This window comes from Barbus barbus (assembly GCF_936440315.1).
Source record: "Barbus barbus genome assembly, chromosome: 23".
Classification (NCBI taxonomy): Eukaryota; Metazoa; Chordata; class Actinopteri; order Cypriniformes; family Cyprinidae; genus Barbus; species Barbus barbus.
The window spans coordinates 6,932,106-7,076,284 of NC_136751.1; the positions used below are offsets into that span (position 1 = coordinate 6,932,106).

At 38.2% G+C, this 144,179-nt stretch overlaps 7 protein-coding genes and 2 pseudogenes across 11 annotated transcripts in view; 3 read left to right on the forward strand and 6 right to left on the reverse strand.

Moving 5' to 3' along the window:
• Positions 1 to 3,609: 3,609 nt before the first annotated feature.
• LOC306842635 (sodium- and chloride-dependent GABA transporter 2-like) lies at positions 3,610 to 15,817 on the reverse strand (the record flags this gene model as incomplete). The annotated part of the gene is made up of 14 exons (XM_079373595.1): positions 3,610 to 3,714; positions 3,904 to 4,074; positions 4,553 to 4,653; positions 4,751 to 4,853; positions 6,573 to 6,710; positions 7,550 to 7,662; positions 7,777 to 7,901; positions 8,007 to 8,110; positions 13,508 to 13,642; positions 13,844 to 13,976; positions 14,098 to 14,185; positions 14,298 to 14,435; positions 14,781 to 14,915; positions 15,679 to 15,817. The coding sequence occupies 14 exons, from the start codon at positions 15,815 to 15,817 to the stop codon at positions 3,610 to 3,612; spliced, it is 1,728 nt and encodes a 575-aa protein (XP_079229721.1).
• An 807-nt stretch (positions 15,818 to 16,624) lies between these two features.
• LOC306842636 (sodium- and chloride-dependent GABA transporter 2-like) lies at positions 16,625 to 47,647 on the reverse strand (annotated as a pseudogene). Its single transcript has 14 exons — positions 47,510 to 47,647; positions 47,293 to 47,409; positions 46,787 to 46,922; positions 46,606 to 46,693; positions 46,094 to 46,232; positions 19,515 to 19,649; positions 19,144 to 19,247; positions 18,736 to 18,860; positions 18,497 to 18,609; positions 18,271 to 18,408; positions 17,849 to 17,951; positions 17,244 to 17,344; positions 16,876 to 17,046; positions 16,625 to 16,726 (listed from the first exon to the last, which is right to left on the reverse strand). The product of its transcript is annotated as a sodium- and chloride-dependent GABA transporter 2-like (transcript).
• Positions 47,648 to 50,295: 2,648 nt separating this feature from the next.
• On the reverse strand, positions 50,296 to 68,681 carry LOC306842637 (von Willebrand factor A domain-containing protein 7-like; the record flags this gene model as incomplete). The annotated part of the gene is made up of 16 exons (XM_079373596.1): positions 50,296 to 50,907; positions 51,123 to 51,282; positions 51,458 to 51,594; positions 51,952 to 52,229; positions 52,352 to 52,444; positions 52,530 to 52,682; positions 53,378 to 53,504; positions 56,554 to 56,760; positions 57,027 to 57,143; positions 65,024 to 65,136; positions 65,249 to 65,424; positions 65,705 to 65,900; positions 67,097 to 67,225; positions 67,303 to 67,399; positions 68,083 to 68,319; positions 68,448 to 68,681. 16 exons carry the CDS (start codon positions 68,679 to 68,681, stop codon positions 50,323 to 50,325), a joined length of 3,039 nt encoding a protein of 1,012 aa, XP_079229722.1. The 3' UTR covers positions 50,296 to 50,322.
• A 4,176-nt stretch (positions 68,682 to 72,857) lies between these two features.
• On the forward strand, positions 72,858 to 76,541 carry LOC306843355 (uncharacterized protein). Its single transcript, XM_079374797.1, has 10 exons — positions 72,858 to 72,979; positions 73,091 to 73,123; positions 73,215 to 73,514; positions 73,712 to 74,026; positions 74,648 to 74,755; positions 74,849 to 74,873; positions 74,984 to 75,033; positions 75,512 to 75,563; positions 75,765 to 75,793; positions 76,130 to 76,541. Exons 1-10 carry the CDS (start codon positions 72,934 to 72,936, stop codon positions 76,138 to 76,140), a joined length of 969 nt encoding a protein of 322 aa, XP_079230923.1. The 5' UTR covers positions 72,858 to 72,933; the 3' UTR covers positions 76,141 to 76,541.
• An 11,223-nt stretch (positions 76,542 to 87,764) lies between these two features.
• LOC306842639 (neuronal acetylcholine receptor subunit alpha-5-like) lies at positions 87,765 to 91,956 on the forward strand (the record flags this gene model as incomplete). Its single annotated transcript, XM_079373598.1, is given in 9 exon segments — positions 87,765 to 87,834; positions 88,173 to 88,391; positions 88,394 to 88,402; positions 88,405 to 88,487; positions 88,694 to 88,803; positions 89,958 to 90,135; positions 90,365 to 90,697; positions 91,364 to 91,720; positions 91,798 to 91,956. Coding segments are annotated over 9 exon segments (1,518 nt in total).
• A 3,134-nt stretch (positions 91,957 to 95,090) lies between these two features.
• Positions 95,091 to 95,963, forward strand: LOC306842588 (arylamine N-acetyltransferase, pineal gland isozyme NAT-10-like; the record flags this gene model as incomplete). Its single annotated transcript, XM_079373537.1, has 1 exon — positions 95,091 to 95,963. One exon carries the CDS (start codon positions 95,091 to 95,093, stop codon positions 95,961 to 95,963), a length of 873 nt encoding a protein of 290 aa, XP_079229663.1.
• A 1,118-nt stretch (positions 95,964 to 97,081) lies between these two features.
• Positions 97,082 to 98,671, reverse strand: LOC306842784 (UDP-glucuronosyltransferase 2B31-like; the record flags this gene model as incomplete). The annotated part of the gene is made up of 1 exon (XM_079373847.1): positions 97,082 to 98,671. The coding sequence occupies one exon, from the start codon at positions 98,669 to 98,671 to the stop codon at positions 97,082 to 97,084; it is 1,590 nt and encodes a 529-aa protein (XP_079229973.1).
• A 7,907-nt stretch (positions 98,672 to 106,578) lies between these two features.
• LOC306842640 (UDP-glucuronosyltransferase 2B31-like) lies at positions 106,579 to 111,229 on the reverse strand (annotated as a pseudogene). The gene is made up of 3 exons: positions 111,135 to 111,229; positions 108,127 to 108,732; positions 106,579 to 107,124 (listed from the first exon to the last, which is right to left on the reverse strand). The product of its transcript is annotated as a UDP-glucuronosyltransferase 2B31-like (transcript).
• Positions 111,230 to 135,208: 23,979 nt separating this feature from the next.
• The window catches only part of LOC306842595 (semaphorin-6D-like), an 18,736-nt gene continuing 9,765 nt past the window's right edge, over positions 135,209 to 144,179 (reverse strand). Inside the window, exons 8-19 of one of the 3 annotated variants that reach the window (XM_079373548.1) lie at positions 144,151 to 144,179; positions 143,785 to 143,873; positions 143,038 to 143,255; positions 142,820 to 142,951; positions 142,463 to 142,618; positions 141,791 to 141,964; positions 141,286 to 141,426; positions 141,031 to 141,108; positions 140,669 to 140,727; positions 140,290 to 140,346; positions 139,633 to 139,803; positions 135,209 to 138,684 (exon numbers count right to left, since the gene is read on the reverse strand). The exon at positions 144,151 to 144,179 is cut by the window's right edge and continues 91 nt beyond it. In XM_079373548.1, the coding sequence (XP_079229674.1) occupies positions 137,399 to 138,684; positions 139,633 to 139,803; positions 140,290 to 140,346; positions 140,669 to 140,727; positions 141,031 to 141,108; positions 141,286 to 141,426; positions 141,791 to 141,964; positions 142,463 to 142,618; positions 142,820 to 142,951; positions 143,038 to 143,255; positions 143,785 to 143,873; positions 144,151 to 144,179 (2,590 nt within the window). In that variant the 3' untranslated portion in view covers positions 135,209 to 137,398. The remainder of the gene's footprint in view (positions 138,685 to 139,632; positions 139,804 to 140,289; positions 140,347 to 140,668; positions 140,728 to 141,030; positions 141,109 to 141,285; positions 141,427 to 141,790; positions 141,965 to 142,462; positions 142,619 to 142,819; positions 142,952 to 143,037; positions 143,256 to 143,784; positions 143,874 to 144,150) is intronic. The other 2 variants (XM_079373549.1, XM_079373550.1) reach the window with 2 other exon arrangements.

Genomic DNA, 144,179 nt, shown 5'->3' on the forward strand with positions numbered 1-144,179 from the left:
TCCTGAAGAGCTCATCAGTTGTTGTGGTCGTAGATAAAAGACACACTAAAGCTGTCTTATCTGCATTAATCTATTGAAATTCTAAGGATTAGACTTTTTGCAAGGACCTGTGATTTAAAAAAATCATCACTATGGAAAGAGAATGGCAAAATATTTTGTTTAAAAATAATGTTTTGAAAAAGACAAACAGCTTGTCTTGTACGGCTTCTCCTCAACTGCTCTTCACATCTCTTTTTCTTCAAACACAATTTGTGTGGAACTAGTGTTTGGAACTGAAATCCTGTGAACTGTTTCCAAGGCAACCCTCATGGGTCACCATAGTACAGAATATAACAACAGACAGATTTCGCTATAAAGCTTTGTTTATTTTTTTTGTCATTTACTTAAACATGCACTTTAAAGTATTTTTATGTACAGTGCATCAACCATACCCTAGCCTCCCCATATTATAAATCATGCAGAAGGAAATTATGCAAACCTGTAGGTTAACAATAGGTCAGGCATACATCAATGGAAAGCTTATTTATTCAGCTGGTAGATGATGTATAAATCTCAATTTAAAAAAATTGACACTTAAGACTGGTTTTGTGGTCCAGGGTCACATTTGTCAATTCTATATTCCATGCTGAATTTACGACATAACTCCACACTCATATGATATAGCTGTTTGTACACTGTAAACCCCACTGTTGTCATTAATAAAGATATTAAGTTAATGTAACTTGACATTACTTAAAGTACTAAGTTTTGGCATCAAAACTTAAACAGGTGTATTTAACTTACTCATTTGGCAGCAAAAACGTTTTAATTAATATTTTAAGTTCTCTGAACTCAACATTTTAATTCATTTAAATGTTTCACCATGTCTCTGTTTAAAATGATTGGTCGCGCTTGAAATTCTGCTTTGACAACCGCGCTGATTGGTCGATATAAGTTATATGACACAAGGCGGGAATATTTTTTTTTTTTTTTGTCGTGCTGAATTTTGCTGAAGCAGCAGCAGGACAGAGGCACTAGCAGAAACCATCTGACAGAAGAAAGACAAAAGTTAAATTAGTAAGTAGAGATTTAAACGCTCATATACATTTTTCTTTATTGATTTACACCTTATTCTAATGTTACGTTTTTCGTTTCACTCCAGTAGCAGCACAAGTACGCTGGCGGTAAAGCAGGTGGGAAGAGAGTCGTCCTGAAAGATTCATTAGAGTGACGTTACACAGGTAGGTTAATGATAAATATTTAAGTGTAAAATTCGCTTGGTTGCCGTTTTATTTTTGGAGAATTTTGTAGTTATAAACACGCATGAGTTACTAACTTTCTGTAAGAACATTTTAATTTCCCGTTTAATTTTTTTGGTTTCTTCCCCCAGCTGCACTTGCTGCAGGCGATTATGAAGCAGGTGGGGACACGCATGGAGTCGTGATAAAGGCCCATGGATTACGCTGGTAAGTTAATGTTTAACACGCCTGTACATTTTGGTTTATTGTCTGTAAAAGGTTTTATTTTGTAGTTATAAACACGCCTGAGTTTCTAATTTTCTGTAAGAACATTTGAATTTCCCGCCTAACCGTTTTCTTCTCCCAGCGGCACTTGCAGGCAGGCGGTCGTGAAGCAGGCGTGACAGGGATGGAGTAGTTATGAAGGCCCATGGATTACGTTACACTGGTAAATTAACGTTTAACACGTCTGCACGTTTTGGTTTATTGTCTGTAAAATGTTTTATTTTATACGGATGGACAAGGTATAACGTTAAATGCGTTTAGGTTAATATGAACATGAGCTTGCAACCATGTGAATTAACTTTAATTTGATAATGTTTATTCATCTTCACTAGATGTCCGATGATCGCAGCTCGAATCTTGACGTTCCAGTGGGGATTGTAATAGTTGAAGATGGGACTACTCTTCAGCCTCTCTCCTCATTTGGGATAGTAATTGAGGGAAAAGTGGTGATGGACAATCTACATGACCTTCCTGAATCAATGTGCCTTCTGTTTGGACTAATTTATTTTTGGTTTGAGATTTTCCAGTTCCTTGTGCGTTATAAATACCATGGTATTAATCTGGACCTACCACAGTGTTTTGTACGGTAGGTTTGTCGTCATTCCACAGAATCGTGCAACAAATTTGAGTGTCCTGTCATTGAATGTGAACAAACTACATTCTCTGCAAGTAAAAGGTTAGAGAACAAGGAAAAAAGTCAAGTTTCCACTTTGCTGGTAATTTAAGTTGCACTTAAATTACCCAAAGTCACTGAAGTACACATTTGAATTTATTCAATGCATTCTCCTTTCCATGGGGCAGAAAGACCTGCAGCCTAAAATACAATCCTTGGCTAACCAGCTGTTCCATTAAAATGGATAAACAAGATCAGCACATGCATTTTCTTAAAAACAAAAAAAAACACTTAAGATACAGCATGGAGGGGTCCCTTTCTGTTTTGTGCTTGTTCTTGTCAGCTGAGATTTAAAAAAAAAAAAAAAAAAGACCTTTTACATTGGAAATTAAAAACATTTTAATGTTAACAGTCAGTAAGACTTTTACCAGCAAAGTGGAAACTTGTCTTTTTTCCTTGTTCTCTAACCTTTTACTTGCAGACAATGTAGTTTGTTCACATTCAATGACAGGACACTCAAATTTGTTGCACGATTCTGTGGAATGACGACAAACCTACCGTACAAAACACTGTGGTAGGTCCAGATTAATACCATGGTATTTATAACGCACAAGGAACTGGAAAATCTCAAACCAAAAATGAGTTTACAGTTTTGTCTCTTCTGAAAATGTGACAAAATGTCTAGATAAAAATAAGCTTACCATTTGGTTGTTAATGTGTCTTTTAAAATGTGATAAATAATAGGTTTACATCTAAAAACAGTTTACCGTTCAAAAAAATAGCTTATGTTCATGTCTTTTAAAAATGTGAGCTTACTGTTTAAAAATTAGCTATTTCGTTGTTTGTGCATCTTTTAAAAATGTGAGCTTGCAGTTAAAAATACCTTTTCTGTTAAAATTGAGTTCAGGTCTTCTAAAAATGTGAGCTTATGATTTTGTTCATGTCTTAAAATTGACTGAATGTGATCTTACAGATGAAAATAGGAGTTTGCTGTTAAAATGAGCTCATGATTTTGTTCATGTCTTTTAAAAATGTGGGCTTACTGTTATAAGAAATGAAATGTAAATGCAGTATAAGCCTAATAAAGTGGTTGATTTGGGGAAAAAAACAACTTGTTTTAATGATTTATAAATTATTTAATACAAGTAAAGAATATATAAGCTGAAAATTTGGAAAGTTTTGTCTATTAGCCCTTTTAAGTTATCTGTACTTAAACATTTAAGTTAATTCAGTGAAGAGACCACATTTGGTTAACTCAATAAATCGAGTTGTCAATTTTCCATTACTCAAACGAACTGAGGGAATCACTTTCCTCAAATCATTTGAGTACTCTCAACTTATTAGGGTTTACAGTGTAGGGTAAACAAGTGAAAACACACAAAAATCAAATTCAGATAAGAGTCCAATATATAAGCAATACTTTTTACCAAAAGAGTTGAATGGTTGTATGTTCTCAACACGAGTATGCTTTGTGATTTCCAGATATGTAATGGTTTAGTTTGTGTTGCTCCTGACTAAGTCTTCCACCTGTGTGGTTTTAGCTCGTTGCTTACAGGTGAGAGGGAGGTTTGTGTCAGGAATACACAAGTGTTGCCAACGCTGTCAAGAAACACAGACAAAGAGAAACAACATTAGAATTCAAGGTAGATCTATTTTTGGTTAGTGTTTTAGCTTGCTGTGGTTGAATTGTAAGTAATTCCCCTTGGGATTGCTCTTTCCCTGTTAATGTCCAAGGGCTTTGGACAAAAGATGCATTAATGTGATTGATGAATGTATCTTCATCCTCACCTGTTTCAGGCTTCCTTTCCCAACACACATTCGGCCTAGCGCCCATCCAGGCACCAGCAGAATGGAGGACAGGGCCAGTAACCAGCCTAGGGCATACGCCCAGTCCGGGTACACATACCAGCGGTTAAAAGTGAGGGGCTTGTACGCCACCACAGAATAAACAAAAGACACCTGAGAATGAGCAGATAAGATTTATGTTGTGAAGAAAGAATGGGAAAGAAAAGCAAGAGTAAGAATAGAGTGTGAGCAGATCAGACACATCACTGGCCCAATGTGGTGAAAAAAATAATCACTTGCTTTCCTCAACTGTTTTTACACATTGTTCGCAAAACACCCATAATTGTCCATAATATATGGAACATTTTAATTGGTTTTATACAAATTAATATTACTAATTTGCATTAAGTCAATGAAAATGAGAGGCTTGATGAATTATGAACTTTTTCATTGATTTCATGGTGGCACCAAACATGAAACTACAAAACTGAAACATTTAACTATTAACTAAAATAAGATCTGCCTTGATGGCACTGAGAGCACTGACATTGGTTTAGAGAATTGTTTAAAATTAGTTGAGAAAAATGGTAAGATGTCTGTTTACTTTTTGAGTAAGTATAATCATCTGTGAATCCCAAATATAGATACCTACCAGGGACATGAGGGGAGTGAGGTATTTCCAGCACAGCATGAATAGGTAATTGGGCCGTGACTTTGTCATGTCTTCAATGATGTCAAACATCCTCTCAGCCCCTGCGGTATGTAGAGGAGAATTGAACATATATGTAGTCTTAATCTGTATTTAACTTTTCTTTCTATAATAAACAGTCTCTGTTAAGGTACAACTCACCAAAGATCCAACCCATGACCAGAGACTCGAACACAGATAGGAACAGAATACAAGCTCCATTACAGGCATAGTTGTCAAACAACTGGAATACATACATCCCCCCCTGCAGGTCACAATACAACAATACAAATTTACATACAGCTAGTGGAGCATTTGGATAAAGGTTGATATTTTCTGTAATGCTTGCACAGTTCAAAATATGCTTACTTGAGCAGTTAAGCGTTTTTGTCATTTTATTGGTAATATCTAGAATGGTTAGTTCTCAGAGTAAAAACAATATAGTTGATTTCACTGATCTATACAGTGCATGCATAATTATGATGCATTTACATTTTTTCATTTAGCTGACGCTTTTATCGCAACTTACAATTGCTATATATGTCAGAGGTCGCACGCCTCTGGAGCAACTAGGGGTTAAGTATCTTGCTCAGGGACACATTGGTGTCTCACAGTGGATTCGAACCCGGGTCTCTCACACCAAAGGCATGTGTCTTATCCACTGCGCCATCATCAACCCTTGCAAGTTGATATTCCGATCATATTTTTTTTCCAAGCACATTTTACAGATTCTAAACCACATCAATCTTAATAACAACTACTAATTTTGTATATAAGTGATATATAATTTTCCATGAAGACTGAAAGTGAAAAACGCCTTATATTCAGGTGTGCATAATTATTAGCAGGTTTTCTTTTACAGATAAAATGAGCCAAAAAAGAGATTTAACATGACTGAAAAGTCAAAAATTATTAAATGCCCATGAGAAGGATGCAATCCTAATGTAATACTATTGCAACGTTAAAGGCATGACCATTGGACAGTGAAATGCTCATTGGGTCAGAAAAAAAAAACAGGTGGAGAAGAAAAGACACATGTTAACTGCAAAATAATTAAGAATTAATGTGAAGAATTAGGTGTGAAACCTTTAGTTTCCAGTGCCACCATTTTCCAGAACTGCAACCTACCTGGATTCTCCAGATGTGCAAGGTGTCAGATTTTGCTTGGGTAAAAAAATCCTAAAATATGAACTTCAACTAATAAGAATCACATGCTGACGTGTAGTAAAATACATGAAGACTGAATTATTTTATAGGCTTTATAGACCGAACACCACATCATTTTGTACCACCGTTTGAAAAATTTATCTTCCAGAATCTGGCAGTAATTTTTGGGAGTGGATTTTAAGCCCATTTCCTATCCTGAAAAATCTGTCTTGCAGGGATGGACTAAAAATTAACTCCCAAAACTTGCTGCCTTAGTTCACTAAGCAGAATCTTTGGCATTAGGTTACTGACGCCATGACCCTCTGCAATGAAGCACTCAGAAAGACTTCACCTCTAGGAGTTAAGGCCAACTCCACTAGAAGCTGGGGTGCACCCTTGCCTGATGTTTGTACAGGCTGGATCTCCTCACGCACAATGGGTTTTACAGTTTGGATGAGGATTCAACACCAGGATCCCAGATCCTTCAGGGTATTTCAGGAGCCTATTTATGGTCTTGATGATGCACTTCACAGCTCAAGACAATCAGAGATTGCTGCGTGTACACAAGTGCTTCACACACTGATCATGTTCCCAAAGCATCAGCGCCATGATGCAGTGTCTCCTTCTCAGGGAATTGGGTTACACACATAACCTAAGGTGTAATAATAGAAATAATAGAAATAATAGAAAATTCATATTGTAGCTTGGTGATTGTGTTTGTGTTTTGAGCTATGTAATAAAGGTTTATTAAAACTCATTTCTCTCTCTCTCTCTCTCTCTCTCTCTCTCTCTCTCTCACACACACACACACACACACACACACACACTCTCCTCTGACCTCTGTAACCATGATGAGTTGTCCGAAGAAGCAAGAGAGACAGAGCAGTAGGATAAATGTTTCTCGGCGACCAGCTCTGCGCAGCACCATGGGGAACATGTCCATCACTGATGTAATTATAGACTCCATTCCAACAAACTTTGAGGGATGCAGCACAAAAGAATTAGAACAAGGGTTTCCTAACCTGTTCCTAGAGGGCCACTGTCATGCAAAGTTCCGACCCTAATAAACTCCTAGGCAAGTGTGTTAAGAGTTGGTTGGATCTAAAATCTACAAGACGTTGGCTCTCCATTGGAGACGTTGGATTGGACACCTCTGCATTAGAACTATGAACTGTTTTGATAAACTTAATTGTCTAGAATCTATTCACCAAGATCAGTGAAATTAATCTAGTTTTCAATGTGCTAATAACTTAAAAAGGCTGCAAGAAATATAACGTACTTCACATATTTTGCTAAATGCTAGTAATTTTTCAGTTTAGTTAAATATGTAAGGGATAATTTATAGCTTGTAAGCCATTATCAATATAAATAAATCAGGACCCATGCCACTTACAATGGGATAAATGTTTGGAGTATTTAAAAAGCAGAAATGTGGAGATTATGATTTTATTAAAAACTCAAGTTAATTACTCTGTAAATATGTATTGTCTGAGTTATAAAATGGTTTAAATCATCATTTTTGCAGTTGTTTTAGGGTCTATGGTGTTGCATTGCAATGTGATGATGACTATCTACATTTCAAGTGTGGCTGAAGTGTCCAAATGCTATATATTTATTATATATATTTAGGAGTCCAAATTACCATTTCAATTTGACTTTACTGCAACTGTAATTCATCAACAAAAAAAACCCAAAACAAACTAAATTGTATATCCACAAATGTTTATCTACATAGTTTTAATATTATAAATTACAATTTAATATTCACCCAAAAGCTCTAATTTAATATGTGTGTATGCATCAGTTTTAACTCACCTGTGTATCTAGGCCCAGCAAAATAATCATGATGAAGAAACAAACAGCCCACAACTGAGGTAGAGGCATCATAGCTACTGCCTGTGGATAAGCTATGAACACTAGTCCTGGACCTAACAAAGAAAGAGTGACATAATTGTATTAGCATTTAGCTCTTTTAACATTTATTTCATTTTGTCTTCACTCGCCGTCTAATAACTTCTATGTTTTATGAAGTGTTGCAATACCTGATTCTGCTACATCCTCAATGGGGACGCCCTGGGCATTAGCCATGAAGCCCAGGACTGAGAACACAGCAAAACCAGCCACTAAACTGGTGGCACTGTTCAGAAGGCAAAGCCACAAACAGTCCCTGATAGACATAGGGTTTATGGTGTTGCAAACATATAAACACAACAGATTTAGCTATTCATTTATGCAGTTTTTTTAAGATTAATTTTATAGTACCAATACTGACCTGTAGCAGTTGTTGTAGTATTGATTATAACTTCCTAGTGCAATAAGAGAGCCAAAACACACACTGTAGGAGAAAAAGATCTGAGTTCCTGCCTCCATCCAAACCTAAACACACACAAAGCACCCCAATTTGTATATGCAGTCAGTTCCAATTTCGGCTCTGTATGGCACCAGAATAGAATTAAAACAAAACAATCAAGATGAAACTGAAGTGCAGACTTACGATTTAATAAAAAAATGTAACATAAAATGCTTAGGAATTACCACCATTTTTATACACAGTCCCCCCATTTTTAGTATGCAATTAATACACATAAATGTAATTAGTACAAATAAATATAATAATAAATAAAATGTTAATTTTTAATGTTTTGTTGAGAATCCTTTGCAGGCAATGACTGCCTTAAGTCTGGAACTCATCATGGGCAATCAACTTTGCTCCATTTGACTGAATCTGGGCAGACATTATATCCCTGTACACTTCAGAATTCTTCCGGCTGCTTCTTTCTTCTGTCACGTCATCACTAAACACAAGTAACCCAGTGCCACTGGAAGCCATGAATGCTCATGCCATCACACTGCTCCACCATGTTTCACAGATGATTTTGTATGCTTTGGATCATGAGCTGTTCCAAACCTTCTCCATACTTTTTTCTTCCTGCCATTCTAGTACAGGTTGATCTTAATTTCAGCCGTCCAAAGAATGCATTTCCAGAAGTGGTGTGGCTTTTTTAGATGTTTTTTTGGCAAAATCTAATCTGGTCTTGTCTGCACCTTGTGGTGAACCCTCCGTATTTGCTCTTATGAAGTCTTCTCTTGATTGTAGACTTTCACAGTGACATGTATACCTCCTTGAGAGTGTTCTTCTCTTGGCTGGATGTTGTGAGACGGTTTTTCTTTACCATGGAGAGGATTCTCCAATCATCCACCACTGTTGTCCTCCATGGACGTCCAGGCCTTTTTATGTTGCTGAGCTCACTCGTGCGTTCTTTTTTCTCAGAATGTACCAAACTGTTGATTTGGCCACTACTAATGTTCCTGCTGTCTCTCTGATGGATTTGTTTTGTTTTTGAAGCCTAACAATGGTCTTTTCACTTGTATGGAGAGATCCTTTGACTGCACAATGTGGGATCACAGCAATGGCTTCCAAGTGTCTGCATTGCTAAAAGGACATACTATCATGACGAAATTAACAATTGACCTAACTCTCGCATGCTCTTTAAAACATTTCCCTCCCTCCTTTGTCCTAGTCCTCCCCCTCCTTCGTCAACTCTAACAGCTGAGAACTTTGCCACATTCTTCGTTAATAAAATTACAAACCTCACTGCACAATTCTCCACACCACAAACTGTCAAATACACCTTACCAGCAAACATACCCTCGTTCACATCTTTCTTTCCACTCTCTGAGGCAGAAGTCTCTAAACTCATCCTTTCCAGTCATCCGACTACTTGTCCGCTTAATCCTATTCCATCTCATCTCTTTCAAGCCATTTCTCCTGCAGTTGAAACTGCACTCACTCACATCGTTAACACATCCCTTCACCCTTCCCTCAGCATTTAAACAGGCTCGTATAACCCCAATACTTAAGAAACCCACTCTTAACCCAACTCTTTTAGGGAACTATAGACTGGTTTCCCTTCTACCTTTCCTTGCAAAAACACTTGAACAAGTTGTGTTCAACCAAGTCTCTGCCTTTCTCACACAGAACAACCTCCTGGACAGCAACCAATCTGGCTTCAGAAGTGGACAATCGAACAAAACTGCCTTGCTCTCAGTTGTTGAAGCCCTAAGACTTGCAAAAGCGGCTTCCAAGTCTTCTTTACTTATCTTGCTAGATCTGTCTGCTGCTTTTGATACGGTCAACCACCAGATCCTCCTGTCAACCCTATTGAGAAAGGGCATCTCAGGAACCACACTCCCAGTCGTTTGAGTCTTATCTCTCAGATAGGTTCTTCAAGGTATCTAGGAGAGGTGAGGTATCCAAGTCGCAACATACTGGGGTGCCTCAGGGCTCAGTTCTTGGACCACTTCGCTTCTCTGTCTACATGGCATCACTAGGATCTGTCATTCAGAAACATGGCTTTTCATATCACCTCTATGCTGATAACTATGCTCTGCACCCATTTACCTGGCCAGCAGCCATATCACCCTGCAGCCCAAGACTGGTTGCCCACTGACGCTAAGCAGGGTTGAGCCTGGTCAGTACCTGGATGGGAGACCTCCTGGGAAAACTAGGTTGCTGCTGGAAGAGGTGTTAGTGAAGCCAGCAGGGGGTGCTCACCCTGCATTCTGTGTGGGTCCTAACGCCCCAGTATAGTGACGGGGACACTATACTGTAAAAAGCACTGTCCTTCGGATGAGACTTTAAACCGAGGTCCTGACTCTCTGTGGTCATTAAAAATACCAGGATGTCCTTTGAAAAAGAGTAGGGGTGTTACCCTGGCATCCTGGCCAAATTTGCCCATTGGCCTCTGACCATCATGCCCTCCTAATCATCCCCATACACTGATTGGCTTCATCACTCTGTCTCCTCTCCACCAGTAAGCTGGTGTGTGGTGTGTGGTGGGCGTTCTGGCGCAATATGGCTGCCGTTGCATCATCCAAGTGGATGCTGCACACTGGTGGTGGTTGAGGAGATTCCCCCCTTGTATGTAAAGCACTTTGAGTGCCTTGAAAAGCGCTATATAAATGTATCAAATTAATTATTAAATTCAGTACTTCAGACCTATGTGCCCTCTAGAAGCTTGCGTTCTGCAAGTGAACAACACATTATTGTGCCATCCCAAAGAGTCTTTCACAGACTTTTTCATTAACTGTTCCCACCTGGTGGAATGACCTGCCCAACTTAATCCGAGCAGCTGAATCCTTAGCCATCTTCAAGAAACGGCTAAAAATACATCTCTTCCATCTTTATTTGACCCTCTAACTCTAGCACTCTCTATTTTATCTGTCTTATTTAAAAAAAAAAACACACACACTTGACCCTCTTGACACTTGATCAATTGCATATGTATTCTCTAACTGCTAGCTTTTCTTGAAAACCTAACACTAGCTTTCTTTTTTCTATTCTATCTACTTATTTATTCAAAAAAGGTTTATTTTTTCTATACTCTATCTACTCCTTTTCTTAAAAAAACCCCAAAAAACAAAAAAAAGCCTTGCTATGTGTACTTCGTTAGGCTAACCGAGACTTGTCATAGCACTTTTGTATGTTGTTGCTCTTTTGTTGGTTTTGATTGCTTCTATTGTCCTCATTTGTAAGTCGCTTTGGATAAAAGTGTCTGCTAAATGACTAAATGTAAATGCAAATCAACTCCAGGGCCCGTATTCTTAAAGATTCTAAGAATCCTCTTAGAGAGCTCCTAATTTAGCTTAAAAATTTCTAACTAGGAGTCTTAGCTTAAAAGTGATTCAGGACCAATCTGAGAGCAACTCTGAGCGAGGAAAAGACGAAAACTTTTATCTTACTTTTGAAGACTGTGATTGGTTGGGTGTCCAAGAAGGAAATAAAAGAGCGCTTTTAAGAGTAGGGTCTATTAAAAAGTGAAGTGAAGTGACATTCATCCAAGTATGGTGACCCATACTCGGAATTCGTGCTCTGCATTTAACCCATCCAACGTGCACACACACAGCAGTGAACACACACACACCGTGAACACACACCCGGAGCAGTGGGCAGCCATTTTATGCTGCGGCGCCCGGGGAGCAGTTGGGGGTTCGGTGCCTTGCTCAAGGGCACCTCAGTCGTGGTATTGAGGGTGGAGAGAGCGCTGGACATTCACTCCCCCACCTACAATCCCTGCCAGCCGGAGACTCGAACCCGCAACCTTTGGATCACGAGTCCGACTCTCTAACCATTAGGCCACGACTTCCTACCTATAAGCCTTCACTTTGAAATTACACGCATAATTTTTCCTGTTTCACCGTACTCACACACACACAAATGTTGGTTTTTGTGGTTTATGGGGACTCTCCATAGGCGTAATTGTGTGTGCTATTGGCCTACACCAACCCTACACCTAAATTTAGCCCTCACAGGTAACTTTGTGCATTTTTAGATTTTCAAAAAAACACCATTTAGTATGTTTTTTAAGCCTTTTGAATTACGGGGACATAGGCAGTGTCCTCATAAACCACCTTCATATTGTAATACCTCTGTCATACCCATGTCATTATACAAATTTGTGTCCTCATAAACCACATAAACACGCACACACACACACACACACACACACACACACACAGACAGCCCTCCAAACGTTTGGAAATGCCCTAGAAAAGTGGGGTTTTGGAATACAATAATTTTGCACTTACAAGGGACAACACAACTTATTTTATCTTAACACAAAAACATATTTTATTACATAAACAATTTATGCATAGATAAAAACAAATTTTCGATTCATCAAAATATCCACCATTAGCAGCTATTACAGCTCTGCATAATCTGGGCATGCGAGCTGTCAGTTTATTCAAACATTGACTTTGAATTGGCAATCAATTGTTGAAGCTATTAAGGTGTGCTGACCCAAAAATCTTTTAAAAAACTGGGCCAAGTTTAAACCAGTAACCAGGCATCACAGCTGGCAAAGGGGCATGTATATATTACCATTATTTTGTTTTATTGCTGGTCTTCAATGATAATGTCAAGTTACTTTAATATATTTGCACCAAAAAATGATAAGGATTTATGCTGATATCATCCAAAACCACACTTTGCCAGGGGTGTTTCCAAACTTTTGGAGGGCAGTGTATATGTATATATTCTTTAATTTTTATTTATCATGCTGTCATACTTAACATATTTCATAGGAAATGAACATCAACACAATAAGGTTCTGAAAGTGCTGTAATTTTTTGTGTGATCACTTTGCTTATAGAAGGTTGTGACAGACCCAAATCATCACTGCTGCATAGTTGCATTTTTCCAGTTGCCAAATATGTTAATTCAGTTAATGTAGTGATTACTTCCATTTCTGGTGCTATGGCATTTCTGCGCAGTGTCAGAGATGTTAGCATGTCTCTAAAAGATCGGTCACAAACATGATCTCTGCACCATCTAATGTGTAGCATCTTATCTTAACTCACTGTCATGCATTGTGTGCAACACATTTCTTCTCCCTCTTCATGTTTCGTCCATTTTCTCCACTGCTAAAGAAACTATTAAGCCTCTTAAAATTCCTTGTCCGTACTCCTAACAATTTCGGACCTTAAGACCTCTTTTAAGGGTTTAAGTTGCTTTCTGAGTTACTTTTTTCTTTACTAGGATATTTTCTTTAATTTTAAGAGGAAACACCTACATTTCTAAGAAGTTTCTCAGAATTTTGATACTAGGAGCAATTCTTAGCACTAAGATTTTTCATGAATATGGGCCTGGACCTTTTAACGCTTAATTGATGTACAGTAGAAATAACGAAAGAATAGTCCACGTCCACGTTTTTGGTCTAGCCTTGCACTTATTTGGTTATAAGGTGTCATAAATGTAGATGGTGGGGTTACCTGTGGGTCAGAGAGACGGTCTGGATCAGGGTACAAGTAAAACACAACACCCTTCAGAGCTCCAGGGAGAGTCAAGCCACGAATCAGCAACACCAGCAGCATCACATAAGGAAATGTAGCTGTGAAATACACCACCTACAAGCACAATACAATAATATAATAAAACTGACATTGAGAGCAGTATAAAACATGAATGCATCTTGAAAAGACAAAAAATTCTACAACAACTAAATAAAAACTATTTTTCAAAATGGCAATAGTTTATTAGATGTTATGCCCAACATATATATAAACAGGTATTATAGACAACATTCTCTGAAAAATATTCTTGCTTACCTTGCCTGTAGATTTGACTCCTTTCCAGATGCAGAAATAACATATGATCCACACTGCAATGAGACACAGAAGAATCTCCCAGTTGATCTTACCGATCTCCTCAATACCTCCAGAGAGAGACAGCACTCTGCGTCTGTACAATGTGATTAGAAAGAAACCATTCTTTTTTATATATACATATTATTATTATTATTTTTATTTTTACAGCTTATTGCTAATGTCCTTTGAAAATCCATTATCACGTGTTTATTTACTCCCAGAACTCAATAGCTGCAGGTGTAGAATGAATCAGAGTTGTCTGGTTGAGGGTCAGGTTTTGTTCAGAAAGATTTACACAGTCATCTATGACAGAGAGAGAAAAAAAATACCGTTTTGTTTAATAGCATATTCAGCGTATTATAAGCAAATACTATTTTTTAAAAATGTAATGTTTATTTATTTTGCTAATTATCACCTGTGTTCCAGGTGTTGTCACAGCTGGCCCATGGAAGTTGGTAATTGAAAGAGGAAATAAGGTAGAAAAGTGCCCAGGCCAGAATGATATTATACATGCAGTTGTAAAGCAATATCAGTTGTTCTGCATAGCCAATACCTGACAAAAACAGAAACACTGACTGAAAGAGAATCAAAAGGTTGTTTTATCAGCACTCATTGACCAGGACAAATGCAAATTTGAAAGGGCCAAATATTAACTAAATTACATATTTTACATATACAACCAAGGGGAAGCAGCCAAGGGACCCAACCAGTATTACCATGCCACAGTATGCATAAAGGCAAATACAGTTTTGGCTATGTCAAAGTCAGAATTTTGAATGTAAGATTTGCATAAAAAACATTTAATATTTAATAGTTTCATCGTTTTAAGAATTAATAATAAATAAATAAATTAAGAGGTATTAATTTACGTATTAATTATATTTTTTATGACTCTCACCCCCAGCCAGTGGACAGAGCCTATGCCAACATGTAATAGGACCTTCCTGCGTGTACTGTCCCATAGCCGTCTCCAGAAGGAACAGTGGCACCCCACAGGTAACCACAAACACCAGGTAGGGTATCAGGAACGCCCCTGAGAACACACCAGTGCTATACATTATCTAAAGCGGTCATGAATTGCATAAAAAAAAAAAAAAAAAAAAAAAAATTATAATGTTCTCTGAGGTCCACTTTAAACTGTTGGTACGATTATTAAATTAAAGGAGTCAGAATATAGAAATAAATGATCTTTTCTACCCTGTTTTGACCCTCTGGTTCAAATACGCTCTTTTAATGATCTAATCATAATGGTAAGCATAGACACAATATAAATATGAGATTCATTATGCAATGTAGACCGTTTCAATGATTATAAGGAGTGTTTTCTTGTGCCAAACTGAAGTAACTGACAGCTGATTAAACAGTGAGCATTGCGTTCTAGGATCTCTTTCTGTATATTATTAGCTATGATTTTGAATAGGTGGCTCTTTAGGTCGCACTGTACAAAAGGAAGGTTCCTGATTTGAGTCCCATCTGAGCTTTTCTGTGTGGAGTTTGTATGTCCTCGCTGTGATGCCTGGCTTCCCTCACAATCCACATAGAAGCATTTTGAGGATGTGTGCCTGTGTGTTAGATAGGTTACCTCTAACCTTACATAAAACAAACGGTTTGAAGAGGCAAAACAATCATTTATCACAGATCAGAGAATTAACACACATTTGGAAAACTTAGCAGGCATCTAAATACATTTTTTTTAGAATAACCTTTTCCAAGTGATTCTATTTTAGGATCTCTCCCTTGACTATCATGCACCAGTTATGTTCAGCAATGCGCAAATAATCTAAGCTGTACCATACCTCCTCCATTCCTGTAGCAGAGGTAAGGAAATCTCCACACGTTACCCAGACCAACCACATTCCCTGCCACAGCCAGAAGAAACTCTGCTTTACTGCCCCAGTACCCTCGTTCCTCTATTTGCCCTTCTATTCTGTTCATTTCTTCTCTCAGTTTTCAGAACTTCTCTCTGATCCTGCTGTCTTGACTGCTGCAATTCTATGGTGGAGGAGGATAAAATGTATAATTTGACAAAGAAATAGTGGGTGAGTCTATAGACAAGATTTATTGTTCACTATGATGCTTGGCGAGCCTCAGGTAAAATATGTAAAGCAAAATCATTAATTTCAAGAACACTTAACTATGTAAAACAAGTAGGGTGAAGCTGATAGTTACACCTTACACTGACACATTATTATTATTATTAATAGTAGTAGTTGGTTTTCATAGGTTTTGGGTTTTCATATGCCGTGGGTTTTCGTTAGAGATACAGCAGCCATGCTTTTAGGCAAAGTGAACAAAACCAGTTCAAACCAGAAACTATGCTTTTCAATTAGACCAACATAAAAATGCAATTCAAATAAATGACATGATTGCATTTTACTAAGGTCATTTATAACTTTTCACAAATCAAAGAACACTGCTTAACACTGTTCACATGTAATGGGCAATTAAACATAATTAAACATAATCAGTGTAAGATCATTCATGTAAACTGGGTCACAGAGAGAATAAGTAAAAAACAAAATCAGATATAATATAATCTGATATAAGATTTTGCTCAAGATTTCTCAATAGGCCTATATTTATTATTCTACTATTCATGTCAATACCTTAATCATGTCAGAACCAAAATACCTCGGTGTGTAAAATAATTATAAATGCTGAGACACAGGCAGCTGTAAAAAGTCAACCGATCAAAGAAACATTATGTATATATCTCTTATGTTTCTTTAGTTTGTGTAGCTCTTAAGCTTCCATCTCTGTGATGAGGGTTTTTCCTTGTATTTCAGTTTTTTGCTTACAGGTGAGAGGGAGGTTTGTGTCAGGACTACACAGGTGACGCCAACGCTGTCAGGAAACAGACAGTGAAACAACATTAACCTTTTAGGTTATCTACTCTTGGTTTGTTATGTAGTTTAGCATTGGTAAAGTAGCTAAACACACACATCCCTGCCTTCATATCTCAGTGGCTTGTAGGTGAATATGTTTAATCTCACCTGTTTTAAACTTCCTTTCTCAACAATTAGTTGTCCAAGTGCCCATGCAGGCACCAGTAGAATGGAGGACAGGGCCTGTAACCAGCCTAGCACATACGCCCAGTCTGGGTACACATACGAGCGGTTAAAAGTAAGGGGTTTGTACTTCACAAGAGAACAGATAAAAGACACCTGAGAATGGACAGAAGAGAAGGAGAAAGTTGCAAAGGATAGATATGAAAGAAAAACGAGAATGAGACAAAGGTGAGAAATAGTTTTACCCATGTATATAAGCCTACATCTAAATAATGACAATTAAGACATTAGTAGGCTTTTTGTAAAAAAAATCTGTGAAGATTGAACAGATGAATGAATGCAGAGACACTGACCAGAGACACGAGAGGAGTCAAGTATTTCCAGGACAGCATGAATATGTAATTGGGTCGTGAGTTGGTCATGTCTTCAATGACATCAAACATTCTCTCAGCCCCTGTGGTGTAGGGAATAACTAATCTTTAACTCATAGAAAAATAATAAAAAAATAATGATTTTGATGTCATTTTAATGTTAATGTTAGAAGTAAATGCAGAGTGTAGGTGCTACACAGGTTTGACAGACTTCACAACATGGTGTTTAGAATAATAGTACATATCTTCTTTAGTCCAAATTACAGTACCTCAACATGACTAGGCAGGCCAAGTTTCTGATTACAGAAAGGTGTCATTGACATGTAAGTGTGGGCAGTCCTGTTTAGATGTACTCTGACTGACATCAAAATTGACATTGGTAGCTTAGGTTTAATAAATGGTCTTTGAAACTAGAAAGGAAGTTCTGGCTACCCACATGCTACTAACATTATGCATTCATATTACAATTCTTTTATCCTTTAATCTTTACAATTCTTTCCTTCTTTTGCATCACTTTTATCTCAACACATCTGGGAAATGCTATTCTTCATTTTAAGGTCAGTTTTTGTAGCTTGTGTGCTACTCACCAAAGACCCAACCCATGGCCAGAGACTCAAACACACAGAGGAAAAGAAGACAGGCTCCGCTGCAGGCATAGTAGTCAAACAACTGGAATACATACATTCCCCCCTGCAGGTCACAATACAACATTACAACTCAACAGAACAACATGTGTTGAAGTCATCACAAATTGTATTTTTGGAAAGTATATTGCTGTATACCGACTATTTTAAAAAGTAATAGCTTGTAAGAGTATACAGCATACAAGTGTTAAAGGTTAGGTATTATGAAAGAAGTTGTTACATATCTTCAATGCATTGCACTCCTCAATTTTGAAAATATATTGAAAGGCAGCTCATATTTTTACTTTTAATTAAAAAAGGAAGTTTTTTGTTTGTTAAAACAAATTTTGTAAATTTTTGTGTCTTTCTCTCTCACACACACAAACCTCTGTAACCATGACAAGTTGGCTGAAGAAGCAAAAAAGACAGAAAAGCAGGAGGAATATTTCTCGACGTCCAGCTTTGCGCAGCATCATGGGGTACAGGTCCATCACTGATGTCATGAAAACTTCCATCGCAACAAACTTTGAGGGATACAGCAAACCACAAGTGCATTAGAGCAGCGAAACACTTTTGAGTCATCTCTGTGTCCAGGTTTGAGTTTTAGTTCACCTGTGTATCTAGCCCCAGCAAAATAATCATAGTGAAGAAACAAGCAGCCCACAATTGTGGACAAGGCATCATAGCTACTGCCTGTGGATAAGCTATGAACGCTAGTCCTGGACCTGAAAGAAAGAAAGAAAGAAAGAAAGAAAGAAAGAAAGAAAGAAAGAAAGAAAGAAAATTTTGTTTAGTTTCATAATTATTTAGTGTTATAAATATTTACCTTTTTTTAAAGAATGTAGCAGTACCTGATTCTGCCACCTCATCAATGGGGACACCCTGCTTTTGAGCCATGAAGCCCAAAATCGAGAACACAGCAAAACCTGCTACCACACTGGTACCACTGTTCAGAAGGCAAAGCCATAAACTGTCCCTGATAACATAGATTATTGCAATACATCAATACACATGTATACGTGGTCCAAAAATCACATATACATCACATATATATCACATATACTCTGTGCCTAAATTTTATGCTATATAGAAGAGAAAAGAGGAGGACCAAACACTGAACCCTGAGGTACATTGATTAGTTAATATGACTGACATTCCTATGCCCCCAAATATATTGTGACTGACATTCCTATGCCCCCAAATATATGCTGAAGATCAACCTTTGAGATAGATACGAAAAACAATAAAACTGAACTAACCTGTAGCAGTTGTTGTTATATTTATTGTAGCTGCCTAATACAGTAAGAGAGGCTGTACCCAAAGCATAGGAGAAAAAAATCTGAGCTCCTGCATCCATCCAAACCTAAATGCATAAGACAAGTGAGTAAGTACTTGGTAATGGGCTCAGGAAATTGTAATATGTTAATGCTATTATTATAACAGCACATTTTGAATTGAATTTTCTTTTGCTACTTTCAAAGAAAACATACTTTTTATTGGTTGTGAATGCAGTTTAAATAGACTATGTGAAAAAACAAACAAACAAACATTTCTTTATACTATCAGCTGATCTAGTCCTTGTAAAGGGAATATAAATCACATGCCAGGAAAGGGCAGATGGTGGGTTTACCTGCGAGTCAAAGAGACGAGCTGGTTCAGGGTACAGGTAAAACACAATCCCCTGCAGATCTCCAGGAAGAGTCAACCCACGAATTAGCAACACCAGCAGCATCACATAAGGAAATGTAGCTGTGAAATACACCACCTACAAGCACAATAAGAAAATGCCAAAATGATGCACCTGTCACTGTAAATGACAGTAAATACTGTAACATTCAGAATGCAAATAATAACAAATTAAAACATAATTTCTTGTTTAAAAGAAAATTTGATGTTCTCTGCCTGACTGAAACCTGGCTTAAACCAAATGAATATTTTGGTCTAAATGAGTCTACTCCACCAAGATTGTTACGCTAGATTTAATTATATCGCATGGAATTGATCTTACCGATATAGATATCGTACCTCAAAGTGATTATGTTACTGATCATTTCCTTGTATCGTGCATGCTGCGTATTGCTGATATTAACTATATGGCTTTGCGTTATCAACCGGGCAGAACTATTGTTCCAGCCACCAAAGACAGATTCACAAATAACCTGCCTGATTTATCTCCACTGCTCTTTGTACCCATAAATACACATGAACTAGACGAAATGACGAGCAACATGGGCACTATCTTCTCTAATACATTAGAAGCTGTTGCCCCCTTCAAATTGAAAAAGGTTAGAGAAAAACGTACTGCGCCATGGCACAACAGTTATACCCATTCTCTCAAGAAAGAAACTCGTAATCTTGAGCGCAAATGGAGAAAAACTAACTTGGAAGTTTTTAGAATTGTGTGGAAAAACAGTATGTCCAGCTATAGACAGGCTCTAAAAGCTTCCAGGGTAGAGCATATCCGCAAACTCATAGATAATAACCAAAACAATCCAAGGTTCTTATTTAGCACAGTGGCTAGATTAACAAATATACAGACGCCGCCCGATCTAAATATTCCCTCACAGTTTAATAGTAATGACTTTATGAATTTCTTTACTGATAAAACAGATAACATCAGAAATACAATATCAAATGTTGATTCTATTGCGTCTAGTAATTCAGCTTCATTCATCGCACCCAAAGAAAAACTGCAGTGCTTTACAACTATAGGACAGGAAGAGCTAAATAAACTTATCAGTGCATCTAAACCAACAACATGTTTATTAGATCCTGTACCCACTAAACTACTGAAAGAGTTGTTACCTGTAGCAGAAGAACCGCTTCTCAATATCATTAACTCATCGTTATCTTTAGGTCTTTGGCGTTTATTAAGCCTCTTATTAAGAAACCAACTAGATTCTAATGAACTGGCAAATTACAGACCCATTTCAAATCTTCCGTTTATGTCTAAAATTTTTGAAAAAGTTGTATCTGCTCAATTTTGCTCCTTCTTGCAAAAAATGATCTCTATAAAGAATTTCAGTCATGTTTCAGGCCTCACCATAGTACAGAAACTGCACTTGTTAAAATTACAAATGACTTGCTTCTTGCTTCAGACCAAGGCTGCATCTCATTGTTAGTATTACTTGATCTTAGTGCTGCGTTCGACACTATAGACCATGACATACTCATAGATCGATTACAAAACTATACTGGTATTCAAGGGCAATTTGCAACTACAGATGTACTGGTATGTCCTCTAAAGTAAAAAAATCTGGGTGCCATATTAGACAGCAACTTGTCCTTTGAAAATCATATTTCCCATGTTACAAAAACAGCATTCTTCCATCTTAGAAACATTGCCAAGCTTCGAAACATGCTATCTGTTTCTGATGCATTAAAGCTAGTTCATGCATTCATGACCTCTAGACTGGACTATTGCAATTGTAGGTGGTTGTCCTGCATCTTCAATAAACAAGCTACAGATAGTCCAAAATGCAGCGGCTAGAGTTCTTACCAGGTCAAGAAAATATGATCATATTACCCCAATTTTACAGTCTCTGCACTGGCCTAACTTGTGTTCTATCACGCTACAATCCAACCCGCTCCCTAATGTCGCTAAACTCTGGACTTTTGGTAGTACCTAGGATAGCAAAGTTCACTAAAGGAGGCAGAGCTTTTTCACATTTGGCTCCCAAACTCTGGAATAGCCTTCCTGATAACGTTCGGGGTTCAGACACACTCTCTCTGTTTAAATCTAGATTAAAGACACATCTCTTTAACCAAGCATTCACATAATGCATCTTATAATCTTGTACTGCAGTTATATCTGATCAAATGTACATTATTATTATTCTTTAGCTTGGGTTGAACAAATAATTTTTGCTTAGATGGAACAGCAGCTACGCTAATTATGTCTCTATTTGTTTCTCTGCTTCTGCCAAGGGATTAACATACCGTGGTAGCTAGGAATTACAGAGGCTTCAGTCTGGATCCAACCCTTAAATGATCTGAGATGACCGAACACCTGAGAAAAGATAATGCCAACCTCTCAGAGGACCTCAGAGGATGCCAATGCTCAGATAACATATAGAATTTCCAAATTTTGCCAAAAGTTAAATATATTAAGGTTCTGCAATATATAAATATATGTGGAAACTTAATTTCCTGTAGATTTGTATCATAAAAAGCGCTATACAAATAAACTTGAACTTGAAAAGTGGGGACATCCCATAGGCGTGATGGTTTTTATACTGTACAAACTATGTGCTATTGCCTTACACCTACCCTACACCTAAACTTAGCCCTCACAGGAGTTTGTGCATTTCTACTTTCCCCCCAAAAAACTCACTCTGTATGATTTATAAGCGTTTTGAAAAGTGGGGACATGGGGCAATGTCCTGAAAAGTCACCTTCACCTTGTAATACTTGTGTCATACCTGTGTCATTATACAAATGTATTAATGTCACAAAAACGAGCGCACACACACACACACAAATTGAGTGAACAAAAATCAATTTTGCAATCAAAAATGTTTATCTGAATGTGCACCGACAGATTTTCTTGGATGTAAACAGACCTGCAGAGTTTAGCCCCAACAAATTCAGTAGAAGGATAGGATAACATGACTGAAGACTGCAGACTTCTGACTTCTGAAGCAGCAAAACAGGGTATACACAGCGTATACACAAATACTGATTGTTAGAATACACAAAAAGCCCTGGGAAAAACGTAATCATCCATCAATTTTCCAAATCTTTGTCATGTAGCTTGCAGGGATGATGGATGCTGGACAGATGTGTAGAAACCACCAACTCAGTTTGAACTCATCATGTCTTTTCAGGTGTTCGGCCATCTCAGATCTTCGTAAACAAGCAAAGTCAGTCGTGTCCCATCATGCTTTTGATCAGCACAGCAAGGTTATTATAGTTTTGAATTTTTTAATTCGTTTTTATTTTAAAATCGTTTTCAAATTTGCTAAGAAATTCAGTTTATGCGAAATTGGTTCAAATCTTTCCTAACAAATAGAACTTTCTCAGTTAAAATAGGAAATTTCTCTTCCTCTTTACGCAAGCTAACCTGTGGTGTACCTCAGGGGTCTGTTCTTGCACCTACTCTCTTTTCTCTCGATCTACTTCCCTTGGGGTCCATCTTTAGGAAACACAGCATTTCTTTCCATTGTTACGCTGATGATATGCAAATCTATCTGCCTTTGACCACGGAAAAAAAAGCATGTTCTTAATAGTTTATCAGCGTGTCTGGATGACGTAAAATCATGGCAAAAAATTTCCTTTTTCTAAATTCAGATAAATCGGAAGTTATTGTTTTTGGCCCCTCTGAAACTAGAACCCAAAATATACCTAATCTTGAGTTCTTAAATTTTGCTATTTCACCCCAAGTGCGAAATCTGGGTGTGGAAATCGACAACGGCTTGAAATTTGACAGACAAATCAGCTGTGTAGTAGGCTCTAGTTTCTTTTATCTTCGCTCTCTCTCTAAAATTAAAACCTTTCTTTCTAACGCCTCTTTAGAGGTTGCTATCCATGCCTTTATTACATCTCGGCTGGATTACTGCAACTCTCTATATTATGGTGTTTCAAAGACTCAAATTTCCCCTTTACAAGTCGTTCAAAATGCAGCAGCTTGATTTCTGATCAAGGGATGCAAATTTGATCATGTTACACCCCTTCTGGTATCTCTACATTGGTTACCTGTTCAGTATAGAATTGAATATAAAATTCTATTACTTGTCTACAAATCTTTAAATAATCTTGCACCATCTTATCTGACGGACTTACTCCACCCGTACACTCCTAAGCGAGGACTTAGATCGGGAAACAAATTCCTCCTTCAGATTCCCAGAGCCCGCTTGAAAAAAAAGGGAAATAGAGCCTTTGAATATGGAGCGATTTTTGTGCCAATATTTATCAAACAAATCAAACAAACGCAAAGTGATTTGCAAATACAAAACACTTTGAGAGAAAATGCAGAGGTATGGACAAATATACGTGTTGTGTGTTACAGCTGTGAGACTCATTTGCCTTTTTATGAGAAAACTTGGCTTGATTTTCTCACAAATGCGACAGGCTGATTTTCTCACACGAGTGCGGGCAGATTTTCTCACACGAGTGCGGGCAGATTTTCTCACATGTGCAATTGAGCAAATTTCTTTTCCAAAACAGCAGATTGCGCTGTTGGTCAATTTACACTAGTCTCCCGAGACCTGAAACACTTCTTTACCTTTTCAGACCAATATGAGTAGGGAACAGGTGAGTTTCTGTCTTACTAGATCTATAATTAACCATTTAGATGTTTTCACAAAGTGACCCTACTACAGTGTCAGTGAAATTCACAACAAGTGCTGTAACGTTGTTAACATGATTGATTGGTTAAAAAATCAGTAGTGACCTGGCTAAACATTTAACTAGGGTGTCTTTCTCTATAAAAACTGATCCATTCTCCGTACCTCTTATCCTCTGTTGGATCAGGGATATAGAATATACATATATATATACATACAATTGTTCAACATTCAAAACAATGCAGGGGTATAACAATATATTGTGACACAATATATTGTAATACTAAAATGCAAATGTATAGTGGATAGCGACAATATTGTGTAACAAAAATGAAAGCATTTTGAATTTTATTTTTACGTTAGGTCAAGTAAGATTTATTGTCTTTCTGCTATATATGTTGAAACATAGCCTACAATGGAGAGAAATGTTGTAGGCTACCTCTGCAGTAAAAGTTTAAACAAGTATAAAACTACACATAGACAACCTACTAAAAGGAGTAGGCTAATCTAATTATACAAATAGACTACTATAATCAAACTAGTTTAAGTTCAGGTGAGCTTTGTGATTCAGCTATGTAAATGTACCAAAATATAATCTAAACATTAATATCCCTTACGAAAATTAACCATGGTTTTACTAAATAAATACCATGGTATTTGTAGTAAAGCTGCCTATATTGAAATGGTAACCTGCAAAAAAACATGGTTACCACACTTTTACAATAGTAAAACCAACTTTAATTTTCATAAGGGATATCATAGTTTATTATCATATTTATGTTTATATATAGTATAGTAATATACATGCCTTATACAACATTTAAAACTAAAAGTGGCCTGTAAGGAGATATTTCCTATTTCAAACAATATACCAGCAGATTTTAGTCTGACAATAACCTGTTTGGAAAAATTAAACTAAAATTATGTAGCTTTTTGTATACGGCCGAGCAACATTTTAACTCATGAAGTTAAGAATAAAAGGCTATCGTCAGGAATTATATTAGTGGCTCTTTAAAATGCAAACGTTCGTCATCGGAGTCACTCCTAGAAGAGTCCTCGCTGTCCAGAGTGCCTTCTAATATATTGTTATACCCCTGCATTATTTTGAATGTTGAACAATTGTATGTATATATATGTATATTCTATATCCCGCAATCCAACAGAGGATAAGAGGTAAGAGAATGGATCAGTTTTTATAGAGAAAGACACCCTAGTTAAATGTTTAGCCAGGTCACTACTGATTTTTGAACCAATCAATCATGTTAACAACGTTACAGCACTTGTTGTGAATTTCACTGACACTGTAGTAGGGTCACTTTGTGAAAACATCTAAATGGTTAATTATAGATATAGTTAGACAGAAACTCACCTGTTCCCCACTCATATTGGTCTGAAAAGGTAAAGAAGTGTTTCAGGTCTCGGGAGACTAGCGTAAATTGACCAACAGCGCTATCTGCTGTTTTGGAAAAGAAATTTGCTCAATTGCACATGTGAGAAAATCTGCCCGCACTCGTGTGAGAAAATCAGCCTGTCGCATTTGTGAGAAAATCAAGCCAAGTTTCCTCATAAAAAGGCAAATGAGTCTCACAGCTGTAACACACAACACGTATATTTGTCCATACCTCTGTATTTTCTCTCAAAGAGTTTTGTATTTGCAAATCACTTTGCGTTTGTTTGAAAGTCGAGTTTTTCTTTGCAAAGCAGATTGTGTTTATTTGCAAAACACTGGATTTGTTTGATGAATATTGGCACAAAAATCGCTCCATATTTGAAGTGGCTGGCCCCACTCTCTGGAATAATCTCCCGACCCAAATTAAAATGGCTTCCACTTTATCTGAGTTTAAATCTGCTCTCAAAACTCTTCTGTTTGTCTCGGCTTTTGATTTATTTTATCCTTTAATTTATCCTGTTTTTATTGTTTCTAAATGATTATTGATTGTGTTTCTTTCTTGTGTATCTATATTGTAATTATTGTACAGCGCTTATGGTCGGCTGGCGACCGTTAGTAAATGTGCTTTAGAAATAAACGGAACATGAACTTGAGTTTAGTTTTATTACTTTCATTAATATTTTTGTTAGTTTAAGTTTAGTTTTTATTTTGTGAAGACATTTTTATTTAGTTTTTATATAGTTTAGTTTCAGTTTTAATTCAAGTTTAGCAGAATCAACAGATCACTTCCAGAGCGAAGGCCAAAGAAAGACTTGGCATAATTTAACCTCGAGTGAGGCAAACGTTTTGCAACAAAATTAACCCATGCTGAGATTGATAGACGGTAAAAGTATACAAATATACACCAAAGGAAGCAAGCCTTTTTACTAAATAAATCTACACAAGTTGTGCTTTTCCCGTTGAGCTAAATTAAACTGTTTGCTTTAAATGACATGTTAGCCTTACACCCTAAACCTAACCTAATAGTCTACTCTGAGAGTCAGTAGACATGTAATTGCAAATTAATTAGAATTAGTTGACATGTAGTTGCAAAGTTACTTGTAATTTGGTAGAATGTCTAAAATGGACTATCAAAATAAAGTGTAACCCATTGTTGATATGTGGTCGCTACATAAAATCATCATAGATATTATTAACATATGTACATATAAAAAAAAATACTACAAGGATTAGAAATTTACATCTTCATCTACCCAGAGAATACGTGGAAATTATATATGGCCTTATAGGTAACAATTGGCAATATCACTCTTGATATAGGACAAAATACAGTATGTCAGCTATTACATTTCCATATAGGCCAACAACATGATACTTGTTTACATTTTCTCACTTGAATGTTCTAATTCTAGCTGATTCTAGAGACTCCATCAATCATTTGTTTCATCAATCATTGTAAGCCAATAAGTGCTTAAATTAGACATAAATTCAGGTTGGTACATGTCATCTCAGTGTGTGTCACTGTTGAGTAACCACCATTTTTTAGGTCAGATGTTGCCACCTGAGCAGACATTGACTTGCAATGTGTTGTCACTGGGGAATTTTAAGTAGATGTACATGTATAAGAATAATATAATTGAAAAGTACCTACGCATTGTCACGGTTTGGTTTCTGCTTCTGTTCAGTTTTGCCCTTATTTGGTATTTCCTGTCCCAGTTTAGTTAATCAATCATTATCATCACCTGTGTTGTATTAATTATCTTGTTTCCTTGTTTGATCGCTCCCTTTATAAGTCCTCAGTTTTGCCATTATGTTTGTCTGATCTTGAGTTTACTTTATGTCTTATGTGTGTTGATGCTACTGATTAAAAATTACTCCTTTTGTTATACTTTCGTCGAGCGCCTTTTTGTCTACAACCACTGGACCGTAACAGAAGATCGGACCACCACAGAAGATGGGCGAACTCGCACAGTTTTTTGATTTAGCCCACGCCATCCAGGATCCAGTGAGTTTTTTGTTGGCTTTTGCGCCTCTTGCCCTCACCAGCTCACTCGAAGATGGGACCCTCAAGATGCTGCTCCGGCTCGGGCTCACGCACCACCAGCAGCGAGAGCTCCCAGACACCTCCGACCTCACTTGGAGAGAAGCCATCATCCGGTGTCTGGAGAGTCTCCGACCCCGAGCCGGAGCCTTATCCACGGCGAAGGATGTTCCGCCCGCGGCGATGTGGAAACCGCCGCAACAGGCGATGAACGTTGCGCCGTTTACGGCGATGATGGTCCCGTCCAGCCCACCTGATTTCCCGCTGGTCCCGTCCAGCCCCGCACCTCCCGTGCGCCCTCTAATGTCCGGGCTGCAAGAGCGCCCTTTAATGTCCGCGCGGCAAGCGCGCCCTCTAATGTCCGCGCGGCAAGCGCGCCCTCTAATATCCGCGCTGCAAGAGCGCCCCCAAGTGTCCGTGCTGCCAGAGCACCCTCCTGCGTCTCCGCTGGTCCCATCCAGCCCTCCTTCGTCTCCGCTGGTTCTATCCAGCTTCGCGCCTCCCGTGCGCCCTCAAGTGTCCGCGCTGCAAGAGCGCCCTCCTGCATCTCCGCTGGTCCCGTCCAGCTCTCCTTCGTCTCCGCTGGTACTATCCAGCTTCGTGCCTCCCGTGCACCCTCAAGTGTCCGCGCTGCAAGAGCGCCCTCAAATGTCTGCGCTGCAAGAGCGCCCTCCTGCGTCTCCGCTGGTCCCATCCAGCCCTCCTTCGTCTCCGCTGGTTCTATCCAGCTTCGCGCCTCCCGTGCGCCCTCAAGTGTCCGCGCTGCAAGAGCGCCCTCAAGTGTCCGCGCTGCAAGAGCGCCCTCCTGCATCTCCGCTGGTCCTGTCCAGCTCTCCTTCGTCTCCGCTGGTACTATCCAGCTTCGTGCCTCCCGTGTGCCCTCAAGTGTCCGTGCTGCAAGAGCGCCCTCAAATGTCTGCGCTGCAAGAGCGCCCTCCTGCATCTCCGCTGGTCCCGTCCAGCTCTCCTTCGTCTCCGCTGGTTCTATCCAGCTTCGCGCCTCCCGTGCGCCCTCAAGTCTCCGCGCTGCAAAAGCGCCCTCAAGTGTCCGCGCTGCAAGAGCACCCTCAAGAGTCCGCTCTGCAAGAGCGCCCTCCTGCATCTACGCTGGTCCCGTCCAGCTCTCCTTCGTCTCCGCTGGTTCCGTCCAGCTCCGCGCCTCCAGAGCGCCCTCAAGTGCCCGCTCCTCCAGAGCGCCCTCAAGTGCCCGCTCCTCCAGAGCGCCCCCAAGTGCCCGCTCCTCCAGAGCGCCCCCAAGTGCCCGCTCCTCCAGAGCGCCCCCAAGAGTCCGCTCCTCCAGAGCGCCCCCAAGCGTCCGCTCCTCCAGAGCGCCCCCAAGAGTCCGCTCCTCCAGCGCGCCCTCAAGAACCCTCTCCTCCAATGTGGCCCCCAGAGGGGAACTTTCCCAAAGAAATTTTGGGGGGGGGGCCATATAGTCTCAGTCTGTGTGGCCAGGCCAAGGGCCAAGGCCACGGAGGACCCCGATCCGCCAAGGCCGCCCAAGGACCCCGATCCGCCAAGGCCGCCCAAGGACCCCGATCCGCCAAGGCCGCCCAAGGACCCCGATCCGCCAAGGCCGCCCGAGGACCCTGATACGCCATGGTCGCCCGAGGACCCAGATCCGCCATGGCCTCCCGAGTCTTCTGGTCCGCCATGGCCTCCCGAATCTCCAGTCCTGCCATGGCCTCCCGAGTCTCCAGATCCGCCATGGCCTCCCGAGTCTCCAGATCCGCCATGGCCTCCCGAGTCTCCAGATCTGCCATGGCCTCCCGAGTCTTCTGGTCCGCCCTGGAGGCTTCCCTTGTCTCCTCCCTGTCCGGGTCCAGCTCCAGCCTCCAGGGCGCCCGCCCTCCCTCCCCGATGTTACTGTTACGGTGCGGGACGCACCTTCCGGGAGGGGGGCGATATCTGTCACGGTTTGGTTTCTGCTTCTGTTCAGTTTTGCCCTTATTTGGTATTTCCTGTCCCAGTTTAGTTAATCAATCATTATCATCACCTGTGTTGTATTAATTATCTTGTTTCCTTGTTTGATCGCTCCCTTTATAAGTCCTCAGTTTTGCCATTATGTTTGTCTGATCTTGAGTTTACTTTATGTCTTATGTGTGTTGATGCTACTGATTAAAAATTACTCCTTTGTTATACTTTCGTCGAGCGCCTTTTTGTCTACAACCACTGGACCGTAACACGCATATAGTTTAAGAAAAATGTGGCAGTAAAACACAACTTTTATTTATTATTCATTATTACAGGGGAAGAACCTTTTACCATAGTACATAATTTGTAAACTAGTACATTGTGTTCTGTTACACTTCTGCATGAACAAAATGTAACATTTTAACAGGTACTTTATTATGATGTGTACTTAATTTGCCACTAATGCATGTGTTCATCAAATAGAGAAATTCCACAATGGAAAATGAACACTGGAGCTGACAAGAGGAATAACTATGGAAGCAGAATAATGACAATAGTTTTTGAAACATAAAGCATGCTGAATTCCACAAATCGAAAAAAAAAAAAGATGCATTGCAATTAACAGTGCTTGCATTTTAATTAGATTAGATGGATCAATTTAATCTAAAGATAATTTTAATCTTTAGATTAAAGATTATCATAAATTTTTTCTCATGTTCCAACGGTTGTAGTACGTTGCTAGGTACAAAACTGACTTACTACAGGTTAGATTTTGCCAATATCTCCCTTATGGTATGTACAGTACACAAATATATTTTTTGAAAAAACTACATAAGGGTTTTTCATGTTCCACAGGTTGTAGTACGTTGACCTTTTGCCAATATCTCCCTTACTGTATGTACAATTTACAATTATTTAAAACAAAAACAATCTGATCTGTAAGACCCCAAAAAGTAATTGTTCATGTTCCAAAGGTTGTAGTATAACATATTTATGTATTTTATGTACATTAAGGGAGGTATTAGTAAAATGTCACCTATAGTAAGTCAGTCTATTGCCATTATTATTGAATTTCATTAGTCCCACACAGTTATGATTTAGGCTATGCACGGATGTTCACGGAAAAGTGCGCAAGACAAGACAGTTACAATATCATGATTATGGTTAAATAAGAAAAAAAAGACATATAACCAAATTAGGCTACTTTTATTTTGATATTAAATATTTCAACACACCATTAGATATGACATTTATGATTTTATAGGGAATTTGAACAGACTCACTGTTTCACGGCTGATCACTGAGCCAGCAGTGATTCAGTGAACGAGCAGTAGAACATTAACTCTGCACTGGAAATTAAAATCCAAAATATAGTGAAAACACTATTTAATAGCACAGTAACAAGATCGGCAGATTAAGACATTAACGTGTAAGCACAAAACACAAGATACTTCTCTTTTCAATATAAATAAGATTTTGTTTATATAAACCTAAGACATAAACTAATCTAACACATGAACACACACATTCACAAGTTGCAGAAAGAGAGAAAGTGAGGAAAGGATGAGTTTAAGAGCATGATAATGTCAAATCCCAAGTTTACAGCAATATGTGCTATTGCATAGACCTGAACCACCAATCACTTATTTAACCCTTGCATTGAGTTTCTCAATGAGGATACAAAAATTTGGCCAGCTCAGCAAAAATCTTGAGTTGTACTTGCTTGGGTTGACTCTGTGTTAAGGGATTCCCTTGTGTCATTGTTGTTGCAGAAAGGGGGTTTCCCGAGGTTGCTGATTGGCTGACAGTTCAGTAGTCCTTTGTAGTGAAGTCTTGGGTGTTGGCTCTTGGCTGAAGTTGTGGAGTTGCGGGCTGGTTGAAGTTTTAGATGGGCACTTGAGGTCGGACTCGGAGACACAGCGTTGGAAAACTTGACTTAGCACACGAAACTCAACGGAAAGAACAGAAATTAAAGTAAAAGAATGTAATGAGACTAGGTGTTTTTTCTTCTCATTGTGGTAGCAGCTGGCATGCAGGCCAGAGCACGCTCAGACAGCACTAAAAAGCAGCGTCAAACCACAAAAAAAAAGAGTGAGAGGGAAGAAGGTGTCCTGAGTTTTAAACTCTGCTTTTTGACACATCCCAATGGTTGTCTTGACCAATTAGATCCTATCCTGGCTCAGGGTATTGCTTTGTTTTTCCACCCAATCAATAAATCAACATGTCGTGGTCAGTCACATTGTCTGAATTTTACACGCTCTTGTAGAATACAATTTGGGACATGATTTCTATAACCAGACTATGATACAAAGAATTGATTGGAAGAAACGTTTAAAGCATGATTTTTCAAACTCATACATACCAAACATGAATATAAGTCCTTAAAGTCATTCAATAGTTATTAAAAAGACTTAATACATACAATACAATATGTGATTAAAACATGATAGTCTAATGAGTGGGTTACATAATATGGAGTTATGCATGGAAATGATTAGTTGCTCATACGTCCTTTTAGGATAATTTTAGGTGCATATGGAAAAGACAGTCTCTGAAGTTCTGTGTAGAACAAAAAGACATGTTCTGTGGACAAAGGAATTTCGGTCTTGTCTGTGTCTTCTATGTGTGGGGGAAAAGTCAATATAAGGAAGCTTGTGATTTCTATCGTGAAACACATGTGATGGCCATCTCTTTGACCATCAGTCTTTATTACTTGCCCCAAATTTGACAGTCTCTTTCCTTAATTTGAATTATCAGTAAGTGTTCTTTTGTCTCAACGTTTCCTCCATGGTGTGCTGAGGCCTCAGGCCAGGATAAGCTTATACTATTGGTGAATTGGGATGCTATTCCATAGCCTTGAGTCCTCTGAGCTCCACTTTTCTTGGGGGTCAAGGCTCATTCCACCCGAAGCATGGCGGCCTCCAAGGCCTTCCTGGAGGGTGCCTCTATGAAGGACATTTGCAACGCTGCGGGTTGGTCCACGCCGCTCACGTTTGAGAGGTTTTTGACCTCGATATGCATGCCAATCCTGGCTCCTCTGTTCTCTAGCCTTAGTTGTGCTCTTCCACACTAGGCAGGAATTTGAAAGTCCGGCAGCGTGGGCATTCTCGTTTCCATAGCGTTTCGACACAGCTTGAGTTCCTGAAGGGGAACGTCTCCAGGTTACTCCAGGGAACGAGACACTGCGTTTCCCTGCCATACTTCCGGCATCCCTGTGAGCACTTACGTCATTTCCTAGAAGCTGTCGCTTTATCCGCCACACATGCTTTTAAGCTTCCTGGTCTCTATGTCACCCCCCGTGACGTCTCGCCCATCCATTTGACTGAGTTTACAAGTGATTCAGATCATGGTCACGCTGAAGATGTTCCCACAGCGTTTTGACGCAGCGTCTTGTTCCCTCGGGGAACCATGGTTACATGCGTAACCTGGAGACGGTTGTTTATAATGAAGAAATCTTTTGTTAGGACCAAGTTTGCAAAGTTGAAAATATAAGAGAAATATTCTTCAATTCAGAAGGAACTGGAACCATTTATCTAACATATTTACTAATTCAGACATACCACATAATACACTTCTATTTTAACCTAAGAAGCATCAGGAGGTCAGTGTAATATTATTCTCGCTTGTACTGCCAAATTATTCTCGCTTGAACTGCCAAAGCATAAAGCTTAAGAGTAGGCACTGCCCATCCACCTTTACCTGTTGGTTGTTGTAGAACATCCAGCTTAATTTTAGGCTTCTTGTCTGCCCATATAAATTTAGATATTGGTTAATTTATTACTTTAAGATCATTTGAAGACAAGTGTAGAAAAGGCATAAAAAGAAGGTATAAAATTACAGGTAGGGTAATCATTTTAATTAAATTTATCCTTCCAGACCAACGTGTCAAATCATTCTAAACCTGTGCTGTCAATGATTTTATATTTGTTGAATATATGATACAAGTTTTGGTGGTATGCCCAGGTATGTTAAACCTTGTGTTACCCATCTGTAAGGCTCAATATATAAAGGCTTAGATTTACTATGTGTTCCAACTAGCATAATTTCAGATTTAGGAAAATGTACTTTTTATCCATGAGTCACCAAATTTTTTCAATATATTTATTAATCTCTAGCAAAGAAATGTCAGGCTGCCTAAGAGTGAGGATGACATAAAGCTATGCATAAAGCTTTATTTTTTTGTTGTTTTTTCCCTAAATAGACACCATGGGGCCTCGTTTATAAAATGTTGTGCAGAAACCATGCTAAAATTGATCTTACAATCATCTCTTAAATATGCATATGTGCGATTCATAAAATGAGCGTACGTACAGAAAACGGACGTACACGTCTCTTTCAGATGTGAAATCTATGAATCGCAAATGATCTCAAACTTGTGCACAAATTAAAGGTTTCAGCTCTATGCCTTGCAAACAATTCTTAAGTAATGTCATTAACATGTAAAAGATCACCAGTCATCATCCATATTCTTTAATTTAGAATAGCGAGCTGCAAGAATAGCTTACATTTGCAAAAACCTGTAGTATTCGAACAAGAAAATGTGTGTACGTTTGCTCAGACCCTGACGTGACGCTAAGTACTTTTCCACGTCAAAGGGAGTTTTTACAAATATGAATGTCGGCATGGATTTAAGCAAATGCAAACTCTGTGATCAAATCTGTGCGTACGCACGCTTTATAAATGAGGCCCCATTCATTTTTTCATTATGTCATACATATATTGCTGATGGCTCTATAACAATAGCAAATAAGAAGGGTGAGAGTGGGCAACCTTGACATGTTCCACCATGAAGATCAAATGAGGCAGAAACAACATTGTTAGTTATTATAGAGGCTTTAGGGTTTGCATACAACAAGCTAATCCATTTAGAGAAGGTATATTTCCAAAGCCAAATTTTTTCATCACCCCACTCCACTCTATCAAATGCTTTCTCTGCATCAATTGACACTAATGGCATGAATCTTACATTTTTTTCAAGGTAGTTCATAATATGAAATAAATGCTGAGTTTTATAGTAAGATTGGTGGCCTTTAGTAAAGCCTGTCTGATCAGCATTAATTATACTGGGAATAACCAATTCTAATAATTTTGCTAAAATTTTAGCCAATATTTAATAAGCTTATGGGCCTGTACGAGCCACAGTTTTCAGGGTCTTTCACTTTTATTAAGATAAGTAAAATTACTGCTGTATTCATCACATCAGAAAAAGAGGATTCTTCAAATGCTTTAGAAAGGGCCCTCAAAATGTAACCACCAAGCTTGTTGTGCAATATCTGAAAAAATTAAACTGGAAAACCATTAGGGCCTAGAGATTTCCCCGGTTGTAAAGAGGAAATATAAGATTTTACTTTTAGTAAAGAGAGAGGGCGCTTCTAATAAATTGTGCTGTCTAGTGGTTATACCTGGGACCTCTAAATATAAATATATATAAAAAAGTCTATTGATTATTATCTATTGATTGATGAATACAGTGCAAAAATAAAACATTGTTGATTTCAATACATCTTCTCCCATCTCTATCTCACTGCTGAAATAGACTTTTTACCTGATCTGCTCTTTATAAGTTTTGCCAACAAACGATTTATTTCCCATCTCAAACAAGCATTGTCTAGCAAAATGAACATCTGTCTCAGCCTGTCATAAAATCATTTAATAATGTCCTATAGTGCTTTATTTGTGTAAATATATCTTCTGATTGTGAAATATAATACTGCCTTTGTAAATTAAATATTACAATTTTTTAACTTTTTTTTTAAAACTTTTCTAACTGAAGTAGTTTTTTTGTTTTGTTTTTTTGCTTACGTAGGAAATACCACTAATATAAGTTTTGAAGGCATTCCATCCCACTCTTAGATTAGTCTCTCCTAAATCATTACAAAAGAAATAATAATGCTCTCTTAAATATTCCACAAACTGGTAATCCATCAAATAGTAAAACTTTAGTTTCCAAAAATGAGAAGGTTTTGGACTACCTACTATGTGCATAGTAACCGAGCATGGTCAGAGATGGTAATGGGACCAATATTTGCTTGGTTGACCTGATGAGCTATATGACATGAAATAAATAGTTAAACAATATGACAAGCAGTTTGATGTGGATGAGAAAAAAATGAACTCTTTAGAAGTGGGATTGTGGAACCTCCATATCAAAAAGATTCTGTCCATAACCAGCATCACATATCCAACTAGAAACTTGTTGAGCAAAAGTAACTGAAGGTAATTTATCCATGGTAGGACTAAGAAAGTAATTAAAGTCACTGCCCAACATAACATTATTACAGTCTAGATTTGCCAATCTACTGAATACTTGTGCAAAAAATCTCATTAAAAAGGTCATATGACATTGCTTAAAAGAACATTATTTTGTGTAATGCAATGTGTTTATGCGGTTTAAGGTTAAAAAACACATTATTTTCCACATACTGTACATTATTGTTGCTCCTCTATGCCCCACCTTTCTGAAACGCATCGATTTTTACAAAGCTCATCCTTCTGAGAAGCGAGGCGTGCTCTGATTGGCCAGCTATCCAGTGCATTGTGATTGGCCGAATACCTCAAGCGTGAGATGGAAATGTTACGCTCCTTACCGTATCGTGATACCGTGTCCCGGTGCGACGACACAAAAACAACAAAACCCATTATAAAAGAGGCATTTGTTGCATCCAGTGGGGACATCATTTCTGATTATAATGACTTATACTGTCTTTTTACGCGTCGCATCGTGCCACGTAAACATTACCATGTCTGCATTTGTGATCGGAGAAACAACAAACAAGCACTACTCTGCACTGCTCAAAACCTGCATTTGAATAGTAAGTGGCAAATTCTTTAAATAAGAAAATGTACTGTGAGCCAGAAGCGCCAGACTGTCCTTGCAAATTTGGAATTGCCCCACTTTAAACAGCCTTTGAGCATAGCTGGCAGGCTACTCCCAGGTTCAGGAAATAGTCCTCTGTAAAATGCGCTGCACACACTCTAACATTTGGGTTCAACTGTTCTGGAATAGTGTTGTAAATACAGCTTAACCACTGATTTCTAGTTGTGTCCTCTTTTGGAAGCCCAAACAAAGTAGTTTCGCTTTCACAACGAAACACAGCGTCTCCAGGACATGGCGCCAGCAGCAGCAACAATACTACAGCTAGAATAAAAATCATGCCCCCTTTCTATGCGTAAACATTTGGGCAGTGTTTTGCAAATGTTTCCACACCGTGACGTAGACATGGGGCGTGGGGGCGTGTTTGAATGAGCCGTTTTAGGTGGGCGTGGTTGAGTCTTAACTTTTATAAAGAATATCTCTTTGGTTTTGAGACTTTAGTCTTTGCAATTTCAGGGATCTTATCTATGCGCAAACAGCTTGTAACACTCCAAAGCTTGTAACACTCCAAACTTAAAATCACATCATATGACCCCTTTAAGATTGTCAGGGCCATATATACATCCAGTAACAATTTACGTATACCATAACATTAACCCCTTATTAGGGATGGGCTCAGAAGTCTGCTGAATTATGGCCCTCTAGGACTGGAAGAACCATGAAGACAAAATCTTGTCTTATATACAGGAGTTTCAACTGCTGGATCCATCACAGGTTTAGGTCTTCTGTAAAGAAATGAGTCTTAGATCAGTGTGAGATCTAAGCGCAGCATATTTAATTAAATCATGGGCCTCATTTATAAAGCATGCATACACACAGATTTGATCTTAGAGTGTGTGTACACTTAAATCTATGCCAATTCTTATATTTGTTTATAGGTTTTTGGAAATAAGCTGTGCTTGCAGCTTGCTGTTCTAAATGAAAAAAATTGGATGATGACTGGTGATCTTTTATATGTTAATGACATTAAGAGTCGTTTACCATTGTGCGCAGGTTCAAGATTTCACATCTGAAAGAGAGGCGTACGTTCATTCTATGAATCACATGTACACATATTTGAGAGTTGAACGTAAGATCAAATTTAGGATGGTTTCTGCGCAACATTTTATAAATGTACACACAAGTGTACAAGAAACTGAGGAACAAGACACAAGGTAAGAGCTAAGACTAAGATCAAGAACTAAGACCAACAAACAAGCTCCAAATGGACAAAACCTGACAATGAAGAGGAAACAAGGAACAATAAGGGCTACATGAAGGCTAATATATATAGATATGTTATATGTACTCTGAAATACTTCCTGATGAGATGCAGAAACATTCTTACAATTCTTTGGTAGTGTGAAACAACTTTTCTGGTTTAGGGATGTCCTCTGACTCTGTGTTGAGCGAATAGGAATACTAACTGTTGGCTGAGTTAAAAAAAAGAATTTTGGGCCTTGTTTCTAATTAATTTTTATTTTTAATGAGCCAAAAAAAAAAATCTCACCTCTGCTTATCAATTTGCACTGGCTATCAATAGCTGCTCACATAAAATTCAAAGAATTAATACCCCCTACCTAAATTCTTTACTTCAGATTTAAGTACCCTCTAGAAGCTTGTGTTCTGCAAGTGAACATCGCTTTATTGTGCCATCCCAAAGAGCCACAAAATCACTTTCACAGACTCATTTTTAAGTCACTTCGGATAAAAGTGTCTGCTAAATGACTAAATGTAAATGTCAATGTTTCTGCAGGTTAAGTATCCTTCATGACTTTTTCCTCAATAGTAATGAAAATATTTACTACAAAATATATATTATTTTCTTTTATATTTTTTTCTTTCATTTTCATCTTCATCTATGTTTGCCCTAACTAAATCTTCCATCTCTGCAGTGCATTTCAGCTCTTTGTTTAGAGGTGAGAGGAAGCTCTGGATCAGAACTACACAGGTGATGCCAACGCTGTCAAGACACACAAACACGGGAAAACAACAGTTAGTTAGAACTAAAACTTGAAAGTGGACTAGACATATTCTCTTGGTTAGTTGTGTAGATTAGCATTTACTGTTTCTTACCTTGTTTATCTTATAAAATGCCAGAGATAAACATATTTTCCTCCTGACCTGTTTCAGACTCCCTTTCCCAGCAAACAGTTGAACAAGTGCCCATCCAGGCACCAGTACGATGGAGGACAGGGCCAGTAACCAACCTAATGCATATGCCCTGTCCGGGTAGACATACCAGCGGTTAAAAGTGAGGGGGGTATACTCCACCATAGAACAGACAAAAGACACCTGAGAATGGACAGAAGAGAAAGAGATACAGTGAAAAAGGAAGCAAAAGAAAAAAGGATAGCAAGAACTGAGTTCAACACTATGGTTACGAAATGCCTCCTATATTCACAACCAAATATGACAAATTATAGGACAAAACAGGCCCAATCAGAATGCAGAGATGCTCACCACAGATACGAGAGGAGTCAAATATTTCCAGCAGAGCATGAAAATGTAATTGGGCCGTTATTTTGTCATGTCTTCAATGATGTCAAACATTCGCTCAGCCCCTGTGGTATGTAGAAGATTTAGCTTCACTGTCTTTCCAGCACTGACAATGTATTCTGTTGGCTTTATCATGTTATGGTTTGTTGCCTGTTTGCCACTCACCAAAAATCCAACCCATGGTCAGAGTCTCAAAAACAGACAGGAACAGTACACAGGCTCCATTACAGGCATAGTAGTCAAACAACTGGAATACATACATCCCCCCCTGCAGGTCACAATACAACATTACAACCAGGGCCAGATTACGGTATTGTGGCAGTAATAATATAAAACACAAATTAAAGAAATAAAATTGCACAGGCTCTCAATCTTACTGCTCTCCATTGGAATTTTTAGAAGTGTAAATTGGCTATTTATTATTGATTGAACTATCCCTTAAATTTAAACTTGATAACAAAAATGTTTTTGAACACTGGCCTTTAGCATTAGGCTTTTATAGGTTCAGTTAATTTATTTTGGTTTGTTAATTTATTGGTTCACTGTTCATTTTAACATTATGCCTTTATACTGCAGGCTCAGTTAATTTTTTAGTGTGATAACTCATTTTGTTCATTTTACTCTCCTCATACTAAACACAGTTTCTTCTGACCTCTGTAACCATGAGGAATTGGCCCAAGAAGCAAGTGAGATAGAAGAGCAGGATGAAGATTTCTCGCCGTCCTTCTCTGCGCAGAATCGTGGGGAACAAGTCCATTACTGATGTTGTGACGGCTTCCATTCCAACAAACTTCAAAGGGAAAGTCATACAGGCATGGAACAACATGAGGGTGAGTAAATGATGACTGAATTTTTATTGTTGATTGAACTATCCCTTCAACACACTGAATGCTGTTTTTCCAACTAACACCAAAAATCCTAGATGAATTTGGAGCTGCTGTTGTATGTGCACTTCACAAGCCTGAAACGTTCATGAACCCTGCTCCTCCCCCCATTATATTCTTTGGTCCAATGTTTTTGGCCTATGCTCTACACACATTTAAATTTAGATACAAAATTTCTAGTGATTTGCAGTTCAAGGTGTTGCAACTTTAGTTAGTTTTAGCTCACCTGTGTATCTAGCCCCAGCAAAATAATCATGATGAAAAAAAGGAAGAGGCATCATAGCTACTGCTTGTGGATAAGCTATGGACGCTAGTCCTGGCCCTGTCAGAAACAGTGCGAGATGAGAATTAGAGCAGTCAGTATTCTTAGTCATTATTTTAATACAGTCTCTGTATGCAATATTTCATTATGCTTTCAATCCTCTTATAATATCTCTAGTGCAGGGGGTCACCAAACGTGATCCTGGAGGGCCGGTGTCCTGCAGAGTTTAGCTCCAACTTGCCTCAACACACCTGCCTGGAAGTTTACCTAGTAAGACCTTGATTAGCTGTTTCAGGTGTGTTTGATTAGGGTTGGAGCTAAAGTCTGCAGGACACCGGCCCTCCAGGACTGAGTCTGATGACACCTGCTCTAATGTTTTCATGAAATAACATGAATGTTGCATTACCTGATTCTGCCACCTCTGCAATGGGGACACCCTGTTCTTGGGCCATGAAGCCCAAGACTGAGAACACAGCAAAACCAGCCACCAAACTTGTGCAACTGTTCAGAACGCAAAGCCACAAGCTGTCCCTGATAGACAGATTATAAAAACACATGTCATTCATTGTCTAGCAATTTCTGTCTGAAAATCACTTGAAGCAGTATACATTTCAAAAACATGTTGATAGGCCTAATACAACATAAATTGTTAATTCTTTGTTCAATTGTTTACCCATTCATATTCTCTTTTTTTGTCATTTTATTGAAAGCATCAATAGTAACCTGCAGCTGTTGTTGTGGTATTTATTGTAGCTGGCTAAAACAGTGAGAGTGCCAACAGACAGACTGTAGGAAAAAAAGATCTGAGCTCCGGCCTCTAACCAAACACACACACACACACACACACACACGTTGGTTTTTGTGGTTTATGGGGACTCTCCATAGGCGTAATGGTTTTTATACTGAACAAACTGTGTGTGCTATTGCCCTACACCAACCCTACACCTAAACTTAGCCCTCACAGGAGACTTTGTGCATTTTTAGATTTTCAAAAAAACACCATTTAGTATGTTTTTTAAGCCTTTTGAATTACGGGGACATAGGCAGTGTCCTCATAAACCACCTTCATATTGTAATACCTCTGTCATACCCATGTCATTATACAAATTTGTGTCCTCATAAACCACATAAACACACACACACACAGAAATTTCAATATAATAATAGATTAAAAAAATCATACCTGTTAATGTTAAAATGCAGTAATATATTAAAAATGTTAAATATTAATGTGATTGGCCATTGGTATCATATTTATTAAATTTATCAGTTGAACAAGGACAAATATTAAGTGAGTTTAAAAGTACTAGAGTTATACCACATATAAAATGAGATGTAAGTTAGATATGGTTAATCATAGGCCTTTTTCAGTCTTGGGTGTGCTGGCTAAAATAATGGAAAAATTGTCTATGACCACACTGAAAATTATATTAGTAATAATAATATTTTGTATGAGTTTGTAATATGTCAGTTTTGGTTTTGTTCTGTTTCTTCCTTATTTGGTTCTTCCTGCTTTAGTTTGTGTCCTAGTTCTGTTAATTAATTATCGTCATCACCTGTGTTCTATTAATTACCTTGTTTCCTCGTTTGTTCCTCCCCTTTATAAGTCCTCAGTTTTGCCATTATGTTTGTCCGATCTTAAGTTAACATATGTTCAAAGTGTGTTGATGCTACTTATTAAAGATAACGCTTTTGTTTTCACTTTTTCGTCGTGCGCCTCTTTCACTACAACCACGAACCGTTACAGAAGATCGGACCGCAACCGAAGATGGGCGAACCGGCGCGATTTTTTGATTTGGCTTACGCCAACCGGGACCCAGTGAGCTTTATGTTGGCGTTTGCGCCTCTCGCCCTCGCCAGCACTCTGGAAGATGGAACCCTCAAGATGCTGCTCCGGCTCGGGCTCACGCTCCACCAGCAGCGAGAGCTCCCAGACACCTCCGACCTCACTTGGAGAGAAGCCATCATCCGGTGTCTGGAGAGTCTCCGACCCCGAGCCGGAGCCTTATCCCCGGCGAAGTATGTTCCGCCCGCGGCGATGTGGAAACCGCCGCAACAGGCGATGAACGTTGCGCCGTTTACGGCGATGATGGTCCCGTCCAGCCCACCTGATTTCCCGCTGGTCCCGTCCAGCCCCGCACCTCCCGTGCGCCCTCTAATGTCCGCGCTGCAAGCGCGCCCTCTAATGTCCGCGCGGCAAGCGCGCCCTCTAATGTCCGCGCGGCAAGCGCGCCCTCTAATGTCCGCACTGCAAGCGCGCCCTCTAATGTCCGCGCTACAAGAGCGCCCCTTTGAATCCGCGCTGCAAGAGCGCCCCCAAGTGTCCGTGCTGCCAGAGCACCCTCCTGCGTCTCCGCTGGTCTCATCCAGCCCTCCTTCGTCTCCGCTGGTTCTATCCAGCTTCGCGCCTCCCGTGCGCCCTCAAGTGTCCGCGCTGCAAGAGCGCCCTCCTGCGTCTCCGCTGGTCCCATCCAGCCCTCCTTCGTCTCCGCTGGTCCTATCCAGCTTCGCGCCTCCCGTGCGCCCTCAAGTGTCCGCGCTGCAAGAGCGCCCTCAAGTGTCCGCGCTGCAAGAGCGCCCTCCTGCATCTACGCTGGTCCCGTCCAGCTCTCCTTCGTCTCCGCTGGTTCCGTCCAGCTCCGCGCCTCCAGAGCGCCCCCAAGTGCCCGCTCCTCCAGAGCGCCCCCAAGAGTCCGCTCCTCCAGAGCGCCCCCAAGAGTCCGCTCCTCCAGAGCGCCCCCAAGAGCCCGCTCCTCCAGAGCGCCCTCAAGCGCCCGCTCCTCCAGAGCGCCCTCAAGCGCCCGTTCCTCCAGAGCGCCCCCAAGAGTCCGCTCCTCCAGAGCGCCCTCAAGAACCCTCTCCTCCAATGTGGCCCCCAGAGGGGAACTTTCCCAAAGAAATTTTGGGGGGGGGGGCCATATAGTCTCAGTCTGTGTGGCCAGGCCAAGGGCCAAGGCCACGGAGCACCCCGATCCGCCAAGGCCGCCCAAGGACCCCGACCCGCCAAGGCCGCCCGAGGACCCCGACCCGCCAAGGCCGCCCGAGGACCCCGACCCGCCATGGCCGCCCGAGGATCCAGATCCGCCATGGTCGCCCGAGGACCCTCATCTGCCAAGGCCGCCCAAGGACCCCGATCCGCCAAGGCCGCCCAAGGACCCCGATCCGCCAAGGCCGCCCAAGGACCCCGATCCGCCATGGCCTCTCGTGTCTCCTGATCCGCCATGGCCTCCCGTGTCTCCTGATCCGCCATGGCCTCCCGTGTCTCCTGATCCGCCATGGCCTCCCGTGTCTCCTGATCCGCCATGGCCTCCCAAGACTCCAGATCCGCCATGGCCTCCCGAATCTCCAGTCCTGCCATGGCCTCCCAAGACTCCAGATCCGCCATGGCCTCCCGAATCTCCAGTCCTGCCATGGCCTCCCAAGACTCCAGATCCGCCATGGCCTCCCGAATCTCCAGTCCTGCCATGGCCTCCCAAGGCCCCGGATCCGCCATGGCCTCCCGAATCTCCAGTCCTGCCATGGCCTCCCAAGGCTCCGGATCCACCATGGACTCCCGAGTCTCCAGTCCTGCCATGGTCTCCCAAGGCTCCTGATCCGTCCTGGAGGCTTCCCTATCCTATCCTGGTCCTGCTCCAGCCTCCAGGATGCCCGCCCCCCCCTCCCCGATGTTACTGTTACGGTGCGGGACGCACCTTCCGGGGGGGGGGGAGATACTGTAATATGTCAGTTTTGGTTTTGTTCTGTTTCTTCCTTATTTGGTTCTTCCTGCTTTAGTTTGTGTCCTAGTTCTGTTAATTAATTATCGTCATCACCTGTGTTCTATTAATTACCTTGTTTCCTCGTTTGTTCCTCCCCTTTATAAGTCCTCAGTTTTGCCATTATGTTTGTCCGATCTTAAGTTAACATATGTTCAAAGTGTGTTGATGCTACTTATTAAAGATAACGCTTTTGTTTTCACTTTTTCGTCGTGCGCCTCTTTCACTACAACCACGAACCGTTACAGAGTTACAGTCAGGTTTTGGATCTTTGTATATTATATACGACTGATACTGTATTAGAAAGCTGTAGATAGTGGCAAATGGCACAGAATACCACACAGTTGTATTGTATAAATTAATGGCAGTTGGTTTTAATGAGAAATCTCTAAAGGTGGGTTCAGTCCTATCTTGATGACAGAAGCCAGAGAGTTGATATTAAGGGTATATTGTTTGGTCCTTTATCAATCAATTGTGTATTTTAGTATTTTAGGTCCTTTATTTTTTCTCTTATTCATAAATGTGACCCTGGACCACAAAACCAGTCTTAAGTCGCTGGGGTATATTTGTAGCAATAGCAAAAAATACATTGCATGGGTCAAAATTATAGATTTTTCTTTTATGCCAAAAATCATTAGGACATAAATTAAAGATCATGTTCCATGAAGATATTTTGTAAATTTCCTACTGTAAATATATATCGAAGCTTAATTTTTGATTAGTAACATGCATTGCTAAGAACTTCATTTGGACAGCTTTAAAGGTGATTTTCTCAGTATTTCGATTTTTTTGCACCCTCAGATTCCAGATTTTCAAATAGATGTATCTCGGCCAAATATTGTCCATGTCATAACAAACCATACATCAATAGAAAGCTTATTTATTCAGCTTCCAGATGATGTATAAATATACATTTTGAAAAATTTAAACTTAGGACTGGTTTTGTGGTTCAGGGTCACAAATGATCTTAAAACAATATGTTCATAGGAAACTTTTCTTTATGCTGATGATGCAGCAATTTCAGTATTTCATCAAGACAGAGGGGTCCTGGAGAAAATAATGAGTTTGCAGTTAAAGATGTTCAAATGGTCTCTAGATAATAAACATTCTCTACATGTAGGTAAAACTGAAGCCAGTGTTTTTGCTTGAAGAATGAACTGTTTTGGTTAAGATTAATGATATGGTAATAGAATCAAAAAGGTAGTAAACTATTTATTAAAATATTTAATGTTTAATAGATAATAAATTAAGAGGTGATTTTATGGCCAGAAATCTGTTTACGAAAATATGTTGTAAAATTAGGTTTTTAGCAAGTCAAGCAAGACTAATTGGATGTTTATTCCTTAAAATTATTGGCAGGGGCCTTGATTCAACCCCATTTTGATTTTGTTACCCCTTTATGGTATAGTAGTTGTTCCCAGGGTATGAAAGATAAATAAATAAAAACTAATTATTTCGAATAATTTTCAAAATCCACTCTCAAGCGCATTTGCATAGTGTAAGTTTATGTTTAGTGGGAAAAAATATGCGTTTATACACCAGTGCAATTGCATGGAATAAATTACAGCTGTCAATAAAGAGAATAAAAGACTTGGGGAGTTAAAAGAGTGGTAAAAAATGACTGTTTGATGATGCTAGGTAGTTTGTACTGTGGGTGGAAATTGTTTTATAGCAAGTTTTAAATAAGAATTGCGATTAAGTTTTGTAAAATTAGTATTTCATTGGGAGATATTGTTTTTTTTAAATATTTCTTCCGCTCATCTGTACATAGTCTCCATCCTTTATATTAACAGCGAGGACCGCAATGGAAATAAGCCAATGGCTTTATTGTGTTTTTTTTTTATTATCCTTGACAGTTTTTAAAAGTGTAGGCTATGGGATACTTGTTATTTTGTAAAGCTAGTAAAATTGTCAAATAAATTTTAATTCAATCTACTTATTGATTTTATGCTATATGTGTTTATAAGGTCACATTATGGTACAGGGCAGATACCGGGGTTACCTGTGGGTCAAAGAGATGAGCCGGTTCAGGGTACAGGTAAAACACAACCCCCTGCAGAGCTCCAGGAAGAGTCAACCCACGAATCAGCAATACTAGCAGCATCAAGTAAGGAAATGTAGCTGTGAAATATACCACCTACAGGCACAATGGCAATATTAAATTAATGCCAAAAAATAAAACAATTTTATAACAGCAGAGTTTTTTTTTATTGTCATTCTGCCACATAGCTGAAAGCAATGTGACAAAACAATAATTTCTAACCAGTAAATAGAAGAAAAAAAATTCAGAAAGTAATACACACAAATAAAGAGACATTTTTGCCCACCTTGCCTGTAGATTTGACTCCTTTCCAGATGCAGAAATAACATATGATCCACATTGCAATAAGACACTGACACAGAAGAATCTCCCAGTTGATCTTACCGATCTCCTCAATACCTCCAGAGAGAGACAGCACTCTGCGTCTTTAATGAGAGAGTCAGAAAAAATATCCTTTTGTTTTTGGTAGCACTTTATTTTGATAGTCCACTTTAGACATTCTACTAACTATAAGTAACTTTACGTAACTATGTGGCAACTACTAGTCATTGGAGTATTAGTCAAGTCAAGTCACCTTTATTTATTGTGTCAAAGCAACTTTACAGATTGTGTCAAAGCAACTTTTCAATATCAAAATAGGAAAATAGTGTCAATAATGTAAAATCACAAGATTAAACACTCAATTTTCACTATTAGTAGACTGTCTGCTAAATATCTGCTAACACTTTATTTTGATGGTCCCCCAACAGACATGTTCACAATGTTCTTGCAAAACTCAGTATCACTGTAATTATTTACTCCCAGAACTCAGTAGCTGCAGGTGTTGAATTAATCAGCATTGTTCGGTTGAGGGTCAAATTCTTTGCGGCAAGATGCACACAGTCATCTAAGAAAAAGAAAAGTGGGAGAGTAAGATTTGATATTCAGAAGATGGCAGCAGACGGGTTTAACATTATGTTTATTTTATTTAGATCCTCACCTGTGTTCCAGGTGTTGTCACAACTGGCCCAGTTGGGAGCTAAAAGAGAAGATGAGGTAGAAAAGTGCCCAAGACAGAATGACGATGTAATACATGCAACTGTACAGAAGAATCAGTTGTCCTGCATAGCCAATACCTGACAAAAGGACACAGATATAATGACTAGAAGATAATCAAAACAAGAATTAAAGGATGATTTACCCAGTTTAAATGAATGCTGTTTTTTTTTACACTACATGCACTTTGAGTTTTGTGTTTTTCGACTGATTATTTACTAAACCAGATGGTTTCTTTCATGAGTATTTGTCTACTGAAACATATATTCATATCTTTTATTTAACAAAGAAAAAAGGGAAAAGGAAATAGCCGATATAAAGAAAAAAAAGCCACTTCGGCATATGAATAAAACTGCATGATAAAAGTGTTTCAATGCAAAAAGATTAATTGAAATTTAATTGAATATTTTTTAAAGATATTTTACAAATAGATGTTTTTATGACTCTCACCCTTAGCTAATGGACAGAGCCGATGCTAACATGTAATGCCCCCTTCCTGTGTATACTGTCCCAACAGAGGCACACCACAGGTAACCACAAACACCAGGTAGGGTATCAGGAACGCCCCTGAGAACACACCAGTGCAAAAACACATTATTTAAATATCACTGACAGAATGCTAAGGGAGTAGGTGTATTATATATTTAGGTTGCAGCTGGTTTCATACCTCCTCTATACTTGTAGCAGAGGTAAGGAAACCTCCACACGTTACCCAGTCAATCCCATTCCCTGCCACAGCCAGAAGAAACTCTGCTTTACTGCCCCAGTACCCTCTCTCCTCTATTTGTCCTTCTATTCTGTCCATTCCACACAGTTTTCACAAGTTTCCATTGATGTCCAGGCTTCACTAATTCTGCAGTGGTGGTTGATGTACTGCATTCTGGTTAGTTTTCTGGTTAACTGTAGTTTATACAAATGTGTCAAGCTATTCATTGACAGATCCTCCCCAGCTGAACTGACAACCACAGTTACATTATTTAAGAAACAGAAAAGACAGGTAGGCAAAATCAGTAAATAATGCAAAGTGACTGGTTTTAAAACAAGCCTCCAGTTTAGGAAGACATTCAATGCAGCGAATATGTGCGTCCAATTAACATTAATAACTGATGTTAACTGTTTTGTTGTGATCATGTGCAACTTGTATTTCATGGATAATTTTTTTGGTTGGTTCAGTTCATGGCCCAGAACTCCTTATAGGACTTTTCACTTAATTGTACAAAAATCCATATATAACCATGTTTTAAATAAAATATTAAACAAGCAAGCAATAAATAAATAACTAAATTTCCTTAGTTTCTGTGGTGAAGTAGAGTGGATCTTGGTCTTTTTCTTCTTTCAAATACACTTTGAAACTCTCTCATAATCTGTCACTATTCTTCTTGTAATTTCAATTAGTCAAACCACAGTCAAGCTACTATTTTGAGCAAGTAGTTCTCTATGTGTTTACGAAGCCTCTTCCTATAGAGGCACATCAACAGTACTTATTTTGGATATCTCCCTTATCTGAACCATTAATTTCAGCTCTTGGAGTCTCTATTAATGATCTGATGAATTGAGAGCTGGAATGCATAGGGACTCATCAAATCAATCATCAAATCATTTAATAATCTGTTCATTTACAGGACGGTTTGGATGAAACAATTCACTAGAATAAGTCAGAATTTTAAAATCTACATACAGTATGAGCGAAAAAAACATTTAGGAAAAAACTGTTTACTAGAATGAATTACTGTAGGCTTTCCAAATCTACACTTGAGAGAGGAAGACCTACATTGTTTTCTAAGCTACCCTTAAAGCTACTTATATAAGTGTTTGGAGTGGTGTAGTCACAGTGGTGTGCATGCTGAATGTTATGGACACTCTTAAACCATGGTATCAATCATCCTGGCCCTTTGGTCTTGCCCCTGGTCTGCATACCATTTATTACAACAAAAGTTGCCAATAGTTTATATAGTGTTTTTTATTGAAGATAAGTGTTCATTTTGTGTCACCAGGAAACATGTAATAATGTAATAATTTGTTGTTCAGTGAGCCAGATTAATTCAGTAACTGCTTGAACTGATTTAATTTGTGAACAGTGAATCATTTAGCTTGTACACTTGGCCTGCATCCCAATGTGCATACTATCTACCCTATCTGCCCTAAATAGTATTGAAAATTACTAATATCACATAGAATTTAGGATGGATAGTATGCACAATGGGACGCAGGCCCGCTGTGCCTTATGTTTTGAGTCATTCATGAGTGACTTGGTCTATACACTAGTCGATCTGTATCAAAGCCTCCCCCTGGAGGAGCCTCCAGTGTTTGCAAAAAATGAAACAACAGGTTGCTAAATGCAACAGTGGTTGAATGGTGGTTGAATGTATTAATTAAATTAACTAAATACTATTTATTATATTTATTTAATCTTAAATTTATCCTCCAACCCTAATCAAGGTCACATACCTGTAAGTTTTTAGTAAATCGTACAACCTTGAATAGCTTTGATTAGGGTTGAAGTTAAACTCTGGAGGACAGTGGACCTTCATGGCTAGATTTGAGAAACCTTGATATAATTCTTGAACACTTGGTTGATTACCGCAAACCTTTGGTTACTCCCTGTTCCAAAAACACAGTCTAGAATTAGTTTACTTTAGTCAGTCCAGATAATCCAGTTAAGGTTATCCGTTCACTCTGACCAAACTTACCCAGGTAAGTCGTATAACCTGATTTCTGGAGTTTCCTTTGGGCCATGCCACATTATGTTTTACTAAAGTCCAAGGGGTAAGAACAGACATATGCTACACATGTAAAAACAGAGTTTTTATGGCAGCTAAAATAAAAAAGTTGATTGCACAGAGCACTCTGTTTGACGTTATTAATTGTAAAAACTTGAAATCATTAGATTTACTTGTAAGTTTTTGTTTGTACAAAAATTCTGACATAATAATAATACAAAATACCTAAACATTCACAGAATATACCATCCCTGAGTAACATTTCTTGTTTTTCTGTGTACTGGTATTTAAAGGGAAAAATTAAAATTCTGTCATTAATTACTCACCCTCATGTCATTCCAAACCCGTAAGACCTTTGTTCATCTTCCGAAAAATATTGAGATATTATGAAATCTGTTGGCTTTTTGACCCTGCATAGACAGCAACACAACTACCACATTCAAGGCCCTGAAAGATAGTAAGGACAGTCCATAAAACAGTCCATGTGACATCAGTGGTTCAACCTTAATTTGATAAAGGTACAAGAATACTTTTTGTGTGCAAAGAAAACAAAAATAGCCACCTGAAAGTTCTTTTGATCCAAAATATCTTAATTTGTGTTCCGAAGATGAACGAAGGTCTTATGGGTTTGGAACGACATGAGGGTGAGTAATTAATGACAGAATTTTCATTTTTGGGTTAACAATCCCTTTAAGCATTACTAAAGACTAGTAATATGTGTCCACACAGAGTTGCATAATAAGAATAACTCAAGCAAATTTTATTTGTGGTCATAGATAAAGGTCAGTGTTAAGTGGCCCCACAACATGAGAACTAGCCATGAAGTAGATTCCCCACTGTGCGCCCTGTTCTTTTCTCGTAACGCCCTTTCCTGACTGGCTTTGAGATGACAGCGTCTCATATTACCCACTCTATCCCACAGCACTATCTCTGCATGAGGGGCACAGCAGCCTGAGGAATAATGCATCATTATGGGTTTCCCCTTATTCCATTCACTGATGTTCACCGGATGATCCCCCTTAAATAACTGGACTCCATCCAGCCTTTGTTCAGATTCTGTTCCAAAGTACTGTTCTGAGGTGTCCTTTTGTGGCTGTAGCAATGGAAGATGGACTCCTCCTGTGGTCTCTTCATGAATCTGTGGGAAATGTTCTTCATGTCTCTGCATAGACACTTCGGACAGAATGAGAGTGCCTTCTCCTTGTGCCAACTGTATAGATGCCAATCCAGAGTGACCTCTGTCTTTTGCTACAAGTGAGACTTTCCAGCTGCTCTGAGAGCACAGAGAGGGGCAGGAGGACTCCACGTGCAGGGAAGAACATGCCGGAGCTGTTTGGTCAGGCTTCTGGAATTGTTACATGACCACATTTAAACATTTTTAATGTCTTATTCACAAATGAGACCGTAAACTCATAAATTGAGTCACACTTAAAACTGTGTCCACCAACACAGTTTTGGTGTGGGCTCCCAGCCTCTGTCTTTTCTCAAGCCGTTCTGTGCATTTATACACACACACACACACACACACACACACACACACACACATCTGATGGTTCTTACCTCTGGTATCACTGCCAGATGTACCACAGCATAATTTGAGTCTGGTAAGTCTTCTGCCTGAACAGTTAGAGTCAGGGTGATGGCTGTCCCTGTTTGGGCAGTATGAGGGGTCCTTAGTTCAACCTCCCTCTTCACAGAGCCCCTCGCACCAATAAACAGTCTAAAAATGGAATAATAACAGTGACATATCTAACCCCTATGGCTGAATTATAGAAGCAAATCAATCTTTAACCAAACTGCTGATAAACATTCAGTCATTGGGTAGACTTGTTTTATATACAATTAGTAAATGCTGGTGTATTTGTATCATTTAGCTTTCCTTTTACCATTCTCACCTTTGTTGGTCTGGGTGGGAGAGATACCCACGGTCATCTTTTGCTGAAAGATTAAAATGACGACTGGGACCATGATTAATTATCTCAAACAGCACAGTTGTGCTGTGACCTGGGAGAAGCTGTGGAGCTGAATGTACCTAGGGATGAAGGGCACTTGGTTACACTTTATTTTGATTTAGTCCACATTAGACATTCTACTAACTATAAGTAACTTTGTAACTACATGTCAACTACATGTCAAATAATTCTAATTAATTTGCAACTACATGTCTACTAACTCTCAGAGTGTGTAGATTTAGGGTTAGTAGAATAAGCTGACATATACTTGCAAAGTTTCTCATAGTCAGTATGTTGTATGTTGTGGACCCATCAAAATAAAGTGTTAGAAGTTATTAAGCAGACAGTCTACTAATACTCTAATGACTGCTTGTTGACATGTAGTTGCTGTTTTACAATTTGCCAGCGCACTATTCTTGAATTTATTCCATTCATACCTGTATCTGTACATGTGTTGGTTGAATCATCTCAGTGGAAACTCTTTCGAGCAAGTTTCCCCATCTATCCTTTCCAGAGAGACGCATGCTGAATGGCATCCTGGGAACTGAGTCCATGTACCCCACTAGCTCCTCTTCAGACCAATGAGAAGATGTGGAATTTAGCAATACCTTCTGCAGGCTCTCCCCATTAGGCCCCAACAGGGTCACATGACTGAATGAGGCCTCCTCATTGGGTGACATGCCTGTCACTGTAACCACTAAAAACACTGGGACTCCTATGTAGAAATGTGGTGGTAAGAACTCACATAATCATTTGACGTGTATAGATCCCAAAAACAGTGAAAATACAAAATTAATTTAGCAGTACACAAATGGCTCAGAGAACAATGAGCAAGACCTGCTATAGGGCTGCCCTCCATCTTCCTCAGTCCTGGATGTGTCTCATTGGCTTCTCTTGCAAAATAGTACAGGAAGTCCAAGCTGCTATCACCTAGAGGGTTAAACATATGACTGTAACATAGTGTTATTACTAACGTAATCATAATAAGACTGGGTGCTTTTACAAGCATCTTTACCTAATACGTTGAATGTCATTGGCCCAATGGTTTTGACTGTAAGCTGCCAAATACCTATCTCTAGTGGAAGCAGCAGACTTATTCTGTTTAGACCCCTAGATGAGTCTAGCACTGCCAGAGGACCGCCAGTACCAGGAAGAGATTGTTGAACACCTGAGAAATAAAGATTAGGAAAATTAGGAAATCTACAATGTATAGTAAGTGATTCACCCTGGGGAGACTGTAACGTGAAGCGCCAGAATACAAAGTTCCACAATTGCTCAAAAAGGTATGAGACAGTACAGAGATATACAGTAGGTGATACAGTGAAAGCAGAGACAGAATAAAGTGTTTGCATTACCAGTCAAGCGTTTAAGGGATATTTCAATTCTATCTCACGGCCAGTTCATACATATTTTATGAGGTGGTTAATTCGTACGAATTCGTACAACCTCACTCGTACGATTTGTCTAAACCCCAGTGTCGGGTAGGTTTAGGGGCAGGGTTAGGTGTAGGTCATTCGTACAAATTCATACGAATTGTGCAACTCGTAAAATACATACGATTTGCCAAAAATCATATAAATTTGTACAAGTGAGGTCGTACGAATTTGCCACCTTGTAAAATATATACAAATTGCTACGAGATCGGGCTGGATATTTCTGTCATTATGGGTTTTTATGACGTCAGAGAAGGACTATGCTGTTTGGAGTTCAGCCACCACTAAAGTACATGAAGATTTGGGCCATTTTGTATGGTTATTAAGGTTGTGACACACTAAGCGGACATCAAAGAACTAGTGGTGAGGAAAGCTGACTGCATTGTGGAGGTATGCTTCTAGTAAAAGATCTCTGTGTAAGTATGGGTACCTGAGGGACTGACAAGCTCACAATGTGTGAGCTGACCAGTGATATGCAGAATCACTTTTGTCACAGCTTTGTCCACTCTGAAGGAGTTTGATGAATCTGATTCACTCTCTGCATGAAGCAGAGTCACCTATTTGGAGAAAGAAACATGGTTATGCAGAATCCTGTATTCACAGTCCTGACAAGACTGTATTTAAATGATTAGATCACTTCCAGAATAAAAATTTCCTGGTAATTTACTCATCCCAATGTCATCCAAGATGTTCATGCCTTTCATTCTTCAGTCAAAAACAAAATAAAGTTTTTGAGAAAAACATTCTAGGATTTTTCTCCATACAGTAGACTTCAATGGGGATCAACCGGTTGAAGCCTTCTGGCCCCACTGAGAAATCGGACAACGAGGTTGTCCCTGCCCACTGATTGGCCCGCTATAGGGACATGAGAAGCCGTTATAGCCGCCGCATAGACCTTGAGCATGGATGGGGAGCGCCCTTTATCCAACAGCTCCTGTAGGAAGGACAGTATCACTGATACGTCACAGACGGACGGATCCTCGCCGCAGTCTGAACACCAGGCGGAAAACACTGACCATTTAATGGCGTAGAGGCGTCTTGTAGCCGGAGCTCTAGCCTGAGAAATGGTGTTTAGAACACACTCTGGGAGGCCTGCAGGCTCCCGTCGAATGGCCAAAGATGCAAAGCCCACAGTTCCGGTCGGGGGTGCCAAATCGTCCTGTTTGCCTGAGAGAGAAGATTCCGTCTCAGGGGGATGGGCCACGGGGCTGCTACAAGCAGCTGTGACAGGTTGGCCAACCAATGCTGGTTTCTCCAGAGCGGGGCCACCAGGAGAACTCTGCGTTTCTGTTCTCTGGTTCACCTGATTACCTGTGGGATCAGCGCGACCGGAGGAAATGCATAGAGCAGGAGGTCGGGCCATTCGTGGGCCAACGCATCCCTTACCTTGGAATAATAAAGTGGGCAATGAGAGTTGTCTTTTGAGGCGAAGAGGTCTACTTCCGCCTTGCCAAAGATCTCCGAAATCTTCTGAACCGTTTGCGAATGAAGCATCCACTCCTCTGAGGGGACATTGCTTCGTGACAACATGTCTGCTCCCCGATTCAGTTTGCCCGGAACGTGCACTGCCCTCAGGGAGCACAGATTGAGCTGAGCCCATTCCAAGAGGCGTTCCACTAGTACAAAAAGTCACCTCGATGACAGACCCCCTTGGTGGTTTATGTAGGACACCACAGTCATGCTGTCCAACCAGGATGTGGTGTCCCCTCAGGCCTGGTAAGAAGGTTTGACAGGCTCGACATACTGCCAGCATCTCTAGTCAGGTAATGTGTAGACTGTCCTCCTCTTTTGACCAATGGCCAAACGATGGTTTTCCTTCGCACAGAGCTCCCCAAAACGTGTTGGATGCATCTGTCAAGATTACCTTCCTCCTGTAGACCATTCCCAGGGCTGATACACAGGCCCGGTCCACCCTGATAAGCAGACATCCATGCCTGGCATGGAACTCGTGGTTTCAGTCAGTACTGAAGGGGGCGCATATGAAGTAGGCCCAAACGTAGTACTTAAGACGCTTGGAAGACCTGGCAAGCCGCCATTGAATGCAGCGCCGAGGCCACTTGCCCAGCCAAAGTGTAGGCACGTCCAGCGAGAGCTGAGGTTGTCCTACACGGCTTGGCTGGATGGGCAGCCTTCGCTTTCCAACCTTTGCCTGCCCACTGACTCATCCAACGGGGGCAGCTTTTTGTATCCCTTGTCCTCAGCGCCGTCGACCGAAGTGAGGGCGGATGAGGCGGAAGTACGAAGGCACGCAGAGTATGGTGCGCGCCATGACCTGGTGAGCTCGTCGTGGACTTCTGGAAAAAAAGGCGAGGATCTCTGACGAGGGGCTTGACGGCTGCGGGAAGGGACCACTCTTCAGGAGGAGACCACTCCAAACCCAGCTCTTCGACGGCTTTAGAGAGAATGCGAAGTAATTCGGCGTCCATACCGTGCTTGATGTTGCTGGGCTCGGACGGCGGCAGGGGGGTGGGGGTGACAGTCGAGCCCAACAGCTCCTCAGAGCCCGAGGCTGCTAATGACATTCTGCCATCCAGCAGCTCGTCGTCACTCCCCCCAAATGAGACCAGATCGCTCGCGATGGCAGAGGGACGCTGGTCTGGCTGGGTAAAGAGGACGGGAGAAACCTCTCTGTGTGGAGAGAGTGAGGTACGCGGGGCCTGAGCCGACGTAAGCTCGCTCGCATCCAAGCGCTGTGATCCTCTGCCCCGCTGTTTTTTCCTCTCAGGCTCCTGGGAGGAAGAAAACGGGAGGGTGCAAGGGGCGGAGTCGCTGAAAAGAAAAGAAAGCCATCTGCGAGCGCAAAGAGGCGAGACTCTAGTTAATATTAACTTTATCCATCTCCGAGAGCGCGGATTCTGTGTGAGATTTCCCCAAGCAGGAAACGCACTCGCGGTGGCCGTCATCAGCGTGCAGGGGAGCCAAGCACATACTGCAATAACGGCGTGGCATTTGAAACAATGCTGGAGAAATTTGCTCTTTAGAAATTTGCTCTTTAGAAATTTGCTCTGAAATCGCTTGCTGGATGGCAGCAGGGGAAGCCAGATCACTGCTGTGCGATGCTGAAGGCAGCGGGAAAGGCAGCGAATCAGCTGAGCAGGAGATCAAGTTCCACTGCGAGGCGTGTCAATGGTGAGCAGGCTCTTCAGTCAGCGGAGATCAACGAGGAACGTCGTCGTCGCTGAAGGAGAAGAAATCTAAATCCTATGGCAAAGCGGCCGCTTATATAGCCAGATGGCCCCGCCCATTCTGGCGGGCTTTGGCGGGCTTCGCAGCCACTGTGCAGCACTGCTGCCGAGCCATTGGTTTGTCTTTTATACACTGCACGAACCGATGGCCGTGCAGTTACACTGCGTGATTGAGGCTTCAGCCAGGACAAAAAATGACTTTTTCCCATAAGCGTCTTTAGCACGACGAGTGAAGTATCGAAAGGGAACTTCTACATGTTTTCCTCAAAAACCTTAATTTCTTTTCGACTGAAGAAAGAAAGACATGAACATCTTTGGTGAATACATTATCAGTACGTTTTTATTGTGGAAGTGAACTAATCCTTTAATTCTTAAAACAGGTCTTTTGGTCCTCTTGTGTTTCCAGTTGAGTGTACAGTACCTTGCTGGAGGTGGAGGTGTCTTCTACAATAGCTGACACATTGCGGATGTCTCTTTTTGTAGTGAAGATAGTCATTCCTCCAGACAAAGAAGAAAGAGAGGAATACAGAGAGAATCTACCAGGAGATAAAGATTCTCTTCTTTTCCTTTTTCTCATCCCTTTTCCCCTTCCTGTGAGGCTTAGATCGTCAGTGAGCAAAAAGTTCACCTAGCATGTACCAAGATTAGATGCATGAAAACAATGCCTCTTTTCCAAAACCTTAAGTTGCCTTGCCTACACACTGTAGGCAACAGCTTTCTGAGGTAGCATCATAGCTGAAATGGAACATCATAAGTGACTGATCTGGAATATGCATCAAATGTATACCTCTCTGCCCAGGAGAGTCAATAGAGTTTGATTTTAGCATGCTGCTAAGCTACCAACACAATACCCTAATTATTGAATGTTTTATACAGTGTGTGTTTGTGGTTTACCTTTGTTTGCTTCTCCAGTATGAGAGCCTGGACTGCACTCTGCAGATGATGGTCTTTAGGAGAAGCGTCTGTGAATACAAATATCTCTGACAGCGGAGGGCTATGGGTCAGAGCCAACTGACCCACAAACACATTCACACACATAAGACACAAAGATAGAGACACACTTAGAATGTACATCACTGTAACTTGTAGAATTAATTTATCTCAACCATATGTGTTCCATGGCATTTAAACCCATGACAATGATATTGCTACCATTATGGTCTACCACTTGACCAAAAGCATTAAAAATGTGTTATCTGTAAATAGCACCATTGGGCCATAAAATTTAGGGCAAATTACTTCATTTGAAAAGGTTAGTGCTGTGTTTATTATATTTTTCCAGGCCCAGTTTACTAGACATAAGCCACGTCTCAATTAGGGGCTGCATCCTTTGAAGGCTGCATTTGAGGGCTCCTTCAAATGTGGCCTTTTTTCCTGGGCCATGAAAGATACAACAAATGGATCCTTCACTGCTGTGGAGGAAATTGTATATTGTATATGTGATTATTAAATTAATCATAAATGCAGTTGATGGCTAACACGTTCTTTCCTTGCGACAGGCCTAAACTTTAAGTACACTTTAGGGAACAGAAATGTTCTAACCTTGAGCAGTTTTAAACATGAACAAAACGTCTTTCTGGAAATACTAATAACGATACATGATTTGAGGAACTAGCTGAAGTAATCAGTAACCAAGTGATAGTGTTCAAATGGGGTGAGACAACGGCCAACTCAGTGCGAGACTTGATTAAGCGTCGGGTAGCTGTAATTCTTTAGTGAATTGTCTTAGGCCTGGTTCTCCTGTGCATTCAGAGCTATCGCGGTTTGCATTCAGAAAAGTCACCTGAGGATAATTTTGGTGTCAGGAGATACAGTGTGACATAAGTCAGGTGCGTATTCTGCCACAATTTTAGCGAGTAATTCAGACAGGAGCCTTGGGAGCAGGGCCGTAGCCAGGATTTTTCAAATACCGAGGTCATTTTTTCGACCCCCCCCCCCCCCCCCCCCACACACACACAAATAAATACAAAAAAATACCATAGATTGGGGAGACATTTATTTTCACAAGCCATATTTACATTGTGACAATAGAAAGTCAACAAATGCTGTATTCTTTTAATATGAATCCTTAAAGTGTTGGCTTGGCATATATCAATGTGCCTGTGTGTGTTTGTTTGTTTCAGAAAGAGAGTGAATGAGAGAGTGTGTGTGTGTGTATTAGGCCATTTGTGGGTGTATGTGGAGAGACATACAGTAGGCCTAGAGAGGGTGTGAACTGATGACTTGCAACCAACCTATTCTTTGTGTGTATGCCTCTGTGAAAGGTATGTTTTAATAGAGGCAAAGTGTGTGAGATTGTAAAATTTGTACAGTATATGCATGTGTCTGTAGTTGTGTGTCTATGTGTGTGTGAGAATAAGATAGAGAATAATCTGGCCTCTTTGGAGATCAATCCATCCATCCAGTGTTCACATCATTAACTGTAATGACATAATTAATAGAAAAAAACAATTAATACATCAGTATTCCTCCCCCTTTCCTCCTATTAATACAGCACCAACTTTAGTACATGCAACACATGTCATAATAGTTAGTTCATATTGTTAGATTACATTAAGTCTCACCTCTTGTCAAAACAAGTAACAATTCTCCTGTGGCCAGAAGCATCCCATCTCTGGAGCACTCGATGGGGGTCAATTTCAATGTTCAGGTGGACATGCATGAGAGCTAGACTAGATAGCCTCTCATCACCCATGGTAGAGCGAAGCCATGTTTTGAGTCGACGTAATGCAGAAAAAGACCTTTCACATGAGCAAGTGGTGACTGGCAATGTCAAGAAAAGCAAAAGCATGCACTTAACATTTGGGTAAAACTCCAAAATTCCATTCTGCAATGTTTCCGTTGCAGTAGCAGGGAGAGGCCCAGTGTGATTCTGGAATTGATGCTTCCATCTGTGTATTTCCTGCTCTGCAGTGTCAGGATAAGGCAAGTCCTCTTTATACCATGCCAACAGACGGTTCTCTCTTTCCTCATTGAGCTGTGGCAAAGCCTCGGGCACTAAGTAGGCTGCAAGCAGGGCTGGTTCAGTGGACTCTGCAAGCCGGGTTCTCAATTCGTTTGTAACATGATCGATGAAGGGAATGAATAAATTCAACCTGTAATGCTCTGCAATTGATTGGGAAGGTACATTGCCCCTGTGTTGCTGTTTCACCACTATTCTTTTCTTCACAGGTGTAACACCAATGGTGTTTGCCAGCTGCACTGCTTGTTGATATATTTTGCAGAATCTTTCCTCATCATTGCGAAGACTCTCAATGACTCCTGCCACTTGTCTTCCTTCTTTGTAGGCACTTGAAAGGTCTACATTTGGTGACTGCAGTTTAATGGTCAGTGGCCATATATATCCCAGAACATTTTGGGTTACAACTGATGTGATGATTGTGTCAAAGGATTCAATTGAGTTGCGCAACCTGCTGGCTTTTTCAGAGTTATGGGTGCAGTCACTTTCAATTTCTTGCAGTGCACTGTGAGTTGGCTCAAGCTTGGATATAAAGGCACTCACTGTTTTTATCCTGGACCCCCATCTAGTATCAGACATCAGTGGGATTCCTCTGGGTCCATCATCACTTCCCTGTTCTTGCAAAATGTCTTGCAGCTTGTGTTTCCTGGTGCCTGCTGAGAAAAACACAGCCACCTTCTCAATTAAGGTCATTGTGTTCCTCACTATTGGGACATCTGTACATCCATGGACCACAACGAGATTCAAGGCATGACTACGGCAATGAGTATAAAGGGCTCGTGGTTGAAGCTCTTGGATTCTCTTCTGAACTCCACTCAGCCTTCCACTCATCTTGCTGGCACCATCATACCCTTGGCCACGCAGTAAAGAGACATGAAGCCCCCATTTGGATAACTGTTCAATGATGGCTTTTGTGATGGTTTCAGAATCCTGCTTAAGAAGTGGACAGAATCCAAGAAAATCCTCGTGTATCTCAAAATTATCAGATTCAGATACATAACGAATGCAGATTGACAACTGCTCCGTGCCACTAATATCAGCTGTCTCATCAGCCAATACAGAGAAGTACTTTGATTTCTGAATTCTTCGAACAATACAATCTCTGATTTCATCACCACAACAGGAAATCATCTCATTCTGAATAATTGGTGACAAGTACTTTGCATTGCCAGGTGCAGTCTCCAGGTGTTGGCTCAGTACATCATCAAAATGAGATTTCCATTGAATGAAGTGAATGAAATTGCCATCTTCACTGTCACCTTTCCAGTTGCCACGGAATGCAACATTTCTTTGCCCAAGATTGATAACAACATCGAGTATTGACAACAAAGTCTTACGATTTTTCACAACTTTGTCTGAATATGTCTTGCTGATAACTGACTGTATGTTTTCCATTTGTCCTTTTGTTACAGAGAGGAAATTTTCTGCTAGAGTCGAAGCTGTCTTATGGCCTGGTGTCTTTTCGTGGTTTGAGATTATTCCCCGTTTTTCACCGACAGCATTCTTCCAGTCCCTGAATCCTTCTGTTTGGAATGTCATGTTTGTCCCCTTCTGTTTATTGAACAATATGCACACACAGCAATATGCAGCATTCTCAGATGGGGAGTACCGAAGCCAAGGGTATTTGTTTTCCCAGTCTCCATTGTATCTCAGAAGCCTTGTCCCAAACTGACTTTGAGGATATTTATTCTGGTGGTCCCTAGTCCATCTACATTGAAGAATGCCTTTTTTTTCCTCATCTGAGTAGTTACTTTTGTCTTTGTACATAGCTGGATCACAGACAGAGGAACATGCACTCGGAGTCGGACCATCTGACTGTGTTGCACCTGTTATTTCCCTCTCCTCTTGTCTTGACTCTCTCTCTGCCTGATTATCTCTCTCTCCTGTCTCATCTATTGGACATTAAGACAATAAGTCTTAATAACAGATGTATTATTTAATTTATAAATTCACAATAATTTAGCCTATATGTGAGGGCCATGCACTGATCTTTATAATGACTGGATCGCTCATTGCGTTCTACTGCCGTTAGGGATTGAAGCGTTATGTGATGTTTTCTCAATAAAATCGTATAATTTCCTATTCATTCAATAGAATGTATGCGAATTCTACGGAATACTATATGGCGGTGCGGTGGCTTCACTTTTATGACGTCATGAGCTATCCAGTTCTCTATTATAGATCAGTGGATTCTAATGACAAATGAAACTTAGCGCTTGACAGTGCTGAACAGTCTGCCACTGACACACACAGGCTCACCTTCTCTCCTACTCTTTCCCTGCCCTTCTGTTGTTGGCTTTTTAAAACTTAATTTAGTTTGATGCAAGTTCCTCTTCATGTCTGCATTTCGCTCAAGACCACACTACGATCGATGTACTAGCTTACGTGAAAAAACATACGGCTTTCCCGCCTCTCTGAATCTGTAGCCTAGGTAACGTGACGTCAAGTGCCGCTGCCTGCAAAGACAGATAGAGGCGGAGATTTCACCTGAGAGATTAGACGGAGAATGTGAATTTAATTGGGAGAAAATACAGACGACATATATGGATTCGGACACGGACCGGGTTCTGTGTTTGGCATTGATCATCACTGCTGGATTAATTTGAAATTTCGGGAAAAAATACCGAGGACATGACCTCGGTGTCCTCAATGGTAGATACGGCACTGCTTGGGAGCTAAATAAATCTTCTTCGCTCTTTACTCTCATAGCTTGGATTGAGTGGCAGTTCCCCGAACGGAGGGACCATTCCTTCACAGGCTAAATGGACTTAAGGTAGGACAAACTCCATATATTTCCTTTTAAATGCTTCAAAATGAAATGTATAAACTGATATTTGCATTTTAAATCAAATATTTGAAGAAAACTCACATTTAAAAATATGTTATCCATTATCTGTTGAGGGAAGTGATTATGGTTTAATTAAACTTAGGTGCTATTTTGAGTTTCTGGGTTGTTGTAATTGACTGCTCCTAGTTAGTTGTCAATAAAAGAGCAACTTGTCATGTATGCTTGAAACTAGATGTGCTAAAGATTCTACGCTCATATGATTACAGATGAGGCAATGACAGAGGTGAACGACTAAAGACCTGTGCTCTGGGTGGAACAGTAACATTCTAAGTTAGTGTTAATGATTCTGTGTTGGACCAGTAGTGATAGTGATAGTGTAGGCCAGTGGTTCTCATACCTGTCCTGGGGACCCTCAGTTACCACATATTTTGTGTGTCTCTCTCATAGGCCATACCCATTTCAAGTCTTGCAGACTCTACTAATGAGCTGATGAGTTGAATCAGGTATGTTAAATGAGGGAGACATACAAAATATGCTGTGGTTGGGGGTCCCCAGGACAGGTTTGAGAACCACTAGTGCAGGCTATAGATCAGACATCCTCAAATCTGGCTCGCGAGATCCACTTTCCTGCAGAGTTTAGCTCTAACCCTAATCAAACACACCTGAGCATTCTAATCAATGTCTTCAGGATCATTAGAAAATCACACGTAGGTGAATTTCATCAGGGTTGGTGCTAAACTCTGCAGGAAAGTGAATCTCATGAACTGAGTTTGAGTGACCATGGTATAGATGCTAGAGATCTGACACTCGCCTGTGAATTTGGGTAGGTAGGTAATAATAGCAGCTTCTTGATGGAACGCCATCATCATAGTCGGAAGATGTATACCCCTAATATTAGTACTACAACTTGCACATTGCTTGAATAAGACCTAAATTCAGATTTAAACTGTTTTGGCCTTAATTTGAATCAAGAGAGTATTGTTGAAAGACTTAAATAAGGTCAGTAGATCAATGTTGATATCCTGAGATTTATGTTTTTTTTAAACGTTTGAAATAAGTAAATTAATAAATAAATGCCGAAATTGTTAACATGTATAAACAGGATTAGAATATGCACCAGAGCATTATGTAAGAATTATTTTATTATTTTATTTAAATATTTTGACTCATGGAGAAAATTAGGGAGAATGATATTGGGTGACCAAGTGAAATAGACATTTTAATTTGAACAGATGTATAACAGACATCTCACAGGAATATTATTTTCTAGTAAAACAGGAAGGACAAATAATTTGTTGCTATTATATTATACACCATATTCTATATCAGAGGAGCTGTTTTCTGCATTTTGCATTGAATAAACTGCTTGCTCTTTCTCTGTAAAGAAGAGCTTAAAATAGAATACGTTGTTGTCAACCAGATGAGATTTATGAAATCTAGAGACCTTGAAAAAGAGAGTTAAAAAGCGGAATCAAACAAAGAGCTGATTGCTCAAAGACAATTGTGGTTGGGGTTTACCAAGATTTAATTTGATTTATGCGGTTCTCTGAGTGTTCAAATTTTAGATGGGACCAGACAGCTTCTGGAACAGCTGCCTTGAAAAATGGGGGCAAATAGACTGGAGTCTGCTCAACAAGTGGGAGAGAAGCAGAGACACGGCTGCAGAGAGAAGAGGAAGTGGCTTTGTGGGTACATGTGCTGCATCTCCAATGTTCACTACATTTCAGCCCCCCTCATGAAAGAGGAAGTCAACATGGACACAGATTTATTCAATGCAGGGTGAAACTTTCACTTGAGAGAACATCCTGCCATGCAAAATGGTGGTAGATCGGTAAAAAGTCATATTAAAGAGGGGCAGAGACAATAGAGCCCATATATCACAACATCAGAACTTTGAATGCCACTTCATGCTGACAATCCAATGTAATGCACAGAAGAGCTTCCATCCCTTTGTGTGCACCTGCTGCATTTCCAATTACCACTACAGAGACCGCTTCAAATTTTATTAGTTATAATATTAACTTTATTGATTTTAATTATTTACTGGTCACAGCAGTTCTTAGTACTCCCTATTAAACTAACATTCTGAATCTGCTTTCAAGAGGTACCAGTCCAGCCGTACTGTATATCTTAATGAAGGGAAAGAAAGTTCATTGACAAAAGTGAGAGCTTGATTCACCAGTCAGTTTAAATCCGAGCTGGATTTGGCATAGTGAGAGCTATTACGTTAACCGGCTAGGGGTAAACACATAAATAGATTACTGACTATGCAGTTCTCGGGCAAAGAAATGGGAAGTAGGGCACAAGGTGCCTAAAGAAATTGATCAGTAAAGCAACAAGATTGGTCACTCCATTTCATTTAACGTAATTTCCTAGATTCAATAAAATAATAATTCCAAATTTCCAAACTTTTTTGCAATCCCAAATGCTGTCATCACCGGGGGAATGAGATGGGAATGTTTTGGCCATGGATCCAAGATTGTGAGGAGATCTTCAATCTTCTTTTGAGTAGCTCATGAGCAACAACAAAAGGTATGAAAATTTTAATTGCACAATGAATGACAAATTGCATTTGAGAAATTTACCAAACTTTAGACCAAAAAGTTAGATTTATGTCCGAGGTGTTAAACCCATGGTGACTGACATCAGACGAATAAAACCGGTGTAAAACACTTTAAAGCAATTTGAATGTTGATGAAAATCTCATCAAGATTGTATAGATAGTTTAAGGGTTTTATGTACATAAATGGACCCAGGTAAAGATATTTAGACCGGTTTGAGCCCTGTTTTGGTTTCAGACAGTTGAATATTACTTTCAAAAAAGTCCGGTTCAAATGCTGCTCATCAACTGCAGTCATCACAGCTGCTAGGCTACAAGAACAATCCTCCATAAGCTAGCTAGACCATCCCATTTCTCAATTCAACCTTTGTAGCAAAGCCTATGATGTCCACATCATTTGGAGGGACCAGCCCCTGAGTTGGAACACAGTTATAGACCAAAAAGTTTGCTCGCCCCCAAGATTTTTATTAGTGGTCAACAACTATGGGTGATTCCCTGTTGATTTTATAAATAGTCTGATATAATTTTGTTTAACTGTGTTATGTTTACTGAGAATGTCAAATGTCTTCAGGTGTTATGGTTACCTGAAGGGCAGAGAGACACATCTCTGGTTCATCCCCACCTCCAAGAGCCGTCAGATCCTCCATGTATTGCATGAACTGATAAGGGTCATCTGTCTCCTTCACTGGCCCAAAACCTGAGATATCATCAGTGTGCTCAATGTAGAAATATTTAAACAAATTTTGCTTCAAAGAAAATCTTGAAAACAGGAAGTGTTTTTTGTGTAATACATAAGATATCGTTCTAACCAGGGTCATGAAAAGGCACCAAAATGAAGATTCCAGGCAGACTAGTGCGTTGGTTCTTTTTACGGGCCTGTATGATGGAGAGGGCTCTGAGTCGGGCAGCTGTGATCTCCTCAAACATGCTGCCAGTTGTGTCCATGACGAAGACCAATGCTGGGGGCTGCTGGACACTGAAGAGCCTACAGGTTTCCACAGACTACATCACTTGTGCGTTTTTCATCATTGGATAATTGTTTCAATTGCTGAATTAGTAAATAACAAAAAAGCCCACCAAAATTGTCTATTTCAATAAAACTGTAAAAAGGAAGGTAAAAAATGCAGAGATGTGCTAACCTTTTCTCATGCACTCAATATTAACAAAAGGTGTCACGCATGGTGTCTAAAGTAAAACAGGAATTCCACTCTTTCCTTGTAGATCACTGTAAGTAGTACTGATGTTAAATTAAATTGACCTCTGACCTGAGGAAGCTTTCGGGCCCCACCTCATTGTGGAGGTCTTGGAGCACTCTCAGGGTTGCTGTGGTTGCCAGATGGGCAGCTTCTTTATGGAGGTAGTGATGAGGGGAGAACAGCGGAGATGTGCTGTCCTTGTTGATTCCTCCCTCAGCTCCCTGGTGACGACTACTGTCCAGAATTCCACCGTGACTGCACTTTCCTTTAAATAACAAGACAATACATGTTGCTTTTCTTACAAGTAGCTTACTAAATCATCAGAATGAATCATATCTCAGATTACCTTTATTAGTTTAGCAGATATGAATCTTTAAAATGACTTACAAATAAAGAGGTGAATCTCATGAAATGTGTACATAACATTTCGAGGTTATATTTCACCCCAAACTCAAGGTAATATGAAATTAAATATTTTTTTAAATAGTAAAAGTAAATAAATTAAGATTATTTGTAGGATATTTTGCAAAGTGGAACTATTTTAATGGCAATTAAGCACCTTAATCCAATTACCATGATGCAAATTGTGAAGTATTTTTTTAAATATATTTGATTGTGCTAAAGTGGTTGTCACGTTTATGGTCTGTTTTGGTTTTGTTTCGCCCCTGTTTCTGTTCCTGTTTCCTTATTTGGTCATGTTCCTGTTCCTTTTCTTATTAATGTAATTGATTGTTCCTTGTTTAGTTAATTCTTTATTCCATGCACCTGTGTTTGTAATTATCCCCGTGTATAATTACAGGGATAATTACAAACACAGGTTCCTGTGTGTCTCAGCCCTGCCTTGTATTGCTCCTTGGTATGGATTAAATACTTTTTTTTTTAAAAAAGTCCTCGTCTCCGTATTCCTCGCTGCTGTGTGTATCATGACAGTGGTACTATTGCAAGTGCAGTTTACGTATCTTGCATTTAAAGACTGATATCATTCAAAAAATTATCATACAATCCTCACCAGTAGTGACATGAAAACACATTTTAGGCTTAATATTAAGAAATGTGCACTGTGCTCAAGTACTACTCCACAAAGTTTCATTATAATTTTTATATCAGTAAGTCTTGAGCGATAAGTCAAAATTATGTTAATAGATTTGAACTATATTTAGTATGAACTAAATGTATTTTAAATGTATTACTTTTTTTTACTAGAGTACTACAGTAATGGGAATTCAAGTACAAACAAATGAGCAAATTAAAATCTCAACACATTACAGTAAATCAAGAAGGAAATGGGAAATGTTCTTAACTGTCACAAAATAATTTCACAAAGAAAAATTGTCTTACACATAGGCTTCATTTTCTTTATGCAAGATATAATTATGTTTTCTTGTTTCAATATCCTAATTTTGGGGTGAAATGTGACCAGGACACATTTTATTCATTTAAGTTACATGATGACACCTATACCTGGTGGTTTGACAGGGTAAGCGCTGAAATAGCCAGTAGTCAGTAGCGGTTCTGTCCGACGAATCATTTCCTCTAGCAGATTATTGTAACAGCTAAATCTATAGCACTCTGCACAGGTTGGCGTTTCCTCTGAAAACAACAAAAACATTTATGGTGAACATTGAGTGGTTAATGACTTATTGCAAAATACTTTGTGAGGAACTCACCTGAAGCTATAGGAACTGATGGCTCTTCTGGGTGCAGAAGGTGGAGGTACACTGCTTGCTGACCCATCTCTACCCAGTTACTGTGACTGTAAAAGTCCTACAAACATACATACAACAGTTAGATTATTTTGTATTGCTAACCATATTCGGTAACACTTTAGAATAGGGAACACTTATTAACTATGACTTTTCCCTCAATAAATTTCTAATTTGCTGCTTATTAATAGTTAGTAAGGTAGTTGTTAAGTTTAGGTATTGGGTAGGATAAGGGATGTAGAATAAATTCTTGTAGAATAAGGCATTAATATGTGCTTAATTACTACTAATAAATGGCTAATATTCTAGTAATATGCATGCTAATAAGCAACTAAGAGACCATAAAATAAAGTGTTACCCAATATTCTGTTCAAAAACAATAAAACTATAATGCTACAAATGTCTAATGGCCAATACAACATGTGACCATAATAACCATAATGTTACAAATCGAGTAATATTGGCAGACAACCCTGTAGCAAAAAGACAGCATATGCTGGTTAGGTATGTTTTGAAGCATGGCAGCTGGTTTGAGCTGGTTTAAGCTGGTCCTGAACTGGTTTAAGCTATCTGGTCAAACTAGCTCATGTTCAGTCCAGCTCACAACCAGCTTATAACTAGCTCAGGACCAGCTTAAACCAGCTCAAACCAGGTGCCATGCTTCAAAACACACGTATGCTGCTTTTTTTAGCGGGGTAATAAATATAATGTTGACACAATGATAAATATAATCTGTTAGCCAACCTGTAACGAGTGGAAAAGCTGACCCAGGCTACGTCTGGCCCCCTGGTACTCTTTAGCCTGGGTCTGCAGTACCGTCCGGCCCCAGAACTCTCGCAGCATCTGGGTGGCTTCTTCCACTCTCTCAGAGTCAAAGTGGTAGACTGGATCAGAGCACGTGGAGCTCAAGAAATCCATTTCAGCGTTAGCACTTGCCACCTCACCCACAGCATGCCAAAACCCTCGACCAAGCCCAGTATACTGGAACAAACAAATCGGTGAGACTAATTCTTCAAGTCATCACTATGTATCTAAAAAATATTACCAGAATAAATTGAATTCAGCAGTAAAAAGCAACAAGCGGAAATATTCACTTGCATGATACCTACCAGTTCCTCATTATCTACATCATGTTGATGTTCCATCATTTTGCTCAGAGTTTCCATTGTGATGTTCAGTATAGCTTGTTCTGTCATGTACTGATGTGTGTATGAATCCCAGGACAATGTTAGTACGCGTGACCAGAAGTTGGGAAGAAAGGCTTGGCATATTGGCATACAGTAGATGAACAGCACCACAACACATTGGTGGGTCAAATTCCAGGAGCTCATCCTTTCACACATCATTCCACACTGGTTAATACACCTGAACTCTTATAGAAAGAAGCATCACACCTGCAAAGGGTTACATGTGAGACGGATGTGGGGGATGTGGTGAGCTGATTTATTATACACACATCACTCTGTTCAGAGCAGCACATATAAATATACATAAACGTTGATTTTTACCTTTTTAAAAAAAGTCAATTTTTCAGGTTCAGTTCATTGTACTGTTAAAGATTTAAATGGTAGGCCTATATATTTTCAGCATTATAGAAATATAGATATATCACATATAGAAACCAAGATTTGTGGCAGGCATTGTTTTAAGAAAGCTATTTGTTTTTATTTTTTTTTTACTTAAGAACATTTATCTTTCAGTTTAAACTACAGTATTACTATTCTTAATTTTTAAAACTATACAATTAAATTATATTTGATTGTTTTTTTTAAATGACAGATTTGGGTGTGGCTTTTATCCACCTGCTCAGTGTTTTCAACTACTGATCAAATACATTTTTTTTGTTATAATGCATCTATGAATTTCTAATTTTTGACGGAGTCCTTAAACCAATACACATATGTGAGCACAAAAGAGGTATAAAAAACAGGTATTTCTCTTACCTCTACTGGCTTCTTTCCTTTTGTGGTCTCAGTTTAGCTTTTTTTCAGCTTGTATTTTCGTGCGTGTTATCATTTGACAGATCCAAACTCCAATCAGCAGTCAGAAATGCATATGGTGTGGTTTTCACCCTCAGACAAAGATGCTGTCAGCAATTTGTCTCCTTACCACAATATGTGCACTTTTGAAAACCAGTAGCTGAACAGCACGTTTTTAGACTCTTGTTTTTGTGAATATTTCTGGAGGTGCTTCTAAGCTAAATAAAAGACAGATACATGCCTGCAATCTGCTAAGATGGATGTCCACGAGACACATATCCTAAAATCCTCATGACCCCACTATTGCATGTGCTTCCCTCCTTGTTTTCTTTCTCCTCTCTCTTCACTGTTTTTCTCCCTCACTTGCCCCATTTTAGCATGCTGCATTGACTCCACACAATAGTGCTGCATATATTAAGGGCCAGTGTGTCCCCCTTCCCTGATCTTCAGTTCTGTCTTTTGCCTGACATGAAAACACACACCATGCTCACTTCCCCCAGTGCTTCTATTGTGATTTCATGGTGAAAGACTTCAGACATGTTGCTAACCAACCCCTCTCTTGGCATTAGACTTTAGACCTAAGCTTTAGAAAGGCTCGGAGGATAAAACTGCATTGTAGTGCGGATCTTTTGTAGTCTGTGAATTCAGCCTATATAGAGAATCTATGGCTGAATGCTTACTTATAGCTTACTGCTTGTTAAATGCAATTCAGTATAGAGAAAATAGTGCCTACTATTAAAAAAAAAAAATATATATATATATATATATATATAATGTATAAATAGAACACATACAAAAAGTTAAATAAAATAAAATAAATAATAAATAAATAAAAATGTATTTAAATCATTAATACATAGGTCACCCGCTCACCACATGGTCTCTTGTACTACATTACTGTTGCACTTCACCATCGGACTACAGTTCCTATCATCCATTACACTGACGACACACACAGCTGATTCCAATCACACACTCACACCTGAGAACTATTACACAAGCACACACCCTACTTAAACCATGGACTTCCTTGCACAGATTGCCGAGTTTTGTCTAGCACTTATCACTGTCATTGCTGATAGATACCTTACGGAGCCTTTCATAGTATCTTAGTCTTAATATTGCCTAGCCTGTTTACCCGTGTTTGGATTATTGCTTTCGTGTTTCCTGGATTTACCCTTGCCTTGCCCCTCGGACGCTGTTTGCTCCTCTCTTGGACTATTGCTCGTGTACCTGGATTACCTCTCTGCCTAGCCCCTTTGGATATTGTTCACCGATCGACGACCCACGCATGCTTTTGGTATACTCTTGTGTCTTGCCCTCAACATGTCTGTCTACTGATGTTTGATCCTGCCTGTGTTTTACCACGTTTCTAATAAAGTCTGCAAATGGATCCTCATGCCTCATGTCTCGTCGGCTTCGTTACACTCATCACATTGCACATTCAATTGTTCACCTTGGACATAAAATGTTATTTTGTGTTCCATGCTTCCTTTCAAATGTCATTAATGAGTGATACAGAGTGAAATCTGAATATGTGTAATCTTGCTTTGAGCTTTATGAAACAATATTGGTATTAACACATAGGATCAGATAAGATAACACGGGAATCAGATAAGCCGTTTTTACAATCTGACATGGCTGGGGTTGGAATTGAACTGCGGGTTTCGTCTGGCCAGAGGAGAACTGGCCCCCCAACTGAGCCTGGTTTCTCCCAAGGTTTTTTTTCTCCATTCTGTCACAGTGGGGGTTTTGGTTCCTTGCCGCTTTCTCCTCTGGCTTGCTCAGTTGGGGACACTTAATTTCTAGCGATTACCGTCAATTTGATTTCACAGATACTATTTAAACTAAACTGAGCTAGACAATGACATCCCTCAATTCAATAATAAAATGCTTTTAACTGAAAATTGAGTGTTTAATCTTATTATACATTACTGACACTCTATCCTCCAATTTGATACTGTTAAGTGCTTTGACACAATCTCTATTGTTAAAAGCGCTATACCAGTGCTGTTTGCAGTGTAGTACTGCAGTTACCAGGATGCACTGCAGAAGCACTAGTGAAGCTGCTGTAGCATCCAAGAAGATGATTAAAAGTAGGGACAAGCAAAAAATAATCATTTAAATGGAGTGTTTAGCATGCGTGTGTCACGGTTGGTGGTTGTAGAGAAGGGAGCGCTCGACAAAGAATAACAAAAGAGATTTATTTAGCATCAACACACATTACCATTACTAACTTAAGATCCGACAAGGATTGGGACAAAACTGAATGCTTATAAAGAAACAGGAAACAAATGAGCAAACTAGATAATTAATCAAACACAGGTGACAAGACTAAATGATGATTACTAATTAACTAAATCAGAACAGGAACTACCAAATAAGGTCAAAACAGAACTGAAAGGAAAACCGACATGTGACAGCGTGAGGAACTTGCACATCCAAGCAAATAATCATCCACAGCACCACCAATGGCTTACAGGCATCATTAGAAAATCCTCAATGTTACACTACTTTGAAATAATTTTTCAAGCTACTAAAATACTATAAATACTATAAATGAACATCCACATTTGTGTGGCAACCTCAAATAACACTTGCACTAAATACTGTGAACATCTATATTTAGTATAAATTTGTAACACTTTAGATTAGAGAACACTATTCAACATTGCTTATTAACATGCATTATACTAGCATATTGGCTGTATATAATGCACATATTAATTCCTTATTATGCACAACCATATTCTAGATACCTTAAAGATTGCTGCTGTTTCTGCAGCAACATGCATTTGATGCTTTTGACCTTTCAGTGGTGCTATTACCATAGACGTTAGTTAGGATCAAAGCACATTTTCATGAGAGAGAGAGAGAGAGAGAGAGAGAGAGAGACTGTTCAGCACAAATAAAAGAATAAATAGACCAGTTTTTTTCCCCCTCAGCTTGCTCTGCAGTGAAGTTGCATTCACAATACAAATGTGACATTAAAACAACATTGCATGTATTGCATGTTACTGGAAAACTATATAGTTTTGAAAGCAGCTGAATTACTATCACACTATTAATTTATGTGGTTGGAGTGTCACTGTCATAGTGGTTTGTGTGTTGGATGTTAAAAATGCCACATGCTGTCAAACTATATACCTTGGTTTAATTTCCTTGTTGTCGTTTCAATAACTCTTTATCCACAGGTTACGCAACGGTTATTGTTACTGTGTAACAAATAATCACTTAGAAGATTAACAAACATAGAATGTGAATAATTATCTGTGTGAATTAGTGGTGCAACATTTATAGAAATAGCATTCGAAAGAGAATGAAATATTTGCTATGGAAAGTATTTTTGAAATATATGATGAGGAATAATGAATATCCATCAGAAAAATCAAATGTGAGGGGTAAATAGTTAATGTGCAGATATTTGTAATTATACTTGTAATGTAAAATACACCTTTCAGCACCGTTTGACGGTGTTTCCGCCTTCAGAACGCCTTCACAGCATGACTATTATAGATACTGCCACTGCTTGTTCAAACTAGTGCAGTGACCCTGTAACAACACATCAGTTGTAAGCTAAGAAACTCAATTATCTTGTGGAGCGCAGGAAAAGTCGATGAAATCTTGCTCAGCAGCCATGGTTAGTGTGTTTCTCCTTGCATGTAAGTAATTACAAATTCAAAGAAATGACAAAATCTATCGTTGATGATCAATAGATAATAAACACAAATGCAGGTGGTGTTTGTTTAATAAATGTTGAATATCATTTTCAGATATCTCCGTGAATTTATTACTTAAATGTCAAGGTATGTTCCAGTAATGCACTAAATAAACAACTTGTAAAAGTAATATTGCACTTATCAGGATTAAAATGTTTCTAACTTTTTTCCTTCACAGGTCAAATGATTAATCAAGCTAAGATTTTCAGTGAAAGTACAGAAGTACCAGAAGGTAGTAGACTGGAAGTTACTTGTAGCACATTTGGTTTTACAGGAAAGGCAGTTTATTTATATCTGTGTAGAAATGGTGAAGCTATTGATATGAAAAATGGACCAACTCGACAAGACACCACCTTTAAAGTAGAGAGAATACAAATGAACCATTCAGGCAACTACAGCTGTGTGTTTTCAGAAGAGCAGTTGCAAATAAACAAAGTGATGGGATATGGTCATAATTACATCTTCATAAATGTGATTGGTAAGATGTACCGCAATCAAATTTTTGGATTCCTGAGCACAGATGAAATGTTAAATTACTTGTGCAATTTAACCCCAGTAGACTCAAAATGGCTTTTAATGAGACAGAAATGTTTGATATTGTGTGTTTTAGTTTTGGATGAATTTGACCTGGAATATATTATCGTTTAACCATAAGTGTTCTCTTTCTTGCCACAGAATCATTTATTTATACACAGATACATTTGCGAAAGTCTGAAGTGCCAGTGGGAAGTAATGCTGAATTCAGCTGCACAACATCCAACCCTTTACACAACAAACAGTCCACGAACATGATCTTGGTTTATCTAATCAAAAATGGAAAGCCCATTAAAGTTAATATTTGGGACAGAGAGAAGATGAGGACAATATTCACCCTCATAGAGGTCCTGATGGAAGATGCTGGGACATACAGTTGTGTTGTATTTTTTAACATACTCCCTTACCATGGAATGACACTTCGTCAAAATATTAAAGTTGATCTTCAGATAATTGGTAAGACTTGGGGCCAAAATTATTAGAAAACTAGTATTTTCACCAACTAAAAATGGTTTTAAGTCAGTTTTATTTTCTATCCTTTGCTGTAGTGTGTCAGTAGGATATATCAGTTTAGATTTCCAAGCATTCCTTTAGCCATTAATTGTAATAATCTAGTGATATTTTTGTCTGACAATAGCCACTGCTCCACACAAGAGATCTAATCTCATCATCATCCAGTCTGTCTGGAATGACATGAAGAAACAGAACAAACTGAGACAGACTAAATCTCCAAGATGCTTCAAGAAACCTACCTTCAAAGCTACAGTACTGTTAAAAGTTTTAGGCACTTGTGTAAAAATGCTGTAAAAAGAGGTTGCTGTCAAAATTAATGTCATAAATACATTTTCTTTAACATCTATTAACTAAATTAAATTGACATTTGGTGTGACCATCCTTTGCGTTTAAAACAGCTTTTGCCCTAGGTGAACTTGCTTTTAGTTTTTCAGGTAGCTTTGCAGGTAGGTTTCTTGAAGCATCTTGGAGATGTGGCCACAGTTCTTATAGATTACTAAAATATAAGAATTGAGTAAACTGTCAAAATAAGACCTTTTTGTGTTTCTGGGTTTTCTTTGACAGCGACATCTAACAGCAGCATTGACAAGGTCATACTTGTCATAATGTCCTCTTCCATAGTGTTACTTCTCAGTCTGTTTCTGGGAATCTGGGCACTGATCCGAAAACGAGGTAGTATTTTTTTCTAGATCTCAAAACACTGACACATTTCACTTTCTTGAATTGTTCTGTTTAAATCCTAACACTCTCATTTCTTTCTAATAGGATGCCTTGGAATCCAAAATGAAAGGTTGGTTTGAGAAGTTATGAGAAGCTAAAGTAAATAAGAAATTAAATCTAGCAGATATTAGATTTAGGATGCATTCAAGGGTGCAATTCTGATGCATTCTTAATCAACAGATCCTCGAAAAACGAGACAGAGCTCAGAGGAACAGAAGAGTTATATGACGGTATTAATTCTATGGTTCTTGTTTCTTGTTGGATTACGGGTAGGCTGTTGCTATACATAACAACTGAGCTCATGAACTTAACTGTTGTGTTAATTAATAACTTTAATATATCGCTGAGTCAACCCAATCTCATGAGCAAGTCTACTACTTTACAAACTGGAAATATCATATGAATTTGTACAGTTTTTAGATAAAACGTAAGCATGGAGCTTCATTATAGGCCATAGGCAGATTGTATGAATTCATATAAATTAGCAATCAATTTGCCAAAACGTAAAATAATTGCCATGATATTGTTGTCATTGTTTAAATTTTTAGATATTTCTATACATAAGATATATATATCAGCATTTAGGAGTATACTATAATACAGATAATATCAAAGCTAAAGAAATGGACTAAAAAGCCCTAAAACTCAGATTTCTCTACTCTCTCCTACTGTAATTTTGTATCTTACATTAAGAAATCTATGTTATAGAAATTGACAAACCTGACTCATCTGGTACTGGTCACATACAACGTGCTGTCTGGTAAGCCACTAATTTATATGCTTTGTGCTGTTTATTGTGCTATTTTTATCTTTTATTTTACATACTGAATTCACATGCCTTTTCTCTTGTCTGTTTCACTATCAGCTTTTACATGAATAATTGATTATTTTTTTTTTCTTATTTATTTGACTGTTTCTACAAAAATTCTGTGGTTGCGTAAATCAATGTCCAACGGCTCAGGGATGCCTCAGAGTCAGATGATTCAGATGGTAAGTTTGCATTTAATGAATTAATGAATATATGTTAAAAAAGTTGTTTCAACATAAAATCCTTTGTTACACCACTGACTTAATTTTAGTTTAATCAACTTGCAATTTTAAGTTAATTAATGTTAATTTAAGGGACAACTGGAATATTTTAGTTGAATAAGCTAAAAATTTAAGTCAGCGGGGTAAAACATTATTTTAAGTTGTTTTTTTTACAGTGACACTGTTATCTTATAGTATTGAAAACATAATATATTCACAGAACTTTTGTCATTTTGTGCTGTGCCATAACAATGACTAGCTGCATCTACGTTACACAAATGTCTTGTATTTTTACAGATGAAGAATGAAGTGTGATGTGCAGTACAGCACCTGCATGCATTACAGCATCATTCAATTATTATGTGGTGTTATCTTTAGCTGTTTTACAAATGTTGCTTTTTGTGGTTTATTTTAGCTTGTTTTTTAAGTTTCTGACTATTTTTTTGTTTACTGTCATTATTGTTGACCACTTCAGTCACTGTGCACTTTTTTAATGTAAACATTACAGTAAATGATCTTTCAAGCCTGGAAGTTAACTCTCAGAATTTATAGCAAAATACAATATACATATTGTTAATGCAACATGAAATTGTTGTTAAAACAAACTGTTGATGGTTTTCTTTTTTTATTTTGTAATCTGCAGTGTGTTAGTGTATTCACGCATGTAAGGAGAATATCTCATAATAAAACGCTTGGAATTTTTTTCAGCAGTTACAGATCATATTTCCTCATTTTTTATGCACTGTACAAAATTAAACTTTCATTTTGTCAGACAAACTATTTAAAGGTTGATTGAACTGTCAAATGTACAAAATGTTGACATTGCATAAAGACTAAATTGAAGTCGATTTTAGGTTTAGATTTAGTATGAACAAGTTAATATACTAAAATACTAAAAAACTTATAAAACTGAGGATACACTTTGTGTTTAATAATTGGGCCTTTTTTGGTTAAAGCATGGGGACTTGTGATTGCAAATATGTTATTCAGAATAGGAATATATTTTTAATTCCATGTGTTTTTGTTTATATTTTGCTTTTAAAGTAGAGTAATTCATGTTTTCTTTGGTGAACTTTCTTCCATTGTAACGTGTATACAACTTGTTTTGGATGCAAAGAAGTAACTCTATATAAACTTTTCAGTGTGCTTAAACTGATTACACAAGTTATACTAAGAAAAGAACTAAGGATGTTCTATATCACAATTATGTAATGTTTATGCTCATCTTAACTTAAAGTGCAGGATTATTGAACTTGCATTCACAAGTAAAAATTGTGAATATTTTTTTTTATATTTATATTTAATATATATATATATTCAAATTCTGATTTGTTACAGCGTAAATGTTCTTTTTCAAAAATATTATCTTTACTATCTCGAAAATATTAACAAAAAAGTATATGCACTGTAAAAGGAAATTTTAGATATGCAGACATATGTACAATTCTGCTTTTGTTAAACAGTTATATTTCAGATTTTAAATTCTTTCACATAAAAATCACCTGAATTCTGATTTCATTACTGTAATTCAGATGTGCATTTGAGATACCTTGGGTTTCTTTTTAGATTAGTAGTGCACATAGTGCACTTTAGTGCAAATGCCTAAAATAGATTAAACTGGTCCAAACACATTTACATAAACACAACAAAACTAAGATTAAAATTAGAAATCAGAAAAAATTTTGGTGTTCACAAATAATTTATTTTTGTTTGTTTACTTGCATACTTGTCTATTGAGTACTTACATACATTACATATCTCAGACTTTGTCTGTTCGATTTTTCATTCTGTACATGTATAAAGAAGAACCGAAGAAATGTTATCTTGTGTTCTCTGCAACTTCAGTAGTGTGTTTAAAATTACACCTGATGGAAAATGTTCAAAAGGTTTCAGTGCTAGTGGCTTAAGTGCGCATGACTGTTATGACACACAGTGCACATTTATAAGAACTATAGTACAGATGGACAGATGAGACAAAATATGAATTGGCTGGTTAAACTGAGAAAAATACAACCAACAGACAAGCAAACAGATTTTGGGCTGTATTACAGGTTTTGAACTAATGGGCAAGTGCATATGTGCAACACATGTATAACCACCCACCCACACACACACACATGCACCTCACATGCTGTATTTAACCACTTTCCTATCATGTCTCAGCAAATGCCGCCTGAATAGAGCCGAAACTAGAAATAGAGCAAAGTTCTGCATCACACGCCTAGTACTGCATATGTTTGTCTACTCAAATAATAGCTTTAACCACAGTCGATTGCACTGCAGTGGAAATTTACACAACGACTTTCTGTAACTCCAATCCACTGAACTTCAAATGACATCAAGCAAAATGCACAAATTTGCCTGCCCAAAAAGAGCTGAGAGTTACTATCCATAAACTTTGTTCAACCTTTTAATTACTTAATATGAAACTTGATATTTGCATGCATTTTGTATATACTTGGCTAAAAATATGTCTTTAATCAAGATTTAAACTGAGAGTGTGTATATGTGCCCCAATAATTAGCTCAGGTAATTTAGAAATTCAACCTGGTCTTGATGAAACATATTGCTGGGTCTCATCGACATAACAATGGAAACTAATCCCCTGCCTTCTAACAGTATTTCCCAGGGGAAGTATGTGCATATATTGAACATAGGAGAGGGACTAAAACAGAACCTTGTGGCACTCCATACTTTATAGGTATTAAACTAGATAGTCCTTCATTTAAACAAAATTGTAACAATCAGACAGATAGGGTCAAAGCCATCTGAATGCCTGTCCCGGAATGCAGCACTAAGATTAAGTAAATCATTTGTAAATTTAGCTAGAGCAGTTTCTGTGCTATGATTGGGCTTGAAACCTGACTGAAACTTTTTATAAACATCATTCATTTGAAAGAACAAGCATAACTGAGCAGACACACTCCCCCCCCCCCCCCCCCCCCCCCAATATTTTAGACTTTGAAGATTTGAAATGATTGGAATTTGCTAATTCATTTGGATCTAGTTGTTATGTCTTAAAAAGAGGCTCCCAACTCGAAGAATTTTGGTAGTTGACATAAAGAGGAGTTGATAATGTTGTGAGGAGGATCTCTTGCTACAGGTAACACTTCTTACATTAATTTAGTTGGTATGGAATTACCATACCAAGCATATTGTTGGTTTAATTTCATTCAATCATTCATTCATTCATTCATTCATTCATTATTTATATAGCCCTTTTGGTCCAATAAAGCATTGTATTAGTTTTTGGGGGGAGCTATATGAGACTGAATAATAAGACTAATAAATAACTAAGAATAATAAGACACTGCCAAAAGATACAAAACTGATACTTTCAATTTTCTTCGTGAAGAAATTCATTAAGTCATTACTACTAAAATGCGATGAAATACTGTTTAGACAATGTCTGTTTTTTTTTTTATTATTATTCTTGCCACTGTAGTAAATAAAAACCTGGGATTGTTTTGATTATTAATGGATACATTAAGCCCTGGCAACTCTTAGAGTCTGTCTATAGCTGGATGTACTGTATTTGTATGCAATTCTAAAAAACTCTAAATTACTTTTTCCCTCCATTTTTATTTTTATTTGATGGGGGCAGTAACGCGCTAGTGAAACTCACATTAATTTAATTTTACTTGATTACATATGAGAGATCTTCCCAACCAACACCCTTGTATGGGAATACTACTTGGCAAAACTTTATTTTATAGTGTTGTTACAAATGCATTACTAAATAATATAGAAATATATAATAACAATACAATGTGTAAGTGCAAGCAGGTTTTTTTTCAAGATTGTAAATAGGGTCAGCTTTCTTGTTGAATTTAATATGGTACTATACGTGTTTTATTTATAGTCCAGGCCATAACAATGTCAACTTTACACATTATGTAATAAAAGGTCTCTGCTCACTCAGTCTCTCTATCCACCAAAGGGTCATTAGCCTAAAAATGGCTGAAGACCTCTGGTGTACTCTCATTAACATGCATGTTTTGAGCAAGAGAGGGCAGACTTTACAAGATAATGGAGGATCCAGGGCTGTGATTGGCTGTTTTTTTTATGTGTGTGAAAATGTGAGGGGGGCTTGCCTTTCTGGAGGAGGAACAGGAGACCGTGACGGAGTGTGTGTGTGTGAGAGAGAGAGAGAGTAAGCAGCCACACACATGCTGGTTGGCATGGACACACGAAAAATTCTAAAGATTCTGCTTCCTTCCAGTCCATAATCAGGTAAGGAAAAGAATGACAAAGAAAGAAAAATGGAGACAGACAGAGGGACACTGGTTGTTTGCAGACTGATGAACGTGTATAATCTCAATAGACAGGTGGATAGATGCATGCTTTGTGTGTTAAGGTCCGCTCACATGTGCATGATGCAGAACATTGTGGTTTTCCTATAGACTGTCACATAACCTGGCATGTTTGTGAATAGATATACTTGTGGTCATTTGCACATACATGAAAGATGCAAAAGATGCAGCATGCAGGTCTTCACTGCATATCACATATATGTTTAACGGCTAACAAGCTTGTGAGTCTTCAGTAACAGCTCAGACTGTATTTCTGCATAATAAAGTGCTTGCACGTTTATGGCTGCTTGCAGGTCTTCTCTGTGGCTTTGCTGCTCCTGATGGTATCATGGTAACAGCTCAAAACACTGTCAGATCTGTCTTCCTGCTAATTTGCTGTGCTGTCCTCTGCTCCTCTATAGGTGAGTGTCTCTAACCTTGGCTCAGTGCCCACCTATCATCTGTGCCTGAGTGAAATCTCATGAGACCTTTCAAGAACATGCCCAGGTCATAATTCAACTTAAAATTAAAACAAATAAATTACAATTTATATGTAATATATAAATAATTTATATAATTATTTTAGGACCATTAAGAAAAAAAAAACCTAGAATAAAAAAAGTGTGCTGAATTTGGAATGTTGTTTTGTCCATACGGAAGTCAATTTTCACTAAATCCATTTGGTTACCAACATTCTTCAAAATATACATGTCCAGTTCTCTCTCAGTGGTGGGGAATTTTCAGTCTGCTGATTGCATTATTACCCAAGTAGGTAATTGAATCAAATCACATCATTTTGTAATAATAACCATCTGATTTACATTGGTTTATTATTCCAATTATTACATAGATACTCACCAAATGATAAATATGTGAATGTGAAATATTGATTTGAATTACTTGTGTAACTATACAGTAGTTGTATATTATATTTAAAGTTTTTGCTAAGAAAAAAAAAACGTAGTAAATGAACACTGTAACTATATTTTGCCCGATTCTGATCAGCCTGGATATATTTTTTAACAAATCGCATCTTTAATATAATATAATATAATATAATATAATATAATATAATATAATATAATATAATATAATCGTCACATGTATGTTCCAGTTTAGTTCCTCATTATTAGTTAATCATCGTTCAATCTGTTCACCTGTTATGTTTCATTATCTCATTTGTCTCACTCCATTTAAGCCCTGTGTTCTCCTCAGTTTCTTTGTCTCAGATTAATGTTATTTCAGTGCTATAGGTGTGTTGACGATTATTAAAATCCCTTTACGTTTACTCCGTCTTTGTGCGTCTTTTTCTACAACCATGATGTGTGACTATAATATAATATAATAGATTTAGTATTATTTTGGGATGAAATGTGACCTGTGATTCACTCACTCGTCCATCTGTGGCTCACATCTCTTTATCTAATTATTATTTCCAACAGCTCTCTTGCTCTATGACCCTCTCTGTGATGGAGGCTCTCAGTGACATAGAGGTGTAGATAAGATCACACACTAAAATGGATTGTCTCTTCTATTTTTGCCAGCGAGGGGCTATAAAATCAGAACCAGACAGAAACAAAGACTGGTACATATTATAGAAATATCAGGTGCCACAATCAGGTGCCATGTGGTATGTATTGTAAGTAGTCGTGGGGAAGTCGTGGCCTAATGGTTAGAGAGTCGGACTCGTAATCGAAAGGTTGCGAGTTCGAGCCCCCGGCCGGCAGGAATTGTAGGTGGGGGGAGGGAATGTCCAGCGCTCTCTCCACCCTCAATACCACGACTGAGGTGCCCTTGAGCAAGGCACCGAACCCCCAATTGCTCCCCGGGCGCTGCAGCATGGCTGCCCACTGCTCCGGGTGTGTGTTCACGGTGTGTGTGTGTGTGTGTGTGTGTGTGGATTTGTTCACTACTCACTGCTGTGTGTGTGCACTTGGATGGGTTAAACGCAGAGCACCAATTTCGAGTATGGGTCACCATACTTGACAATACGTCACGACTTTACTTTACTTTTACTAGTCACAAAAGCCCCAAATCTATAATCTACAAACCCGATTCCAAAAAAGTTGGGACACTGTACAAATTGTGAATAAAAACAGAATGCAATGATGTGGAAGTTTCAAATTTCAATATTTTATTCAGAATACAACATAGATGACATATCAAATGTTTAAACTGAGAAAATGTATCATTTTAAGGGAAAAATACGTTTATTTTAAATTTCATGGCATCAACACATCTCAAAAAAGTTGGGACAAGGCCATGTTTACCACTGTGTGGCATCCCCTCTTCTTTTTATAACAGTCTGCAAACGTCTGGGGACTGAGGAGACAAGTTGCTCAAGTTTAGGAATAGGAATGTTGTCCCATTCTTGTCTAATACAGGCTTCTAGTTGCTCAACTGTCTTAGGTCTTCTTTGTCGCATCTTCCTCTTTATGATGCGCCAAATGTTTTCTATGGGTGAAAGATCTGGACTGCAGGCTGGCCATTTCAGTACCCGGATCCTCCTTCTACGCAGCCATGATGTTGTAATTGATGCAGTATGTGGTCTGGCATTGTCAAGTTGGAAAATGCAAGGTCTTCCCTGAAAGAGACAACGTCTGGATGGGAGCATATGTTGTTCTAGAACTTGGATATACCTTTCAGCATTGATGGTGCCTTTCCAGATGTGTAAGCTGCCCATGCCACACGCACTCATGCAACCCCATACCATCAGAGATGCAGGCTTCTGAACTGAGCGCTGATAACAACTTGGGTTGTCCTTGTCCTCTTTAGTCCGGATGACATGGCGTCCCAATTTTCCAAAAAGAACTTCGAATTTTGATTCGTCTGACCACAGAACAGTTTTCCACTTTGCCACAGTCCATTTTAAATAAGCCTTGGCCCAGAGAAAACGCCTGCGCTTCTGGATCATTTTTAGATATGTTTTCTTTTTTGACCTATAGAGTTTTAGCCGGCAACGGCGAATGGCACGGTGTATTGTGTTCACCGACAATGTTTGCTGGAAGTAATCCTGAGCCCATGTTGTGATTTCCATTACAGTAGCATTCCTGTATGTGATGCAGTGCCGTCTAAGGGCCCGAAGATCACGGGCATCCAGTATGGTTTTCTGGCCTTGACCCTTACGCACAGAGATTGTTCCAGATTCTCTGAATCTTTGGATGATATTATGCACTGTAGATGATGATAACTTCAAACTCTTCGCAATTTTTCTCTGAGAAACTCCTTTCTGATATTGCTCCACTATTTTTTGCCGCAGCATTGGGGGAATTGGTGATCCTCTTGCCATCTTGACTTCTGAGAGACACTGCCACTTTGAGAGGCTCTTTTTATACCCAATCATGTTGCCAATTGACCTAATAAGTTGCACATTGGTCCTCCAGCTGTTCCTTATATCTACATTTAACTTTTCCGGCCTCTTATTGTTACCTGTCCCAACTTTTTTGGAATGTGTAGCTCTCATGAAATCCAAAATGAGACAATATTTGGCATGACATTTCAAAATGTCTCACTTTCAACATTTGATATGTTATCTATATTCTATTGTGAATAAAATATAAGTTTATGAGATTTGTAAATTATTGCATTCCTTTTTTATTCGTAATTTGTACATTGTCCCAACTTTTTTGGAATCGGGTTTGTAAATGCAAAACAATACACTTTTGGATTTAGTTGATTTCAAAATATGCAGCAAATGGAGAAAAATGTAACTTGCAGCAATTGTGAATAAGTGCGTTTATTTGAGGTTTGAAGGCGAAACTGATGATTCCAATCCATGCCCACACAGTTCACCTCAGAGATGTAATATCAGGCAGCACTTTTGGATTTAAGTGACACATTTTACAGCATGGTTCTTGAGGAAATAAATTTCCTCAGCTTTTCCCTTGGGCTCAGCTTTGGTACACTGCAAAAATTCCAAATGTGTAGTTATTAGCCTAAGAAGCTACTTTTAAACTGAGCTGACCCTTAAAATTTCTTTTGTTGGTGTAACCTAATGTGGTCATATTGATTTAGTAATATTGGATTCTATAATTTAGTTATTACATTTGTGTATTAATTGGATAAAACTGCATTTATGTACTTAAAACAGTATTTATTTCTGCATTTATTTCTGGTACCAGCAAATATGCTTTTTGCTGACTGCCTAAAGCCTTATATTTAGAATATACTTGTAGGCTGTATCATTAGTGACTCATGGATATTGCATTTGTTACTGCCAGTCTTTGCATTTCAGTAAGTGATTGTCAATCCAGGTTATTAGTGTGTTACTACTTTTTTAATTGAACAAAAAATTACTTTATTATAAGATAAAATGTAATGAAAAGCTCAACAATGTTCTTTAAGATGCACATTAAGAGCAGAAATTTAGAGCAGAAATTATTATGCCAGGAGCGATTCAGAGTGTTTTAATAAATCATGATCTACATGTTCACCCACATTGATAATTACTTTATGATAGAGTACATGTCCACTGAAACAGTGAGACCTGAGGATTAATACATTTTCTAATCAGTTTTATATTGATTAAAGGAGACCAGACCACAGATATTGATCAATGGAAAAACAAGCTGAAACCAGAATACCATCTGCGGTTGTCTGTGAAATGAACAGTTAAAGAGCATCAAGATTTATAAGCAAAGAAACTGAGCTTTGGGGCAGTGATAAAATTGCAAAATTCAATCAATATCTAAATACGGAGCTGAATAATAGGCACAGAATGCAATCAATATATGCTATTTGGGTCATACCACACATTTTGTAGGATAAATGCAGAACCGATCAAGGATGGGCAGTATTTCAAATACATGTATTTAAAATACGTACTTGAAATACAAAATACTATTTTGTATTTTAATACCTTTGAAAAAATCTAATGTATTTTGTATTTAAATACATTTAATCTTAGTATTTTTGTATTTTCCAAATACATAAAATACTTTTTGCCAGTCAACCTCTTTATTGGACTGCTGGTTTCCTGTATCAACTAGTTCAAACATGCCACTTTCATGCATGTGAGTTGCAGCTGTATGACTCCATTTAGAATTGGGTAGGCTAATTACATTTTCTGGATTCCTGTAAGGAAACAAGGAATAATACTGCCTTCATGTGCTATCACAATTTCCTATTTCCAATTTCAGAAGTCCTGATTACAAGCATATTGCATTCAAGTGCTTTTGTGGAGGACGCGAGGTTCCCTGGGAAAATCTTATTAAAGCCAAAATCATAGATATTTAAGATATTTAATTTTGAATAAAATGTAGCACCCCATTTGTTGACAACTATATCATCATTCACAGTGCTATCTTTATTGTTAGCTTGTTGATGATTCTGGATTTTTAGTCAAATACATGCTGTTTTGCTGTGTATACACCATACAAAATGCTTGAAATGGCCATTGCACTACTATTTGCATGACTTTAACATTAAAACAAGGTGATCTTGCTTTTGTGGGAAAAAAAGCATACCTGTCTCAGCAGGTAAAAAAAAAAAAAAAAAAACTAGCAAGGGGAACATAGCATTAGCACCAGTCAGTCTTGTTAGTTTTTTTTTTTGGGTTAGATTTTGGTTTTATCAACTAGCGTGGCGCGTCCGGTGTAGACACCGTGTTATTCACCTATTGAGAAGAAACAAGGCAACCTCGGCATCTGATCGCAGGCCTTCCGCTCCTTGAGTTCTCTTCAGCGCTAGAAGATATTTACACGGGTCCCACTTCTTGCCTTATCATTATGCAGATGTTTTCCGCTTTTATTTTTTATCCGCCATCTCTATCTTTCTGTCGCTCGGCTCAGCTGTTCACTGAATGCTCTCTCCTCCACATCATGAGTAGACACGCCCCTTACTGCTGATTGGCTACAAGTTTGTTTTGTTACTTGAGCATTTAGTGACAGATGACACAACTGCATTGTACACTTAGAATATACTAATATAGTTATCTTTATAATTATCATTCTTGGTGTAAACAGGCCTTAATAGTGTTACTTCAAATGTATTTTGTGTATTTTCAAAATTCAAAATACTGTATTTGTATTTAAATACATTTTCCCACACAGTATTTTTTATTTGTATTTAAATACATTTTTCCACACAGTATTTTGTATTTTTATTTGAAATACATTTTGATGTATTTGTGCCCATCTCTAACCGATGGCTAAAAAACTCAATTTTAGACAGAAATGAGAAAAATGACACTCACAGTGTTTTATGGCTTCTGGGTCAAATCATTCCCTTGAGACTCAGTGAGGCTAGATGATTGATTCTGTCATATTACACCCAGCTTTAGACATCCAAAAAACTGAATTAACCAGATTTTTTTTTTTATATGCAGTTTAGACTGTAAACAGGTTTGTGTGCGTAAGAATACATACGTTCTTCACTGGATTTTGGAATGTGTGTGACATTTCAAGTTAAAGAGCATCCCTCCCACCAGTGATGGTAACACAACCCAGATCATCTAAACCAATTTCACACTAAGAGATTCATAACTCTCCATTCATAACTCTACCTGCCCCCACGTGTTCAGCAAATCATGTTGGGTTTTCCTTAATGACTCAGACTGTGGAGACCCTGAGAGGAAAATCAGATCACACAGGATGTTGGCATGATAGCAGCAGCTGCTGGAGATCTAATAACAATGCCAACTGAGCTTTATTAGAGTTGATCAAGTATATGCTTCACATTACAAACACAAGTAATTTGTATGGCACCTATGAAAGTCTCAAGCTCTGATATTCAGTGATATTTCGTCATTCCAGTAAGAATTCTGTTGTTTTGAATGTGTCAATGACAAATTCAACTCTAGTTACCAATATAAAAATATAGCTCTTTATACAATACAGATTGTTTCAAAGCAGCTTTGCAGTAATAAACAGGAAATTAACAGATTTAAAAACTTAATTTTAAATTCTGCTGTAAAACAACTCTAAATAGACAACAGTTCAAGTCAGTTCTGTTCAATAACTGGGTCAATTTATTTAATTACGAAACAAGTTCAGCTCAGCTATCAGAAGCTCTATAGAAAGCATTAGTGTTGTTACTGAGCTCAAGTCAGTTCAATGTTGATTCAATTCAGTTCAATAACAGTGTCGAAGTTGCAAAATTCATTAATTATGAAACAAATTTGATTTGTGAATGAATCAGATCTATTTAACTCAGTTCAGTTCAACTTTTGTTTTCATCCAATAGTGTCAGTGCAATCATATGGATAATATTATTTAATATTATGAGCCAGATTTACTAAATAAGGCAAATTAGAATGAGACTGCATTTCCATAAATGCTCTGATGGGAGTGTAAATTCCTGACAATGTGCAAATTAAAGAACGCAGATTCAGCTAGTTCATTTCCACAAGACCAATGCAATCTACCAAGAGCAGCACAATTTAGCAACCATCTCTGGCATGTAAAGTGCAAAATAGTTTAAGACATGCTTATTTGGACATGCAATAATGGTGTAAATACCAGTAAACTGACTTCGTGAATCATGTTGCATGATTTATTTGAATACTCTCCTCCCATAAATTTTGCGTCTGAAAGGGAACTTCCTACAAATGCTTCCAAAAACTGCCCATGCCTTTTCATTGCTTATTTTTATTTAGTAAATCCTCACAGGAGATTTTTAATGCCAAAAGACGGTTTGCACTAATGCAAGCTGTTATTAAATCTGACCCTAAGAGTCCTTTAAACCCAACTAAGAAAAGCAAAGACAACAGTGGTAAGGAGCCCTATCTCTATCTGGTGACAGAAAAAACAAACAAAAAAAAAAACCTTAGGAGAAACGAGGCTCAGTCGGAGAGGCAATTCTGCTCTGGTCTAAATGAAAGATTTAGAGGGGGCAGGTGTAAGGTTGTTAAAAAACCTATATATCTTGGGTGAGTTGTTCATTGTGAGATAAATATGATCATTGGTGAAGTGTCAACCAAATTGTCACACCTTCTATAAACCTGTGCTCCTTGTGTGTGGGACTGTTGCTATCTAATTACCGTTGTTTAGTGTCTCAGTCACTCCTGATTGGATTTGAGAGATTTACATGAAGTTGTTGTTTTGTTTAAGGGCCTCATGTGCTGTCTTCCTATGCCAAGACAGAAGACAAGCTATTTAAACATCTCTTCAGCAACTACCAGAAATGGGTGAGACCAGTGGAGGATCTAAATGGAACAGTGCAGGTGAAATTTGGCCTGGCTATCTCCCAGCTCGTGGATGTGGTGAGAAGTAGTGATGCTGAAACAGTATTCTCCTTATCAAAATCTTGTCTTACAATAAAACATCACATTTAAGTAATCTACATTAGGAATGATCTGTTTTTTTTTTTTTTGGGGTCAGGATGAGAAGAACCAGCTGATGACAACCAATGTTTGGATGAAGCAGGTAAAGCAGGACTAATCCATCAAGGTTTATCTGATTAATTTGAAATATGAATAATTTTTTATTAGGCCTTTATTTTGCTCCTGTCATTGTGTTCTGTTCTGGTAGTATTTAGTCATTGGTACACAACTGACACACATTGCTTTCTTTACTGTTTTATTTGTGTGGGGATCAGCTTTGCAAATAAATTCTTGTCTCTCTGCATTCAGGAGTGGACAGACATGAAGCTCCGATGGAATCCGGATCACTATCTGAGCATCACCTCCATCAGAGTTCCCTCAGACTCCATCTGGATTCCCGACATTGTGCTCTATGACAAGTATGTGGTGCCACTCAGTGCCTACTGTACGAGTCAGAAAGGAAACCAGACAGGGACAGAACCTGACATTTAGTCTCGCGTAGCCAGACCTTCAGACTGACGGCTGAAGGTCTGGAATCCATGGCAGCTTTCATTGGCCATGGCCTGCCCATGAGGTCGTTTGACCGACATGTCAAACAACACAATCACGTTTCGTTCAGGGTCACGTTTCGGGATGTGGAAATGTTGCCGCAATAACAGACCGGTGTATAAAACGTTTGGACGTATTTTAAAGATTCTATGCTGCGAACTTTAATTATTTCACATACTTTTGAAAATCCAGTGTTTAGTTGATCCTGATAAACGCTTGTCTTCACAGTTGTAATCTTATTACGTGAGGGGGTTTGGCATCACGGCATCTTTGTTTCCAGGTGGAACATTAAAGAACGTGACACACACGTCTCCCGGAAATCCTGTATAATTCAACCAATCCGATGACGACTTCAAAACTCCTGAACTGTTTCCACTTTTGTGTGCCATATGCATCAGACATTTAGCCAACGTACCGTGGGCGTGACGTCTGAGGCTGAGACTACCTGACGTTTAACATTTCTGTTAGAACAATAAATATCATAGAGATTCATAATATTTTTTATGGATATTAAGAGTGGTGTTATGCGTACCTATGCCTAAATTGTGAGTAACCATTATTATAAAATACCTTTTTGAATGTGAAGAAGAAGAAAGCAGTTTGGTAAAAGATAGTCTGTTGTGAATTGAAATCATTAAAATCGTGAAAAATATTTATTTTGAAACCTGATCAAGTCTAAATAGTTCTAATGCTTGAGTTTTATTTTTTGTAACCTGACAAATGAAAACTAAACGGTTACGCTGCACATTTATGGTTTTACAAGTCAAATCCTTTGTGCTCAACCCCTGTAGAAATGTCAGAGAAACCCGTTTAGAAAATTATCGTTTCAATTGTGTCAATATTTATTTCCCAATGTCTCCAACTTCTTGCCTTGCTTGTAAAAGTACAAAAAATTTGACTTTTTTTAATTGAAAGGCTACTCTGATTAAGAGAGACAATTTTTACTTTCATTTGACTATATGAGAATGTTAATTTTGGACCTGCCTATATCTCAGCTTGATGACTGAGTGATTCTCATCTACAGTGCAAATGGTAATTTCGAGGCCACAGTGACAAAAGCAGTGGTGAGATATGACGGCACTATCTCCTGGACCCCTCCTGCTAACTATAAATCTGCCTGCACCATCGATGTGACGTTCTTCCCCTTTGACCTTCAGAACTGCTCCATGAAGTTTGGCTCCTGGACCTACGATGGTTCCCAGGTATCTTGTTTTCGACTGTTATTGAATGCATGAAAAACCAATGTTTACATCTAGAAAGGAAGAATTTAACTAAAAATTCACCTAAATTTGACCTAATTAGCTATAGTAACCACTTTAATCAAGCACAAGAAAAGTAACTGAAATTACTCATACTCTCTGAAGCCATAGTTTTTTTTGTGTTTCATATATGGAAATGTATGTAACAACTGCATAATATTCCCTTTTTAAGGTGGACATTCTCCTTGAGGATGTACATGTGGACAAACGTGACTATTTTGACAACGGTGAATGGGAGATTGTGACGGCCACAGGTAGCCGGGGTTTGAGAAGTGATGGGACATTTTTCTACCCATCCATCACTTACTCCTTTATTATCAGACGTCTTCCTCTTTTCTACACACTCTTCCTCATTATTCCCTGCATTGGATTGTCTTTCCTGACCGTGCTGGTGTTTTATCTTCCATCAAATGGAGGAGAGAAAATCTCCCTCTGCACGTCTGTCCTCGTCTCTCTTACTGTCTTCCTTCTGGTTATAGAAGAGATCATCCCTTCCTCCTCAAAGGTGGTACTCTTTTTAAGAATTCAAAGATATATTAAGTGATTTATATATTTAATTGATGTGTACTGTAAGTCAGTGTGCCACACACATTTTTACACATCATTTCACATGATCGTCAGAAATAAAATTGTTTTTCAGCTATTAGATATTTTACTACAGATGTAAGTTCATTCATTTAGGCATTGAAGTGCTTTTCTGTATTTACTTTGGGGGCCCTTTTGTCGTTCTGTAGTTGTGAATGCTTTAGATGTCAAAAACTCAAACTGCAATATATAATTTCTAGTTTAAACCATATAAGTAACTCTTTTGAATATATGGTATGGTGTATATGATGTATCGGTAACACTTTGGTATAGAGAACAATTCTCACTAGTTGCTTATTAGCACGACTATTATTAAAATGTTGGCTGTTTATTAGTACTTATAAAGCCCATATTCAGCATCCTACCCAATAGCTAAACTTAACAAATACTATACTAACTACCGATAAGCAGCAAATTAGGAGTTTATTGAGGCAAAAGTCATAGTTAATTATTTATCAATAGCATATTGAAGACATATTGAAATTATTTATTTCCAGTGATGATTGTGATTGTTTTCATTCTTTCGTTCTCCTTTTCAAATTGCCCAAAACGACTTTTTGCTCTGCTCTTATGTTTTCTGTCCCAGGTGATTCCTCTCATTGGAGAATATCTGGTCTTCACTATGATCTTTGTGACACTTTCCATTGTCATCACTGTCTTTGCCATTAACATCCATCATCGCTCCTCATCTACTCACCACAGCATGGCGCCCTGGGTCCGCCGTGTCTTTTTGCACCACCTGCCTAAACTGCTCTGCATGCGCAGCCATGTGGACCGCTACGCCACCACCGCTGTGAGAAACGGAAGAGAAGGGCTGGGCTATGGGAAGAGTTCGGGCCAGGATACCACTCCTCTGCTCAATGCAGAACTTAGTCTGCGGGCAGCCTTAGAATCTATACGCTACATCACACTTCATGTGGTGAAGGAGAATGAAGTCAGAGAGGTAAGACTGTTATTGTCTCACTTTAGACTAAATAAACTTTGAGTTCTAATAAATTCTAATCTAATGCCTCCTTTTAGGTTGTTCAGGACTGGAAATTTGTGGCCCAGGTTCTGGACCGGGTTTTCCTGTGGGCATTTCTCTTAGTATCACTGCTTGGCTCTGCTCTGCTTTTCATTCCTGTCATCTATAAATGGGCCAACATCATTGTTCCCAGCTATGCAGGAAATACCAGCTAAAACACATGAATGTATAAAATTGAAAAATCTTTGGCTTAGATAAAGTTTTTGCATTATTATATTTATTACTGTAGTCCTCAAAACATCTATGCAACTTGTGGCAATTGAGCGCTGTCATTTATGCTGTAACTTGCTGCATCACATTATACGTTGTATGTTATTTCATTACAATAAAATTTACAAGAAAAATTACTTTGTTAAAGTTATTGTGCATCATGAAGATGTTATTAGAAACTTCTTAAGGTTATATAATCATTGTTTTACTAGGCTGTGATGTTAACCGTAATATATGTCATAATACATAATAATTCCAACTCCAACTTCCTGTTCATGCATAATATGTCCCGCTCCAGATTCCTGTTTAGAAAATACATCAATACAGGACAAACTTATCAAGTTATTTCATGGGATTAATAGAAGAGTTTTAGAGGAATTGTTTAGACCAAAATAAAAATTTGATGAAAATTTCCACACCCTCGATGTAGATCTATTTGTTTCTTCATCATAACTGATTTGGAAACATTTAGCATTACATCAATTGCTCTCCAATGGATCCTGTGTAGAGAATAGGCTCCATCAGAATGAGAGTCCAAACAGCTGATAGTCCATTTGATTCTCTGTATGCAACAAAACAACGGCTTACTGGGAAAAATCACGGTGCCTATTGCCAGTCCAACCCTGTCAACAGTTAAAACAAAACATGTGAAACAAAACAACAGTTAAAACAAGAAACATAAAAACCTTCGGTCATACTTTATTTTAGGTGGCCTTAACTATTATGTACTTACATCAAAAATAGATACAATGTACTTATTGTGGTCATATTGTATTGTAAAACACTTTTGCTGGGATTGAGGTGGGATACGGGTAAGGTTAGGGACAGGTTAGGGTGGTCTGGGTAGGTTTAAGGGTGGGTTAAGGTGTAAGGGATAAGTCAACAGTGTAATTATAAATGTAATTACAGAAATTAATTACAGATGTAACTACATATAGGTACTTTTAAAAAAATATAAGTACAATGTAAAAACATGTATGTACACAATAAGTGCATTGTATCAAATTATTAATTTAAATGTAAGTAGCCTACATAGTAGTTAAGGCCACCTAATATAAAGTGGGACCAAACCTTCTTATTTTATTAACACACAATCACATAATTCTATAGTTTGACACACATTAGTAATTATGCTGATTATACATATTTAGATGCCTTTTTTTCTCAGCTCGTGTCTTTAATAATTCATTTAATTAAACCTGTGACTGCATTGTGGTTCAAGGGTTAACTCTTGGTTATTCAACATCCAGTCCCTCACTGTGAAGATGTTCACTAAGAGTCTTTGTGACACTTGCTTTGCTTCTCACTAGCAAATTCACTTGACAACCCACTGGCTTCATCTAAGGGTAAGAGGGTTTTTCCTTCTTCTATTATTTGTATTTATTTATTTTTTTGTTCAGTATGTAGGAAATGTTCTTGTTTAGATAAGTAAAATAACATTGTTCTAAAACCTGTTATCTAGTAACCTTGCAAAATATATTTTCAGTATATTTTGTCTTGTTTTCCTGTAGAAATATCAAAACAATATAAATGAACAAATATTGTTTTTCTCGTTTACTATTAGAAAACAAGATAACTTTACTGTAGAAGTAAAAATGTTTCAAAAAATAAAATGTAAAAAACAGAGGTTTGTTTTCTGCTGTGTGCAGCAGATTTTAGATTTCAAGTTCCTACATTTTTCTTAAACAGTGTAACACTAGAGAATGAGTAAATTCTGTTGAAGCCAAGCAACCAGCTTCACCAGACAGAACTGCAAACACAATAAGCTTGTTTGAGATGACAAACACCTCGCCTTGAATGTAGATGAGAGTAGATGGCTGCAGCCAGAGAAAGGAACCTAATAAGAGCTGGCAAGAGCTGTCAATGCTCTCTTTACATAGTGGACAGGCAATCTACATGAACAAATGCAAATTATTTTAAAAATATTGCATTCACATCCGTTGTTGCTAATTAAGCGGATGCATCCACAATGTGTTACAGTTGATATAGATAACAGGATAACATTAGACAAATACAAGACATCACAGGTGTGAGCCTCGCTGCTCAGCGTTAACGTCAAAACTGATGTCAGACTGATGGCATTTTTAACCAATGTGTTGAATAATCAAGCCTGCATGCTGTTGATCTGATGTATAATACATATTTACAAATTATGATGGGCGAATTTTAAATGATTTTTACCCAATACTCGTTAGCCGATTTGGGTCTAGGTGGGCCTTCGTTATTTTAGCAAGTTCCTGATAAGGAAACAACAATTTTGGTTTTGAAAAGACATCATAGGACCTGTCCCAATACCCACATTTGTGGTCGTGGCTACTTGAGAGACACGACATGAAATGAGTGTGCAAAACTGTTAAAGGTCTGAAAAATCCCAAAGCTCAGTGCCCTATAGCTAAATACACCAGATCCACACTTTCTCTAATGATATCGCTCAGAGTGGTATTTGGGGCTAAGCATGAATTGGGGCTGAATTAAATATTACATATAATTTGGTGGTAAAACATAAAGTGTTGCACATTGTATGTGCAGAGACAAGTACTCTCTATATGTTGTAGAACATTTGCAACTGCTTTTAATCTCTTAATTACAGGTAGAAGCAGCTCAATAATTTTTATCTTGTTAATAAACTTCTCAGTGTCTATTCAGAAGTTCCTAAGTACTGAAAATCAAAGTATATCAAATAAAGGTCTGTGAAAAAGTTACATTCCACACACGTGCGGTCTTCTTGCTCACTTGAACTTGGGCCAACGACAGCAAATACAATGTGTAAGTAGACAAGTGGCTGCAAAGAGAACAAGTGTGGACATTGGGACAGGCCCGTTCTCAAAGAGAAAGCTAACAGAGACACAAATGACCCACACACCCCCATATCTACAATTGGTCCTGCCCCAAATTAACCCTAACCATAACCCTGGTTTAGGATGATCAAACGGAGCAATGTTTTGATAGCAGAACAGAAAATTAACCTGCAAATGGAGTATATGTTGTCACACTGCATTGAATAGTAAATTATAAGATGGGAGGGGAAATTCATATATTAGCTTAAAAACTGTTTTGCATTGTTTCTTGAAGGAACCTAATGGATCTAAGAGGATACTTCAACAGAATCGGGTTTATTGGACCATATGACAAACCTGATCTGGACACTTTATGCACCATCCATAAGCTGCATGTTATGACCATTCCATTTGAGAACCTCAGCATCCACTGCGGGGAGAAGAACACGACGGACCTGAACATCATCTATAATAAATTAGTCAAGAGCAATCGTGGAGGCTGGTGTTGTGAAAACAACCTCTTGTTCTCATGGGTCCTAAAGGAGATGGGTTACAAATACACCATACTAGGCTCCAAGGTGTTTAATAAGTTCCAAAATGATTTCCACCCCGTGGACTCTCATCTCATCAATATGGTGGAGATTGATGGGAAGCCTTACATTACCGACGTGAGCTATGGAGTGTCATGCCAACTGTGGTATCCCTTAGAGATGATCTCGGGTAAAGATCAGCCGCAGCCTCCAGGTGTGTTCTGCCTACTAAACGATGGGATGACGTGGGTTCTGGAGAAGACTTCAAGAAAGCAAGTGGTCAAAGACAAGGCCTATGCTCATTCCAGCCTCATTGACAGATGCCTGACAAAGAAAATGTATTGCTTCCCATTAACACCCTGTGATAAAGAACATTTTGTGGAGACCCTGGATTGCCTGCAGACCCGTCCTGATTCTCGGTTTGTGCTTAAGTCCATTTGCTCCCTTCAGACGCCCAACGGCTTCAGAGCTCTGATTGGCTGGACTTACAGCGAGATCACATACAACCCTGAGGAGGACTGTGACATGTTGGACATGAAGGAAATCCCTGACTGTGAAATTGAAGCTGTGCTGAAGGAAAAGTTTAATGTGGTGTTAGTTAATAAATTCACACCTAAAAACAAAAAAGCAAATTATTGCATGTAATACAAAACTGTACTATGACCCATGCCATGCATCTCAGTCGACAATACTTGTCACCAGAGATGTAAAAACTATAAATCCATTTAATGCTTTTAAAACTTTTTAATGCCCTCAAATAAAATAAAATAAAATAAAATAAACAGCTTCTTTTTAAAGGACAAAAATTCTCATGTGTGCCAAATGGTGTAGTTAAGGCATCTACCAGCAGGAGCTGACAGGGGCATAGCAAAACTTAATTTTCTTTAGGAAGTGACAAACTGGTCTAGCCAATAGAAGAGTTTCAGGGAAAGTCTAACCCTGAATGCAGCACTGTTTCTGTGTGTAGTACCTTATATAATTAATGTACTGTTAAAAGATTGTTTAAAAATTATTGATGTATGTTTGTCTCAGTGATTGATGTAAACATGTGCTCCAAAACAGTCTATTTACACATCTACTGATTAAATACAGCTCCATAGTTTGTGCCAGCAACAATGTATTTTGAATTATTGGCTGATGAGAACATAAAAAATGAGATGATATTTAGAAAAACAACAATAAATAATTCAGAAATTTCATGAGAAATTGTTTTTTTTTCATCAATTGATGTCCGAAAAGATTCAGGTTAAGGTTAGAATCACCCCTTTAAACTATAATCTAATTAAACCTTTACCTCTTCACTTACTAATAAAGTCTGCAAATGTTTGTCCAGGGTGCTGATAAAACAGAACACAGATAGCATTGTGAGTTAAAACTGGTTACAACAGGCCAGGTTAATGTTTAAATTCTGCAGTTTTGAGTTTGCCGCAAGCATGTCACAGCTAACACACCTAACATTCTCTCCAAATATTGCAATCTTGGATTAAAAAGTGACAAATTATAATGCATCAAGCCAATACTGTATTATATGCAGTGTTTTGGTAAATTTTTGTCCCATTCTTTGCTACTTATGTAATGAGAAGCACACTGAACTGGTACAATGATACATAAAGACAGTATGTAGGCCCAAAAAGGCAAGGATATTTAGTTTTCAGACAACATTCTGCATTATGTCACTATCATTTCTGTACCAAGTTTAGTGTGTTGCTCATTACATTAGTAGAAAAGAATAGGACATACATGTAAGATATGCAAATATGTCACTACTTCCTTTTTCTGCTGCAGCACTTGACACACAGACATCTAACTGTTAAAAATACAGAGAGAGTGAATATCAAAACAATTGCAAACAATGTAACTGCAACATCTACTGAGTAATAGGAGTACCAAGGCAGTTTGTAGGATTCTGAACGAAGGTGAGCAGCACCTTTGTGTCTCATTACAAACTCAATCCAGAAGAGCGCACTGTCCAAAGGTTTAACTGGTGTATCTCTGTGCAAATGTGACAGTCTATGCATATTCATCCTGTAGGATGGATCATTGATTAATTCTTGCAGAGCTGTGTGAAGTGTGTTTTGATCTAAAGTTGCAAGGGAAATTATCTTGGCTCCTCCCCTGTCTTGTAATCGAACAAGATTGTCATACTGGTCAAAAAAAAAAGGAATTCCAACCACTGGAACACCATGATACAAAGCTTCTTGAACCCCATTGGTTCCACCATGTGCAATAAAAACTTTAGTCTTTGGATGCCCTAAAAGATCGTTCTGTGGCATCCAGTCAACCAGTAATGTGTTGTTGCCTAAAGTAGATGGTCTCTTTCCAGTGTATCTCCAAATCACCTTTTGAGGGAGCTGTGCAAAAGCTGCTGCTATTTCTGCTGTTATCTCATCTGGTAAAACACTGATAAATGACCCCAAAGACATGATAACGACTCCATGCTCTCCAGAACTTTGCATGAAGACTTCCAGGTCATGTGGAAGGGCCTTTGCTGGTTTGCAATGGAAACCGCCAATGTAGATGATATTTGGCATTGTTGGACGTGGAAATTCAAAAACAAAATCAATCCGCATGAGCCATATATCAGCGCCTTGGAGCAGTTCATAAAAACGTACAGGTGGATGGAAATATTTGTCACAAAGTGCTTGGTACTGTACCAAATTAAAATAGCCATATTGCAAGTACATTAGCAAATAATAAAACATATTTTGTACTCGTTGAAAAAAGTTCATTTTGTCTGTGTTTCTAGATCTTGTGATAGGGATGTAAGACAGCGGTGATGGAGCGATTTCAAAATGTCCCTCTCCAGGAGTGGTCCATCTCACATTATATACCATGGGTAACTTGAATTTATGAGCCAGGAAAACGCCTGCACCCCACACCGGATCAGTGACCACCAGATCGTATTGCTTTTCCTTCAGTGTCTTCATAATTTCCTCACTTTCAAACATGTTTGTTATAAGCTGACATACCATTTCATGCATTTTATAAGTGTAATTAATTGTATCCAAATACAGCCTAACAGGGCCCAGCCAGTTGCTCTTTCCTCTTTCATAGTTGATTGCTTCGGACAGCATGTTTTCTACAAATTCTTCATCCATTCCTTTGGTGTTAGGTATGGTTATAGAGCCATAATAAGTAGAATTCTCCTTGATGAACCAGCTATTTGAGCTGCGTAATACATCAATGCTGTGTCCTTGACTATGTAAAGCCTTGATGAGGATGTTCATGTTCACCCAGTGACTTCCCTCCAAAGGCACCACCAAGATTTTGCCGCCATCACAGAGAGAACCAAAAAGGATTACGATTGGTATCCAGAGTGGGACAGAAACCATATTCTTAGAAAATGGTGACATCTTTCTGTAAATGATAAAATAATTGGATTACATATATTGGATAATATTATTTTATGCTGTGCAGTACAGTATAGTCAGTAAAATAAGGAAATAAATAGATGTACTCTGGTGGCTTACAGTATTCGTGTCACCTAGTTATCTGAATGTCTTGTAATCACTCAGGGAAAATAATTCATGCATGCTTCTTTCTGGTCACTGTCTTGTTTTCATGCGTCACTGATTACCGAACAATTTGGACTGAAATAGAGGTGGTCAACTGTTTCATACGAAGTAGATTTGATGTTTTTCTGATTTTAAAATCCAACAGTTCTCTTCAAGTTGGTCAATTGTTGCAGATACAGTAGCTGCTATCCAGTTCTTCTGTTATAATTGTTTGTTTGTCCTGTCTTTAGTTACTTTTTATTGATCAGTATTGCCAGGAACAAACTTCTGAACATAAGGAAATACTCTTTTCTGATTCTTGAACATTCTAACATTTTATTTGAAAATTTAGTTGGCGGTGGAGTGATCCTGCACATTAAATGCCACACCTAACACAGAAACAATTGTTACACAACTTTAAAGGATCCATATTGTTCTGTTCCCAGTGCAGTTTCGGCCTGTCTGGTGACTGTCTGGTTCATTTTCTCTCTACATGCAAAAACTAAATTCTGCCAAGAATGTAGTAAGGGGGCGTTAAAAAGAAGGACCAGTGAAGCAGAGTTGGAAGTACAGGCCTACTTTACACTGATTAGAGTGTCACTGAAGCTTCAGCAAATCTTTCTGACTTGACAAAGCTGTTTGAGTTTCAATCCATGTTTTGTCATTATTGAATTATTAACCCACTTGTTCTCACAGAAATTGATGTAGGAAGTCACAGAATCAGTGATGTCACCTAGATCAGGGGTCACCAGATTTGGTCCTGGAGGGCCGGTGTTCTGCAGAGTTTAGCTCCAATTAAATTAAACACATTTGAAGCAGCTAATCAAGGTCTTACTAGGTATACTTGAAACTAGAGCTGCACGATTAATTGCTAAAAGATCGCGATCTCGATTCAAACACCCACGTGATCTCATTTCTATATAACAATGATTCGCCTGTGTCTATTAAAGCTTTGAAAAAGTCTTACCGGAAGATTCAACTCTGGGTTTGTGCTGCTAGAAAGTTAAGAAACAGCTTCACAAACAGTCTTTTCATCTACACAGTATTATTTCTCTTTCACAGTCATTCATATTATCCCAGAAATACTAGGATGAAAGTTCATAGTTCAGATGGTTGCGATCAAAATAGAGAAAATCACCTTTTGTAAATAAATGCCGCTTCAAATAACGTTTGTGTTGATTGCATTGTTTCACCACTAGGTGGCAACAAGTGACTTAAAATATGTATTTGTCACTGAATCATTAATTCAAGAGATTCGTTGAAATTGCTGATTCATCCAGTAAAGTGTAGTATTTATGAGTGAGCATGCCAACATGCAGCGTTGTTGCTGGTCTCAGGTTCAGGCCCCGACTCGGGGACCTTTCCCAACCAACCCTCCCCTTTCTCTTGCTTTGCTTCCTGTCAGCTCTGATCTGTCCTATCATAATAAAGGCGAAAATTACAAAACAGGAAGACAAAACACCGCTTAATGTTTGGGTTCGGTATTCTGTCACGGTGGCTGCTATGACATGGAACGAGGAAACGTGAGATAAACTCCAACAAATGTTTTTAATAAGAACAATCCAACCAAGGATAAACACAGGGCAGACAGGAACAGGAACAGGGAGCACCAAACATGGACAAGGATGATGTACAATACCATACACTGAAGACAAGGAAACACAGGGCTTAAGAACACTAGGTAATTAATAAACACAGGTGGAACAGAATGAACATCATGAACTAATCAGGGAACATAATGGAAACAGGAAACAGGAAGGACCAAATAAGGGCATGAAGGAACACATGGGACAAACTAAGGCATGGAGAGCACATGGGGAGGGAAAACACAACAAAAACAAGAACACAAGTCTGAAAGCTTTAGCCTTAATGCACATCTGATATTTTTGTCCCATCTATTGTTATGGTTATCACTATGTCAGTGACTGCAATTTTGAAACTTTGCATGGCTGTTAACTGAAATGGAGACTGTTTTCAACTGGATGCTGCAACAATTTTTAACAGCTTTCAACACTGTGCAGCAAATCAGCAGATTAGAATGATTTCTGAAGGATCCCATGATAAAGAAGAGCAATGGCTACTGAAAATTCAGCTTTGCTGTCAGTTGAATACATTGCATTTTAAAATATATGGTCCCACTTTATATTAGGTGGCCTTAACTACTATGTACAGTATCTCACAGAAGTGAGTACACCCCTCACATTTTTGTAAATATTTTATTATATCTTTTCATGTGACAACACTGAAGAAATGACACTTTGCTACAATGTAAAGTAGTGAGTGTATTTAAATGTACACAATTTAAATGTACTTACATTTAAATTAATCATTTGATACAATGCACTTATTGTGCACATACATGTTTTACATTATACTTATATATTTTTAAAATACCTATATGTAGTTACATTTGTAATTAATTTCTGTAATTACATTTATAATTACACTGTTGACCTATCCCTTACACCATAACCTACCCTTAAACCTACCCATACCACCAAACCATATCCCACCACAATATCAGCAAAAGTGTACAAACTTTAATGTATTTGAAATGCATTTATTTCATGCTAAGTATACAAAAATTAATTTTCATATTTATGTACTTAATAAAATGTACATAAATGCAATTGTACTTTTAGTATACTACACTGGCATACTTAAAGTCTGCTAAATTGGAACAGCTAATTTTGTACTTAATGCACTTTAATTGTGCGGAAGTAGTGCTGAAGTACAATTAAAGATATGCTTAGTATATTTGATTGTGCTAAAGTGGAACTATTGCAAGTATACTTCAGGTTCACTTTAAATATTTTGCAGTTAAAGACTGATATTATTTAAAGATCATACAATTCTCTTCAAAAGTGACATTAAACTAATTTTAGACTTAATATTAAGAAATGTGCATTGTGCACAAGTAGTATGCTAAATAAAGTTTAATTATAATTTTTATAACAGTAAAGTCTCAAGTTATCTATCAGTAAATATGTTAATATATTTTAACTATACTTAGTATGAAGCAAATGTATTTTAAAAAATATTACTTTTTTACTAGGGTAATGCTAACTTACACATTGAATCAACTTAAAAGTCGAGTTGCAAAAAGTTGTTCAGGAAACCTAAACCGGGTGATACACCTAACCATTTATTTAAAATGGGCTATGAAGCACCAATGTGTTCTCCAGTTCAAGGAGACAGTCCAAAATCTAACCACCATACAAGCACAAAGTTCACTTCAAAAAGGAAAAAAAAAGAGGGGCCGACAGCTCTTGCCTCAAAAGGTTTTGTAGTAAAAACAGCACAAACCGAAAGTATAAGGCCAGTATATATTATCTTATATATACTTATCTTATAGTATTTATAAGAAATATATTATCTTGTATATCAAGCATAGATTTCATTCAATCATGCAAATTGTATTACTTATACACACACTTCCAGCAGGGGGAAGTCATTATGTTCATTACAGTTTTTCCCGATTGCTTACACACTAAAATTAAAAATAACACACAATTAGTGAAACCTGACACCCAAGGAGCAAAACTTCAGCCCAGATCTGTTCAACTATAAGCACATTCTCAGCCTCACACTTTTTGCAAAACACTACATACATTGTTTTGTAAGGCACTAAACACACCTCTCAATATTAGACACGGAAATCTAACATGTTGTCACTTCTTTGCCATTTTAAGGCACTGCTTTCCAAAATACTACACATATGATCAAAAACGGCTATCAGGTGTGCAGACACTTAGGTGCTTAACTGTAAACTCAACAATCAAGGGATAAGCACTATAAAAAGGCAACAGGTGAATTTTTGTCTTCAACAAAAATGAAAGGCAGTGGAGCAGGAAGAGGAATAAGGAGAAACATCTTTTGCCACAGGGACATTCAAAATAGCTCTGTGGCAAAAGATGTCCCGGGTCAACATGGTGGTAACATCACAATATATGCTGCAATCACACAGAATGGGGTCCTCCGTGGGGGCATGCCAAAATAGCTCCTTATAACACCGACCACATACTCATATTTTTAGACAGACTAAGTATTGGACAGACTAGGTATTAGACTAATGCAACCAGAAACTGGTTCCATTATTCCAGTACCTCCCACAACACTCTCCCTTCCTTTCCTTTTTCCCTTCTGCATGGCAGTGGAAGGTTTATGACCTCTGACCCTACGTTATACCTCTCATTCAAGCTGTGGAGGTAGGCCTTTGAACTAATAGATGCAGAGTCTGGGCAAGGATGAAGTCGCCATTCGAGAAGATTCTTCCCTTGCTATTTTGCGAGGGAGGACATTGCCCGTGATGTGGACGAAGTGGCCATATCCAGCTACATGAAGAGATGATGCTAAAGTGTTTTTTTTTTTAAGTTTATGTACTATACTTACAGTTTATGTACTATATTGTATTTAGAATATGTTCTGATTTTCAGCCTAATTGCAATGATGTACTGAAGGATTTTTATGTGGTGAGAAATAAATACTTTCATCAGTGTGCAACACTTGTCTCGTGTATTGTGTTTGGTCAATTCATGTTCTTTACAGTTTTTTTCAACTGCTTACACACAGAATCTTTACTTGTCACACAATTTCTGAAAGCTGACACTCAAACACCAGAACCACACACCAAATCTGCAAAACCATAAGCTGATTTTTGGCCTTTGACTCAGTTTTCAATTTCATAAAACACTTTTTGCAAAACACAACACACAATTTTCTATGTAACACAAAATTCTAACAGGAAGTATCTTGATTTTCTTTTTAAAACACAACCAATAAAAATGCCACACTAATTCATCAGTGCTTCACACTAACTCCTCACATGTGCAAACACTCTATTCTTTACTTAGCACCAACCAATCATGGCTTTAGAATAGGCCTTTGGCCTATTTATAGGTTTTGAACAATAGCTGCAAACAATGCAAACAGAGTAAGGGGTGTTGGAGGGAGAGCCAGAGGACGAGGCAGAGTTCGAGGAGGAGGAGATCAAAGCGGAGCAAGGGGAGGAAGAGGATGAGTCGGATGGGGAAGGTGACGAAGAACAGGGACAAGAAGAGTGGTCTCTGATGAGATTAGGGCTACTGTCATTGATCATGTGCTCAACCACGGTTTAATGATGAGAGAGGCTGGACAGACAGTCCAGCCTAATTAGAGTCGATTTACAGTGGCGGGCATAATTCAAACCTCAAGAAACGAGAACAGGTATGTACAATCTACTATAATGTAGACATGTTCTAATGTACCCATAATAGCTATTTCAGCATAACATAAGGTATACTATAAAACATATATTTTAGCATTTATTTACTGCAGTGCATTGCATGATTGGTCACAGTCTGGTGGGTTATCATACAGCACAAAAGTACAGCTGACTGTAAGAAGACATTCTGACTATATTGTATAAAATAATATATTATACTGCAATTTGTTACAGTTTCACCTTTTTCAAAATTATGTTTCTGTCCATCTACAGATGGTTGATGTATTTCTTTTCTTTCGTACTGTGTGTAATACTGTATTCACAACCACAAATGCTTACAGTAAAAAAAATATATATAAATAAATAAAATAAATAAATAGTTTGGTTTCAATCTTGCTTTTGTGATTACCGTGAACTTTGCAACAACTCTCTGCCAATTACTTTTAATCTTGTACAGAAATGTACATAGGAGCTCATGAAAGGAGCTTTAGGTTTTGAATTACTGTGCGTATATGACATATCCAAAATATATTTTTGATAAAAATTCAGCTTTGCATCAAAGAAATAAACTTTTTAAATATATTAAAATAGAAAAGTTATTTTAAAGTACAATACTGTTTCACAGTATTACTGTTTTTTTTTGGTTAAAATAATTCAGCCTTGGTGAGTAGAAGAAACTTCTTTAAAAACCATTAAATAACTTACTGATCCCAAATCTTTTAACACCAATGTATATATTTTTTCCACACAATATAAAGTCAAATGTAAAGAACTATCCTGTCCATATCTACAAGCATCACACTAGGGCTACTAAATTGTATTGTCATACTCACAATGAATTCCTAAAACTGTTGCAGAAAACTACAGATAATCTTTGAAATAATGGAAAAGTAACGTTTATTTTGAATCATTACCCACACACGCTCATTAATAAACTTACAGTTATACTGACCGCTTCTTCTTTGCTCAGTGCTGTTCAGTTATAATCTTTCTCTGAAAATGGGTAAATTACTCCTTTAGCATTATACCATATGGAAGAGTCCTTATGAAATGCAAAGAGCAGCCCACAGCAATAAAGTTCAAAGTGCAAAGTTAATTTACATCATAGACTATGTGGCAGAACAGACGTTTTTAAAATGCACACTTTTACTCATCTGTAACTTTGCTAGTGAGGATTATTCTACAGAGAATAATTTCTACTATTTCAAAACTGTGACTATCTGCACACTATAGCTTACTATAAAGCAACATAACTACTGATTAAAGAGTAATTTGGCTCAGCGCCCATTTAACTGTTTGTTATCAGTATCTGGACTGTGACCTTGAGAGAAAGCAATGAGGGAATGAGATCACATGAGGCAATACATAAACTCAAAAGGAGTTCAGTCTGTTGAATATCGTGAACATGCTGCATGCAAAGGCAAACGTCTCAGTAATAAATTATTAGATCATACACACCTACAGCAACCTATAGATTTATCATATTATTAAAGACAGACAAGATTGTGTAATGGTTGTGATGTTTAAAATGTTCAGTGAATGAAGTTTGTGAACAATGTATTTCTGCATTATTTTATCTACATTGTATATAGGCCTATAGAATAAGATTTAGGCCTGGTTTCACAGACAGGGCTTAGACTAAACCAGGATTAGGCCATAGTTCAATTAGGAGTTTTAAGTAATTTTATAAACGTGCCTTAGAAATAAAAAACATTACTGGTGTGCATCTTGAGACAAAACAAGGCCACTGATATATTTTGAGATCAGTCGGTGCAAGTTTCTTACAGTTTAAACAGCTCAGACTTATATTTTAGTCTGGGACTAGGCTTAAGCCTTGTCTGTGAAACCGTGGGAAAGAGAACCCAATGAAACTCCAATGTCTTTGGGTTATTTCAATATTACCTGTTCACTTCTAGAGGGTGCTCCAGGCTGGATGTGAGTTGCTGAGAAGGAGAGTCATGAATAAAAAAATGCTGTTGCCGCTATCCTGGTGTTTTATGTGTTCCTAAAACAACAATAGATATGATCAGAGTTATAAGAGCATAGTGATGCAAACATAACTGAAAAAAATAAAATAAAATACTGCATGCATTGTTTGATTGTCTTCACATGCAACGCTTGTAATTTACACCCCAAAAATAAAAAAAAGTTTCTAAAATATTTTTGATGGTTTCATCCAAAGACATCCATAGATTAATTAATTGAAATGTAAAATAAAACTGATTTCCTTGTAACGTCAGAGAGATCAAATCATTCTTCAAGGTGGTGGGGTGGGGATGGCGGAACATAATAGAGCTAAACAGAAAACATGTGAAAAATACTTTTTTCTCAGGAAATGTATAAAGCCTTTCAGGAAAAATATGCATAGACAGTGTAGGAATTCAATATTTATTACTTCATTATATGTATGACAACATTTGTAATGACACATTTGAATGCAATTTCAATGAAAAACAAGCATTTAAAAATATACATATATTTAATATTTCCTTCCCATTACACATTTAAAAGAATAAAAACAATCAAATATTTTTTTTTATGTAAGTGATCTAATTCATATGTGTCACTCAGCTTTCCTTTTTCTGCAGCACTTGACACACAGGTATCTAACTGTGAAAAATACGGAGAGAGCGAATATCAAAACAACTGCGAACAATAATAGGAGTACCAAGGAAGTTTGTAGGATTCTTCGTGTCTCATTACAAACTCAATCCAGAAGAGTGCGCTGTCTAAAGGTTTAACTGGTGTGTCTTTGTGCAGATGAGACAGTCTCTGCATATTCAGCCTGTAGGATGGATCACTGATTAATTCCTGTATGGCCGCATGCAATGTGTTTTGATCTAAAGTTGCAATGAAAATGATCTTGGCTCCTCCCCTATTTTGTAATCGAAGAAGATTGTCATACTAGTCAAAAAACAGTGGAACTCTTTCCAGTGTATCTCCAAATAACCTTTTGAGGGAGCTGAGCAAAATCAGCTGCTATTTCTGCTGTTATCTCATCTGGTAAGACACTGATAAATGACCCTAAATACATGATAATGACTCCATGCTCTCCAGAACTTTGCACGAAGTCTTCAAGGTCATGTGGAAGGGCCTTCGCAGGTTTGCCCTCTGCACGTCAATAACTGTCTGGTTCAGCTCTGCTACCAAATCTGACCTCAGAAGACTATGGAGGGTAGTCCGAACTGCTGAGCGAATCATTGGTACAACCCTCCCCACTCTCCAAGAACTGTACTCATCCAGAGTGAGAAAAAGGGCTGGTAAAATCACTCTGGACCCCTCACATCCAGCACACAACCTCTTTGAACTGTTACCGTCTGGTCGACGTTACAGAGCTCTGAGCACCAGAACGACCAGACACAGGAACAGTTTCAATCCATCTCATGAACACTTGACAATAAACGCGGAACACACAACAATTTTTCTTCATTTCAAATTTGCACATACCAGTCCTGTACACACATAATTGTCTATATTATATATTGTGTTTTTGCTGTTTTGTACATTGCCTATTTGTATATTATTCCTTTATTGGTCCCACTTTATATTAGGTGGCCTTAACTACTATGTACTTACATTTTAATTAATCATTTGATACAATGCACTTATTATGTACATACATGTTTTTACATTGTACTTATATTTTTTAAATACCTAAATGTAGTTACATCTGTAATTAATGTCAGTAATTACATTTATAATTACTCTGTTGACCCATCCCTTACACCTTAACCCACCCTTAAACCTACCCATACCACCAAACCTGTCCCTGACCTTACCCATATCCCACCCCAATAGCAGCAAAAGTGTTTTGCGATACAATAAGTACTTTGTACTTATTTTTTGATGTAAGTGCATAGTTGTTAAGGCCACCTAATATAAAGTGTGACCCCTTTATTATCTGTGTCCTGTCCTGTTGCTGTATTTCTGTTGCACTGTGGAGCTTCTGTCACTATAAAACAAATTCCTTGTATGTGTAAACGCACTTGACCAATAAAGCTCATTCTGATTCTGATTCTGAAAAATATTTGTCACAAAGTGCTTGGTACTGCGGCACATTAAAATGGGTGTACAGAATGTGCATTAGAAAATAGAAATAAACATATTTTACTCTTTGAAAAAAATTCATTTTGTTTTTAGATCCTGTGATAGGGATGTAGGGCAGTGGTGAAGGAGCAATGTCAAAGTGTCCTTCTCCAGTAGCACTCCATCTCAGATTATATACCATGGGTAACTTGAGTTCATGAGCCAGGAGAATTCCTGCACCCCACACCGGATCAGTGAGCACCAGATCATACTGCTTTTCCTTCAGTGTCGTCAAAATGTCCTTATTTTCAAATATGTTTATTATAAGCTGACATATCATTTCATGGGTTTTATAAATGACATGAATCACATCCAAAATGCAGCCATACATCACTTAGCCAGTTCTTCTTTCCTCTTTCATAGTCTATTATTTTGTTGAGCATGTCTTCTACAAATTATTCATCCATTCCTTTGGTGTTAGGTATGGTCATAGAGCTGTAATATGTTGAGTTCTCCTTTATGAACCAGCTGTTGTATGTGCGTATTACATCAACGCTGTGTCCTTGATCATGTAAAGCCTTGATAAGGACTTCCATGTTCACCCAGACTTCCCTCCAAAGGTACCACCAAGATTTTGCCACCCTCACAGAGAGAACCAAAACAGATTACAACTGTTATCCAGAGCGAGAAACTGTGTTTTTAGAAAATGTGTCATCTTGCTTGTAAGTGACAAAATAATTGGATAACTTCAAATTGGATAATATTAGTATATGTTCTCAACACTGTGCAATACTGTATAGTCAATGGAACTAAGAAAGAGACAGTTCATACAATTTATACTTTTTAAATAACCTATTAAACAAATTGTGATTTGGAGAACATGCCGTAATATTTTCAGTTCCATTTATTTGTCTCATCTCAAGTTTACACCCACATGGTGAGACTCAAGAATATTCAAGATGTCCAGCTGAGTGGAACCAAAGATCTCAGGACAACACTTTAGGTTTTTACCAATGCAAATGCACAAAAAATTATAATAATAAAAGCAAAAATAATTTTTGTTACCTCATCAATGGATAACTGCCATTTTCACTCCCTTTATTACTTTTTACATTCTCTAAATTGTGACTAACAAAATTATTATTTGAATAAATGACATCTAACTGTTTCCCCCCCTAGGCTAACTAAATTTTTATGTAAAACATCACCATTGGGTCCAAACTAACCCTCAGGGTATTGTAAGAGATCATACAAATTCACCACCAAAGTTTTGGTGCTTTTCCATTTGGTGCTTTTACTATTACTCATAATGCTTTGCATATTCTTTTGGAGGTTATGGTCAAGACTTCCTATTCATAGATTGATCCGACCCAGTCAGCTCTGAAAATGTTGTTGTGATTTTAGTAAGATTTTATTGTATTTTTTTAATGTACTTATAAAGAACATCCTCATAAAGTCCAGTACCACTACCTACCAGTGTCACATGCGAGCTACTAAATTATAGCAAAGAAAAACTGAAAAACAAAAGAGTCTTGAAACTTGCTGAACACTACAGATCCATCAAATAATGCAAATCTCACATTAATAAATATCCTCTCAAAAGTTATAGGCTATTCAAAATGCAGTGAGTAGCCAACAGCAAGACAGTTCAAAGAGCAAAGTTTGTTTGTAACATTAACTTTATGACACAGATGTCACTTTTATACATATACAAAGTTGTTAGTGATATCAGATCTACAGAGAACTAGCCTAGTTGTACTTTTTAACAATATGACCGCATGCACAAAAAAAACAACAACTCATTTGTAATTCTGTATCAGCATGGACTGTTATCTTGAGAAAGAACAATGAGAGAATAACAGTTCACTTGCGGGAATGCATGAATTTAAAACAAATTTAATCTGTTGAATTTTGTGAACACATACTGAATGCCACACGCACAGGTAAAAGTTTCAGTAATAAGTCTGTACGATTAGATCAAACACAGGCAGAAAGCACACCAGCCCAAGCCGTTAAAATACAGAGTTGCTACAGTCCAATAGATTTCCACTGGAATCAGATAATGCAGAAGTAATGTTATTTCCAAACACCGCTGCGTCTGAACTCTGAAAAATACTGCCTCTGCAGGCAGCGTACGGAAGGCAATGAGGCCTGTTTATCTCATCAAACAACTGATTCCACATTTTGAGTGCATTTCAAGCGATAATTTTTTAGTGTAGTAATTAATTAAAGAAATTACGTTTTTTTTTCTTCACAATTAACACATTAACTGACCTCTCATTAATCTAGTCAGTATAGTGGTATTTTTGTAAATGTTTTTGTAAATGTTTATGAGACTTTAATTGCACACATTTTTTGTTGTTGTTGCATTTTTTATTTTGGCTCTGTCCTTCCCACGTTAGATTTGAAATAAAATTATAAGTTTAAACAGCTTTAAACTTTCAGCTTTAGGATGTATTATGAGGATATTATTTGTTAATCAAACTATATTAAAAAAGCAAACAAAATTCTAAATATTTATTTAGGTTTATAGAGGCTTGTTCAGATCATTATTGGTCTTCAGTCTTTGAACAGATTTGGTAAGGTGAGAGACATACATGATAATACAGTGCCGGTTTCTCCTACTGGAAGAGGGCTTGAGAATCATTCAGAGAGCATGGACAAAGTAGCATTTATACGGCGTTCATGACATGCTGAAAGAGCTTATATTACAGAGTTAGCTGTAGGCTGCACCATACTATGCTACCTGTCTCACTCAGAGCAAAATGAAATGATTGCATGCATTTCAGAAGAGGTTACAAAAAAAAAAAAAAAAAAACATAAAACGAAGAATTTTAAATATGTATTCTGTGAAATTTGTGCAAATTTATGGAAAATTAACACAATACCAGAAGCCACTATCTTGAGTATTTATTCATTTTTCATCTCTAGTTAATCACCAAAAGTTAACTGATTTTCGAAATAATCTTGGACTGCTATCAGCTGAGATGGTGCAGCTGTCAACATCATGTTGAGTATGTCAGATGAAGTCTGTCATTGCTGTAACTGACAGCTTCTATGCTATCCTGCAGTGTCTTGACATAATTTCAACACCAGTGAATGTAGGCCTCTGGTCCAGACGCAAGTTTAACACTGTCTACATGCTGCTGATGTTTTGTAAACTTCTTTCCATCACTGAAGGCCTCCATAATTACCTGCAGTGGGATACTGCAGACGTGGGACAAGCAGTTCAGTACAAAACAGCAGGCAACAACTCAACAACAGAGTGCTGCAGAGCCTTGTCTGAGGCGAATTGTTGGTTTAAGATGAAAACAGAAGAAGCTGGACGATTATGTGGTGGAGTGGAATGTAGGTCCTAAATGCTGTCTCCTCCACACAGTTATCTAGTCTCTTGCGTTTCTTGTGTTTCTGTTCTACATTATAGGACAGCCTGAGAAATCAGTTCCTCAGATGACCTCAGGTGTACATTACAGGCTTACTGCTCTTGCTTTGACTGAATGATGCAAGAGATGGACAATCATTTCTAAGGAGTAAGAGCAGATATTATTAAGGGCATTCAAGCCTGCCATCTAGCAACAGACACCTTTCCTGATAATGAATATCTCAGGATTCATCTATAATTTCTTTCATAAAATGGTTGCTCATGGTGACAAAAACCTCTTGAAAAGAAGGAAGGAGAAGGAAGTAGTTTATGACATAGTCAAACTGCTAAATAATAGCATGTTCCCCATGCTGAATGTAGCATTTCAAGTAGCACTAAGAATAGCAATAGTTGTTGCAGATGTGAATGTGTTCTTTTAGTGCCGTCGACTGCTTAAATGCAATGGAACAAGACAGGCCTCACCTTGCGGTGATGTGGAGAATTTGGCTTCTGTTTACCATGAGGTGATATAGATTTCAAAATGATTTCTTGCAAGACAAAGTCTTATACTACCACCATCAAAGCCACAGAGAATCAGATTCAGACAGAAATGTGAAGCAATGGGGGAGAAAAGCTAAAAACACTTTACAATAATGTTTTATTTGTTAACCTTGGTTACTGAGTTAGCAGTGAGCTAGAACATTATTTCACAACATTTATTCTTTGAAAATTTATCAAAATACTATTATTCATTGTTTGCTCATTAGTTTGTAATATATGTAAAAATGAACACTAAAATTGAACACTAATACTAATAGTCACATTCAAAGAGGAGAAAAGTGTAAAGGGATTGCAAGTGTTAGGATTGAGTGTGGTGGTTTGGGTGGTTTTTTTTCTCTCTGTGGCAGGTTCTGTGATTGGGGCGTGACTGGAGCACACCTAATGCTCATCATGGCTGTTATTTAAACCTGGTGCGAGAGTTCATCGGCGCTGCTGCTCCCCTGTTGCTCGAGCAGTTTGACAGAGCCGTGCTCCGATTTTGTGGCATTATGTTTTGTTTCGAATCCATTCACTTCCGCTGACCACACTTCACTTTGTGCATTCACTCATCTGCATTTCATACTGATTGATATTACTGATACTGACTTTGAGACTGTTCATTTTGGTTAGTTTTTGTTGTAATAAATGTTATACTTGAAATTATCCCGCTGTGTCATCTCCCTTTTATGTTACATCTTTGAGCCAGTTGTATCACAAGAGAAAGGGGAGGAGAAAGGAGAAATAAGTGGATAAAATGTGGACAAATGGAGCACATATTATATAGAAATGGATATAAGAAGAAAAAAAAAAGATGTTAGATTAAACAAGAATCCAGAAATATGTGCAATTTCACATGCACACATCACTCCACAAACGCAAACAGCAAATTATTTAATATTTAACAGACACATTTGTTTGAATTAAATTTTTTTTCTCCCTAAAAGCACTCTGCATTTGAATCATCTCCACATGCATCATGTTTCTGTCTCCCTCTGGTGGTGTGATGCTTTCCTAGTGGTCTTGGCCATGTTGGTCATGTAAGGGCATGTTCCAACTCTTACATTTTTTGGTCAGACTTACCTTTGAGAGTCATTTTGCCATGCCTTTGCCCTACATCTCATCTACAGACTTGAAGTTGGGATACATACAGACAGTCTTTCTTATTTGGAGATGACCGAGGACATCTTCAGGGTGAGTTCAGCCCTGATTTTACATCATGCATGTGACGCTTCTATTTTTTGCTTGATTAGTTATTTTGTATGAACCACATTGAGCTATGATTGTATGAATGCGTTGGGTGAGGACTATTTTGCTACCAATGGGCCTTTCCTTTATCTCTCTTCACCAGAGGCTGACTGGGATGAAATTCTCTTTTTATAGGCCCTTGTAAACAAATAAAGGAGGCTGAGTTTAGTAGTCATGAGGGCTCTGTAACATTTGCCAATTTATATGTCAGATCATCTGTCAGTTTAGACAGCATTTTACAGCATGTTTCATATTACTCTGCAATTATCAGAGTGACATGAAAAACAACGCTCTTTTATATACATATAAACTAACAGATCACTGCAACATTACTTCACCAACAAAAATGAGGTGTCATTGTTTCTCTTATAGACAAAGACTGTGGGAGTGACCTACCACAATAGATGTTTGAAACTGATGCTCATGTCAAATTACATTAATTGTTATTTTTCAAAAAGGTAAAAGGAGATGTAATTAAATTCCTTCAGTTCGGCTCACTGAAAATCTTTCAGTTTTACAATAATTGCTCTCAATGATCTCAAAAACACCTATAAACTTGGAGTCAAAAGTTTGGAGCAATTAAGATTTTTGAAGGAACTCTCATACCAAACCTGAATTAATTTAATCAAAATACTGTGAATATAATAATATGTGACCCTGGACCACAAAACCAGTCATATGGGTAAATGTTTCAAAACTGAGATTTAAACACCATCTTTATACATATCAAAATTAAGTTTTGATATATTTACAGTAGGAAATTTACAAAATATCTTCATGGAACATGATCTTTAATTAATGTCCTAATGATTTTTGGCATAAAAGAAAAATCTATAATTTTGACCCATACAATGTATTTTTAGCTATTGCTAAAAACATACTCCAGCGACTTAAGACTGGTTTTGTGGTCCAGGGTCACATATTGTGAAATAGCATTACAATTTTTAAATAACTGTTCCAAGTTATCCAACGAAATATATTTTAAAATGCAATGTATTCAACTGACGGCAAAGCTGAATTTTCAGTAGCCATTGCTCTTCATTATCACAGGATCCTTCAGAAATCATAATCTGCTGATTTGCTGCACAATGTTGAAAGCTGTTAAAAACTGTTGAAGCATCCAGTTGAAATTAATTTTTTTATTTTTTTATTTTTGTGGGAACCATGGCTTTAAAAGTAAAAAGCATTTATATGACATCCAAATCTTTTATAGCATTTTAAATATCTTTATTGTCACTTTTGATAATTTTTTTCTTAATAAAACTATTGATTTCTTTTGAAAAATAAAAACCTACTATGCCCTTTTGAATAGTCTCAACTGTTTTCAAGATTAAATAATTAGAAATGTTTCTTGAGCAGCAAATCGGCATATTAGAATGATTTCTGAAGGTTCGTGGGACACTGAAGACTTGAGAAATGATGTTGAAAATTCAGCTTTGCATCACAGGAATAAATTAAAATATAAAATATAGAAATAGAAATAAAATAGAAAGCTGTTATTTTACTGTGTAAAAAAATCTTTGATTTTTTTTTCTTTATTTGCAACCATGCATTTATTTAAGTTGCAGTAATATGTATTCTGAAATTTCTTTTTAGAATGTAGTGGTAAATCAAATCATCCCACAAGATGGGTTTGTAACAACTGAAAATAATGTGACATTTGCGTGACACTCAGTGGTGATGATCACTAAGCCAAGTGACCAACCCAAAAAAATTCAAATAAAAAACAAAAACCCCACTCATATGCGACCTGCAGATGGCAGTATAGACCCACTAATGGAAAACCAAGCCCTTCATCCCATCTCTGTCCTCAAGTCTCCAATCCTCATCACCACCCTCCATCATATTTTGCATGTAACATTTTATCAGCTTAATTTTAGTTTTATTTTTATCTTTTGTTCTTCATAATAGAGAACTGTGCTTCTTTACACTGATACCTTATATTGCTTAATGTAAAAAAGAAAGTCGACCACTAGAAAAACTCAGTTCCTGTAAACTGATTTATAAGCATATACATTGTTTATTATAGATACTATATACCAGAATATCCTGAAGGATTTAGCAGTCAGCCCTTGTGAGCTTTGTGTGTGAGAGACTGAAGTGTGCAGTGGAGCTGAAAAAGCCCAGTGTGGTTTATGAGAGTGAGAGGGAATACAGGAACAGACCCTTTCAAATTTCATCCTTCAACGCCACACTCTCCATCTCCAAACGCTTGTGTGTATTCATTGTTTTAATGTGGACCATAAAGAGTTAATCCCAATAACATAGGCATATCATAAATTCCTACGTAAACAAGAAATGTGAATAAAAGACAAAGTGCTGTTTTCTAGTTTCTGTGTTTGGTGACTGTACAGCATTATATATTTAAGTGTGTGACAAAGATGAGGTTCGCATGTGTTTGTGTGTGTTTGCATGCATGAGAACACGGGCGTAATGTGTGTTCCACCTGAGCACACAGAGAGAGAGGGGCAGTAATTACCTCGACACGGGGGTCGCCGTCTTTTCACACCTACACACACTCTTTTCAGCCCTTTCTCTATTATTCTGTGACAAGGTAAGAAGTGGTTCAGACCATGGGAGGCCTATTTAAAAAAAATACCCGCTCTGTAATTACCAGGAAGAGAAAACATTTGCTGCCCCATCTCTGAGTGACTTTCTCCTTCAATCATCCTCAGAACATTCTGCATAGGTTTTTGTAATTCTGTAATTAAATTTGGTATTCAGTGGGAGTTTATTAATAAATCTAAATTTTTAATGTGATTTTTATAGACAGAGACCATCATTCGTTTAATTCTACATTTATTTAATATTTTCACTGATTTTATTATTCTTTCAATTCGACCAAAAAGAGTGCAGTCCTCTAAGCTGAAATTACCACATATTACCATGCTTTCATTCTCCAGGATTCTACAGAGTTTTAGACCCAAAGCCGTGCAGAAAATGAGGGGAAAAAGATGAAGTGCATGGCAATGGTTTCCCTTTGAAACTCCAATCATTTGGAGATCCTGGCTGTGTCCCATGACTGAAAAATGCTGCATATAGATGTAGGAAGGCAACAAGGCATGCCTAAATCCAATGATTGCGTCACAGCATGTCCACTGAGATACCTTCATCTTATCAATTTTTAAAGGCAGCATAGATGTGTCCTCCTCTGCCTATGATATCCCACTTCTTCCACTTTTTATTTAATTTCTACAAAATTAGTGGAGGAAGCACCTTCGTATAAAAATGCTGCCTTACCTGATAGGGCAGCGAGAGAAAAAGTTGGCTGCATAAGCTTTCGGACGCAGCCGCAGTGTAATATTATTTAGGTTAAAGGTCATCAGATTTTCAAAGTTCACATGATTCGGCCTGCTCAAATCAGGCTTTATGGTCAAAGTTAGTTTTGGCTAGTCTCATGGGCCTATCACACTGAGTGTGAATCAAAACAATACACTCACCTAAAGGATTATTAGGAACACCTGTTCAATTTCTCATTAATGCAATTATCTAATCAACCAATCACATGGCAGTTGCTTCAATGCATTTAGGGGTGTGGTCCTGGTCAAGACAATCTCCTGAACTCCAAACTGAATGTCAGAATGGGAAAGAAAGGTGATTTAAGCAATTTTGAGCGTGGCATGGTTGTTGGTGCCAGACGGGCCGGTCTGAGTATTTCACAATCTGCTCAGTTACTGGGATTTTCAAGCACAACCATTTCTAGGGTTTACAAAGAATGGTGTAAAAAGGGAAAAACATCCAGTATGCGGCAGTCCTGTGAGCGAAAATGCCTTGTTGATGCTAGAGGTCAGAGGAGAATGGGCCGACTGATTCAAGGTGATAGAAGAGCAACTTTGACTGAAATAACCACTCGTTACAACCGAGGTATGCAGCAAAGCATTTGTGAAGCCACAACACGCACAACCTTGAGGCGGATGGGCTACAACAGCAGAAGACCCCACCGGGTACCACTCGTCTCCACTACAAATAGGAAAAAGAGGCTACAATTTGCACGAGCTCACCAAAATTGGACGGTTGAAGACTGGAAAAATGTTGCCTGGTCTGATGAGTCTCGATTTCTGTTGAGACATTCAGATGGTAGAGTCAGAATTTGGCGTAAACAGAATGAGAACATGGATCCATCATGCCTTGTTACCACTGTGCAGGCTGGTGGTGGTGGTGTAATGGTGTGGGGGATGTTTTCTTGGCACACTTTAGGCCCGTTAGTGCCAATTGGGCATCGTTTAAATGCCACGGCCTACCTGAGCATTGTTTCTGACCATGTCCATCCCTTTATGACCACCATGTACCCATCCTCTGATGGCTACTTCCAGCAGGATAATGCACCATGTCACAAAGCTCGAATCATTTCAAATTGGTTTCTTGAACATGACAATGAGTTCACTGTACTAAAATGGCCCCCATAGTCACCAGATCTCAACCCAATAGAGCATCTTTGGGATGTGGTGGAACGGGAGCTTTGTGCCCTGGAAGTGCATCCCACAAATCTCCATCAACTGCAAGATGCTATCCTATCAATATGGGCCAACATTTCTAAAGAATGCTTTCAGCACCTTGTTGAATCAATGCCACGTAGAATTAAGGCAGTTCTGAAGGCGAAAGGGGGTCAAACACAGTATTAGTATGGTGTTCCTAATAATCCTTTAGGTGAGTGTATATCTCTATGGAACTATTCACACGCCGCACGATTAATTTTTTCCCCATCACCCCAATAATGAAACGAGCCCCCTATTAGATTCAAGCTTTAGATCACGTGTCCAGAGGTGCTGCTGTTGCACAAAAGGCAGATTGGTGGATCTGTAGCATAGAAAGCTCTTTTAAAAACTAGTGTAAACAACACCAGAGAAATGTATTATATATAATATTTTATTCTTTATGCACAGCGTACTACATTGTTTGTTTTTCTAACAAGGCAAATAGAATGATAACATGTTCACCGCAAATCTATGGAACTCTCTGTGATATTCTCTTTCCTCAAGAATAGGGTGTACCCAATAATGCTGTCTTTTGCTTTTTAAATTTCTCATTTAGTAATACAAATACCAGCTGCTGGTAGAGAAATCCATTTTCTTTCTTAATCTGTGCTTCTTACAGGCCCGGTCCCAGAAATAAATCACTGAGGGTGCTTCTAAAATTAGTGATGTTGCTCTAGCTATAATGATAATCTATTTTGACATATACTTTTGACTTGTCCACTGTTATGGTTATCACTATACCAGTCATTGCTTTTTCTCAAGTGAGAAAAATGCGGCATTAATATGCAGATGTAATTTGAGTGGTGAGTGAATTCTGCCTACCTTAAACGCTTATGATTGACCATTGCATTCAAGAAATCAACACACGTCTGTGATTGGCTACATTGCTCAACACTGCAAAAACATGTTGTAAACAGAAACCTTTGATGCTACACAGGGCGCAAATATAAATATGCATTAGAGCGTTTGTCAAATATGTTTTGCCAATAGTCTATTTTTACAGCCTCAGTTGAGTGTCCTCTTTCACCAACATTTAAAGGTGCCATAGAATGCATTGATACAATATTTAAAATTGTTCTCTGATATCTACACAGAAGGTATGTGGCTTTGGTAAGGGCAAAAACTCTACAGAAATGGATTGCATGAACACTTTGATAGCAGCCTTCAGGTCATCTGCATTGTTGGGTCTGGTGTCTCTCATCTTCCTCTTGACAATACCCCATCGATTCTCTATGTGGTCGAATTGAGGCAGTAATTAAAGCAAAAGCCCCTACCAAGTATTGAGTACATATACAGTAAATTAACATACTTTCCAGAAGGCCAACAATTCACTAAAAATTTTGTTTTTATTGGTCTTATGAAGTATTCTAATTTGTTGAGATTTGTTGATGAATTGGTGGGTTTTTGTTAAATGTGAGCCTAAATCATCACAATTAAAAGAACCAAAGACTTAAACTACTTCAGTCTGTGCACTGAATTTATTTAATACACGAGTTTCACAATTTGAGTTGAATTACTGAAATAAATGAACTTTTCCACGACATTCTAATTTATTGAGATGCACCTGTATGTGAATGCGATTTTGGATGCGATTAATCGCAATTAATCATTTTACAGCACTAATATATATATGCTAAGAAAATATATCGTCCAGGCAATTTGCCATACTATTTTAATTGTACTTTGATTTAATGGCCCACTAATTTTAATCTTAAATACTTTAAATCTAACATAAAAGAGGAGACTGGGAGGCAGGTTGGGTTTTGGCTGAAGTCTAATGGCATTATCACAAACTAACTGATTAACTGGAAGCTATTTCTGTTTGTATTATTCATCTTCAAAGCCTCCTGAGGGTCCGTTACGCACACAAACTTTTAACAACCCTTAACCGCAGCGAGGGGGACTGAAACTCTCAATGTGCCTGTGTTTGGAGAGGAGACTCTCAGTGTTTTTGTATTTCTGAGTGTGAGTGTTTGCCGGTAGGAGGGTCTTTTGTTTCTCTGATTGAATTTAGCAAACACACAGCAGGTCTATCAGCATATGAACGGCCCAACAGCAGAGGTTACGCATAACAGAATGGAAGAGAGCCACGAAACCACAGAGTGCACACACTACATGCATCCACATGAATGCGTGCACATCTATGGGCACGGATGCAGGCCCTCATACACTTGCAGTGTTTACCCTGGACATCAGCCCAACACATCAGTGCTGTTATTGAATGCATTCACTGAATCCTTAAATTCATGAACTGCACCCAATGCACACCTCTGTTGTGTGTGTTGTTTAAAGACGAATGTTAAACACACACACACTGAGCATGCCACTAAGTCTTTTGTAGCATTTCCTTATGGAGCTGTCAGAATGATTAGAAGCTAAAGAGCAAGTATGAGACGATGGTAAAACTGTTATGTTTAGCAGCACTTTCACCAGAATACCTTATTATACCTCAAAACTTAACACCGTACACACACAAAAAGCACACACTTTTACACATTTCTTATTTATGTTTTTAAAACTAATGTAACAAACTGTAATATTGGTGTTTGCAAGAGTTGGAAACAGTTTCTGTTATGTTGGTATTTTACAGATTACTACTAGGTTAGTATGGCTGAAAGCATTCTTGAATATGGCTTTTTCATGGTGCATTTTATATTATATACTAGCTATGTGTGTTCTGAAATCAATTGAACCAATTAGCTTTTTATCTGTTATACACTGGGAATGGAAGAAACAAAGCTTTTCAATGCTCAGAATCAAATAAATCACTCGATCACAAAATTATTCACTGATTCAAAGTACTTGAAAGATCACAGACTGGCAGCACCTGCTGGTCAAAACTATGTAAATGCAATGAAAACTCAGTCCAAACATGCATCAGGACACCTTTTACAAACCAATTACAAATGTTTTTCATGTGTAATCTATGAAACTTAAACTACAAATAATAATTAGTTTTCTCTTTTTCATACGTAGTGCTTGTTTTGTGGGTTGTTAGGCAGGTCTTGGCAAACTAGATCAATTAGAATAAATTAAAAATCCATCTCCTTTTGTTTTATTCACCGATATGTTTTTAAAATGAACTAAATTAATCAACAAATGACCTCCATTGTACCTCCATCGTAAAACCATTACAAACATGTTCATGGGTTCACCAGATCAATGCTATCTAGCAGTGAACCATCTGATTTTGAAATGTTACAAAACCAAGGTTCATAAATGTTTTGAAACTTCATAAAACAGTGTTGAAAGCGCCCAAATGGTTGTCATTAAAATTAAATCTAATTATAAAAAAACAAAGATTGGTTTAAACAATGTTAGATCATTGTTAGTTCAAGTGTTCACCAGATCATTTCCCCCTATTGGTGAACAATTGAAATTTCTGTATATGGTGTAACCAAACCTCGTTTATTGACTTTGCCAGTTGGTTATGCGCTCAAAACTACCGATTCAAAACAAAATATTTGTTAAGGTATGGAAGCTTCATTAAGCAGTTTTGAAAGCATCTGTCACTATCTAAAAGACATCTTATTAAAATAAATTTGATTTGGGTTTACTTGAATGTGGTTAGGATCTCCCTGCTTTTCTAACACGTGGAGCCACTGTTCATCACTGAAGCAAGTTCAGCTAGTTAGTTATTTTTTTAGACCTCACAATTATCAACAAAACCTCACTATACCTCATAACACTCCACCATACTTCAGTAATTACCAAATGGCTCAAAGCATTGTATGTCCATTTGCTGTCTGAATGGAAAATGGCATGACCAGCATGTGAGTTTGTGCTGTGCAGGGTAGCAGATCTCCTGCTGAAGCTTTGACCTTCCTCTGCTGACTCTGTAGCGAGAATAACAGGTCAGACAGTAGGTTATGGAAGCCATTGCCATTGTGTGTTGTTGTGCTTGTACTAAGATTCTCATAACAATAAGGCTTGTGACCTTTGTGTTGCCTTTCTGCTGTCCTTGGCAACCCCTGACCTTACCAAAGTTCTGCTTCTAGCCATTGATCTATAGCCTGTATACTGTCAGGTCCTGTAGTGGAGAGGCTGACTGCACTCTCTTTTGTGGTTATGAATATGAAACTCTTGTATTCATGAATTTCGAAGTGCAAGCTGCAAAATCATTTCAGTGTGCTTTTGAAATACTTCTAAAAAGTGCTTCCGACTTGCAAGTGTGAGTCAGGCCCTCACACTGTCTGCCAGTAAAGTCTGTCTGTAAACTCTCTCACCTTGAGGCTGAAATATTTTCTTTGCATCTGTTGCTAGTTAGAATTTTACCATTGTTACACACATTCTCAGCATGGCTGTCTCTTGTTAATGATAATGAACCACTTTTATGGCTAAATAGGTTTTTATCAACAGCATATGTGACATGGTGTCTGTGATCACAGACAATAATTTTAAATTGTTCCCCAGTTTCTATAAACAGATAATTGTGTTAATTAATTTTGTTATGAGTAATGCACTTACGGAAGTTTAATGGAGCAAGCTTTGTTAAAGCTGCACTAAATAACATTTTTGTTATTAAAAATTACAGAATTTCTATTAAAAGTCTATTTTCAAACTGTGTTATTGCCTTATCCCAATTCACTACGGCTTCAATACTGATTTAAATTTTGAGTTGTTGGATCTGATTTGGTCAGGCTTAAATAATTTTCATTGCATGTTTACACTCATAAACAACAAGAAAGTCAGTTTATCATGTGTGTGTGTGTGAAAGCTTGAAGCCTGCTGCTCCAATACTTGGTGTTGTACACAGAATTGGAATTAGTCAGCTAACTAACATTTAACATGGACATGCCATGCAAGTTGGTTCTCTCAATGACCTCTGAAGATTCACAAAACAAAGAAACCTTGAACAGCGGGTATCAAGCAGGGAAAGCGACAGAGCCTGTGCCAAAAGCTCCTATGACATTTTGCTCTGATATTTTTTTGTTGGAAGATCTTCTTTCTGTCTGTGAACCAGATCTGCTCTGGTGATCACCTTAAACATGTTGATTCTTCAAACCATGAACCTAACTCGCAAACAAGATCAAAACACAACTGACCTAAAAGAGCTACTTTGCAATAGACATTTCAACCACAGATGGCGATAGTGAGGCCAACGTTTAGTTATGTAGCGGTGAAAAATATACACTAGGTCCGTTCAATTTGACAGTAAGTGCTCTGCGAAGTGGACTTCACTTGGTATTCCACCATCCGAAGGGAGCGAACATGTTTAGGTTGAAGGGCACTGTGAACGGCATAGGGAATAAGGGAACATCGACACATTACTTCACAGGAAATGGAGAGGGAAATTTACCCAGCTGTCATTGCGCATTATCCCAGTACTGAATCTTGTTTATCAAGTACTTTTTTTATTATATTTCATTAGTCACATGTATGCAGTTATTCACAAGTATAAAGTGATCAAGATGCAACAATTACAGTACAACTATCATGATTATGGTAAAATATAATAAAATATATATCTAATCTCATTTATTAAACATTTTAATCTCTATTTTTAAAATCTCATTTTATTTTTCTAATTATTATTAGAATTAGTATTATAAAATTAGATTTAAAAAGAGAGGTTAAATTTTTTTATTTTAAAGAGAGATTTAAATTTTAGATTACTAAAACTGTTAGATTACTAACAGTTTTAGATTAATTTACAATATATATTTATTATTATTATTATTAATATTATTATTATTAGAGGTTTTAAAAAAGGATGTTCTAAAGAAAAAAAAAAGGAAAATCATAAATAAATGTATGTATGTATGTATAGTCAATGTATAGTCAATTAGTTCACCCCTAGAAGTATTAATAGTAGAAACCTGTTTTAATGAAAAAATATTGGCTGTAAAAATATTTATTGCTGGGAAACATTTTTAAGTCACTGGCCATGGGTGGTGTGCCAAAAAGTTTTATTTGTGTCCTATACATATATTAATATGAATAGCTTATAGCTTAGAAAGGCTTACTAAAACACTTCCACCTCTAAATGGTTGATTTAGCAACTAAGCGTTTTCTGTGATAATCAACAGCATGATACAGATCAAATTTTATTGAAGCCAGAATATTAATTTGACCTACTATCAGTAGTGCAGTATTTTAGCTGTTCTTCTGTTTTAATGTAAACTATTTATTACAACAGTCTTTGGCTCAGAAGGCTCTGGCTATATGAACTTGAGTATGTGCATGTGTGTGTGTGTGTGTGTGTGTGTGTGTGATGCTTGTGGCAACAGGATTTCATCTCTACGAAGCTGAAGGCAGGGCAGCTCATATTAGTCTTTTATGTGCTGAGACAATAGCTGCCTTTGTGCAGAGAGAGAATGGCTTGCATTATACGGCTGTATAAGGTGTATTGTGTGTGTACGTATGTGTGTTTTTGTGTTTGTGGGTGTGTATATCTTTTGTGGCTTAGGAAACGGATACATTGGCCTGAATTGCCTTTCAAACACACAAAAACTGCATGTACTTCAACACAAAGATTTGCGTCCTGCTGTTTGAGGGATTTAACTTATGACTTGATGGCCGACGGACCCTCCTTCCCTGAAACCATGGTGACAACAATCAGACGCACCGCAGAGTCGAAGACAGCAAGAACCAACACAAACTCAGAGTAATAGACATTTCGCTCTCTGTGTCTTTGTCTTTCTCTCTTTCCCTCCCTGTCTGTCCCCAATGTGTTTCCAGTCTGCTGAGCTGAAGGTTACTGAGCTCCTCTGTGATCAAAGAGTTTACTATTCAGACCACTGACCCTCCAGCCCACAGCTAACCAGAGCACCCGAGCACTGACGGCCCCTTTACATCTCCTGTTCACTCTCAGCCTCTATTTTCCTGTCCATCTCATACTCGCTTGTGATATATTCACATGTCAGACAGTGTAAAGGAGTATGGAGGAAAGAGAAGGAGGTGTCCCTGCTGTCACTGTACAACAGCTTCACTGCCCCGTTGACAGTGAACATGAAACGGCGGAAACACACTTTAGTTCTGTAATGTGACATTACTAAAAAAAACAAGATATTCACTGAAGAGAAATGTAGATTTGATCAGTTGGGAGTTAATCGAATTGTGAAAAGCAGCATCAGCAGTGTTGACAAAATAAAAATGTGAACATAAATCATACATTTTACATTAAATGTGCAAAAAAAAAACCTCTTTCACATGTATGTATGAACTTCAACTCCAGAGCTGCTCTGACAGTTCATTTCACCATTTCATTTCATAAAACTATGACAGATACACACAGAAACTCAAAGGTCTCCACCTAACCCACCAAAATTAAATTAAAAATGAATTTTAAAACAAAGAAATTAGGACAGAAATATATTACGATAGTACAGTAGAATGTACTTCCCAGAGTAATAATAATACAAATAATACTATGTATTAAAACATCATTTTTCAAGGAATATCACACAATATCTGTTGTCCAATCAATCAATCAGTAAATAACATTTTGGTTACATTTTTAAAGATGAATTAAATTGTTAAAGTGTTGTGCATTCCTTTCATTACCACTGTTTTTGATAATAAATTTGTATAAAATCATAAATCAAGGAATCCAGAAAAAATAAAACATTCAACGGTCAATAAAACCACACACATTTGAAAGAGCACTGCTATTGTTAATAAATTATTAAATTGTTAAAGTTGCATGAATTCTATTAATTACACATTCTTTTTGATTGTTACAATGCAATTAAACAATTGAAACAGAATCTAGAAAAATTAAAACAGAAAACATGAATTCTTGGGAAAAACAAAACAAATGAACTGCATTAATTATAGTCACATGGGCTGGATGTTGAACTGAGTGTTCATGAACCAAGATGGAAAATTTTTAAATGTATACAAATAACGTAAATGGCATTAAAATAAACAGAAAGGCAAGCTATGCATTTTGTGAGTTTACTAATGTGCATGAGAAATCTTTCATAGTTAGAATGTGTGTTAAAGAAAGTAAATGAGTCTGACTGCATATTGACGTTAACTTCAAAAATCAATCTACAATCAGTCTAAAATCAATAATTAGCATTAGCATATTTGGGAATCAATAGACTGCAGTTGGCCGTTCAATTGATAGTGGTTTATCAGTAACCCCATGCATGTCCAGGTTTACTTCATCTAATCCTCCTACAAGTGAATATTCATTCATTCTTTGTAAATATTTACATTGCTCTCTGGCTCAGAAGAAAAACAAGCGCTGATTATGATTATCATTACTGAACATCTTTATGCATTTGCATTTGCTGAATAAAAATCTAGCCTACTGACCGTAGTAATGCTCATTACTAAAATATGCATTTATTCTTTTATTTGTGTTTGTCTCACACTCAGTGGTGTAGGTGGTATGCAGCTGTGATGATGCTGGTCTACAAACAGCATGTTAAATGTTGTTTAATCATGCATAAATGACTTCATAGTGGAAACCATAGTTCACACTGTTCTTTCCTCTTAATCTTTTTATAAATGGCATGTCATAGTTTATTAGATTGGGCACTCCAATGTGGATTGTTGTGTCTTTTGTTCTGTGATTAACGTAGTTCTTTAAATTCTCGTTCACTTCTGTTCACTACTATGCACAATCGTACACACGCTGGCTGGGCTGTACAGAGACTTGTTTGGCAGCTATGCATCCTGCAGAGACCCTAAGGAAGAAAGACCCCCAACAGGCTTTTAATAAACCTTACTCAGACCCCTCGCCCCAAGACACACATAACACAGAATCTGAAGTGCCCCTTCTTCTCAGAAATGTAGAAAAAAGCTTTTGAGAGATGGAGAAAGGAAAATCTCAAACAGGCAAGTCACATTTTTAATAACCTTTTTTCAGTTCTTTTTCTGCCTGCAGACTGATTTTTTTTTTAAAATACAAATATTCCATGTAGTATTTCAATAATTTTTTAATTATAATAATAACTAAATATGACTATATTTTTTTTTTACTTATCGTAATATATTCAGCAATACACTTCTATATAATATTTAATCAAAATTATAAGGATTTATTTATTTTGCCATCACTTGGTAACAAGACATCCAATTGTCCAAAAATCTTTTTACGTTTGTTTTTTAGGAATCAAATTTTCTTCACACCATCACTTGTTTTCATATATGAAATGCATAACTGTGCAAATACTACAGTGAGATAAAGTTGAATGTATGTTCAACCTTATGCAAATGTTTTATATATATATATATATACAGTATACATTTTTTTTTTTTCCATTATGTTCCCATTTTGTTTCATAATGGGGGACATTGCTGTCCCTGTTTGATATGTCATGCTGTCAGCTCAAATACATGATTATGAATGTATACGTTCAGTGTCTGAGCACAGCGTGCGGAGGAGGTTGGAGTTTATTGGTCTGTGGATGTAATAATACACGCAAGTCCTTTGTTCTCCAGTGAATGTGTTTTTATTGTTGTGTTTGCGTGTTGTGATGTGAGTAGCGTGATATGACAGTGATCAGGTGCTCTTGTGTTGTCTGGCTGCTTTTTTGTGGTTGGGTTTTTCCGTGACCCTCCTCCCGACAGCACGCACATGCACTAACACACACTCTGCCCCAGGGACAGGCCCAGGTGACTGTGTGCCAGAATGACGTATGCCTTTAGAGCTCCTTTATGTCTCTGTAAGAAGTGAAGTATAAGCATTTTTACCTGTGCAGACCGACACACAGTCCATCAACACAGCCTAGTGAGAGTGAGTTTATGAAGCGTAACCTTGTGTGCTTTTAACACACACTTCATTTGAATGATGTGTTATTGGCCTAAAGCGAGGGTGTCAAAGTCATCTCAGCGCCTGCTTTTCTCGAGCTAAAAAAGTCCTGAATTAATTTATGCTGCTTTTTGAAATTGGGAATATTAATTAAATTATATATTATATATATTAAAAAATAGTATTGAAAAGAAAAAGAGGATGTTCTTAGCTGTATTTCTTTAGTTGCTTCAATTATCCATCTAAAACCAAACTTTAATATAACACTGAGCCTAAAAAGCAACTTTCCATTAAAGTCGCCTGCTTCTCAGTCAAACTCTGATTCAGTATTAATAATGTATCATTCATGTAGACTTGTAAACAATAATGTTTCAGTTTAATAAATAAATAAATAAAAAATCAGGTACCTAACCATACACTCATTGCAAGAATGAACTGAATGAGTTTTGCTGGAACAAACACCTATGGATCCAGTTTTAGGTGCTGAAATGCTACACATAATTAAATAAACTGGTATCACTTTACAATAACGTACATTAGTTAAGAACATTAGTTAACATGAACTAAGAATGAACAATACTTCTACAGCATTTATTAATCTCAATGCATTTACTAATGCATTATTCAAATCTCAAATTGTGTTAATCCACTATGACCTAACATGAACTAACAATGAACGCCTGTATTATATATAACGTTAACAAAGATGAATATAAAGTGTAATAAATGTATTGATCATTGTTTGTTCATGTTAGTTAATACATTAACTAATGATAACAAATGACTCCTTATTGTAAAATGTTACCAATAAATCATTCTGCTATTTGAGTCATACTATTTATTAGATTAGAAAATTATACAAGTTATTGTTTATTATAAACTTACTAGATTTGGTTTAGCTGAAATAGAGTATTATTTCAAATGAAAATTAAATTTCACAAATAATTACAAAGAATCAGCAAGTGATACATTGAATTAAATGTGAAATTTTGAAATAGAAAGACTGAAACTGTATTTACGTGTAAAACCTACTTCATAATATTTGTTTTATTTTACATCTTTGAAAGAAAAAAGGTTTTAAATAATAAAACAATATTTGAGTATGATTTACAAATCATACTGATCATTTTTGGGTCACACTTTATTTTAAGGTCACTATTAACAAACCATCAACTACGACTTTTGCCTCAATTTGCCTCAAAATTTTGTTGTTGGGTAGGATTAGGGATGCAGAATATGTGCTTTATAAGTAGCCAGTATGTTTTTAATAGGCATTCTAATAAGCAACTAGTTAACAGTAAGAACTGGTCCCTATACTTTCTATTTTATCATATTACATTTGGATTTTTTTACCCTTAAATCATCCCACGGTCCAGAAATGGTTAAAGGCCTCGTGAAAGATATTTTTGCTTTAAACCTCTCAAATACTTTGCTCCATTGACTTCCACTGGAACACTGTATTAATTTCATCATTTCATCATTGCAACATTATTGACCCAGTATATCAATATCTATATCTGTCCATTTATACCTCTAATGATTGTCCAGATTGGCAAGGTTTGGTGTTCTGTTCAATATTTGAATAAAACTTTTATTTTCATGTGGACGTGCCTGAACTTTATCCACCATATTTTGAGGTCCACAATGTGAAAATAATAGCATAAGCCAGTCGTATTGTGATCACTTGAGGATCTAGGCCAAAAAAGGGAAAATAAACACCTATGTACTAACTGTGATCTCACTTTTTTTTTAGACTGGTGTTACATATATTCACACTACAGGATGTAAGTGGCCCAAATCTGAAGGTGCAGTCACACTAGGCTTAAAACTGGTGAAATTACTTCAGACCCTGCAGTGAATATGGGTAACAGGATATGTTCTCACACTCTAGGGCTTGTGTTTTTCATAATAATCAATTATAAAAACATTCTCTATTGATCAAATGTTTTTCCCTGTTTCCAGGAGTGGTTTACACTCTTCTGTTTGTATGCATGTGAAAGATATTTGTGAATAAAACACAAAGCCATGTGTGACTACACCTTGATCCTTTTTGATGCTTGCCGACACCAGTCACAATTTTATCTGCACAGTCTGAATGATATTTGAAAACCTCCAAAAAATGTGGTCCTACGTTAGTGTCACTTCCAATATGCAGCCTTGCAACACTAGTGTGAAATGTTAATGTGTTAAAGTGTCTTTAGCATGACACATCACTGTGTTATTATCATTCATAAAAAATTTTACATTTAAAATTTAAAATGAAAATGAACAAGTCTGTCATCACTTACTCACCCTATGTAATTCCAAACGTTACGTACTTTATGGTGCTTTTTCTTGGAGCTTAAAACTCTGATCCCCATTGCCTATACAGTTTTTTAGCCTTTCTCCTTTCGTGTTCCATAGAAGAAAGAAAGTCATGCAAGTTTGGAACAACGGCAGGGGGCTATTCTTTCAAAAAATGGAGCTGAGGATGCTGATAGATTAAATCGAAATGACAAGAGACACTTTAGATCAAGGGAAAGTGTTGCATTTTTTCCTTTGTAAATGTTCACATATTCAGAGTCTTTTCAGGACTGTGAAAAATCTGATAAAAATCAGAAATGAATGTTAAAGACTACGATTAACATACAGAGTGTGGTCTATTGCAACAATCTACTTAAATTACCAAAATATCCTTATGGTGAATACAATGTGCTGTTATTCTTTGATTGCCTTTAGTGAACGGTAGGTGCACTTTAAAATACTTCTCATTGAAAAAAGTATTTTGTAGCAGACCATGAAGTGTACTGTAGCCACCTTTCCCAGAGAAGAGGCCAAATGATAACGATACCTTTTCACATGAAAGACAGAGGAAGGATTTTGTGCAGCACAGGGTAATTGCTACTTTTTAATCACCGAGAAAAGACTTTGGACATTTGTCAAGACTGTAGCTTTGGGGTTGGGAGATGTTACGTTGCACTTATTTTAGTAGAAGAATCTAATGAAGAAATAGTTATGGCAAACTTCACTCCAGAAAAGGAAAAGAAACTGTCAAAAGTACCCTTTTCTTGATAATTTTGTAAAATCCATTGTAAAATGAGCTTTACATATGTTTATTGGAAAGGGTTTAAACAATGTTTTTCATGTTTGTTCAATGAACCATAAACAATTATTGGCACAGTGTGGAACAGTCCTTAAGACACTGACAGCTTATAGGTGGAAGGCAATTAAGGTCACAGTTACAATAACATAGAACAGTAAAGAGACCTTCCTACTGCTTAAAAAAAAAAAAAAAAAAAAAACACCAGAAGAAAAATTTTCACCTGCACGAACGTGCCATAATCCTGCTGCAGGGACGCATGAGGATAGCAGATGTGGCCAGAGTAATAGCCTACATTGCAATGTAAGACACATAAGACAATGCTACAGGGAGACAGGAAGGACCGTCTTTGCAGTGGCAAACAACGTGTAACCATGCCCCCCCCCCCCCCCCCCCCCCCCCCCCCCCCCCTGTCTTGGAAGAGTGGAGTAAAATCTCACAGCACAAATTTACAAATCTGGTGGAGTTCATGAGTGCCCACATAAAATACTCACTGCAACTTTTGATACTTTTGATTTTTTGTTCAGTATTCCATTTCTGTGTCAAATTCCTGTGAAACGTTTCCAATTTATGCCTGAGTTGTTAAGTTAGATAGATTGCATTACAATCGCAAAAATTGCAATAATGGGAAAATGTGGGATCGTTCACAGAAAATTGCTTAGATTAAACTGCTTGATTCATAAAAATGTATTTTATGATGCCTTTATAACCTAAAGCCTTATGGTTTGGAACAACAGGAAGGTGAGACAATGATAGGGTCCCTTCATAATGGAAATATCAGAACATTTTCATGTCATAATTTTGGCTTAAAGTAGGCTTTGGGAGTTTCATTCAGAACCAACTGGTTCCAGTTTTTTGGTTGTTGTTGTTTTTAAATGCCACAGTTTTGAATAAGAACCGTTTTTCGATTCTCAAGCTTCTTGGAAACATGGGAAATATCACCTAGACTCACCCGCCATACAGTAATTATAATTCAGTTATTTCTGCTTTAAAATAATTTGGTGACCTCTAGAGCAGCATGTATTTGTAAAGGCAAACCCTGTCTCTTCTCTCTATCTCTCTGTTTTTTGCAATATCATATTCCATGGATCCCAGCTGCCCTGTATAACATAATGGGGATGTTCAAACACGCAAGAGCATCTGTGAGCAGCAAACGCCCAGAAATGTGTGAATGCAAAAGATGTGGAAGCCTCGGTCTGAAGAGAGAGAGACCGTAACAGTGAAAGAGCGAGCAGGGATGGAGGCTGCATATAAATGTGGCTTTCTAGAACTGGGCCTCTCTGGGAATTTGCCACAGCTCTGTGTGAGGAAATGTAGTGACCACAGTATTTGTGTATGAGAGAGTGAGATTTTTTTTAAAGGGTGTGATTCTTCTAGAATGCCTGCTAAAAGCAAATGAAGAGCCACTTGTGCTAACAAAGACGGGAGAGCATTGCCTCACAAACAGCCATCTGATGTCTGTCTCACATCAGATGTCTCAAATTAGGCCCATTTAAACACCCTCAGGCCTGTATTTGGCTTTTAATGCGTGGAGCATTGTGTTGAACAGGACATTGATTGTTTAAGGTTTCAGATAGAAGTCATGTCAGTGAAATTGCATGTCCAAACACTCCTCCCTGGATAAACTCCAGAATCACAGAGGATGACTGCATTTATCTCAGAGGAATGTGGGATTACCCGTAGCTTGTATCTACCTGTGATAAGATAAAGTAACCTTTTTTTTTTAAATACAGGTTGAAGGCATTTGGATTTATTAATGGTTCTAGGTCGTCTGCATTTGCCAATTAACTAAATAGCTACTATTCAGCTTAGTTCAGTTCTGTGTTTATTCAGCTTAGTTCAGTAACAGTGTTCCTCAGTTATGAAACAAGTCCAATTCAGTTATATGCAGCTTTACAGAAGGCAATGGTATCATTATTCAATTCAAGTGATTCAGTAAATAGCTCAATGCAGTTCAAGTTTTGTTCTTATCCAATAGTATAAAAGTATAGCCTAAACTTGCAGCACAGTCATTATGGTCCAATTTAGGAATGACTCTAAAGAATCAAACAGAGTCATAAACTAGTTCTTAACCAAGAAAATCTAAATAATATTGATAAAAGTTATCTGTTAGCATGGTCATTTCAATGACAGTTGCTTGGGTGGCCCATGAAGCCTTTAAAATATGATTTGAAATCTGCCATCTTTTAGTTGTTCTGCTTTCTGGTGTTCAGTTCTGCGTCCTGCTTGTTTTGACCAAATTACAAGCCACAAATGCTAACACGCATTGTCCATTTCATGCTTTCAAGAGCCCTGTAAAAATAACTGTGCACTGGCAACTTGTATATCATTAATATGTCATTATATTATAAAAGTTGCTTGGAATTTTTTTTATTGCATCAGAGTTCTCATCCAAAAAATACTCATTGCAGCCAGATGGTGTAGTTACAGCATCTACCAGCAGGGGCAAACAGGGCTGTGCTACCCAGCAAAACCTTGACTCTTTTTATCCAACAGTATTGGGTTCCAAACATTTTAACATTTATTTGAGATTTATGGTCCTCACACATATTATCAGTGACTCAGCAAGAGGAAAGGAATGGGTTTGATGTGACAACTGCATTATTAATAGCTCACATTTAAAGCTGTGAGATCCGGGATGTTCTGGTACTAAGCGTCTATTGTTCCCTCCTCACATCCTTGAGCTTGTTTGTGTGTGTTCAAAGTCTTAAATTTGAGGTGAAAATGATGATGAATGCCTAACTCAAGGTGCTTTTGTGTTCATGTTAAACGGAGAGAAATGACTTTTATGTGTGTATGTGTGTACATCTGGAGTGTTTGGTCAGACTCCATTAACCAATGCTTGGTCTGCAGGTACAATGACAACACCATGAATCAAAGCCCATAAGCCCGAGGACTGTGTGTGTGTGTGTGTGTGTGAGAGAGAGATGGCAGTGCTTGTTGAAATATTCCCCCGCTGGCTGATGTAATTACAGTTCACGCAAACCCCCTTTACAGAGAATAGCTGTGATTTCTCACCATTTAACCTATTATTTTATTTCCATTCAAGTGCACTCCTCTAAAATCCTAAACTACTTACAAAATCCAGTACTTGGAAAGCAGCTATGTGGCTGCGAATTAGGGAAGTATTTAGATTGTTAGTTGGTCATCCAAATGATAATGACTAATCTCTTTTTTCATAGCTTTTAAAAAGTTGATGAATTTAGAGATACAGATTGCCTGAGAGGATTTTATCATGCTTGGAACATATATAATCTCAGCCTTAGACCACACTGTCCACATTCACAACCTGTAACTGCATAAAACTGCGGTTCACGTCCTGAATAAGCTTTAGTTTGGTATGGCTATCCAGCTTATTTTTGCAAAACAGAAGTAACCTGTTTCTCTGATTTTTTATAAAGAATAATTAACCTAAAATGCATATGTGCTGAATAGTTAGTTACCCTCAGGCCATCCAGTCTTCATCTGAAGGGATTTGGAGACATTTACATCACATTACATCACTTGCTCACCAATTGATCCTCTGCAGTGAATGGCTGCCATCAGAATGATAGACCAGACAGCTGATAAAAACATCACAATAATCCATAAGTAACCCTCACGACTCCAGTTCATCAATTAGCGTCTTGTAAAATGAAAAGCTGTGTGTTTTTAAGAAACAAATCCATCAATGCATTTTAACTTTAAACTGTCGCTTCCGGACAAAATGCCAGTACATAATCCATAATAATTCCTCCAGTGAAAAAGATGATATCCTGTTGCCCTCTCACATCAAAATCAACCAACATATTTGCTCAGATCTGTTTTGGACTGTTGCTTATGAACAGTGCTTGATCTGTGCACATTTGTCTAATGATTCAGATGAAATGGCTTTTTCAGTTTTTCACTATTTTATCTGGTGACCCGAGTGCAATTTCCATCATGAGGTCCTTTGCTGATCTTGTTTCCCTCTCTCTGCCCCATACTTTCCTGTTTGATCTGTAATGTCCTAACCAATGAAGGCACAAAAAGACCAAAAATATAACTTAAAAATGATTAAGCTATGATTACTGTGACTTCATCGGCTGTTTGGACAACCTTTCCCAGCTTTCCACTTTGTTTATCTTAACCATAACTATACACATTCTGTGGTAAATTCTTGAATATACCAGCCCAGACGTGTCTGATCTAAACATCCAAAAGATTGGCCACTACTGAAACTCTACAGAAGTCTCTCATACGATCTTGGATACCTGATGCTATCAGTGTGTGTGTGTTTATGTGTATGTGGCTGTAGTCTGATCCAGTGGAGCAGATGTTGGGTGCTCAGTTTACAAATTACTTTGGAGGATTTCCCAATAAGATGTGGAATGGCTTATTCTCCATCGAGATTTCAAAACAAGGGTCTAAAAATAAAGTCTGTGCTAAGTCTCTCATCAGTAAAGACATCAGTTGTGCAGCTCTGAGTTTCAGCCCACAGATTTAGCATGCAGAACGATTGTCAGCATGTGTTGGGGTTCAGTGTTTATTTGCAAAATATTTGCATTTCAGAAAATTTGAATTGAAACTTGCTTCACATTTAAAGGAAGAGTTCACCCAAAAATGAAAATTGTTTTCCACCCTGTAGAGAGTTCAGTCACGACAAGTTTGCCATCAGGGATGGCAAATCCCATGGTTCTTGGGTGTCCCATGACTGCATATTATATTATCACCTGGCTTACAAGTATGTGTTGCAGAGCTATCATTCTTTATTATCAAAGAAGGAAACAAAACATTTTCTTTGCAGTCATATTTTATTTCAACTATACATGCCGTGTTAAAAAAAGTCAACAAAAATATTCTTAAACAATGACTGTAATTATTTACACTTTCACAGTACAGCTTTACAATATCTACACATTAAAATATTCCAGAAAGGAAAAGCTGTATTTCAACTGCCAATGTTTGCACAGTATTAAAAATAAAAGGTAGACAAGTCTGGTTTCTTTGCACGTAGAGTATTGACTGAACAGTAAAGGCTTGAAGTCAGATTGCAGATTTATATTGCAATATACAAGGCAGCTCAACACAGGCAACTTGAACCAGAGCACAGGATCAACTCTCTCTCCTTTAATAAAACTGATCTTTAGCAGGTGATGATGCACCAGCCTCTGCTCATCTTCTCTAATACAATCAGAACATGTAAACAAACACAAAGCTTTGGGATTGAACAGACAAGTTTCCCCTCAATATACTGAATTCACAAGTAATAAAAAAAACAAAAAACGTGCGTCTCTAATCGTAGATGACCCATAATTAAAGCACATCTCGATTTGACCCCATTAAATGTTGTGAAATATTGTGAGCTTAGAGTTAGGTGATATACATTTTAGATTCATAATACATTCATTGCATGGCATATCATCATCGCAAATTAGCACCTTCCAGAAATGCATAAAAATAAAATGGCAATAAGAAAATGGCCAAGTAATTATTATGATCTTTTTTTTCTAAATCTTATTTCTCTAAAAGAAAGACAATGACCAATTCCTAAAATTTCACCCTTGGGTAACCTCCCTGCTCATATCCAACCCAAAATTATTTGTCTGATGATAGAGAAATGTCCCAAACCAAACTGCACTCTCATGACTTTAATAAGGCACACAAATACACTGATCCAGGTAAACTTGCCTTGAAAATATCCACACTTAAATAGTTGTATATTTACAATAACGCTATCACTGGCACAACCCTGCAAGACACACTGGTAGGTATTGCAGTGATTGTACACTTATAGTGAGTATGCAATTGAGGACTCTGTTCTTTTAAACAAGCAAAGTGAAGCGTAACTCTCAGAGAGGGTCTAGTATGGAGGTTGGGTTTTGCCACAGAGTTGAGTAGTGGTTTATAGTAAGGAATGTGCTGTTTGCAGTATTATGTAATACTTTGCCCAGGAACCAAAAAAGCAAGCTCTCTGAAATGGTGTAAACTGCAAGGAATATTCAAGAATGTAAAAGGAGACAAACATTTTCTTGAACTTCACAGACCCAACAGCAGTGCTTGCTTGGCATGTAGGAAAGGAGAGAGGTTGATCAATGATCTGCCTTACGTCATAGTTGAAAGTTGACTTGATGGGATTACAGGATTCCCAGTGATTTTCTGGAACCAAAAATGACCAAAGAGAACATTGTACATTTAACAGCGTGATCCTGTGCTGAGCCTGTGGGTTTAAAAGCTTGACGCAGCTTGACACACAGAACTGCTGCATGGAATGCCACACTGGAGTCTGTTAAACATTGTCATCGTCTACACTTAGCAGCACAAATGTTGAGGGCACTTTTACCCTGTGAGTTTTAAAATCAGTAGTCCAAGCGGGAGCCCTGGACATTTCTTTTGCACACAGAAATGATTAATTAATGTCTGGATTCTGTGTCCAAACACATCTGATGTTAATGCACCATAAATGGGATTTAGTTTTATGACAGCGATGACTCAAGCTTGTTCTCAGTTTACTGAATAAAAACATGGTCAATGAATGCACACTGGTTTGCCCCAGGGACTAATCAAACACAGACACACAACATGTCCCTTTCACTCTGCCTGTCTTCTTGAGAGATATCCAAGCAAGAATATCATATTGTCCAAACAGTCTAACAAAAACAGTTCACATTGACAGGGAGAACAGTGCATAGGGGAACATACGCTGCCCCATCGCCGCAGCAACTACGCAGCTGCTTTATGCTGCATGTCAGCTGTGACCCATGACCTCAGGCGTCCCTGCCGCCTTACAGATCAGAATCCGTCACCTGCCACTGAAGCATGACAGGACAACGTCATTGAGAACTAGGCACAACTACCCGAAACAGAAGCTCTGCCATCCAATTCATTCCCCTTCATAGGGAACGCAGACTGGCATGCCATATCTCTGTGGGCCAAACGCTTTTACTCCCACTGTCCATTCATCGAGTAAGATCCTGCTAAGCATTTCAGTAGCTATACTTGTTCACTGCCCTCATTTGTGCAGTCTGTGGTGCAAAACCATTGGGTTTGGGGGGCACATCGGGTTTTATCGATGGTGTCCGTTTGATGGACGTTCGTGGTAAAGATCCATGTCCACTGTAGCTGCTCTGCCGAGATACGGAAGGTGTCATAGCCATTGGTACCCCCGTGAGAGTCTAGTCTAGTGGGTGGGGTAGGAGTTGGGGGCATGTACCCACCCCTGTTCATACTAGGTTGCCGGGACACTATGGCCCCGCTAGGTGAGTGCAGCCCTTTGGGCGGTGAGGATATGGAGTGTCGCTGGGATGAGCTACGGTGATACCGCTGTCTCTCGAGAGTTCCCATCTGCCCTGTGGGCGATGTTGGTGTAGTCGGGACATCCAGTCTCTTGGTCGGGCTATTCCTGGGCAGAGAGGAAGAGGGAGAGTACAAGGAGGCCTCTCGGCTTGGGACTTTGGGGGGAATCTCTGTTGGGCTTACAATGGGTTCCAGCATCAGGTGCTGCCGGGATTTGGGCATCTCCACCATGATGGCCTTTGGGTTGCTATCATTCAGATGCTTCAAGAGGTCATTCAGCGTGTTCCTGGCATCCACAGTGCGCCGCTGGTCTTTACGGCCAGATTTGGAACCATGTTGATCACTATTCTGGATCTTCTTTTCTGCTTGAGGCCCTTCAGGAGTACTGAAGGATGCCTTGTTCTCATGTGTGGCATTAGGCAGTACCACGGCACTGGGGATGTGGGGGTTGCTGATGGTAGAATGGGGAGGGGGACTGGAGGGAAGGTACTGCGGGCTGTTGGGTGGCCCATCTTTGCGGGAGCCACTTATCTTTCCATGAGCTCTCTCCCATTGGTTCTTAATTGGCTGAAGGCTCTTCTGTTGAAGCACAGGTGTGGACTCGGGTGTAGGCAGTGCTGCTAGTTCTGGTGGCTGTCCGCTCAGGAGCATCGTCTTTGTGTCTCCGGTAGTTGGCACCTCCCTCCCATTGCTCAACAGGTTGGTGTAAAGTTTGGGAGTATCCATATTGGGTTGGTACTCTTTCACAGGACTGTCAAATAGACCGTTGAGCTTGGCAAAGCTGCCAGTGGAATCAGTGCAGGACTGTGCTGACTCTGCATCTTTTTGGATCTTGCGTTGAGTGCGAAGGAAGGCATCTCTATAGCAGTAAACGACCATGCCAGCGATGAATGCACCAAGCAGAAATGCAGCTAACACACAGGAGATAAGGATATTCATGTGCACCATCTGGTTAGATTCACCTGCTTGTATTTCCAACACACCTGCAACACAGATACCAAATTCCATGTTAACACATTTGCACAGCTGATCACTGAACAACTCTCTTAAAGCAAAAAGTCCCCCCCACAAAGGATGCTTAACAATTTGGTGTGAATCAAAAGCATACAAGTGTGATTTCCAGCATTTTTAGAAGCTTTTTAAAGAAATCTACAGAGCATTCAGAAAATACAATGAGATATCCTGTTATTATATTAGTGAAGGAAGCAAATTAGTACAGAGGTGTGGTGGAACATTTTATTGCACATGGGTTGCAGTATCAGGTGAGTTAGTATGTTGTTGTTTTACATGAGAGTTTTCCCAAAGAGAATTAAGCCCGCTGTCTTCTTCTAGTACCCGGGGGTGAGTGTTGTTAGTGTCCACATATATTTGAAAGAGTTAGTCGGTGAATAATTTTGCTCGAGAGGTGATTAAAAGTGTTGCTTAGTGGCAAGGCCTTTGGAAGATTTCCTAAAACCCAAAACCAAGGGCAGAGAAAGAAAAAGATGAAAGAAGATAAAGATGTAGCCATTTAAGACAAACTGAACAAAAATGTCACAGAAAATGCATTAAATGAAAATATATATAAAATAAAGTTAAACATGGAGGACAAATCATAGTAACAAAAGATTTTTAAAAGTAGGGAAAATAATAATAAAAAGCTTTATACGCTGATGGAATCTAAGTATAGCTGCTTGTATCATCTCAATACACTTCAAGACAACAACATTGTGCTGACCTGAAAGTTTTCAACAGCACTTGCACTAGGAGTCTTCATCCCTACTTTGCTAATGTAGTGTGACTGACTGCAGAATTGCTTATCATGCCATTTTGGAAAAGGAATGGGCTGCTATCAGAAATGTTTGCCCTCCCTCAGTAGAATACCAGCACTAATAGCAGCTATTACCCAGAATTCCATGCAGCAGTGCAGAGCGCTCTGATCAAGGCCTTACCCTCCAGCACACCTGGTATATGCTCAACAGAATGTGAAGTGGCTGGGTCATCATGGAGCACAAATTTCCGTGAGCCAAAGAGTTGGGGTATCTGAGTGGGGATGTTTTGGGGTGATTGTATGGGTTCAGAGGTCACAGGCACTGTGACTGACGATGATGGCAACTCCATGTCTGTAGCGACAAATAAACTGTTATAGAATTGGAGCCCATTATAGGCGCGACGTAACGATCGGGGTTAGTACATACTGACAGAACTGTCATTTGTCAGTTTATATGATTCATTGAGGTTAATTTTTAGAGATTGACTCTAATGTTTTGAACCATTACAGGAAAGTAATGGCTGTGCAGAGTCTCAGGTAAGGAAAATTGCAGCCTGAGAGGAGGGAAAGGATGAAGATTACCTCTAATAGAATGAAGAGACAACAATATACCACAGGGAGATGATAAGGTGGAGGCAGCACATATCCATGCAAGAACGAAAGAATGAATGGAGGAAATGATGGACAAGCTGGTGCTGAGAGATCAGGTGCCTCTCAATGATAATGGTGATAATATGATAAAAAACACAGGAATAAGGGTAAGTGCAGCAGTAGAGGAGAAAAGAAAGGGTGAAAGATGAACTCAATGAATGAAACCAGTGCAGTACAGGAAACTAACCAGAGGTTGGGTCGCCATATGATTTGAAATCTGGCGTTGATGTAGTGGCCAAAAATTCTAAAAGAATTAAAGGAACAGGAAATCAGCATAAAATAACAAAAATAAAATTTGAAATTATAAAAAATGCTAAAACTGTTTTTATTAAATTACAAAAGAATAAAAAGTGTTTGTTTTCCTCTGGTTTACACCGTATCGCTCTTTCACTTTCTGTAATGTTGAGGTCTACACAATGTATGTGTGAGAGTTTAATTGTCAGAGGAATTAGTATGATGTTTGTGTGATATGTGTTAATTTCCATTAGCTGAGAGTGTGAGGGGGTTATTGACGTCACAACAACTAACTAATGTTTCTGAAAAGGTGCACGTGTTGATAAGCTCACCATGACAATCGCCGAGGTGAGCTGTGTTGCCGTATTCAACATCTTGCTCATAACCCGTTCTGAAAAACAGGAAAAAGAGTAATAAGATGATGAGTTTGTACTAACAATGTAAATTTTGGGCAACATCATTAATATGCACTGTTTGCCTGTTATTTTTTAAATACAGCATGCATCAAAACATAAAATGTGTATTTTATAAAGAAGAAAAGTGGAAAAGATAACTGTTAAGAGAGAAGAAGAAGAGAGAATCTAGCTCAGCTTTGTAGGAAATCGCTTGCAGTGACAATTATTCAGTTTAGTGTTCTCAGTATATCCTCTTTGCATTTTCAAGGTAAATTTCAATATTTTTGTGATTGACTTACTGTACAGCTGCAGGAATACGCTCACAAGCTCCATGTGACATCCAGCCGCAGTACGGGTCTCTAGAAGCAATGCAAGACCTGCAACACAAAAACAAATTTTTATAACTACACAATATGGAAAACGAACACACCACACAATGGTTAAGGAGGTTTCATGCTGTTCAGACAACAAAAACGAAATATATTTGAATTGGATATGCCAAAAAAAAAAATTATTGTGCAGCCTGTATAAACAGAGCTGCATTCAGGACTCACTTTTGACAGGAACTGTGTCGTTCACAGCGGCTGAGTGGTATTCTGACCACACAGCTGGAAAAGGCCACATAGAGTGTGTGGGTGTCTTTATCTAGGTGGAAAGAGAGAATTCGCCGATCGTCCTCATTGCTGGATAAACACCTGGGAGAAAAACGGAGAACGGAGGGAGGGAGAGAGTGAAGAACTGATAAATCACATGTTATCAGATCTATCCGTCAGTCACTGCTTTCTTCAGTCACACAGTTCAGCAGAAAAAGAACAAAAACACACTGACGAGGGAAAGTGAAAACCTTTCGCTTTCACATTAAACAGATCTAATCTCATCTCAAAGGATCCAAGACTTTCATTCAGGTCATAAAAGGATAATTTGGGAGTCATTTCTAGGTAAATAGCCAAGACTGCTTCATAAAATGATTGCCTCTACAAATAAGTTTCCCACAATTTAAAGACAAACAGAATGTGTTTAGAGACTGATCATGAGATAATTATAGGTTGAAAAACATACTTGGCTTGGTTGAAAACGTCAATCTCCTCCAGTAGGACGCTGTCATTCAAAGACAGTGGTGATGTCTTGGCCAGAACTTTTAGCACGACGCCTGCCTCAGAGCCAATGAAAACCACTGTGTAATTCTTATGAGGTCCTGCGGTGTTATCAACGGCGAGTGCCGTGAGCCTGTACCTACAAAGATGAAGGAAAAACACTTGAGTACAAGGCTGCTTTTCAGTTACAAGGAGACGCCTGATTTACAACAGCTTAACTTGAGCTGACACAGGACAAAACATGTTGAAACGCGACTCATCTATCAAGACCTGAACTAGTTAAATTAGGCGTGCCAGTTGTTTAGAATGTGAAACCAATGCTCTTTGCTGGGAGGGATATAAAAAATGTTTATCTGATACTTATTTAACAGCTGACTGGGTGTAGATGGCAAACTGCTCAGTGTGTTATGTAATTATATGTTTTATGTAAAAATCCGTACTAGAATTAAATTTCTTTCTGACGGTTATCAACTATTTTTTTCTGCTTATACAGATTATCCAAAGAGAGCTGGTGGCTTTTCCCTGTCAAAGTGGGCAGACTGTGCTGATTGTCAAATATCTTGGTTGCAGCAAATCCTGCGAGAGTGTCAGATCAAGGTTTTTCAGACCGGGCTGAATGATGGCACTGTGCCCGTACCTGACTCTTGTTTTGGTGAACCACGGTTCGTCTCCAATGGAAGGGACTGAGGTGTCCATGAGAGGGTGGGACTTGATGAACTGAAGGGTCTCGTCTGGAAACTCGATGGAGGTTTTGTAAGACTCTGCTGAACCGTGTCCTGCACAGCAGCCGGGTCTGAAAAGACAAAACGCACACACATGCAGTTCCGGTTTAGGGAAAGAGGGCAAAGAGCCATGTGCCACATGCCTGTAAATCTATACCCGCCTCCATATGGTCACTGCACACACAGGTTAAATATGCAGCATGTCTAATTATCACTTGTTAATTATTAATTTCACAATGATTAGCCCGTCACGCACTAGTGCGTGCACCAACCTGGGCTTGGGCAGCTTCTCCTCTGGAAATGGTGTCCACACTGAATCTGGCGTCTTTTGCTCTTTGAAACGGCCGTGGAATGCTTTCTCAATGTCCGCCATGGAGAACGCACACACCGCAGAGCCAGGGATACTAAATAAATCAGAAACAGCGGCATTAGTGCTATTAAGCCAGTTTCCATGTGGAGTTTTTGTGGAAAGGATTGTGACATGCTTTACCTGTTCAACTGGGTGGTAAAAACTCCAACCACAGAAGGCACCCCATTAATGTCGATGATGTCCGTAATAGCCTGAAGGACGTCAAAGTAGAAAAACGATTCTCCAGGAACGGAACAGTTCAGGCGAGCCTTAACAAAAGATGTCCAGTGTTTTTCCAGCACCCGCTGAGACCCTCCCATGTCATTTTTACAGATCCGAGCCACTCTGGAGTAAACCGCCTGGAGCGAGAGAAAAATAGCAGGAGGAACTCAGCATCGCTCTCTAAATAATAGATTTTTCTCCCTGATGGCTAAGTTGAATCTAAATATACGCAAGAAACATTTTTTTTGGATAGAACAAAACTGCAATGTGCTAGAGGGCTTGAATTAGCACCATGTAACCATCTTAATAATTCACTACTGTAAAACCTGCTCTCAGTGCAGGTGTTGACTGCAATATTAACTAAACTTAAATATTAATTAGTTTGTGGTACAAAGAAGTCGTTATATGGGCCAATTTAAAGCAAATCCTGAGGCAACGGATGATATATTGACCCTCTGGGACAAACACTCATCTCTAAATAAAAGCCTATGAATACTAAATTAACATACAAATCAGAACTACATCATTACAGTTCAGATACCACAGTATTACCATCTGATAACATCACTATACCATGGTACCATCACATTATGTTTTTGTGCGTGTTTTGTAAACTTTAGCACCCGTGGCAATGTCAGCATTACACATTTCATAGCAAGTCATCACCTTTCCCAAGTTGTTGTGCTCGGCTGCGATTTCTCTGAAGAAAAAGTAGACAAAATCCCCATAATCCACGGCATGGAGAAAATGTGGCTCTGGAAGAGAAAGAGAGAGAAGCATTAGCATCTCCGCCGCTGACCCCAAGTTAAATTTTGATGCGTTTTTGTTGGTTGAGCGGAATAGCTGAGTGTTGACCTAGATTGTGCCACAGGAAGCTGGATTTTACATCAACACCTGCCATTTTCTCTTCTCCCACACTGACCCACTTCTTTAAGGTACAGGTTATAGGTCAGATGTGCGCTGGGTTCAGCAAGGTTAACATAAAACACAGACTTGTGTGTACATGAAGCAGACAAGCAAGAGTTTTTGTACCTTTTAACCACTTGGAGTCATACTTGATG

Excerpts from the sequence above, each read along its gene's own strand:
- LOC306843355 (XM_079374797.1), top strand. The coding sequence starts at position 72,934 with ATGAAATCTTGCTCAGCAGCCATGGTTAGTGTGTTTCTCCTTGCAT. Across the intron at positions 72,980-73,090 it reads TAGTGTGTTTCTCCTTGCAT|ATATCTCCGTGAATTTATTA; the intron begins GTAAGTAATTAC and ends TATCATTTTCAG. Across the intron at positions 75,564-75,764 it reads CACATACAACGTGCTGTCTG|GGATGCCTCAGAGTCAGATG; the intron begins GTAAGCCACTAA and ends CCAACGGCTCAG.